General features: G+C 39.4%; 6 protein-coding genes and 3 pseudogenes across 15 annotated transcripts; 4 read left to right on the top strand and 5 right to left on the bottom strand.

The window, feature by feature from the left end:
• The first annotated feature begins 7,673 nt into the window (after positions 1 to 7,673).
• On the top strand, positions 7,674 to 31,834 carry LOC143877486 (short chain aldehyde dehydrogenase 1-like). Of its 4 annotated transcripts, none has more exons than XM_077379552.1 (3): positions 7,719 to 7,820; positions 8,795 to 9,244; positions 9,383 to 10,349. In XM_077379552.1, exons 2-3 carry the CDS (start codon positions 9,228 to 9,230, stop codon positions 10,170 to 10,172), a joined length of 807 nt encoding a protein of 268 aa, XP_077235667.1. In that variant the 5' UTR covers positions 7,719 to 7,820; positions 8,795 to 9,227; the 3' UTR covers positions 10,173 to 10,349. The 4 variants fall into 4 exon arrangements, with proteins under 4 accessions (XP_077235665.1, XP_077235667.1, XP_077235664.1 ...); XM_077379549.1 differs by lacking the exons at positions 8,795 to 9,244; positions 9,383 to 10,349 and adding exons at positions 30,537 to 30,583; positions 30,854 to 31,834 and having other exon boundaries at positions 7,753 to 7,821; XM_077379550.1 differs by lacking the exon at positions 8,795 to 9,244 and having other exon boundaries at positions 7,674 to 7,820.
• LOC143876870 (short chain aldehyde dehydrogenase 1 pseudogene) lies at positions 11,736 to 17,471 on the bottom strand (annotated as a pseudogene).
• A 7,677-nt stretch (positions 31,835 to 39,511) lies between the features above and the next one.
• LOC143876356 (uncharacterized) lies at positions 39,512 to 40,399 on the bottom strand. Its single transcript, XM_077378070.1, has one exon. The coding sequence runs from the start codon at positions 40,397 to 40,399 to the stop codon at positions 39,512 to 39,514; it is 888 nt and encodes a 295-aa protein (XP_077234185.1).
• A 1,371-nt stretch (positions 40,400 to 41,770) lies between these two features.
• LOC143876355 (short chain aldehyde dehydrogenase 1 pseudogene) lies at positions 41,771 to 42,944 on the top strand (annotated as a pseudogene).
• Positions 42,945 to 50,659: 7,715 nt separating this feature from the next.
• LOC143876354 (short chain aldehyde dehydrogenase 1 pseudogene) lies at positions 50,660 to 51,687 on the top strand (annotated as a pseudogene).
• Positions 51,688 to 58,028: 6,341 nt separating this feature from the next.
• LOC143877485 (secoisolariciresinol dehydrogenase-like) lies at positions 58,029 to 61,859 on the bottom strand. The gene is made up of 3 exons (XM_077379548.1): positions 61,687 to 61,859; positions 58,729 to 59,081; positions 58,029 to 58,600 (listed from the first exon to the last, which is right to left on the bottom strand). The coding sequence occupies exons 1-3, from the start codon at positions 61,722 to 61,724 to the stop codon at positions 58,164 to 58,166; spliced, it is 828 nt and encodes a 275-aa protein (XP_077235663.1). The 5' UTR covers positions 61,725 to 61,859; the 3' UTR covers positions 58,029 to 58,163.
• A 13,551-nt stretch (positions 61,860 to 75,410) lies between these two features.
• Positions 75,411 to 77,412, bottom strand: LOC143877484 (secoisolariciresinol dehydrogenase-like). Its single transcript, XM_077379547.1, has 3 exons — positions 77,307 to 77,412; positions 76,103 to 76,455; positions 75,411 to 75,969 (listed from the first exon to the last, which is right to left on the bottom strand). The coding sequence occupies exons 1-3, from the start codon at positions 77,342 to 77,344 to the stop codon at positions 75,536 to 75,538; spliced, it is 825 nt and encodes a 274-aa protein (XP_077235662.1). The 5' UTR covers positions 77,345 to 77,412; the 3' UTR covers positions 75,411 to 75,535.
• Positions 77,413 to 80,875: 3,463 nt separating this feature from the next.
• On the bottom strand, positions 80,876 to 105,180 carry LOC143877483 (TLD-domain containing nucleolar protein). Of its 7 annotated transcripts, none has more exons than XM_077379543.1 (9): positions 104,907 to 105,174; positions 104,727 to 104,829; positions 104,253 to 104,357; positions 100,709 to 100,794; positions 97,183 to 97,424; positions 96,230 to 96,419; positions 91,520 to 91,703; positions 81,305 to 81,639; positions 80,876 to 81,205 (listed from the first exon to the last, which is right to left on the bottom strand). In XM_077379543.1, the coding sequence occupies exons 1-8, from the start codon at positions 104,957 to 104,959 to the stop codon at positions 81,334 to 81,336; spliced, it is 1,269 nt and encodes a 422-aa protein (XP_077235658.1). In that variant the 5' UTR covers positions 104,960 to 105,174; the 3' UTR covers positions 80,876 to 81,205; positions 81,305 to 81,333. The 7 variants fall into 7 exon arrangements, with proteins under 7 accessions (XP_077235658.1, XP_077235656.1, XP_077235655.1 ...); XM_077379541.1 differs by having other exon boundaries at positions 80,876 to 81,229; positions 81,327 to 81,639; XM_077379540.1 differs by having other exon boundaries at positions 80,876 to 81,216; positions 104,907 to 105,173.
• A 3,520-nt stretch (positions 105,181 to 108,700) lies between these two features.
• LOC143876629 (uncharacterized) lies at positions 108,701 to 119,970 on the top strand. Its single transcript, XM_077378321.1, has 3 exons — positions 108,701 to 108,999; positions 114,805 to 114,987; positions 119,633 to 119,970. The coding sequence occupies exons 2-3, from the start codon at positions 114,826 to 114,828 to the stop codon at positions 119,798 to 119,800; spliced, it is 330 nt and encodes a 109-aa protein (XP_077234436.1). The 5' UTR covers positions 108,701 to 108,999; positions 114,805 to 114,825; the 3' UTR covers positions 119,801 to 119,970.
• The last annotated feature ends 8,505 nt before the right edge of the window (positions 119,971 to 128,475 follow it).

Below are 128,475 nucleotides of genomic sequence, written 5' to 3'. Positions count from 1 at the left end.
ATGAAAGTAGCAATATGATATTCATTGGTGCTGGCATATGATATACATGGAAGGTGAAACTTTTCTATTTTGGTTGGCCGTACGCATAACTTTTAAGCTTTTAGTATGTGATGGACATATATGGTTGTCATTCGAATGAATGGACCCAATCATGCAATTGGGTTGCACCTTCCTTGGTGACTAGTGCAATTTATCATCCAAGTAAATAAATGAAGTATTCTTGTCACGCCCCGAACCGAGGGCGTGCAAGGTAAGCCTGGCAAGCACCCAATGCACAATAATATCCAAACAAGGAAAATTCTGAATGAAACGTGGTATTAACCAAAGCTAGCAAGTTCGTACATAAACCAATAATAGCAATGTCTATCAAATCTCCCTTTAACCCCAACATAAAACCAAGTAATGTTCATCATAATTAACTAAAATCAAGTACTCACTATAAAGAAACGTAAATCAAAAGAACTAAAATCTGTCGAGCGTAGGACAATGCGCTAGCTCTCTGAAATGCCGAAGGGCCAAGCCTCTGGAACTGAAAAATATAAACCACGGGTGAGCTTAATGATCAGCAAAGAATAAAGTACTACCCTAGTTGGGTCTAAGCATTCCAAAGGGAAGGCGGAAGCAATGTGTCCACATGAAATCAGGTCACGAAGTAATAAGCATAAAGCACAAATTCGGAAAATCATCTCTTTGCCTACTACGGGTAAAGTTTTTTCAAATTAGCATTTATATCACAAATTAAGAAGCCCTAAACCTAACTTATGTTTTGACAAAAAATACCCACTCAGCCAGATTTTACACATGAGGGATATATGTGGAGTATTTCAATTCTTACGTTACCTTAGTCTACATTACATTAGGCTCACTGATGAAACTTGAAAGTGTTCATTTGGTAGATCTTACAACAGATAATCGGCAGGAATCCCATTGCTGTAGGAAGGTTTCTTATTCTTTCTAATGAGTTTCTAATTTTAAGTTAGAATCCAAGTTGAAATATGGAAACAAGGAGAAAATCTATAAATATGAAACGTGAAGTTGTATTGAGGAAGTATTTTCGTTGAATGAAATCCGAGCTTCGGTTTTTTATCTATCTCTTGTGGATTCAAGGCTGTTCTTCTTCAACATGTTGAAGATGGGGATCTCCACCTTGAGGCCGCAGGTTCGATTCCAGCTTACCTACGCAATTTCTTTAACTACAAACTCATTTTATTTTACACTTCTAATTAACTATTAAAGTTATCAGCCTATAGTTCCGTAAAGTGGAGAGTCTTGTCCTTATTAAAGTAAGCGAGTGCAGATACCATTTCCAAAAGTAATTATGAAGTTTAATTTCAATTTGAAAAGTTCATAATAAAACTTATTTTTCTTTAATTATTCAATTGTCATCGATCTCTGTTGTGATCGGTTAGGTAGTTTGTCTATAGATTAGATAACTTGATATGATTAGGATAATCTCTTTTTATTCTTATAGTTAACTTTCATAGTTTATCCCTTAAGATTTTTACTAATCTTTGTAAATAAATAGGATTTGCACTACAATCAACCCAAAACATTGCTTATACAGAATACTTAAGGAATGACCAATGAAAGATAAAGATAACAATAAAAAGAGATGATTCTAATCTAATCAAGTTAACAAATCTATCCTAACTACAACTAACGTACCACAATTAATCTATCAGTTAGATCTTACAAGACCTAACCTACTCTAACACTCAATTTCCAAACAAGTGTTTCTGGTTATGAGAAGAGATGAAGCATGTAACGAAGGAGACATGATTTAATTAATCTATTGGTGTGGTGGAGCATTGATTGGGTCAGGACTCCAGTTCTACTGTCGACTAGGATTTTTATTTTTTTTGTCTCACATAGGATACTACGGAATTCTTGTATTTTTTTTTTTACGAAGGTAACAATATTTAAAACAATAAGAATGGATTGCAAGTGGGGGTGTGAGCGAGGGTTGTAAAGATTGCCTCATAAACAAAGATTTGCTAGAAGCTCCGAAATTTGGCAAGACAGTCAGCCAAATTGTTCGCACTTCTATGTACAAGAGAAAATGAAATACAACCATACACATAAAGTTCTTTTATCTCATCCAATAGATTAGCAAGTCTCCACGGACTAGCAATAATCCCTTGAGCCCACAAAACTGCATTTGAAGAGTTGCTTTCCACTTCCAATTCTTGTATCCTAGACTAGTTGGTTTTCTTGAGTTGGGATTGATTCTATCTCCTAGTTGAAATTCTTTTTGGTAAGTATTATATTTAGTAGGATTCTAGTCTTATATAAAGATTGTTAACAGGGACTCAGCCACGAATTTGCCCAGGGGGCAAACAAAGGTTGTTATATATTAATCACATTATTGCTTTCTGCATTTGGCTACAGATGAATCATTTTGTGTTCGTCAATATTGAATTTTTCAATCACCCAATTAATCTTTGTTGATTATACTGACTATGATCAACTCCTCAAGGGGAAAGAATTTGTCACTACTCACTAATCACGCTTTGAATGAAGATTCCCATTGAAAGCTGAGAGGCAGGGGGCAATTGGGTTTTTCCCCTAATCTGCATCTTATCTGTTTTGCACAATTGCAGATTGGGTTTTTTTTCCTCCGGCCCTGCTTCCTTCACAAAACCCCATCCCATCAATCATTGTAGAGCATTGAGTTTGTCACGTTCTACACTTTGTATGTTCTTCACAGTTTCAGACCAACATTTTTACATGCTATTGTTGTATGAAATATGACATCTATCTTACTCCCATCATGCTCTAGAACGAGCGAACACCGCATAATTTCACCACAGACTTTTATGTCAATTGGCAATGAAACTAGCCGAAGGACCACATATCGTAATCGTCTATTTTAAATCAAGTAGTGGGTCTATCTCGATTATCCATTATAGACCATGTGGGCCTTATTGCCAATATCGTTCCATGTCTCCTAGTGAAGTGAGAATGTGATTAAATCATTAAATTTCTTTTTTTCATGGATTTATGTAATTTGGGTGCAATCACATCTGTTCATCTTAATTGATTAGGAACATCTATTCATCGAAATAACAAAATATGGAGGAACTGTTGGATCATACCCCAGAGCTGCTAGATAGTTTTTCTTATGCCGTCAAGTCCATCTTTAATGGTGTGGGATCCAATTAAGCAAATTTCACCAACAATGGATTCTCTTATCAACTCTGCTTGCTTCCATCTTTCCTGATTCTTGACCATTGATATATTGGATCAAGAGCTTCGACCTCCCTTGATTATCTCATTCACATGACTCATTTTGTAAAAGGGCTTTCATGTTTTTTTTCACTTTGCATAAAATTAAAAGATCATATATAGGGGTCTCACTTTCAACATGTTCTAGGATTGTATCGAGTTTTTAGACTTGTGTTCTCCCTTCTCTATTTGTGATTTTTTTTTCATGTGATGGATATCAATGGTTCCCCATTGCTCTTAGGATGTAGCCCTTGGTTAATATGTGTACTTTGGCATTATATTTAAGGGACCATTTCTGCCGTACTTAATTGCAACATTGGGAGCATTAAAGTTGTCACGCCCCGGCGTCACTGTGTAAAAATTGTTCGGTTCTGGGTCTTCCACCCTCCATGGTTTTGTTTTCCAGCAGCACTAACCGTGCCCGACCCACTCCGTGGTGCCCGCCCCTTGAAGATGCTGAAAACGCATCTATACAGGGAGAGGGGAAATCCACATGTATAGCCCATCAACTTTTCCTCCCTTTCCGATGTGGGATCTCACAAAAGTATTGACGGTGGATTCTTAATGGCTTGTCTTGGCGTACATCAATCCTTTTATTTCAAGTTAGATCAACGAGCATTTCTAGCATCTCGGCCAAGTTACCCTCTCTCCCTCCCTGAAATACTCTACCCCCTCAATCATTAATTTAAAATATTAATAGGGTAAGTCAATTCATGTTTTAGCCCACATATTTTAACCTATATTATAGATACTCGTTTTAGGCTTTATTTTCCTTAGAAAGAATCGTAGATGAAGAGAGAGAGAGAGAGAGAGAGAGAGCTGAGGAGAATTTTGACGCCAAAGAATCATTACGAATGTTCTTATCTAAATAAATGTTGTTTATTTTCACTGATCTTGTTGTCTTGCTCATAGGATAGATTATTTTCTTTGGATTGATCAAAAGTTTGCACGTGTCTTCGTAGTTGGTCGGCGAGTTTTCGGCGACCTATAGCTGGATGCTTTGGAATCATCTCATCATAAGGGTTCCAACGAGACTAGCCTCCCTCAATTCCATTGAACGGTTTGGGAGATATGAGCATTTAAGGATAAGAACCCTAGGCTAAATCGCACAAATATAGAAAAAAATTGAAAGAGGCTGTTCAGAAGTCCTTCAGTCCAAACAATCAACTGCGGACTAGGTCGGTCGACCGACCAAGGCGTTAGTCGCCTGAGCATGGTCCACCATGGATCATATTGGTTGACCATCCAGGGTGCTCTGTTATTGGCCTGACTTCTTTCAATGGGGACCCTTAGGCATGCATCAAGCATTCATGACATCGTACATGCGCATACTAAGCTATATTTCTAAATCCTAGGTAATTTAGTTTTTTAGGTGATTGAGTTTCGAGTTCCGAGGGAATTATGGTTAGGGTTCCAAGTAAGTAATGTGACACTTACTTTATGTTTTCTGTCTTGAAATTACCATTGTGGATTTATAAAACTTGTTAAAATTGTCTCGAGCTATTTGCCTTGTGAAAATTTTGAGTTTCATTAAGCCATTTACAATATTACCCATCGATTTGTTGAAATAGGGTCTAGCTTACTTTGTTTGAAAGATTTCAAATTATTTGTCTTTTAGAAATTGGAAATACTTGGAATAACTTGCATTGAGACTATTGACATCTTATATTCTTATCTGTGATAAAGACAAAATATAGGTCATGCATGACTGGGGAAAATTACTATGTTCAGATTTAATGTTTTATCTCACGATGGCTATGATTTGACGCCGCCAATGGAGACTAAACGTCTTTTTTAAAGCCGGTCACCGTCGGTTAAAAGACTTTCCGAACTTGAGATGCAAGCTAGGTATAGAGAAAAATAAAGCTCTGCACTTGCAATAAAAAAGGATTGCATTCTGTCTTGTAGGTATCATGCAACACAACATTGCAGAAAGAAGTGGTTTGTAAAATTAGGTCGGATATATAATAAACATTGGGAAATGATAAATGCGACCCTTTTCATTACTTGAGACACTCACATGAGAAGGATTGAAGGGACACCCACAATGGCTGATCCTTCTCTCAAATGTCTCTTAACATTTACACCTTTTTCCAAATGCACCCTTTAGTTAAGTGCCTTTTCACAAACGCAACCATTTAACCAAAAACGATATAAGCCGTCGATCTTGCAAAAGCCACATCCACCGTTAGGATTATTCCCAACACGCCCTTGCAAAAAACCAGTTACAAGGGCGCCCCTATTGGTCCATTTCAAGAAAGTGTATTTAGTGTTCATTTAGGGCGCTGATATCCCCCCCCTTGACGGCTGGTTAACGTTTTCCCATCATTTGACCTCTCTCTCTCTCTCTCTCTCTCTCTCTCTCTCTCCACACACACACAACACGAACAATTGGTGGGCCCAACAAACCGTTGGTGGAATGGTGGGCCCATCTTTGAACAACGTAGGCCCCACCCATACCACATCATAGGATAATCCAAACCGTCCATTTGATGGGCCATAAACGTAAATAGGTTGCATCCCAAAATATTATTTCCATAGGCTGATCCTAGCCCTCCGATCTAAATAGGAACTATATCTTATGCAACCTCTATAGATTGTAGGGTTGTGATCATCGTACGGAAATGATTTTTGGGGCACAACCTATTTACATTGTGGCCCATCAAATGGACGGCTCGGATCATCCTATGGTCTGGACGGTACACTTCATTTTCAAAAATATGGGTGGGGCCTAAATTGGTACGAACCACACCATAGGATAATCCAAACCATGGATGGCTTGGATCATCCTATGTTGTGGACGGTACACTTCAATTTGAAAAATATCGGTGGGGCCTACGATTGGGCCTTAATGTTAGTGTACGACCAACTCCATAGGATCATCCAAACCATGAACGGCTTGGATCATCCTATGTTGTGGACGGGCCTTAATGTTACTGTACGACCACAGGATGATCCAAACCATTCATTTGATGGGCAAACCCTTTTGGGTGCACAACCCATTTACGTTATGGCCCATCAAATGGACGGCTCGGATCATCCTATGGTCTTGACGGTACACTTCATTTTCAAAAATATGTGTGGGGCCTAAATTGGGCCTTAATGTTACTGTATGAACCACACCATAGGATGATCCAAACCATGGATGGCTTGGATCATCCTATGTTGTGGACAGTACGCTTCAATTTGAAAAAATATCGGTGGGGCCCACGATTGGGCCTTAATGTTACCGTACGACCAACTCCATAGGTTACCCAAACCATGGACGGCTTGGATCGTCCTATGTTGTGGACGGGCCTTAATGTTACATTATGACCAACTCCATAGAATGATCCAAACCATTCATTGATGGGCCACAATGTAAATAGGTTGTGCCCCAAAAATCATTTCCATAGGATGATCACAACCCGACAATCTATAGAGGTTGCATAAGATATAGTTTCTATTTAGATCGGAGGGCTAGGATCAGCCTATGGAAATGATATTTTGGAACGCAACCTATTTACGTTTATGGCCTATCAAATGGACGGTTTGGATTATCTATGGTGTGGTATGAGCGGGGCCTACGTTGTTCAAAGATGGGCCCACCAACTGTTCCTCTTTTGTGTGTGTGGAGAGAGAGAGAGACCGGTCAAATGGTGGGAAAGTGACATATACGTGAATCCTAACGTTTAACGCTAGCCAGCCGTCAAGAGGGGGGGAGGGATATCAGCGCCCTTCATTTATCTTTATATTTATCAACCTCATTTCCTTAGTTTTCTGTGCGCCAATAAATGCTCTTTACTTGAGACACGTGAAACCATAGCGATACGTGAAACCATAGAGACATGTGAAACGACAGGATGCTTGGGACAATGGCTCAATGTATATTATTTCTGAAATGTCATGAGGCATGGGACAGTGGCTCAAATGCTCAATGTATTTTATTTGGAATGAACGTGCATATTTTACCACGGTGGGCACAGGTTTGAATGAGTCGACCCTATATTTTAGGGAGGAGACCCCACTTTTGACCGAATAACCCCATATTATACCGAGTTGGTGACTCCTCACAGCGGTAGTGGGATGTGAGAAATCGGAATGCAACTCACGTAGGGTTAGGTCGGGTTGAGACCAACCCGACTCGACCTGAGGAACCCTTTTTTCCAACCCTGACCCGACCGGAGCTTTTAAGCTTACAAAAAAAATCTGATAAAAAATGCCGGGTTTCACTCGAGTCGGATTTCCCAAACCCGAACTGAACTCAACCGGGTTGGGAAAACTCAACCCAACCCCGAACCCGACCTTACCTTTTTTCGTGTCGAACCTGACGCTAGCGGCACTCCTAGAGAGATGAGGATAAGAAGGCCGCCTATGTCTTTTTCTTGCACGGTGCGGTTGCAACGTGAATTCAACATTAATAGCCATTGTGCCGGCATGTCAGAAATAAAAGGCAACTCTTGCGCCACGTTTCCTATTTTTATAAGCAGAAACACATGAAACGATAGGGTTTGATGGGTCCTGTGGACTATAAAGGAGCAAGCTTATGCTAACCCCAAGATGTCTCCTTTTCATTCTTGATAGATGAGTACCCACGCAGGTTCAACTTCTAAGAGGTAAGAGTGTTTCACACCGGATCGAAACATTTTTTACTGCTCTCTCTATATATCTTGCAACAGACTAGGCCAAGTTTGTGAGTGTTGGGTATATAATATAACCCTACGTATGTTCTAGGGAAATGTTATCAGCACTATTTTATTTTGATTAGGGCACTCCTCACTATTTTAAAAGTATGGGATGGCCCCACACTATAGGATGATCCAAATCGTCCATTAGATGGGCCACAACCTAAATAGGTTGTGCCCCAAAAATCATTTCCATAGGTTGATCCTAACCCTCCAATCTAAAGAGGGTTAGGATCAACCCTCAAACATGCAGATCGGAGAGCTAGGTTCAACCTATGGAAATGATTTTTGGGGCACAACCTATTTAGGTTGTGGTCCATCTAATGGACGGTTTGGATCATCCTATGGTGCAGGCCATATGGTACTTTTAATAAAGTGAGGAGTGCCCTCATCAAAATACAGCAGTGCCGATAACATTTCCCACGTTCAAATATAAGCCCGGTAAGATAATAGACCGGTGTAGTGGGCCTACATGGGCTTAACCTTTTGGTAGATGGGGTTTTACTAAAATCAATCCTGCACTCATGGCCATGGCTCCTGCTCAAGCATCTTGACCACCACCATCACCTATTCTACTCCGACTATGCATTTTCCTTTTTTATTTTTTGGTTCACTTCATCCTCTCCTCCTGTCTTCTCATATTTTTCTGCTCCCTAGGAAATACCTCTAACCCCATTCAATAAAAAACTTTTATTTCTGCTATTTTCGTAAGAATCCATAATTTATTCAAGCATGTGGGCCATGTGGCTTGTACCATTCGTGCTACTTTAATATGACTATACGAGTACTCACTCATTTTGGTTTCAACCGAAATCCGAAATTTCGGGTTTAGATTTTTGGTCTAAATTTCAGGTTTACCAAATTTCGGAGATGGTAAAAAATTACATTTTGTTTTTCTATTACAGGATTTCGGCCAAAGCAGAAATTGGGACCGAAACCGAAATTTAAATCCATGCCAGTAAGGCAGTACCTAGGGCTGGGAACGGGGCCGGATGTTGCATTCCGCCTGAGGTGAAATTCCTAGTCCTCACTTCGGGGATGGCAGGGAATCCCCGTCCCCGCTAGGCATGGCAGTCGTTATTGACCTTATTCTGGTTACGTATTAATGAATTCAATTAGTTTGTTTCTTTCTCAGTAAGCAGTAACACGTGGAATGATATAAGTGGTTGTGCTGACCTGATGTTGTCGCGACTCGCGACCAAATGCCCCACTCGTAAATAATCTCAGCCCACTTGCCTAGTTGCCTCTGTGCTTCCTGCTATTAATAAAAATAAAAATAGCTACTAACTCCTGAGCCCAACATATCTTCGATTCCATTTTAGGGGCTTTTCCTTCAAGATGAGTAATGCTAAACGGTAAGGCTATAAGACCACTCTCACACCTTAATTTTTCTCTACTTTTTACAAATTCTCCATCATATATTCTAGAAAGAAATAACGAAACCCTTTACTGTTCTCTCTCTCTCTCTCTCATTTTGGGTGTTGATTTTGCAGGTTGGAAGGGAAAGTGGCAGTGATAACAGGGGGTGCGAGCGGGATCGGAGAGAGCACCGCAAGATTATTTGTGAGTCATGGTGCCAAGGTGGTGATCGCCGATGTTCAAGACAACTTGGGCCAATCTATTTGCCAAGAACTCGGTTCAGAAAATGCCTTGTTCTCACACTGCGATGTAACCCAAGATGAGGACATCCGAAATGCCGTGGACAGTGCAGTTTCCAAGTTTGGGAAACTAGACATCATGTTCAACAATGCAGGAATCACAGATAAATTGAAACCTAGTGTGCTAGAAATCGACAATGAAAATTTCCAAAAGGTTCTCAATGTGAACATATTCGGCTCTTTCTTAGGAGCGAAACACGCGGCAAGGGTGATGATTCCACAGAGAAAAGGGTGTATTCTCTTTACTTCGAGTGCTGCTAGCATTACAAGCTCGGGCACTTTGCACGCTTACAAGGCATCAAAGCATGCTTTGGTGGGTCTGACCCAGAACTTGTGTGTCGAGCTCGGAAAGTATGGGATCAGAGTCAACAGTATTGCACCTGATGGAATTGCTACACCTTTGATGCAGAACACGTTTGGCATGGAGGAGAATGAGATCGAGACTTGGATGGGGAAAGCCGCGAATTTGAAAGGTGTGACACTCAAGGCAGAAGATATTGCTCTTGCTGCGCTCTATTTGGCAAGTGACGAGGCCAAGTTTGTTAGCGGGCTTAATCTTTTAGTGGATGGGGGTTTTACTAAAATCAATCCTGCCATTGCCATGGCTGCCGCTCAAGCTTCTTGACCACCTATTAGTCCAACTATGCCTTTTTCTTACCTTCTTCCGTTTTATTTCTTTGTTCACCACATGCCCTCTTTCGGTTTTCTCCTCTTTTTTGCTTGGTGCAGAAATACATTTAATAAACACTTGTATTTCTGCTGTTTTGGTTATAATTAAAATAATACACATTTTATTGAGGCATATCGACAAGCATGTGGCGTGCTTTGGTATTAGTACTCGGTCATCGCCATTAAAATTTCCTACTTACAGCTGTTCGGATCACAATTTTCAAAGTAACAATTACAGGAATCCAAATTTTGTTAGCACATGCCTTTAAATACCATTTCCCTACAGGATAAAACTACAAAAAACCCACAAAAGATTTCCCCCCAAATTTTCCTAACCTATTCTATAGTTGTGCCTTACATAACTTTTAAAAATGGGTTTTGGCAACGCATTGGAAACCTAAATCTACACATTCTTTGAGGAAAAAGACTCAAAAACTATGTAAAACTCTTAAATTTTGTGTAAATTTATGGTAGATTTAGGTTTTTAATGCTCAAAACCCTTTAAAGTTTTATTTAACAAACACTGACTCTCTCAATTGAATTTAATCCATCTCCCCTCCACGTCTCTCCCTCTTCATGTGAATGTAACAAAAAAGTGAGGGAAATGCATTGTATTCAATTGAGAGATCCATCTTGAATACATCTTGATTTTGGGCAAAGAGCAGATCAAGAAGAAAGAGAGAGAGTACCTTGGGCTAAGTTAACGAAAACTGTTAAAGGGGCAAGGGTGGGGAATAGCCATCAGAGGGAGGGAAATATCACTCCCCAAAATTAAAGAAGGAGAAGGGGTAAAAATGGAATATTAAACAGTTGGATAATACCTCTCTTAGATACGAGCCCCACCCCCACTTGCTGATTCCTTGAAATCGTCGCTTGTTTATATCGAGTCGTTTGGTCAATTTGAGTCATTTTACCGGTGGAACCACGGTGCTCTTAAACAATTCATCATTATCCTTGAAAGGTCAAACATTACCCTTGATAAAATACATAAGATACCTTCGAATTAGTCTATTGTCATCTATTCTATGGACGGACCTAATGTGTCATTTACAGTAGTATATTATCTTAAGTGGGCCTCTGCTTAGGGATTTTTTAAGAAGATTTTGGAAGACATGTTACAAGTTTTCTTGTTTCTTTATTTGTATAATCATTATCCTTGCCATGGCAACTCGTAGACACCAGTTGCTAACTAACGTCATTCATATGAGAGAGTGCACCGAAGGAAAAGGGTGACTTTGTACAGGAGAAGATCTATAAATATGTGATCTTAGATGGCAAGAGTCTCTTGTGGCACGCGCATCACATCAAATCATCTTTAAAACGATTGTAAAGCTTGGTTAGAGGGCATCTATAACTGAAGTGGCTTGACTTTAATATAATACAGTGCATTGCATATACTAAAACAAAGAGATTTTATATGAATCACTCAGTTCAAGTAAATTTACTTAATTTTTTCCATTAGATAATTTGATTGAGTAAGGTGCCTCAAACAGATCCGATTACACAATGAAAACAACTCTTAAGATGAGTATCCTTTCAAAACTTGGGCAGGATGGATAGTGGAAACACCCCCATCTATCAAAAGGTTGAGCCCACTCACGAACTTGGACTCATCGCTAGCCAGATACACAGTTGCGTCAGCCACATCCTCTGTTTTGAGTGTGACTCCTTCCAAATTCCCCGAATTTCCCATCCACTTCTCCACCTCGCTCTCCTCCATCCCATATATCGTCTTAAACAAAGGCGTGGAAATTCCATTAGGAGAGATGCAATTGACTCTAATCCCAAGTCGCCCCAACTCGGCGCGCAAGTTCTGAGTCAGACCCACTACCACGTGCTTAGATGCCTTATAGGCGTGCAATGTGCCTGCACTAGACACCGAAGCCGCGCTCGAAGTGAAAAGAATGCACCCTTTTCTCTCTGGAATCATCACCCTCGCTGCGTGTTTAGCCCCCAAAAACGCCCCAAAGATGTTCACACTAAGGACACTCTGGAAATATATGTTGTCTATGTCTAAGAGATATGGTTTAAGTTCACCCGTGACCCCTGCATTATTGAACATGATGTCTGATGGGGTGTAAAAACTCCGGCCTCTCACAGGCCGCCACCTGTCCCAGAGTAGGTGAGCTCCAGCCTCTCACAGGCCGCCACCTGTCCTGGAGTAGGTGAACTCCGGCCTCTCACAGGCCGCCACCTGTCCCAGAGTAGGTGAGCTCCAGCCTCTCACAGGCCGCCACCTGTCCTGGAGTAGGTGAGCTCCAGCCTCTCACAGGCCGCCACCTGTCCTGGAGTAGGTGAACTCCATCCTCTCACAGGCCGCCACCTGTCCCAGAGTAGGTGAGCTTCAGCCTCTCACAGGCCGCCACCTGTCCTGGAGTAGGTGAACTCCAGCCTCTCACAGGCCGCCACCTGTCCTGGACACCTCACCAGGTTTTTCCCTATAAATAGGGGTTCAAAGCTCAAACCAACGGGTAATACAAAAAAACCCTCTCCACCCAAAAACTCTTAAGACTAGCTCTGCACTCTTGCTCATACTGACTTGAGTGTCGAAGGGCCTGTCCGGAGTAAAACCCAGGTTGGTCTTCTGACCTCGCTTACCTTTGTGCAAGACTCAGCCCTCATAGCAGGACTCAACCACTTCGCTCCCCTTCACTCCGGTCCCTCAAGACTCAGCTCCTCTGGTCATCCAGCTCAGCTCTTACGTCACTGTTGTACTTGTTACCGATTTTCGGTCTAACAATGTCTAGCTTTCCATACTTAACCGCACCATCCACGACATTTCTGACATCATCTTCTTTGGTGACATCACAGTGTGTGAATAAGGCATTGTCATCTGATCCGAGCTCTTTGCTGAGAGTTTGGTCTAAGTCGTCTTGAACGTCGGCGATCACCACTTTGGCACCGTGGCGTACAAATAATCTAGCAGTGCTCCCGCCGATCCCACTTGCTCCGCCTGTTATAACAGCCACCTTCCCTTCCAACCTGCAAAAACAACTTGGTTAATTTCCATTTTATGATAAGCCATGACTTCAGCATTGCAACCCATGTGTCACTCATTAAGCTAGTAGGATTGGCGGAGAGAGTGTAAAACAAAGAGGGTATATGAGTATATCTTAGGCTTGGGATAATGTTTCCAGTTCATGGTGGCATTTATAAAGAGGAAAATCCATGAGATCTGTAGTTACATTTTGTGGTGTATTACACCCTTGAAAGATAAATTCACCCCTTTAATGTGAATCGTTAGAATAGACTTAACTGCTCGAGGGAGCAAACGGTAAGACACACTAAAAAGGGTGCGCTATAGCAAAGAAGATTCCCAGGGCGAAATTAGAGGTAGACCCCCTCCGTCCACAAATCCAACGGTTAGGTTGATCTTATGGAGCTGATTTTTTGGATCATCCAAACAATATGGGCCCACTGTGTTTTTGTTCGCACCGCCTGGAGGATGATTCGCACCCCTGTGACATCAAACAGAGTTAAAGTCAGCCACATACCCTTCTTTTGATACGCTTTTTGATGTCAATTCAGGGTCAAGGGATGCGAATCATCCTACAGGGGGTGCGAATATATCAATCCTTTGTTTCAAAAAATGATCAAAACCTACTTGCTTTTAAAACTAAATACTAAAAAGGAAATGAATACACATAAGATTAGGAGGAGATCATCTTAATATAACCTCACTAGCTAGTCTATCTGCCATTCATATAAAAAAAAGAGAAAAAAAAAAACTACTCAATCTATCAAATCTATCACCCTTGATCTTATATATTCTAGTATAGAAGACATTTTTTAGATACTGATATTGGCCCTACAATGTTTTTATAATTTCACTTACTCATCCTATCTTTGTTGTTTAAATAGCTGTCAAAGGTATTACAATTCCCAAAAAAATCTCAAAAGCCAACTAAAAAAGAAAAGAAAAGCCGAATTTGTGTAATTATTAAAACCTGGCAGTGCCAATATGAATAGCCTTTTTTATTGCATAAGCCCAACTTTTAGGGAAATGATAAATGCGCCCCTTTTCATTACTTGGGACCCCAGGTACAGTGTACGATGGCAACTAGACCCCTTCAATGAAACTCTCTCTAGCCAGGTGTCTCAGTGTTGATTGACCTTAAGGTGGTTAGAAGAAGGACATGGTTTGCTTCAAAGGTATTAAATTTCGACCGAAATCAGAAATTTCGGTCCAAAATTTTGTTTCGGTCGATAACGAAACCGAAATAGATTTAACCCGAAACAGTAGTTAATTTCGGTCGAAATTTCGCTTATCCCGAAATTTTATCTGAAAATTTAGGGATTTCACCCAAAAATCAGGATTTATTTTTTATAACTACTTAATATTATCCTGAAATTTCAAAAATTTCGATCGAAATAGTGTAGCCCTTTATTAGATTTTGTCAGGTTCCGAACGAAATTCAAAAATTTCAGTTTCGGTCATTCCAAAACCGAAATTTAAAATCTTGGTTAGGTAAGCAAAGTATTAACCGTGCGATATCATTTCCGAAGATTACAGCTGTACAAGATATTTTAGGATGTTGATAAGATTAGATATTCTAGGATCTTGACCTCTAGGTAAGCTCTTTGTAATTTAGCCCAATCATTTGTAGCTATATATCCCTTCAAAACAGGGATCTATTAGACAGTGACGATGGATGAATTATAAATAACGCTTCCCAAAAGTTTTCTGACACGTGAAACCATAGCGATACGCGAAACCATAGAGACACGTGAAACGACAGGAGGCTTGCGAGACCCCACTTTTGGCCGAATAACCCCATATGATACCGAGTTGACCCCACTTTTTATACAGGTGACTCCTCACAGTGGTAGGTGGGATGTGAGAAATAAGAATGCAACTCGGGTCGGGTTAGGTCGGGTTGAGGCCAACCCGACTCAACCCAAGGAACCCTTTTTTCCAACCTTGACCCGATCCGACCGGATTTCAACCCGACCTGACCGGAGTTTTTAAGCTTACAAAAATGTTTGATAAAAAATGCCAGGTTTCACTCGAGTCGGGTTGCCCAAACCCGAACTGAACTCAACCGGGTTGGGAAAACCATTAGCAGCCATTGTGCCGTCATGCCAGAAATAAAAGGCAGCTCTTGCGTCACGTTTCCTATTTTTTTAAGCAGAAACACATGAAACGATAGGGTTTGATGGGTGCTGTGAATTATAAAGGAGCAAGCTTATGCTAACCCCAAGATGTCTCCTTTTCATTCTGGATAGATGGTTCTACTTCTAAGAGGTTAGAGTAGTATTTCACACCTTTTAAAGTATCTTCATCATTTTAGAAACACAGATCGAAACATTTTTTACTGCTCTCTCTATATCTCGCAAGCGACGAGGCCAAGTTTGTGAGTGGGCTTAACCTTTTGGTGGATGATTTCTGTGGTTAGCCGTATTTACGTTGGGGCCTACTACATGAATGGTTTAGATCTTTGAACTAGGTGGGCCCTACCTTACTTTTTTTAAAAAAATTTGCACCTACGGACCCACCAAAAGTACTATTTGTACAAAAGTATTGTACAAGAAGAGAGATAGCCGGTTGGTGAATTTATCACAGCTCTTGTTTAAATCTTTGACAAGGTAGGACCCAGTCGCCCTTATTCTCATAACCAAGCGCTCTCTCTCCACAGACCCTTAGTGGACCCAACGGGATATTAAAACAAAGGGTTGTTAGCAAAACGGAATCCCATGCTAAAAAACAACGGGATATTTTATCGTGACACGTGACAGTGGGGCACTTATTCTCGAGTAAGACTAAAAACTCCCAAATCAATCGGCCATAGTTATCCCTAGGGGTGTCAATGGGCCCAGACGGTCCGATGGATAGTCCAAATCCGAACCTTAATAGACAAGATCTAGGCACATTAGAAGTATCCATAGACATATTTTGGATTCGAACCGAAAAAATTTAGGAATGTGACCAAGACATGGCAAGAAATCCGATGGATAGTCACAATCTGAAATCCCTTTACTAAAATACCCTCAAAATATTTCTTATATTAAGTCTTAAAAGAGAGGTATTTTCATAAAAATGAACTAAATACCCTTTCCAGACATCTTTTCTTTTCCTTTGCTCAAACGGTTTTTCTTCCTCTAAACTTGCCACTCACCCTTAACAAGGAATAGTTACTAGAAAGCTTTTTCTTCTGGCACCTTCGACCATTGGAGTTATTTTCAACAATAAAATCCTATTCTTCATCAAAATCATAAGATTGTTATTGGATATAGTAACTAATTCTCACTGAAATAGGTGGAATTTTAAAAAGTCACTGGAAGCGCGAATCGTTCCCTCTACTCTTCGTTCTCCTCTTTCAAGGCCTAGCCCCATTCTCCCTCCACCAAGCATCCACGCCCTTGGAAGAGCAACCCACTCTGTTTGCTAAAGTACCCCTACGGATAACCCTGCTGAGAAAAAACCCTACATCTCTCTTACTCTTCTCTACAGGCCTCTATCACCAACGTTCATGCAGGAGTTCATGATCCAAACGGAACAAATTCTCTTCAATCGAATCTTGCCAGGTTCATGGAAGTTTTCATACTCAATTTCTCTCTCTTTGTTTATTTTCTATATTTTATGTTTTTTTTTCTTTTGGGCCTTTTTCTGGTTTCCGTTTTCTGAAACTGAGGGACTCAGCACTGGAAATTGGCTATTAAAATCTGGGGGTCTAGATTTTTTCCGAAGATTTTAGGAGAGGTTGCTCTTGTTTGGATCTATGGATGTATTGGTGTACTGTTTCTGGAAGTGTGATGGGGATCTTGGGATTTTAATTACTGAAAGTGTTATGGGGATTGTTTGGGTGCCAATCCTTTTAATGGCAACCCCTTTGGATTGCAATAGCAAGAATCCTTTTTTTTCTCTCTCTAGTTTTTTTTTTTTGGCCATTATCTAGGGTTGAGTTGAGTTTATCTAGGGTTTTCTCTATGTTATCTTAATCTATCTCTCTAATCTTTGTTTTCTATTTTGGGTAAATTACATTTACACCCCCTCTAGTTTCTGACACATCCACTTCAACCCCTATACTTTAAAACATGACAAAGACATCCCCTCTAGTTTCGTTGGGTTTTTTTTCACTGGACAGTGCAAACGGCGCGCGTGAAATGACCCATTTGCCCTCTGTTTTCAGTCGACTGAAAATGAAGAAAACAACAGTTGGATTTTTTATCTTTGGGTTTTTACTCGACGGAACTAAGGTTTTCACTGTGTGGAAGACGAACGATGATTTCCTGTCATCTTCAACCTTGGAACCATCGATTCGAGGGTTTCTAAAACATTCGCCTTCTCCGAGCGTTTCAGGTTTGGAAGATTTTTGTCTTTTAATGTCGTGTTGTGGGAATATTGTAGAAAATGATTGGTAGGTGTTAAAATAGTTTACAAACCCTTTTGTCTCTAAATTTTTTATGAAGTTTTAAAGGCTTGATTCCAAAGTTACCACTTAAAACAAAGTTTCTGTGGTTTTTTAATGGAAAATTATCGGGTTAGGTGTTCTTTCGATGTAAACTGTAATATTAGTTAGGGTTTATGAGTATTTTATTTGTTTTTGTGGAATGTCGAATTTTTTTGTGGAGAAACACTATGTTGTGGTCCTAATTTGTGAGAAATATGTCATTTTGCCCATTTTTTAGGGCTTTTGTGCTATCTGTCTTGCATATGGTGTTACTGTGGTCCCACTTAGATTGTTGTGGTATATGTGTTGCATATTTGTGTTCACATTAAGCATGTTGGGTTCCCCCATTGGAGATTCAGTGTTTTTTTTGCTTTGAAAGTAGCGTGCATATGTTGTGGTCCCCCCTGGAGAATCCATGTATTTTGGATTGAAAATAGGGGTCTACCACTGCAGATGTGCAAATGTTGTGGTCCCCCCATTGGAAATTCTATGATTTACGCTTTGAAAGTAGGGTCTCTCTCTGCGCAATGAGTGAATGTTGTGGTCCCCCTTTGCAAAGTTAATATTTTTTGCTTTCTAATTAGGGGTCTAGCAGTGCAATTGGGTATATATTGTGCTCTCCCACTGTAAGGGAGTGTATATTGTGCTCCCCCTTTGCAAAGTCAATGCTTTTGCTTTAAAATTAGGGTTGTCCCCATGCAAATTAGTATATGTAGTGGTCCCCTACTGGAAATGATTATATGTTGATTTGAAATGATTATATGATGCTTTGAAATGGTCCCCTTCTATCATTGTTGAGCCAAATGCAATGCGTATATGTTGTCCCTTTCAGTGTATTTTAACTTTGTTCTTTACCTTTATATGGCAGTGATGGCCCCTGGGTATCTCACTTTCGAGTTGCATCATGGTGGGAAATTTGACAGTAAAAAGATGGGGTATAAAGGGGGAACTGTGACGCACATCGATGACATCGACCCAGATTTGTTATCATTGTTTGAAACGCAAGACATGGTGGGAGAGATAGTTGGTGTTCCTATCCATTTGTTTATGTAACATAGGGTCCCAGGGAGAGTAAGCATTATGGTTTTCGAAGGATTGATTCAGACAGAGATGTCCTAGAAATGATAGGAACACCAACTATCTCTCCCACCAACAAGCAGAAATTCTAGGGTTTTCTCTAGGGTTGAGTTGAGTTTATCTAGGGTTTTCTCTATGTTATCTTAATCTATCTCTCTAATCTTTGTTTTGTATTTTTCTCTATGTTTTTCTTTTTCTGCCAATTTTTGGCGTCTTCTTTATTGTAATCTTCTTTATTTAATTCATTTCCATCTCACATGTTAGCTGAAATACTATTTATTTTTCTATTAGATTAATATAGGTTTCATGTGTTGGCTAAACTTCCTTTTTTTATGGTTAATTCCTCATAATAGATCTCTCTTTTGCTTGAATTTCTGCTTGTTTCATGTTAGGTTATTCATATTAGAATAGTTTCTCCACACATCAACTATCTGTAGTGGTCAATTATAAATTCTTCTCTTGTTGTTCCGACCATCAATTTCAATGAGTCCATTTGTTAAAATATGTTAGGTGGGGTTGGGAAATTAGGTAAGACTGGAAGTTTCTCAAGAGGATGGTGGTTCAAATCCCCCAAGATCCTTACTTTGTAATCTATTTTATTAGCATTGCCTTCGTACCCAAAAAACAAAAAACATCAATCAGTAGGGACCCAGAAAATAGTACTTAGATCCATTAGTAGGGCTCACAAATTCATAGAACCATTGTAAGACTTGGATTATTAAAACTTTAGACTTTAAAGTCATGTATTTGTTGGTGACTAACATGCGATTTCAATGTCCGCGTGACTCTAAAAAGTTCCTGCTGGAGTACCTAGAGTCCCAAGTGTCCGCACATTAGAGTCCAAGTCCCAAAAGAGTCATGGATAGTTTGCCAAAGTCATGGACAATTTGTCCGCACATTAAAATCCAGCACAACTAAACCCTATTTGTATAATCATTATCAAATAGGATAACTGACCTTATTCATATGAGAGAGTGCACCGAAGGAAAAGGGCGATTTTAGTCTATTTACCTCAAAAACTTGATGTGTTGATAGCTTCTTTTTTTTTCTTTTTTTTTTTGGGGGGATTTGCTATGGATCATCCCATAAGGCATTATGAGGGCTGGCTGTTGCATGAGGGAGCAGCCACCTCAGATGAATTAAATGAATAAAAGACAAAATCAGTTGAAAAGTGAGCCTTTTGGCTGTCTTTTTTGTCCTTTTTTCTCGTTACATACGATGGACTCAACGTGAACAAAAGAATTCGTTGGCTTTCGGATGACCTAAAAGTGCACCATTCTCAACTCATTAATCTCAGCCATTCACTTGCCTCTATGCATTCTGCGTCATAAAAATGGCAACCGTGTCTTAAGCCCAATATATCTCCTCTTCCATTTACCATAGCCGCTCTGGACAATATGAGTAGTACAGCAACTGCTACTGCTACTGCTAAACGGTAAGAGTATTTCACACCTTAATTTTTCATTAATTTTAGGCCATGTTGGTTTCAGATTGTGACAGCTTATTGTGAGTGCCCCAAAATGATATTCAAGTTATAGCACATACCCCAAAATCTACGAAGCATGTAGAATGTCTCAAGTAGGGGGTTTTGGAACCCAAACCATCTTAGGCCCAACTAAGTTTGTGTGATGTAATGAGTCTTTTCTAACTCACACAAACTTAGAGCTTTTTACAAATTTAAATCTACATCTAGATTTGTAATGTCCTAATCTTCCACAATAATCACAAGACATGGAAGAATAGGTAGAAGGACTAGATGAACATGATGAACTACAAGAATGCATATGGTGACAATTATATTTAGCTTTTTCTTCTTGTAGATAATAGTTTTCCAACTCAAGTTTCTCATTCTCGGTTTTCAAATCAGTTATTTCCCTTTTTAAGTTTATTGATTCAAGAGATGAGAAAACTCTATTTCTATCTTCCTCTTCATTGACAACTTTAAGTTTTTCCAATAAATCAAGGTTTTTCTTTTCAAGTTCAATGTTATATTCAATTAATTTTTTTTCTTCAATTTATAAATTTACATATTCATTTTGAAGATTTTCAAGTTCATTTGAAATTGATTTGAGAGATTTTTTAAGTGATTGATTCTTTGTGGTTTGTAGTTCAAATTGATCATTAAGTTTAACATAGTTATTCACAAGATCTTCATAATTATGAGGCACAAAACCATCTAACTCATCATCAGTTAAATCACCATTTTCTTCATTTTAATTTTCAAGAGCCATCAAGCAAATATTTTCTTTGAAATTCTTTTCTAATGAAATCCAAATTTCTTTAGCATTTTTGCATGAAGAAACTTTTTCAAATAGATGTAAGGGCAAGGAGCAATATAAGGAAATCATGGCTTTTGAGTTAAGAGAAAATAATCTTTTATCATAATCACTAATTCTCTTAGATTTAGAATTTAAAACAAAGCCATTTTCAATTGATTTAAGCAAGTCTTTATCTAGACTCTTTAGATAAGACCTCATATGGATCGACCAAGATCCATAGTTGGTTCCATCAAAACAAGGAAGTCTAGAAGCCATTCGGTTGCCAATATAGATCTTTTCTCTTGAAGAAATTTGAAAGTTCAAAAATCTATATAAGAGCCTTTAGCTCTGATACCAAATGAGATCCCACTAGGTAACCCAAGAGGGGGGTGAATTTGGTTTCTTTAAAAAACTTATTCTCTTTAAAAACTCCTTATCAAAATTACCCTAGTTTTAACTTTTCTCAATCAAGTTAGTTTGATTAATTAAGCTTAATAGTAATGATGTAAACTTTACTCCCTAGTTGATTTTATAACCTGACTAGAATGATGAGAGGCTTAATTAGAAAGAGATGAATATGCAATTTTAACTTAAGTGCTAATCACTCACTCAAGCAAGGATATGAATATTAAAACACCAATAAGAGAGAGAGTAAGAGAGATGTGTACCAATCACCAATCAAGAGAAGGAGGTAGAGAGACAAGAGGCTTTGACACAAGCACTTTTATAGTGGTTCGGTCTTAAACCCAAGACCTACTCCACTCTTCTCAAGTTTGCTCTCCTTGAGGTATCGACTATCTTCCAAGGAACTTAAATACGGCGTTCCTTTCGCCTTGTACAATCCGAGCGTCCAAGCTCCAAGGGTCTTAAATACGGCGCCCTTTGTTGCCAAATACAATGAAGAGAAGAAGATGTTGCTCACTTGCCTCTAGATAGGTTAATACAAAGTAGAGCTCACAATGCACTCTCAAAGATAATTACAAGTAATGCCTAAACCAATCTCAAATGATTTTCTCAAATCAAGGAACAAGAGGTTGGTGAGAGAAAATTAACCCAAAATGATTGCAAGTAGTTTTCAAGGGTTCTTTTGAGTTGGAACATGTTCATCTCTTAGTTTTAGGTCCATACAATGTGTATATATAGAGTTCCAACTCAATATGACCGTTTTGAGGGTATTTCGGTCATTTTCAGGTCAAAAAACTACTAGCCGTTGGACCCCCAACGGCTCTATTTTTTTGTGTCCAGGTTGTTTTCTCGGAGCTTCGAGAAATGTCTCGGAGTTCCGAGAAAATTCTCGGAGCTCCGAGATTGGATTTCCAGCAATCAGCTTCCAATTTGAAAAATTCATATCTCCTTCGTTTCTTATCGGATTTCTACGTTCTTATACTCTACGAATATGAGAAAAATGAGAGCTATCTGTTAAAAATATTTTCAAAAATATTTGAAAATGTTTTAAACAAGTTTTGATAGGATTTAGTTGCTGGTCCAGATTGTACTCTTAAAACTCTGTTTTGTTCAATGTTGTGTTGAATGCCATATGGGACCCAACATGTTGGTGCACCACCATGGCTATTTACTTATCCATTTAAGTCCTTAAAGGGTGTGTTAGTTTCTTTGAAAAATATATTTTTAGGGGTTTTAAGGTGTGCCTTGATCAAGAAAAAATACAATAGAGAAAGGTGATACATACTACCATTCTAAGTACTCCCTTGTTCTCTTGAGCCAATCTTTATTTGATCTTCAATTGTGTGGTTGGCTTGCTTTGAGATCTTCAAGGTTGAGCTTCTTTGCTTGACACCTTCAAAGGATGATGCCACCATTTGGTTCAAGCTCCTTTGCAAGTTGTTGATCCACAAGCTTTAGCCTTCATTGATCTTCCTTTGTTTGTTCAATGCTTTGAGATGGTTGTGTGGAACTTCTCCTTGGTTGATCCTCCAAGGTATGGGTTGTCCAAATATGCTCTAACTCCTTTGTCCTTTTTTTGGTTCATCTTCAAGCATAGGCTATCAACGGTGTGTGCTAGCATGGATTGACATGTGAATTCCCCGTGTATAGCACAACACTCAAGGCAAACAATTAGTCCATAAAAGACTAATCAATTTGTGTTTGTTAATCATAAAAACAAGGTGATTGAAGGAACCCATGGGGAACCCTTGGACTAACAAGATATCTTAGGCTTAGGACACATGGCAGACACTGACTGTATAACTTAGTTTTCTAATTAGTGGTTGATCATGTGTTATGTATTGAATTGAGTAATTATAATTTTTAAACACGGATTCAATATAAAATAGTCATCCGCATGTGCTGATATTTTCGTTTAATTATATTTTAATCACACGTAGCATTATATTTAAAGAGTTACGTACATAGTAATAGTGTTCAGTGTCTTTTGTTAGGAGCTAGCACTATATTTAAATAGTTGTTAGGCTCTTTTCCAAGAGACAAAGACTGGTATTGGGTTCAGCTTGTACTTTATGTACATGATTGGGTCCATTCATTCGGATGACAACCATATATGTCCTTCACATACTAAAAGCTTAAAAGTTACGCGTACGGCCAACCAAAAAAAGAAAAGTTCCACCTTCCATGTCTATCATATTGCTATTAACAGCACCTATGAATATCATATTGCTACTTTCATGTATTTTATCCCTTATAGTTAGTATCCCATGATGAACATGAACCCAACCCAAGCTATTTTCAGGTCGGGTCAATGCTGGTGAGGTAAAACCCAACCCAAGTTGCAGCCCTAGTTATTAGGCCTTCCTTTCTATATAAGAAAAATATAAAAGACGCACACATGGTTCAGGTTGACCATATATGTCCATCAAAATGCTGTTGAAGTATAAATGATTAAATAACACCAACAGTAACAACTTAATAATTCACTTGTATGTGGCCAACCCAAAAGAGGCACTCCCTTTGGATGATGCTAATCTCCCAATTTCTTGCAACTAAATGGATGGTGAGAAATTAAAAAAGTAGTGCCCTCATCGTGTTAGTTCTACAAATTAACGGTTTAGTATAGTTCAATAGGGTAGGTTCTGCATCATGGCCCATCCATAGCAAGGCCTGAATTAAATGGTTTGGATCATTGAGCAAGTAACCCGCACTTTTACTTGTGGCCCGTCATATTTTTCTGATGTCCCTTTTCTTTGCACCAAAAATTGAGAAAACCAAAGTAAATTAAGTGCTTATGTTCCTTTTCCAGTGCTGTTTAGTTTCCATGTACTATTCACATCACATTAGTGGTGCAACTTGGGTCGGGTTGGGTTGAGCTTTTGCTAAAAATGAATTGGATTCAACCTGAACCTGGACTGATTTTATGGTAAAAGCTCAACCCGAATTCTCAAAAATTGACTCGAGTTGCACTCCTATGTCACATTCCTTGTCGGCTGTGATTTTTTCAAAATGCAAGCTGTATTTTGGCTTTGTTTATTTTGACATAAAATGGGGGCAGCACAAATTTTAAACCCATTTTTAAGTGAAAAAATGGACAAAATTTGTTTAGGCCCATTTCACGTGGAATGAATTTTCCAAACCTTAAAACTAGACCTCTACATTCTCTTCACAAAATTAACTCTCAAACCCTAAAATATATGAGATCCTCTTCTTCCTTTTAAAACAAAGGCAGAGAGAGAGAGAGGGAGGCGATGGGGATGGGTATGGGGATGTGGATGGGGATGGATGATAGTGTTGGTAGTGGTCTTTGGGTTTTTCTTTTTTTTTTTTGTATATGATGGAATGGGTTTGGGTTATTTTGATGGAATTGATTTGGGCTATTTTTATTTTTATTTTATTTTTTCTAAAAAGAATATTCACTTTTCTTATAGAAACAAAAGATAGTGTGTTATTACTAAAAATAAATATTAATGATATTATTAATAATAAATAAAAAGGATTTACTTCTCGGATTCGGATGTTAAACAAATCGAATATACCATTTACCAGATTCGCATCCGCTAAGAGCCGGATATCTCATAAACGGATTCGGATAATATCCGCTTGAAACGGATTCGGATAATATTCGCTTTAAACGGATTCGGATGCGGACGGTAATCGAATTTCCGAATATCCATTTACACCCCTAGTAGCTATATCCCTTCAAAACAGGGATCTATTATACAGTGACGATGGATGAATGAAAAAAATGCTTCCCAAAAATTTTCTAACACGTGAAACCATAGCGATACGCGAAACCATAGAGACACGTGAAACGACAGGAGGCTTGCGAGACCCCACTTTTGGCCGAATAACCCCATATTATACCGAGTTGACCCCACTTTTATACAGGTGACTCCTCACAACGGTAAGTGGGATGTGAGAAATAAGAATGCAACTTGGGTCGGGTTAGGTTGGGTTGACGCCAACCCAACTCGACCCAAGGAACCCTTTTTTCCAACCTTGACCCGACCCAACTCGACCGGAGTTCAACCCGACCCGACCTAACCGGAGTTTTTAAGCTTACAAAAAAAATTTGATAAAAAATGCCGGGTTTCACTCGAGTCGGGTTGCCCAAACCCGAATTGAACTCAACCGGGTTGGGAAAACCCGACCCCGACCCGACCTTTTTTCGTGTCGAACCTGACCCGAGTCGCACCCCCGGAGAGAAATGACATAGGAATAGGATAAGACTGTTTAAGGGCGCCTATGTCTTCTTCTTGTACGGTGCGCGGTTGCAACGTGAATTCATTAGCAGCCGTTGTGCTGTCATGTCAGAAATAAAAGGCAAGTCTTGCACCCGTCTCCTATTTTTTAAGCAGAAACACATGAAACGATAGGGTTTGATGGGTCCTGTGAGTTATAAAGGAGCAAGCTCATGCTAACCCCAAGATGTCTCCTTTTCATTCTGGATAGATGAGTACCCCGGCAGGTTCTACTTCTAAGAGGTTAGAGTGTTTCACACCTTTTAAAGTATCTTCATCATTTTAGAAACACAGATCGAAACTTTTTTTTACTGCTCTCTCTATATCTCGCAAGCGACGAGGCCAAGTTTGTGAGTGGGCTTAACCTTTTGGTGGATGGGGGTTTTACAAAAATCAATCCTGCCAATTGCTATAGCCATGGCTCCTGCTCAAGCCTCTTGACCACCACCATCACCTATTTTACACCGACTTTTTTGGTTCATTTCATCCCCTCCTCCTGTCTTCTCATATTTTTCTTCTCCCTGGGAAATACCTCTACCCCCCATTCAATAAAAAACTTTTATTTCTGCTATTTTGGTAAGAATCCATAATTTATTCAATCATATCGACAAGCATGTGGCTTGTACCATTCGTGCTACTTTAATATGATTATATGGGTACTCTCACTCATTTCGGTTTCAACCGAAATCTGAAATTTCAAGAAATCCGACATTTCGGGTTTACCCTAAATTTTGAGTTTACCAAATTTTGGATTTGGATATAATAAAAAATTACTTTTTTTTTCTATTAGGGCCCGTTTGGATACCTCATGCATTTGTATTTTGATTTAGATTTGAGTTTTGGATACAAAACACATCAATCATCTGCATGATCATGTGTTGAGAGAGAGAGAGAGAGGGGGATGTCTTGCTACTGCAGGAGCAACGCGAGGAGCAACGATGGTGACGGAAGTTGCCACAAATATTAATTCCCAAATAATGTCTCGCAGAAAAGATTTGAAAATCAAATTTTTTTTGCACTGTTGTAGCTGATTTGGAAATCTACGGATCTGATTCAGTTTAAAATATCAACTAAATCCAGATCTAAATCTTGCTAGTATACAAACGTGGCCTTACCGGATTTCGGCCAAGATTTTGATTTCCGCCGGGGCCGAACATTCCATTTCGGCCGAGGCAGGAATTGGGACCGAAACCGAAATTTAAATCCATGCCATTACCTACGCCACCTCTCTCTCTCTCTCTCTCTCTCTCTCTCTCTCTCTCTCTCTCTCTCTCTCTCTCCTCCCGGGCCCACCTTCCATCTTAAAAGGCATATTTAAAAAAAAAAATCAATTGGGCCCACCTGATTCGAAGATCCAAATAGGGCTGCAACTCGGGTCGGGCGGGTCGGGTTTTGGAGAACCCAACCCTACCCGAGAAATATCACGGGTCGGGTCGGGTCGGGTTTTTTTTCGGAAAACCCACGATTCCCAAACCCAGCCCTACCCATGATAAATCTCGGGTCGGGTAGGGTCGGGTCGGGTTTTTTCACGTTGACGCAAATTTTTAAGGAAAATTCTTGTTTGGCAAGGCAACTCAACTCATAGAAGCAGAAATTACACTCACATTACACTTGAATCAAACAATGATGTAATTACACTCACATCACACTTGAATCAAACAATGCTGTAATCAAACAATGTTGTAATTACAATCAAACAATGCTGAATCAAACACTTGAATCAACTCAACTCATAGAAGCAGAAATTACACTCACATACAGTAACAGTGGGTGCGTGGGTTTTCACTTTTAACTTTGGGATAATTACATTTACACCCCCTCTAGTTTCTAACACATCCACTTCCACCCCTATAGTTTAAAACGTGACAAATACACCCCTGTAGTTTCAATTTGTTTAAGGTTTGTCCCCTCAGCTGAAGGTTCGTCCATAGATTGAAGGGTTAGGATGATCCGATGAAGCTGATTTTTTGGGCACACCATATCTATGTCAGGACCCATCAAATGAACGCTTTGGATCATCCAAATAATGTGGGCCCCTACCCGAATCCAAACACTACCAAAAAATCATCCAAATAATGTGGGCCCACATTGTTTGGATGATCCAAAGCGTTCATTTGATGGGTCCTGACATAGTTAGGGTGTGCCAAAAAAATCAGCTCCATCGGATCATCCTAACCCTTCAATCTATGGACGAACCTTCAGCTGAGGGGGCCTACCTTAAACAAATTGAAACTACAAGGGTGTATTTGTCACGTTTTAAACTATAGGGGTGGAAGTGGATGTGTCAGAAACTAGAGGGGGTGTAAATGTAATTATCCCTTTAACTTTTAACTAACAATAGAAAAAAATGTACATACTATAATTTATGTAACTCGGGTCGGGTCGGGTCGGGCCCCTTCAAACCCGGCTCGACCCGAGATTCATGCGGGCTTTTGAATGCTGAACCCGGCTCGACCCGAGATTCATGCGGGCTTTTGAATGCTGAACCCGGCTCGACCCGAAACCCATGAAACCTGAACCCGACCCAGGCTATTTTCGGGTCGGGTCGATGCGGGTCGGGTTTTACCCGGCTCGAGTTGCAGCCCCAAACAATGAATTGTTTGGATCTTTGAAGAAGATGGGCAATATTAAAATGTAATTTGAAAAAAAAAAAGAAAAAAAACATTTGGGCTTTGTTCGAAGATCCAAAGATGATCGAAATGATTTTTGGGGCCAGCCCATTTACGTTGAAGTTCAACAAATAAACAGTATGGCTCTTCGAACAAAGTGGGTCAATGAATTTTTTTTAAACATACGCGTTATATGATGTATGCACATACCAGGTGAGTCCTAGTATACCACGTATGTTGGTAGGTGAGCATATATTTCGAAAAATACAAAGATCCAAATCATTCAATTGTTGGGCCTTGATGTTACTAAACTGTGCCAAAGTGTGCCCCAAAAGTCAGCACCATCGGATAATCCTAACCCTCTACTCTATAGATTAACTACTCGTCTACACCATATAGAAATCACTATTGAACTAATAGGTAGGATCATCGAGTGGAGATGATTTCTGTAGAAATCACTATTGAACTTATAGGTAGGATCATCGAGTGGAGATGATTTCTGTGGTTAGCCGTATTTACGTTGGGGCCTACTACATGAATGGTTTAGATCTTTGAACTAGGTGGGCCCTACCTTACTTTTTTTTTAAATTTGCACCTACGGACCCACCAAAAGTACTATTTGTACAAAAGTATTGTACAAGAAGAGAGATAGCTGGTTGGTGAATTTATCACAGCTCTTGTTTAAATCTTTGACAAGGTAGGACCCAGTCGCCCTTATTCTCATAACCAAGCGCTCTCTCTCCACAGACCCTTAGTGGACCCAACGGGATATTAAAACAAAAGGTTGTTAGCAAAACGGAATCCCATGCTAAAAAACAACGGGATATTTTATCGTGACACATGAAAGTGGGGCACTTATTCTCGAGTAAGACTAAAAACACCCAAATCAATCGGCCATAGTTATCCCTAGGGGTGTCAATGGACCCCGACGGTCTGATGGATAGTCCAAATCCGAACCTTAATAGACAAGATCTACGCACATTAGAAGTATCCATAGACATATTTTGGATCCGAACCGAAAAAATTTAGGATTGTGACCAAGACATGGCAAGAAATCCGATGGATAGTCATAATCCGAAATCCCTTTACTAAAATACCCTCAAAATATTTCTTATATTAAGTCTTAAAAGAGAGGTATTTTCAAAAAAATGAACTAAATATTGCTTAGCTTATGACTTTCCACTTCCCCTTTCCAGACATCTTTTCTTTTCCTTTGCTCAAACGGTTTTTCTTCCTCTAAACTTGCCACTCACCCTTAACAAGGAATAGTTACTAGAAAGCTTTTTCGTCAGGCACCTTCGACCATTGGAGTTATTTTCAACAATAAAATCCTATTCTTCACCAAAATCATAGGATTGTTATTGGATATAGTAACTAATTCTTTTCTGCATTGAGGAAGTTTTGGAGTTCATTTTAAATGAAGAAAGCTGAGATTTTTTTGCTGTTTTCTAAGTAGGACCTACTAGGACACTCAGATGGACGGTCCAATTTGATATGGGATCGTGACCGGGACATAGGAATTAGGATCCGAGGAACATTCCGAATCCGATCCTACCGATAAGGAATTTAAATGGATCATGACTAAGACATAGGTGGATCCAATCCGAAGTGGATCCGTGACAGCCCTAAACTTATCCCGTCTTTATTTTTGCACTCTGAAAACTGTGTGTTGATAGCTCTACATCAAATCCTAGGGATGTGTTACCGCCTACACACTCGCTTCCCACGAACCCGCTAGGCATGGCAGTCGTTATTGACCTCACTCTGCTCACATATAGGCTCTGTTCACTTCTTTTCCCCGGTGCTGTTTTCCTTGGAAAATAGCCTTTTTTCCCCCTGACAAGACAAAATTTCTACGATCACTTCTTTTTCAGGGAAAAATATTATTAGATGCGGAATTTCTTATTTAAAAGCTAAAAATGACATGGATATTGACTTTTTCCCTGTTACTCGAGATTTGGTTTCCGATTAAATATATCGGAAAGAGGCTTTCCAAGGAAAACGAAACATTTTCCTTGATAGTTTCCCTGGATTCCTTTTCCATCTGCCATGTCTCCTGGAAAGGAAAGGAAAACGAAATCCTTTCCTTTCCTTTCCGGGGAAAAGAAGTGAACAGATCCATAAAGAATTCAACTATTTTGTTTCTTTTTTAGTAAGCAGTAACACGTGGAACAATATAATTCGTTGTGCTATCGTGTGGCCTGATGTTTGTCGCGACTAAGTGCCCCATTCGTAAATAGTCTCAGCCATTCACTTGCCTCTGTGCTTCCTGCTATTGTAAAAATAGCAACCTTGTCCTAAGCCCAACATATCTCCTCTTCCATTTTCCATATGGGGGCTTTTCCTTCAAGATGAGTAATGCATCAGCTCCCACTGCTAAATGGTGAGAGCACTATACATCTTAGTTTTTCTCCTACTTTTCACAAAATCCCCATCATATATTCTAGAAAGAAATAACTAAACCCCATGTTGTCCGGGTGTAATGGTTTCTCCTCTCCAACTTTTTACTCCTCTCTCTCATTTGAGCCGGGTAGATTCTTTTACCTTCTTCATGAAAATTTTCTAAAGGATTCATTAGCCGACTCCAACTAGTTTGGAAAAAAGGCATAGTTGAGTTGAGTTGAGTCTCTCATTTTGGGTGTTGATTTTGCAGGTTGGAAGGGAAAGTGGCAGTGATAACAGGGGGTGCGAGCGGGATCGGAGAGAGCACCGCAAGATTATTTGTGAGTCATGGTGCCAAGGTGGTGATAGCCGATATTCAAGACAACTTGGGTCAATCTATTTGCCAAGAACTCGGTTCAGAAAATGCCTTGTTCTCACACTGTGATGTAACCAAAGATGAGGACATCCAAAATGCCGTGGACAGTGCAGTTTCCAAGTTTGGGAAACTAGACATCATGTTCAACAATGCAGGAATCACAGATAAATTGAAACCGAGTGTGCTAGAAATCGACAATGAAAATTTCCAAAAGGTTCTCAATGTAAACATATTCGGCTCTTTCTTAGGTGCGAAACACGCGGCAAGGGTGATGATTCCACAGAGAAAAGGGTGTATTCTCTTTACTTCGAGTGCTTGTAGCATAACAACCGCGGGCACTTTGCACGCTTACAAGGCATCAAAGCATGCTTTGGTGGGTCTGACCCAAAACTTGTGTGCCGAGCTCGGAAAGTATGGGATCAGAGTCAACAGTATTGCACCTTATGGAATTGCTACACCTTTGATGCAGAACACGTTTGGCATGGAGGAGAATGAGATCGAGACTTGGATGGGGAAAGCCGCGAATATGAAAGGTGTGACACTCAAGCCAGAAGATATTGCTCTTGCTGCGCTCTATTTGGCAAGTGACGAGGCCAAGTTTGTTAGTGGGCTTAATCTTTTAGTGGATGGGGGTTGTACTAAAATCAATCCTGCCATTGCCATGGCTGCCGCTCAAGCTTCTTGACCACCTATTAGTCCAACTATGCCTTTTTTTAACCTCCTTCCGTTGTATTTCTTTGTTCACCACATGCCCTCTTTTGGTTTTCTCCTCTTTTTTGCTTGGTGCAGAAATACATTTAATAAACACTTGTATTTCTGCTGTTTTAGTTATAATTAAAAAAATACACGACAAGCATGTTGCGTGCTTTGGTATTAGTACTCGGTCATCGCCATTAAAATTTCCTTCTTACAGCTCTTCGGATCACAATTTTCAAAGTAACAATTACAGGAATCCAAATTTTGTTAGCACATGCCTTTAAATACCATTTCCCTACAGGATAAAACTACAAAAAACCCACAAAAGATTTCCCCCCAAATTTTCTTAACTACGTATTCTATAGTTGTGCCTTACATAACTTTTAAAATTTTATTTACCTCAATTGAATTTAATCCATCTCCCTTCAACGTCACTCTCTTCATGTGAATGTAACAAAAAAGTGAGGGAAATGCATCCTATTCAATGTGTCGATATAGATTTTTGCCATAAGCCGTTTGGGAAATATACGGTTAAGGGCATTTCCCCTGTTCCTCATCAAACTTGAAATTAAAGAAGGACAAGGGGTAAAAATGGAATATTAAAAGGTTGGATAATACCTCTCTGAGATACGCATACGACCCCCACCCCCCTTGCTGCATCCTTGAAATCGTGGCTTGTTTATATTGAGTTGTTCGGTCATTTTACCGGTGGAAGCACGGTGCTCTTTAACAATTCATCATTATCTTGAAAGGTCAAACATTACCTTGTTAAAATACAAAAGATACCTTAGAATTAGTCTATTGTCATATATTCTATAGACGGACCTAATGTGTCATTTACAGTAGTATATTATCTTAAGTGGGCCTCTGCTTAGGGATTTTTTAAGAAGATTTTGGAAGACAGAGGTAGTAGATTTCTTGCTTCCTAGTCGCAATGGATTTACGCGGTCTTAGTCGGACTTGACGAGTCCGGAGTTAGTCGTGCGTGCATTTTTTCGGGAACTCGTAAGTAACCCGTTAGTCGCAAGTTTCTTAAATCCATTGTACTTTTGGCAGCTCGAGACCTTATTGTTCTCCATATAAACAGAAATCGACAATCACGAGTCTCGCTGAAATAGGTGGAATTTTAAAAAGTCACTGGAAGCGCGAATCGTTCCCTCTACTCTTCGTTCTCCTCTTTCAAGGCCTAGCCCCATTCTCCCTCCACCAAGCATCCACGCCCTTGGAAGAGCAACCCACTCTGTTTGCTAAAGTACCCCTACGGATAACCCTGCTGAGAAAAAACCCTACATCTCTCTTCCTCTTCTCTACAGGCCTCTATCACCAACGTTCATGCAGGAGTTCATGTTCAGGGAAGTTTTCATACTCAATTTCTCTCTCTTTGTTTATTTTCTATATTTTATGTTTTTTTTTTCTTTTGGGCCTTTTTCTGGTTTCCGTTTTCTGAAACTGAGGGACTCAGCACTGGAAATTGGCTATTAAAATCTGGGGGTCTAGATTTTTTCTGAAGATTTTAGGAGAGGTTGCTCTTGTTTGGATCTATGGATGTATTGGTGTACTGTTTCTGGAAGTGTGATGGGGATCTTGGGATTTTAATTACTGAAAGTGGGATGGGGATTGTTTGGGTGCCAATCCTTTTAATGGCAACCCCTTTGGATTGCAATAGCAAGAATCCTTTTTTTTTCTCTCTCTAGTTTTTTTTTTTTTGGCCATTATCTAGGGTTTTCTCTAGGGTTGAGTTGAGTTTATCTAGGGTTTTCTCTATGTTATCTTAATCTATCTCTCTAATCTTTGTTTTGTATTTTGGGTAAATTACATTTACACCCCCTCTAGTTTCTGACACATCCACTTCAATCCCTATAGTTTAAAACGTGACAAAGACATCCCCTCTAGTTTCGTTGGGTTTTTTTCACTGGACAGTGAAAACGGCGCGCGTGAAATGACCCATTTGCCCTCTGTTTTAAGTCGACTGAAAATGAAGAAAACAACAGTAGGGTTTTTTATCTTTGGGTTTTTACTCGACAGAACTAGGGTTTTCACTGTGTGGAAGACGAACGACGATTTCCTGTCATCTTCAACCTTGGAACCATCGATTCGAGGGTTTCTAAAACATTCGTCTTCTCCAAGCGTTTCAGGTTTGGAAGATTTCTGTCTTTTAATGTCGTGTTGTGGGAATATTGTAGAAAATGATTGGTAGGTGTTAAAATAGTTTACAAACCCTTTTGTCTCTAAATATTTTATGAAGTTTTAAAGGCTTGATTCCAAAGTTCCCACTTAAAACAAAGTTTCTGTGATTTTTGAATGGAAAATTGTCGGGTTAGGTGTTCTTTCGATGTAAACTGTAATATTAGTTAGGGTTTATGAGTATTTTATTGGTTTTTGTGGAATGTCGAATTTTTTTGTGGAGAAACACTATGTTGTGGTCCCAATTTGTGAGAAATATGTCATTTTGCCCCCTTTTTAGGGCTTCTTGTGCTATTTGTCTTGCATATGGTGTTACTGTGGTAGCACTTAGATTGTTGTGGTATCTGTGTTGCATATTTGTGTTCACATTAAGCATGTTGGGTTCCCCCATTGGAGTTTCAGTGTTGTTTTTGCTTTGAAAGTATGGTGCATATGTTGTGGTCCCCCCTGGAGAATCCATGTATTTTGGATTGAAAATAGGGGTCTGCCACTGCAGATGTGCAAATGTTGTGGTCCCCCCACTGGAAATTCTATGATTTATGCTTTGAAAGTAGGGTTTCCCTCTGCGCAATGAGTGAATGTTGTGGTCCCCCCTTTGCAAAGTTAATGTTTTTTGCTTTCTAATTAGAGGTCTAGCAGTGCAATTGGGTATATTTTGTGCTCTCCCACTGTAAGGGAGTGTATGTTGTGCTCCCCCTTTGCAAAGTCAATGCTTTTGCTTTAAAATTAGGGTTGTCCCCATGCAAATTAGTATATGTAGTGGTCCTCTACTGGAAATGATTATATGTTGATTTGAAATGATTATATGATGCTTTGAAATGGTCCCCTTCTATCACTGTTGAGTCAAATGCAATGCGTATATGTTGTCCCTTTCAGTGTATTTTAACTTTGTTCTTTACCTTTATATGGCAGTGATGGGCCCTGAGTATCTCACTTTCGAGGTGCATCATGGTGGAAAATTTGACAGTAAAAAGAGGGGGTATAAAGGGGGAACTGTGACGCACATCGATGACATCGACCCAGATTTGTTATCATTGTTTGAAATGCAAGACATGGTGGGAGAGATAGTTGGTGTTCCTATCTATTTGTTTATGTACCATAGGGTCCCAGGGAGAGATAAGCATTGTGGTTTTCGAAGGATTGATTCAGATAGAGATGTCCTAGAAATGATACGAACCCCAACTATCTCTCCCACCAACAAGCAGAAATTCTAGGGTTTTCTCTAGGGTTGAGTTGAGTTTATTTAGGGTTTTCTCTATGTTATCTTAATCTATCTCTCAATCTTTGTTTTGTATTTTTCTCTATGTTTTTCTTTTTCTGCCAATTTTAGGCGTCTTCTTTATTGTAATCTTCTTTATTTAATTCATTTCCATCTCACATGTTAGCTGAAATACTATTTATTTTTCTATTAGATTAATATAGGTTTCATGTGTTGGCTAAACTTCCTTTTTTTATGGTTAATTCCTCATAATAGATCTCACTTTTGCTTGAATTTATGCTTGTTTCATGTTAGTTTATTCATATTAGAATAGTTTCTCCACACATCAACTATCTGTAGTGGTCAATTATAAATTCTTCTCTTGTTGTTCCGACCATCAATTTCAATGAGTCCATTTGTTAAAATATGTTAGGTGGGGTTGGGAAATTAGGTATGACTGGAAGTTTCTCAAGAGGATGGTGGTTCAAATCCACCAAGATCCTTACTTTGTAATCTATTTTATTAGCATTGCCTTCGTACCCAAAAAACAAAAAACATCAATCAGTAGGGACCCACAAAATAGTACTTAGATCCATTAGTAGGGCTCACAAATTCATAGAACCATTGTAAGACTTGGATTATTAAAACTTTAGACTTTTTTGGGAAATGATATTTACGCCCCTTTTATCACCAGGGACACCCATTTGCCAGTGCACTTTGCAATCAAAGCCACTAGATTTTTTCTGAGATACAGTACATTAGCCCCACTTTTGCCATTGATACACTGACGCTAGGTGTCCCTGGTGATCAAAAGGGGCGTAAATATCACTTCCCTTAAAGTCATGTATTTGTTGATGACTAACATGGGATTTCAATGTCCGTGTGACTCTAAAAAGTTCCTGCTGGAGTACCCAGAGTCCCAAGTGTGCGCACATTAGAGTCCAAGTCCCAAAAGAGTCATGGATAGTTTGCCAAAGTCATGGACAATTTGTCCGCACATTAAAATCCCGCACAACTAAACCCTGTTTGTATAATCATTATCAAATAGGATAACTGACCTTATTCATATGAGAGAGTGCACCGAAGGAAAAGGGCGATTTTAGTCTATTTACCTCAAAAACTTGATGTGTTGATAGCTTCCTTTTTTCTTTTTCTTTTTTTTGGGGGGGAGGGGGAAGGGGGGGGGGGATTTGCTAAGGATCATCCCATAAGGCATTATGAGGGCTGGCTGTTGCATGAGGGTGCAGCCACCTCAGATGAATTAAATGAATAAAAGACAAAATCTGTTGAAAAGAAAGCCTTTTGGCAGTGTTTTGTGTCCTTTTTCTCGTTACATACGATGAACTCAATTAGAACAAAAGAATTCGTTGGCTTTCAGATGGCCTGAAAGTGCACCATTCTCAACTAATTAATCTCAGCCATTCACTTGCCTCTATGCATACTGCGTCATAAAAATGGCAACCGTGTCTTATGTTAAGTTTTGAAGAGAAGATTTTCTATTATTCTTTGATGCATTACAATCAAGCCCAATGAGTGTTTATATAGAGAACACTCAAGAAGATAAACATAGAAAGAGATATGACATGATTTGGGGAGATAATCCTAATCTAATCTTATTACTTAATCTAGCCTTCTTCCTTAATCTACCACCTAATCAAATCAATCTAAAATCCAACCCAATCAACCTAAAATCCACCCCAATCAATCTACGATTTGATTTTATTCTCTAATATGCCCCCTCAAACGTATATGGATTGAAAATCGATATACGTTTGATTACAATAGATATATATGGATTGAAAATCGATATACGTTTGATTACAATAGATATACCAAAAAAGAAATGTAAAAAATTTTGATGCACACTGTTACGATTGATGTCCGCCTGTTGTTGATATTGCTGAAGATGAATTGCCACCTGTTGTTGAAGAATGTGTCGCATGAAAGACGAGGCGCACAGAGCCTCAAAGAACTGAATTGGACTCAAGCCGGAATGGGCGAGTCTTTAGGCCGGTTTTGAATACCGAACCTTCTGAAAATGGGTCACAATGGAGCAATGCATCGATAAGCAAAAGGATGCCTCAGTGGGCAAGAAATCATAGGTCGGCAAGTACCGATACTCACGGAAATTGACTCTCTCAGGCACGACCCTCAAGGAATTGAGGCCCCTTAACTGAGTAGAGTGACTATTTCAGGCACGCACCTCGAAGAAAGGCACCTCAACTGAAATAGAAAATCAAAGACTGAAATAGAAGTTGAAAGATAAAGAGAATGAAAATGAAGAGAAGATAAAGAGAAGCGACAACTAGCGGCTTTTGATAGCGAATAGCAATTGTAGAACAAAAATGACATTAACAATTGTTCCAATGGAAGGAAAATGATGAGGCGGATATCAAATATTGGGGGTGATTTCACTTTGAACAAGAGGAAAGGGTGTGCAAATATCACATTGGTGATACACCCTTTGTTTTTTTGCATAAGATGAGTTGGGCAGCATCAAAAGATAAACCTTCTTCAACTTTTAATCTTCTTGTTGTTTCAGCGTGAGTGGAGAAAGCAAAAATAAAATGGCAGAGAATAGGGAAAGAGGGATACGTTGGATGAAGGCAAGACGGGGAAAAAAAAGAAAGAGAGGACCAAGATCTAGGCTAAGGGGATCATTGTTGGTCCGGACGGACGGCCGATCGGCCGTCCGCCTGAGAACGGAAGCACTTGTGGAGAGGTCAAGCCAATGTCGTTGGCTCTGATACCATGTTAAGTTTTGAAGAGAAGATTTTCTATTATTCTTGGATGCATTACAATCAAGCCCAATGAGTGTTTATATAGAGAATACTCAAGAAGATAAACATAGAAAGAGATATGACATGATTTGGGGAGATAATCCTAATCTAATCTTATTACTTAATCTAGTTTTGTCATAAGATAAGTAATTGGAAAGCGGATAAACCGTACCTGAAGAAGGCGATCTAGAGGGGTCAGTGACAGCAGTGGAGCATTCATAATCTGCCAGATGCTTAGGCTGGATGTGAGCACGTTGGGTCCGAGTAGAAGGTGGGGCATCATGAACATGGTAATCAACAGTGGGAGAAGTTGACCTAAGTGGTGGTGGTGGTGGTGGTGGGGAATAAGATGGTGATTTGGGTTGAGGGGATGAGGGTACAGAGGTAAGGGGTGGGCTAGAAGGCGTGGTGTTTGGAGAGCTAACAATTGGGGTTTCAGGATCAAGGACGGGTAATGGGATGACAGCATGCGAGTCATTATCAATGCCTTGCTTGTAAGGAAATATGTGTTCATAAAACTTGACATCTCTACTAACAAAGATAGTGTGAGTGTCAAGGTCATAGAGTCTATATCATTTTTGGCCATATGGGTAGCCAACAAAAATGCAACGTCGAGCGCGGCTATCAAACTTGTGCCGGTGATGGATATTATGAGCAAAGCACAAGCAACCAAATGTACGAAGGAGGGTGTAGTTGGGCCGCTTTTGCATTAATATTTCATGAGGACTTTTATTATGTAAAATTTTGGAGGGCATGCAGTTAATGAGATGAGTGGCAGTGAGAATACACTCGCCCCAAAAAGATAATGGAAAATTTGCTTGAAGCCGCAGGGCATGCACAACTTCAAGTAAATGCCTATGTTTATGTTCCACCACCCCATTTTGTTGGGGGGTTCCAACACAACTATGTTGATGTAATATCCCATGTTCATGAAAAAAACTTGCGCATTTTACCACTAAAGAATTCGGAACCATATCACTTCGAATTTGTTGAACAGAACGATTAAATTGGTTATGAATCAAAGCAATAAAGGTTGTTAAAATGGAAAAAGTTTCAGACTTGTAGCGCATCAAAAAAACCAAGTGCTTCGTGAAAAATCATCAACAATAGTTAAAAAGTAATGAGCACCAGAAAGAGAAGGTATGGAAAAGGCACCCCAAATATCACAATGCAATAACTGAAAAGGAACACTAGATGAAATAGAACTATTAGGGAATGGAAGTCGAGATTGTTTAGCCAAAGGACAAACAGTGCATAAGCACTTATTAGAAAAAGAAATAGCATCAAAATTTCTAGCTAGAAATTGTAACCGTTGAAGTGATGAATGTCCCAGACGCCAATGCCAGAGATCAAATGATGGTGATGATGAAACCGAGAAGGCAACCGCGTCTGGATGAAGCAGATATAAACCTCCATGCCGTTTAGCCACTCCAATCATCCTCTTCGTGTGCCGGTCCTGAAAACGACAATTATCAGAAGAGAAGATAGTATCACAATTATGAGAAGATGTGAGAGCACTAACAGAGAGTAAATTGTGAGTAAATGTGGGGACACAGAGAACATTTTCAAGATGTAAACCATTTGGGAAAACAATATTACCAACATGCGAGACAGGTAATAAAGTGCCATTGGGTAGTCGGACAGGTTTCAAGGAAGAAGAGGCATGAGATTTAGAAAAAGCAATAGGAAAGCAAGTCATATGATCGGTGGCTCCAGTATCGACAATCCAAGGAATTGAAAAAAAAATGATGAAGTGGAAGCCTTACCAGCCAAGTTTGCAGAGTGTGTACCATGATCTATGAGAGAACCTGAAGTTGGGTCCAAGGGGTTGGAAGACGATGAATTTGCTTCTCGTGTAGGATATCCATGCAGACCATAGCACGTGTCGAACGTGTGGCCAAGTTTGCCACAGTGGCGACAACGTGGACGGTTCCGGCGAGCACTACTGTTAGGGTTTGGACGTGGGGGATTACGCACGGTGTTAGTAGGTACGGTCCGTGCACGTCCAACAACAGCTGCAACAGTATCTAGCTGTGGAGAAATATGCAGAGCACGCTGATGCTCTTCTTGAAGAAGCAGAGAGTAGGCCTTTGCAACTGTAGGGAGAGGGTCCATCATGAGAATCTGACTTCTCACGGCAGCAAAAGAGTCATTTAATCCCGTCAAGAATTGCATAAGGCGTTCTTGCTGATGCAAATCAGCGATAAGTTTCATGGCACCACACGAACAGGTGGGGAGGGTGGTGTAGGAGGAGAGTTCATCCCATAAAGCTTTCAGCCGGTTGAAATATGAAAGAACGGAATGTTGGTCTTGCTGCAGGTTAATGAGTGTGCGCCGCAGGTGAAAAATCTTCGCAGCATTTCCTTGAGAAAAACGGTCATGGAGTTCTTGCCAAACGTCTGACGCAACGTCAGAGTAGATGATGGTATCGGCTAGATCACGAGTGATGGCATTGATAAGCCAAGAAAGAACCATGGTGTTGCATTGTGTCCAGGTTGTGAAAGAAGAATCTGAAGGCGCCGGTTTTGTTATGGTACCGTCGACAAAACCAATTTTGTTCTTTGTTGTAAGTGCAATAGACATGGCACGCCGCCATGTGGAGTAATTCTCACCATTGAAAAGATTGGAAACAAGGACGTTTCCAGGATTGTCAGAAGGATGAAGGAGAAAGGATCATTGAAGGTGAGGGCAGGAACCATGTCAACAATTGAGGTTGAATTCGATCCATGAGATTCATCAACGATATGAGAAGGGAGGTTTTTGTTTCCATCGTTGGCCATATTGAATGATGTAAGAGGAGATGAAAAATGAACAAAACTTAAGGAAGAATTCAGAGAAACAAAACGAACATAACTTGCAGGCCTAGAAGAGATGGATCTTCTTTGGCTCTGATACCATATAGAAAGTGAGAAACTAGTGTTAAACGTAAATGTTTTCTATTCCAATAAACAAATGTATATATACATATTACAAATAATATCCAATCCCTTGATTATGGGATTGACGAGGAAAGAATGGCAATACATAGAAACTTGGAATATACATGAGAAAGGAATCGTGTGAGGCTAAATGGAAACCCACATTGCTATAATTAAGAGATTGTCATATGACATGATTTGGGGAGATAATCCTTTTTGCTCTTCGAGGCTTTGGTCCAATGTGACCTATTTCCAGAAGGTTCGATATTCTAAATCAGCCTAATGACTTGCTCATTATGGCATTGGTCCATAGTGACCCATTTCTTGCCCATTCCGGCTTTGGTCCGTAGTGACCCATTTCTTGCACATTCCGCATTGGTCCATAGTGACCCATTACCACTCGCCCATCGAGGCTTAATTCTTGTCTAGCCCATTGAAGCTATGATTTGTTCTCATCCATCTCTTCACGGCAAATCAACAAGCGGCGTCTTCTTCGGCAATATACATTCGGCAACAACATCAAGGCATATTCATCATCAAACTTCGGCACTGCGGTTCCAATCAAAAGGTTTTATTTTCTTATGGGGAGAAAATTTTATTTTCTTATTGAGGAATTTCATTGTAATCAAACGTATGTTGATTTTCAATCCACATACGTTTGAGGGGGCATGTTAGAATATGTGGGATCCAACGGTTGGATTGGGTTAAGATCTCACCGTTGGATCATCTTGGAGGTAGATTGGGTAAGTTGGCTAAATGAAACAACTAGATAAATTAGCCAAGTGGATTAGAAGAGGCAAGCAAGAGAGATTAGGAAAGTAGATTTGATTAGGTTAGATTATAATATTCTAGTGTTATCTCTTTCCATAGTTATCTTGATTTATTTCTATGTTTATCATGTAAGTGCTCTTTATAAGCACCATCAATTGTCTTTGTAATTTATCCAAGATATTCAAGAATTAGTGAAATCCTTAAAATTCTTCATCTTAAGCCCAATATATCTCCTCTTCCATTTACCATAGCCGCTCTGGACAAGATGAGTAGTACAGCAGCTTCTACTGCTAAACGGTAAGAGCATTTCACACCTTAGTTTTTCATTAATTTTAGGCCATGTTCGTTTCAGATTGTGACAACTTATTGTGAGTGCCCCAACCGTCCATCGGTTATCACAATTTGAATCACAGATAGCAATAACCATATGTTTGAGGGGGCATGTTAGAGTGTGAGATATCTCAAACTTGCATCTTAAAACAGCTTTGGCGTTTTGCCTCTCCAACCTTTTACTTTTCTCTCACACACATTTAGCCTCTGTTGATTTTGCAGGTTGGAAGGGAAGGTGGCAGTGATAACCGGAGGCGCTAGTGGGATTGGAGAGATCACCACAAGATTATTTGTGCATCACGGTGCTAAGGTGGTGATCGCCGATGTTCAAGACAACTTGGGTCAATCTATTTGCCAAGAGCTCGGTTTAGAAAATGCCTTATTCACACACTGCGACGTGACCAAAGATGAGGACATCCGAAATGCCGTGGACAGTGCAGTCTCCTAGTTTGGGAAACTAGACATCATGTTCAACAATGCAGGAATCACAGATAAATTGAAATTAAGTGTACTAGAAATAGACAACGATGATTTCCAAAGGGTTCTCAATGTAAACATATTCGGCTCTTTCTTAGGTGCCAAACATGCGGCGAGGGTGATGATTCCACAGAGAAAAGGGTGCATTCTCTTCACTTCAGCGCTGTTTCCATCACGAGCGCCGGCACTTTGCATGCTTACAAGGCATCAAAGCACACGGTGGTGGGTCTGACCCAGAACTTGTGTGCCGAGCTCAGAAAGTATGGGATAAGAGTAAACAGTATTGCCCCTGATCGAATCGCTACACCCTTGGTGCATAACACGTTTGGGATGGAGGAGAATGAGATTGAGATTTGGATTGGGAAAACTGCGAATTTGAAAGGTGTTACACTCAAGCCAGAGGATATTGCTCTTGCTGCGCTCTATCTCGCTAGCGATGAGGCCAAGTTTGTGAGTGGGCTTAACCTTTTGGTGGATGGGGGTATCACAAAAATCAATCCTGCCATAGCCATGGCTGCCTCTCAAGCCTCTTGACCACCACCATGAGCTACTACTCCAACTATGCCGTTTTCTTACCTTTTTTCCCTTTTTATTTCTTGGTTCACCACATAATCTTACTGTCTTTTTGAAGAATTTAGGAATTTTCACTAAACTTTTGGATGATTTCATTTAACACAGTGAGTGCTTTTATAAAGCACTTAAAAGATAAACATGGAAAGAAATAAACGATAAGATCGTGAGAGATAATCCCAATACCAAATTTAACCTAACTCCAATCAATCCAAATCAAATCTTGGAAGATATGATCTTATTCTGCCCACCTAATCACCTTCCTCATATAGCAATTAATCCAACAATGTGAATCTCATATACTCTTAACACTGTTCCTCTTTTTCTACTTGTTGGGGAAATGCATTCAATAAACATTTCTATTTCTGGAGCTTTGGTTAGGCATTTCGACAAACATCTGGAGTGTACCACTGCTTTCATACGTGTACTCACTCATCATCGTCATCAGTTAATAGTAAATACTGTTCCAACCACTGAAAATGACATCTGCACTTTCTCTCTTCTTTTTTTTTGAAAGTTAACAGAAATATTATTAAAAAGGAGAGAGGGGACAAGATGTCCCGGTACAAAGGTGCTTTAAGCTATACAGCAGATCAACGCAAGGTCATAGCCCCTGTAAATATTACAATGACAGACATTAAGATGACACCCTCTTTTGCCGGCGTGTCTGCCGAGGAGTTGGCAGTTCTCCTACGATGTGTGAGAGTAGGGCGAATGGCCCTTACAAGGTCCCGGATTTCATCAAGGATATTATGTAATCTCCATGGCCCTCCACCGTTATTAGTTGCTAAGACATTAGAGGAATCCCCCTCCACCATTAAAGGCCCAAAGTTATGAGAGAAGTACCATCTGAGTTTGAAAAGCAGACCCCTAGCCTCGGCTTCGTTCGAGTCGCAAATCCCTGCGGGTCCGGAATATGACATTATAGTTCTCCCAAATGAATCGCGAATCAAACCCCCAAAACCAGCAGGTCCAGGGTTGCCTTGGGAACTGCCATCAAAATTAAGTTTTAGCCATCCTTCCCCCGGTGCAACCCATATCGGTGATATCTCCCTCCGAGATAGCCTTTCATGCGCCATCACAAGCCAGTTTTTCAATGCCAGACCAGTAGAGTAGGGAATGCTTCCGTTCGCCTTTGCCCAGGAGATAAGGGCTAATCTGATTTCCAGAGTAATGTGCCTCCAATGCCTCGCCTTGTCGTTGAATTTGCGGCTGTTCCGTTCCTTCCAAATGTACCAAGTAATGGCCATCGGAAGAGGTTTCCATAATGCTTCACCTATGCAATGTTGGAAGGCCCCTCCCCAATTAAGCAATACATCGGATATTCGCGCCTGCAAAACCCATTGAACTCCAAAAGCCCGGAAAATAGCATTCCATAATCTGGTTGAGAAAGGGCAGTGAATGAAGATATGATTGAGTGACTCCTCCTCCATACCGCATAAGACACATCTACTAGCGAGATGAAAATAACGTCTTTTCAACCGGTCACATGTATTGAACACCCATGGGTGACCGACCAAGCGAAAGCCAATATCCTAGGCGGAATCGATTGCTGCCAAAAGGTGTTATACTGAGATTCAGCCCCTACCTCATTTTTCATTTGTTGTAGGAATGAACGAACCGTGAACTCACCTTCTGATTCTGGCTGCCAGACAATTGAATCCTCAGCATTCCAGGATATGTAACAGCCCTCCAATAATTGAAGGAGGGAAGTGTAATTATTGATCTCCTCTTCTTTCAGATTTCTCTGTAGCTTAACATCCCACACCAAGCTATCAGTCCCTGCCCTTCTATTGAAGTTGTCTTGCACAGATGCAAGGTTGTTACGGGCCAACCTGAATAGGTCCGGGAATCTATCCATGAGCTTTTGTGTCCCAATCCAGAGATCTTGCCAGAATCGAACATTCGCGCCCTGACCCACCTTGAAACGAATGAGAGCTAGAAATTGGTTTTTCACATAACATATTGATTTCCAAACCCTCGATCCTTTGCCGCGCGATGGATCCCTACATATCCAGTCCCCCCATCCCTTACCGTACTTGCTCCCTATGATATTCCGCCACAGCGCATCTTTTTCCGATCCGAAACGCCACAGCCATTTTTCCAACAGTGATTTATTTCTTAATCGCAGCTTCCCAATCCCAAGTCCACCGTTACGTTTTGATCTGCAAACCGTATCCCAATTGAGAAGATGTTTGAGTTTCTTGTCGCTTTCCACACCTTCCCACAAGAAATCCCTTTGCATTTTCTCGATTTTTGCTGCAATTGAAGCCGGAATCTTGAATAACGACATATAGTAAACCGGTATGTTTGCCAACACAGCCTTGATCAAAGCAATCCTCCCGCCAAACGACAAATATTTCCTCTTCCACAATGCTAGTTTCTTTTCGATCCTCACCACCACCGGATCCCACTGTGATTTTGTCGGAATTCCGGATCCCAATGGCAGCCCCAGATGGGAAATTGGTAGTGAAGAAGCCGTACAACCCAGTACCACGGCAAGTCTCGATACACGGCCATAATCAACGTTGATCCCTGCTAATGTACTCTTGTACATGTTAATTTTCAAGCCTGTACAGATCTCAAACCATCTGAAAATAAGTTTTATATTGGAGACCTGCATTGCGTTATTCCGGATGAAGATCAGCGTGTCATCTGCAAATTGCAGATGAGATACACCCGGTGAGTTCTCAGCCACTTTTAGCCCTTCCACATACCCCTTTTCAACAGCCATTTCAAACAGACTATTCAGAACTTCAGCCACTATGATAAACAAATATGGCGAGGGTGGATCCCCTTGTCGAATGCCCCTAGATGAATTGAAAAAACCTTCCGGCGATCCGTTGATAAGTAGGGAGAAAGTGGCTGAAGATATGCAAGCAGACATCCATTTCCTCCATTTTGAACCGAACCCCATACGCTCCATGATGTAATCAAGAACGCCCCAGTCCACATGGTCGTACGCCTTTTCAATATCCACCTTAAAGATAAGCCCGCTGCCTCCATCGCGCTTCGTTGAATCAAGGATTTCATTAGGTATAAGTACACCATCCAAAATTTGCCTCTTATTCACTAAGGCCCCTTGGAATCTTGATATAATCTCTCCCATCACCAGTTTAAGCCTTCCAGCCAACACTTTTGCTAGGATTTTGTAGACCCCATGCACCAAACTGATTGGCCGGTAATCTTTAATCTCTACGGCTCCATCAATTTTCGGGATAAGTGAAATAAAGGTTGTGTTGATGGCACGGTTCAGAATCCCTCTTTCATGGAAGTGAAGAATGCCAGGATTTCCGTTTTGAAAGTTTCCTAATGTTGCTCATAAAAAGCCATAGGGAAGCCATCAGGGCCTGACGCTTTGTCTTTCCTCATGGATTTCAACGCCGCTTCAATCTCCTAAGCAGAAACAGGTCTTTCCAGCCATCTCCCCCGATCCCCAGATATCCTTTGAAAATGAAGACCCGCTGGCTTAGGGCGCCAACTAACCTGTGAGGAGTACAAATTTTGGTAGTAGTTCACTATGTGGCTTCGAATGGCCTCCTCCTCCTCCAGTAGGCTTCCGTTCACTGATACACAGTTAATTGCATTAACCCTCCCCCGCAAAGAGGCCATCCGGTGAAAAAACTTGATGTTCTTATCCCCTTCCTTAAGCCAGGTGACTCTAGATTTCTGCCTCCAACTAATCTCCTCCCTGTGAATGATCTCCTCATACTCAGCCATCAACTCCACACAAGCCTGTCTGTCCTCCTCATCCAAGATTGCTTCAGACTCCTTATATTCCAGGTGGCCCAGTTTAGACAACACCTCTCCCTTCCTGAAGTCTCTTTCCTCCCTAGCATGTTTCGCCCACTCTTTAATCTGTGTCTTGAGAACTTTTAATCTTTGACAAACACCAATACCTTTCCAACCTCCCTCTTGTGCAGCGTTCCACCATTCCGGGATTTTGGAATTGACGGCCTCCACATCACATAAGCCCATGTCAAAACGAAAAGGTTTCGGTCTGCCATTAAACTCCGTCAATAAGATCATCATAGGATTGTGATCTGATATGGGCCTTGGAAGAGCTCGCTGACAGATCCGTGGGAACTCCTCATCCCATTCCTTAGATATCAAAATCCTGTTCAATCTGCTTAATACCAGCGACTCCTGGTTGTTAGTCCATGTGAACTTTGCACCTTCGAGAGGAAGGTCCACCAGCTCGCTTTCTTGAATGAAGTTTGAGAGACGCCTCATACTGGTTGTAATCGAGCCTCCCCTGCTTTTCTCAGAAGGGAATCTGACCGTATTAAAATCCCCGCCAATGAGCCATGCCCCCTGCCACTGATCCCGGATACTCATAAGTTCCGGCCATAGGAGCCTCCTTTATCTTGCCCTAGATGGACTGTAAACCGTGGTCATCAGCCATTGGCACCCCCTTGCCCTGCACCTGAACCTGATCGAAATGGAATGTTCATTGATAACAGAATCCAATCTATCGAAAATATTGTCCCTCCATATTATGATTATTCCTCCAGACGATCCCCTGGAATCCTTCACCTCCCACCTTCGGTTTGATCTTCCCCAGATATCATCAATCAGCTGTTCAGTGTCCCCTTCAATTTTGGATTCAATAATTGCTATAATGTCCTGTTTTCTAACAAGACAGAGATCTTTGACGGCCAGTTTCTTTCTATCCGAACCCAGCCCTCTTATGTTCCAGAAAATAACCTTCATTTGTAAAGTCAAGAAATTCCAGCACCCTCCCCCCAAAGCCCTTATTGAAGGCGCCTTAGTTCCCTCGTCCCCCCCCCCCCCCCCCCCCCCCCCCCCCCCCCCTTCATGGCTGATGCTTTATTCTTTCCTTCCCGATTATCATTCTTCTCTGCCATCTCCTTAATCTTGGAAACATTCTCTTCAAACAGGATTCCGAAATCACGACCCATGTTCAGCAGGGCATCAACATTGTCCGTATTGCTCGCTGACTCAGATGAGACCCCGTCCTCTACATCCTTTAAGCAATCATTGATTTTGTTTAGTATCTCAATTTCCATAGAGTCCACACCCGCCGAGGACTCCTGAGAAACCTTCTCTGTCCCCGCTTCGTCACCCGGAATCAAGGGGAAGTGATTCGTATCGCCACCCAACATGTTTTCATTCAGCGACCCCCCACAATTACCCACCCCCACCCCCCCCCGATATCCATTGGGTTCCCCTTGTCCACACTTTCCGTAGGACATGATGATAGACCAGCAAGGTGCTTTTCTGTACCGTCATCTCCACAGATCTCGTCGCCCACCACGCCCGAAAAACAGAGTGGTAATCGAGTAGGAGACGACAACACACCTTCATCAGTTTTGAGTTTCTCCCCAGGAACTTTCAATGTCATAAGAGCCTCCTCCCCAACCTGTGATTTGTTAGGATCCACACTCATCAAAACATTCAGAGATCCCTCACTATCCATTTCTTTGTCCACAGAGGGCAGATTTCCATTCGGATTCAGTGATCTTATTGTCTGACCGGGCTGAGCCAAATCCGTCTCTTTCTCAGAAGCGCCCACCTTCGATTCAGTGTTTTTTTTTTGAGATGGTCCTCTGCACTTTCTCTCTTTTGATAATGAGTTTTTTCAAAGTGTAAGAAGATTAGTCATAAATAAACTAGAAGGTTGGCCTGCGTAAGGAAAAGTCATTTAAAAGAGGAGATTTTATATGGTGTAGGAAAAGTCATTTAAAAGAGGAGATTTATATGCTGTAAGCCATTATTAATTATGGATATCTCCTCAACCATGGAGATTTTCTTAATGGGTTGATGAGATCTTGGCTCTGTGTGATGGTCATATAGTGCGCTACCATCACATGAGGAGGTCCGCGAAAGAAGAGACAGATCATGTTGCCCTGCCTGAGTGACTTGGTCAAAGAAGAGACAGATCAGATCATCTTGCTCGGCCTGAAGTGACTAGGCCCGAGTTAGAGATATTTGAGTTAATAGTTGAGGAGATCATGTTCTTTTTTGTTTCAGTCTTTTATTGTTCTGTTCTTGTTCTAGGGGCCATGACTGACTTGGTCATGACGATGGTTTTAAATTTCGACCGAAATCCAAAATGACCAATTTCGGATTTCAGTCAATACAGAAATTGAAATCGGTAATACCCAAAACTAGACTTGGCAAAACCGACCTTGCCCGCGGGTCGCAAATTTGCGGGCACTGGTCCTGGTTTTAGTGGCCCGCCAAAATCGACCCGCGGCCCACCCAACCCGCAAAAACATGGGTTGGGTCGGGTCAACCCGCGGGTTTTATTCCTTTTTTTGTTTTTATTATTTCTTTAAAAAAAACTTAAAAAGACCCAAAGTCTTTTATGCCTTTTACCATGTCTTGTTGTTCTTTGTGAGTTCCTATCCTTCAGTCGTTCTTCAAATGACTCATATCCATGGAAAATAAGGATGTGGTTTCAATATTACAAGTTTTACTCGTCCTTCAAATGCCATTTCCATGGAAAATAAGGACGATGTTTCAATATTACAAGTGATTAGGATGCTACTGGAGGCAAGTGATTAGGACGCTTTTGGAAAAGAGGGCTGCTATCAAAACAGGATTTCGTTTGGAAAATAAAGAAATGCACCATGTTGTGACACATGCAGAGGAAGGCATGAAAGTGAGCTCAGATCCTCATAAAATGCAAACAAAAAAAAAAACACTGCGGAAATGACCACATCAGCGGTCAATTCCGCTTTCGTCTTTATTTTCCAAACAAAATCCAGTTTTGGAAGTGTTTTTCTTTCCAAGGGCTGCCAGCAAAACGGAATTTCGTTTGGAAAATAAAGATGAAACACCAGGCCATGTTGCGACAACACATGCACAAGAAGACAAGAAAGTGAGCTCGAATCTCTGCGAAATGCAAAAAAACACCCATGGAAATGAGCAAATCAGCAGTCAATTCCACTTCCGTATTTATTTTCTGAAGGAAAAAACTTCCGAAAAGGGATTTCATTTGGAAAATAAAGACGAAAGTGGAATTGATTGATTTGGTAATTTCCTTGGGGGCCGTTTGGGTATGCGGATTTTAGAATCCAGGTTTGTAATTTGAAAACAATGTAAAAGAGGGTTCATGATCAAGCTGTTGATGCTGTCCTGACAGCGTTTCTTGGATTTTAAGTGAGAAATTCAGGTTTTAAAAATCTCTCCCACATCCTAAGATTTCTAAAACCTGAAAATATGGGAGGATCTGCTACTCTCTTGCTGACGAAAAGAAGGGTGAACTCAAAAACGACGGCTGGTCCGCTTCTTCTGTTGTCTCTTAGCTACAATTTTGAAGAAATCCGTGATTCTAAAATTCGAATATCCAAACGTGTCACAACTCAGTGCATGGTGTATGTCGCACATTTGGAAACACTTCCAACAGGAGTTGTGCCCACAAACAACTCAGGGTAATGGTGGAAAATTAAATCTTAAACTTTCTAGGCTTTAATGTCGCGCATTTGTTGATGACTAGCGCGCGACTTCAGTATCTACTTGACTCTGAAGTTCTTGTTGAAGTTCACATATGTTCACAAGAGTCTAGATGTCCGCACATTCAAAGTCGAAGTCCCGGAGTGTCGCGAATAATTCGCAGGAGTTCACACATCATTGAAAATCGGGCGGGCGCTACTAATTAACTCCCCCTATACATGGGGAACTCAAGTAGTTTGTTTCATTTTTAGTTAGTGGAGACGCGTGAGACACGTGTTCTGATAGACTTTTTGCCCTATAAAAATGGCAACCATGTCCTAAACCCAACATATCTCTTCCATTTTCTATAGAGGTTATGGAGAAGATGGGTTCTGAAGCAGTTGCCATTGCTAAACGGTAAGCGTACTTCACACTTTAGTTTTTCTCCACTTTTTGCAAAAACTCATTTTAACTTTGTTGATTTTGCATGTTGGAGGGGAAGGTGGCAGTGATAACTGGCGGTGATAACTGGCGGTGCGAGCGGGGTCGGAGAGAGCACCGCGTCACGGTGCAAAGGTGATGATCGCCGATATTCAAGACAAGTTGGGCCAATCTATTTGCCAAGAGCTCGGTTCAGAAAATGCCTTGTTCGCACACTGCGACATAACCAAAGATGAAGATGTCCAAAATGCAGTGGACATTGCCGTTTCCAGGTTCGGGAAGCTCGACATCATGTACAACAATGCAGCGATCACAGATAAACTGAAACCGAGTGTACTAGAAATCGACAACGAAGATTTCCAGGAAGTTCTCAGTGTAAACATCTTTGGCTCCTTCTTAGGTGCGAAACATGCCGCAAGGATTTCACACAGGAAAGGGTGCATTCTCTTCACTTCGAGTGTTGCTTCCATCACGAGCGCGGGCACTTTGTACGCTTACAAAGCATCAAAGCATGCCATCGTGGGTCTAACACAAAATTTGTGTGCTGAGCTCGGAAAGTTTGGGATCCGAGTAAACAGTATAGCTCCTGATGGAATTGCTTCTACTCCATTGATGCAGAACACATTTGGTATGGGGGAGAAGGAGATCGAGACTTGGTTGGGAAAAACGGCCAGTTTGAAAGGTGTTTGACTCGAGCCGGATGATGTTGCTGTTGCTGCACTCTATCTCGCAAGCGATGATGCCAAGCTTGTTAGTGGGCTTAACCTTGTGGTGGACGGGGGTTCTACCATAGTCAATCCTGCCATCGCCATGGCCTCTTGATCACCTGGGCCATGGGCTCGTGGGGAGGTTGTAACTCTAAAGGCTTAGAACACTCACCTGAGCCATAGGCTCGCGGGGAGTTTGTAACTCTATGGCTTGAAACACTTCTCTTTTTTTTAAGCTTGTTGGGGAACTGCATGTAGGCGCTTGATTCAATAAATTAGACTTCTATTTCTTCTGTTTGGGTGCTAAACTTTGCAAGAATCCATATTTCATCCAGGCATGTCTACAAGCGTATGGCCTATATACCATTCGTGCTACTTGTATCGAATATTCATCATCTTCTATTGCTACTCTTACGACAAGAAATTTTCTTCTCACATCTGGTTTCAAAAGTAAAGTAAAAGATGCCCTTGATTAGACATGTGATAACGTGGTTCTGAATTGCAATAGTCCTTTGCTCGTAAATGCATGGCTCTTAATCCACCGCTAGACCAGATTCAATAATTCTTGTTGGCTCTGTTCACTTGCCACCTTCTTGAGAAAGGAAAGGAGAAGAAAGTAAGCCAAATTTTTCCGTGATCGGACATTATTTGACATTTTCCGCCGTTCACTTGTTTTCTCAGGAAAGAGGAATTACACAGGTGGAAAATATAAATAATGACGTGAAAAACTAACTTTCTTGCACTTTCCTTTTAAATTTTCTCACTGAAAGGATGGGAAAATCACTTTCCTGAGAAAACTACTTTGCCTGCGTAGTTTATTTTCCTTTCTCAGCCAAGTGAACAACGGATTTTCTCACAAAAGGAATTTTCTCATTGTTTCTTTTCCTTTCTTTTCCAACTTTCCACGTCAGATTCTTTTCCTTTCTTTTCTTTTCTTGCAGCCAAAAAACAAGTGAAGAAAGCCGTTGGGAAAAAAAGGCACTTCCTGTTTTTAGAAAGCAAAAGGAAAATGATAAAAAAAAATGGGACTTTTAACTGAAAATATGAAAAAGGGTTGTGTTGACTAAATTCCGAGAAAGGGGTGAAATGCATCCCAATGCATATTTTAAGACAAGAATGCCCTTTACTTGCTTTTCCCTCCACCTTTTTTAGAAACGGATCCCAATGCATTTTACAAACACTATTCACCTTTTTTACCTTCTTCTTCCCCACGTCAAGTGTTGAAAGTTCATTGCCTTTGGTAAAACTCCATTGTACAGCCCCCTTCTAGGATGAAATCAGCTCATATTTTTCAAAATGGACTATACAGCCCATTCCGTAGGATGATCCGAAGCGCCCAATTGATGGGCCACAACGTAAATAGGTTATGCCCCAAAAATCATTTCCATAGGATGATTCTAATCATCCGATCTAAAGAGGGACTCAGATTGTGGAAACTTCTATAGATTGGACAGTTGGGATCATCTATGGAAATACTTTTTGGGGCACAACCTATTTATGTTGTGGCCCATCAATTGGGGGTTTGGATCATCCTATGGTGCGGGCTGTACAGTCCATTTTGAAAAATAAGAGGTGAATTTATCACTGCCCTTGTAGAAATTGTGTTTAATTACATAAATATGCTTGGCTTTTGACTTGGTGGTAGGGAAGACCTATTGTTTCTTCATGAGAAAGTTTTTATATGGTGTAAACCCGTATACTCCAGCATTTTTCAAAAATTATTGTACGGGTAGGATGATCAAAACCGCCAATTAGATGGGCCACACAATGCAAATAGGTTGTGCCCAAAATATAATTTCCATAGGGTGATCCTAGCCCTCCAATCCATAGAGGAAATTCGGATTATGGAAACCTCTGTAGATTGAAGGGCGAGGATCAGCCTATGGAAAACATACTCAAAACTTCAAACAACATTTCATGTTCTGTATTTTTGGCTGGATAAAAATTTTCCATCCTCTTGAGTTTCTTTCCACTTTCTCTTGATCTCTAACTCTAAGCGCTAACTATGTACAATATAAGTTGAACTTAGGACACTTTGATGGATGGTCTCACCCGACTCAAAATAGATTGTGACCAGGACTCAAAACCTAAGATCCGAAAAGCACTCCAAAAAGGATAATGAATCTAATGAAATACTATTAGAATGTATGAACCACTATTTATACCTTGAAACCACTATTTATACCTCGGAACCACCACATAGTGGTTCCGAGGTATAAATAGTGGTTCTCACTGTATAATTAGTGGTTATGAGTGTTTAAACCACTATGTACACACTCATTCCCGCTTTTTATAGTGGTTTTGACTGTAATTGTGATTCTCATGAATCTTGAAACCACAATTAGAGCTTGGAAGGATTCAATTGTTGTTCCTTTCATCTAAATGTGGTTCTGAGTGTTTAAACCACTGATTATAAATTCATGACAACTTTGAGACCTAATGAAATACTATTAGAATGTATGAACCAATATTTATACCTCGGAACCACTATTTATACCTTGGAACCACTACATAGTGGTAAATAGTGGTTCCTAGGCATAATTAGTGGTTTTGAGTGTTTAAACCCCTATAAATACAATCATTCTCACTTTTTGTAGTGGTTTTGACTGTAAAACTTTTTTCTCACAATTTATACGCTTGGAAGAAGTATTAGGCCTTCTAAACTATGAACCACCATAAGATCTGAGTGTTTTAGACAACTATTTAAACCACTGTTCATAAATTCATGACAACTTTGACACCCAATGAAATACTATTATAATGTGTGAACCACTATTTAAAACTTGGAACCATTATTTATACCTCAAAACCACTACATAGTGGTAAATAGTGGTTCCTAAGTATAAATAGTGGTTTTGAGTGTTTAAACCCCTATTTATACACTCATTCTCACTTTTTATAGTGGTTTTGATTGCATAACATTTTATTCTCACTATTTATACTTTCAGGACCACTATATAGTGGTTCAGAGGTCTACATAGTGGTTAGGTCGATATAAATAGATTATCTAAGTGTTTAAATAGTGGTTTTGATCTTCTACATAGGGTCGTCAGTGAATTTCCACATTCAGAACCACTACTTAGTGGTTACGAGGACTAGATACTGGTTCCCACATATCAATAGTGGTTCCAAGAACTAAATATTCATTCTACACATTTAAATAGTGGTTTTAATTGTATATAGACAGGAGTTTCAGCTGGGTTTTACTCTAAACAGAAACATATATAGAGGGCGAGAGAGATAGAGAAATAGAGATGGAGAGATGATGACAATACACGATAGCATTGCAAAGAGGATGATGACAATAACAAATCTCTAACAAATAAAGAGGATGATGACAATACACCATAGCATTGTAAAGAACATGTTAAACCTAAGCAAATGTATGACAATTGACCTACAAGAGAACCTTAGGTTTCATATCCAAAGAAAATAAAGAAAGCCAATAAAATCTACATGTTCTCAAGGGAAGTTTCACCGCTCTTCAATGGAGTTTTACAAAAGGCAATGGAGTTCAGCACTTGGCATGGGGAAGAAGAAGGTAAAAAAGGTGAAAAGGGTTGGTGAAATGCATTGGGATCCGTTTCTTACCTTGTTTGAGGCAAAAGCAAGTAAAGGGCATTCTTGTCTTAAAACTTGCCTTGGGATGCATTTCACCCATTTCTCAGAATTTAGCCAACACAACCCTTTTTTCATATTTTCAGCTAAAAGTTCCATTTTTTTTTTTTATCATTTTCCCAAAGCCGCCACCACCCCCCCCCCCCCCCCCCCCCCCCCCAAAGACTTGCAAATCTCTTTTATGGTGAAGGGATTTACATGCATGCTCATCTACTTTAGTTTCCATGTCCCCCAATGACCAATGCAGGCAAGTATAAATTAGACCAGCCCCCCAAGTGTAAATTCCTGGCTCCACCCTGTGAGAGCAGCCACATATCAGTATAATATAACAGTAATATATATAGGAAAATGATATCAGCACACAAACAACAACTGCAGTTTGTTGTGAACTTAACAAGAAAATAAAGTATTGAGTACTGATTAATCGAACAACAACTGCAGGTTTTAGACAAATTCGGCACAAAAACATGAACTTAATCAAACTAGATAATTTGAAAAACTAAATAAAAAACAAGAATAAGAAGAAACGAAAGGAAAGAAAGTAAAGAGTTGCAAATTTGAGGATGAAAAGAACCAAAATGATCTATGAACTAATGGGAACAATATTTGGCGGACGTTGTGCGGAACTTCCTGCGCAACGCACTAAAATTAATTAAGAGAGGAAACCGAGGGTGTGGAAATAACACACCATGGAATTGATTTTGCCACACCCCCTGCTATTAGTTTATTTTAGTGTGTTGCGCAGGAAGCAACGTTGGGTAGGCAAGTTTTTTTCAACTAATGGAGCCTCACATCTCTCAGGCACTTTTTTCTTCTTTACCTTCATTTTACAATAGAGAATGAAATGGAGGGAAACTAGAGTTTAAGGAAAGGAAAAATAACGACTCCGCGAAAAGCCGCAGTTACGATCAACAGTTAAATAAATTTTTCGGGTCATATATCTACAATGAGGGAAGCCAGGGCGCAGCATGTAAGTGACTTCGAGACCCCCTTTAATCGTGAAGAACATCTTGAACTAGTCCACATGGTCTTGGTCCTATACATAACGAACATCCTATGGTCTAAGATAGGGACTTCAAAAATAAACGAGGCAAAAGTGGATCCCAATATATGTCTTGTAATTAAGGAAGTTAGGCCATGTTTGGATTGGAAGAATTTTTTGGAAAAGTATAACATGAAACAACGCGATTCCATTTTTTTATCTGGAGGGACCTCAAATTTATTATAATATCCCTCTAAATTATTCATTATCATATTATTTACCTCTAAATTGAGGAAAGTATAAAATTTTCCAAGGAAAAAAATCCATGAGAAATGTTTTTCTTGCAATCCAAATATTTTCTTTTCCAAAAATTAAGGCTAGTAACAAGTTTTGGCTCCAGTTGGCCATTTATGGAACACTTGTACAAGATATGGACCATACATGTATGATTGGCATGATGGGTGAATGGATGATCTTAGCCATTCAAATTACAATTTAGACTTTAACTTTTGAATGGAGTTTTCTAAACTCTAAAAAAGAAAAATGAAAAGAGGATGGGCATTCGCTCTCCCTATGTATGTGTCATGATTGGGGTGCAACTATCAAACAACATATCATAGTAAGGGCGGTATTTGGTCAGAGCATATTGGCCGCAATAAAACAAAGGATCGTCGTGTCATTCTACTTTTTTCATAAAACTCCATGTGAAGTAGTTTTGGAGATACATGACCAAGGGCCCGGGTAGAGCTATACCAAACAAAGACGGGATCCCGTTCTAGAAACAAAAAAACACGGACCCGTCTTTAATAATTGTACAAACTCGGCTTGTCCTTTCACTTTTTAATTGGCTTCTAAGAGCTTTTTGGGAACGGGAATAGCCTTCTGCCAGCTGTTTAAAAAAGAAAAGATAAGCTAAGTTTGTGCAATTATTAAAACATGATAGTGCCCAACATCAGCCCCGGCCTTTAAGGACAACATATTTAGCAGGGCTACAACTCGGGTCGGGCGGATCGGGTTTTGAAGAATCCAACCCTACCCAAGAAATATCTCAGGTTAGGTTGGGTCGGGTTTTTTTTCCGGAAAACCCACGATTCCCAAATCCAGCCCTACCCATGATAAATCTCGGGTCAGGTAGGGTTTTCTTACGTTGACGCAATTTTTTAAGGAAAACTCTTATTTGGCAGGCAACTCAACTCATAGAAGAACAAAAATTCAAGTATGGCGAACTCTTTAGTGCATTAACTAATAACTAGTCCAAAGAGAATAAATTGATGCATTACCAAATGAAAATGATTATACTCAAATTAGATAAACAACAAACTACTTAGTGCATTAACTATTTAGTTGAAACTTGAAGCCCTAGAGCTAAAGGGGGGAAACGAACGGAAAGAGTCCCTGTGATTGCGTGCATGCGTGAGTTTTACTCTTAAGTTTTCACTTTTAAAGTAACAAAGTTTAGAAAAAAAAGAAATGGGAAATGATATTTACGCCCCTTTCATCACCGGGGACACCCATTTGCCAGTATACTTTGCAATCAAAGCCACTGGATTTTTTTGACATAAAGTACATCATCTCCCTTTTTGCCATTGATACACTGACGTTGGGTGTCCCTGGTGATCAAAAGGGGCGTAAATATCACTTCCCAAAAGAAATACTTACTATAACTTAAGTAAGTCGGGTTGGGTCGGGCCCCTTCAAACCCGGCTCAACCCTAGATTCATGCGGGCTTTTGGATCGTAGACCCAGCTCGACCCGAAACCCGAGAAACATCAACCCAACCCAAGCTATTTCCGGGTCGGGTCGATTCAGGTCGGGTAAAACCCGACCCAAGTTGCAGCCCTAATATTTAGATTACCTCGATTCAACCCATATCATTCTCTCCTCCTCACCGTTTAATTCTTTCTATTGTTTTAGTTCGATTATCTGCGAGTTATTACTTTATTTTCATTATTTTATGATTATAATTCAAATTTCCCATACTTTTTGGCTTTCAAATATGCAACAAAAAAAAGAGGCTGCATTGATCATAAACCTCTGCATTTTTTGTACATGGCCCATCTACTAAGAGAGAAATTTTCACATCCTACACACAACAACTCTTATTTTGGGGAGCCCAACTTGCCAAAGTAGCCTTACTGGTTGTTGTTGTTGAAGAGACCAAAAGTATGATTAACAGTAGTAAAACCCCCATCCACCAAGAAGTTTTGCCCACTCACATACCTAGACTCATCACTTCCAAAATATATTGCAGCGAGAGCAATGTCTTCTGCCCTCAACACAGTCCCTTTAAGGTTACTCATTCCAGCAATCCACCTCTCCATCTCTCCATCATCCTTCTTAATGAAATCCTTAGCCAAAGACGATGCCACCAAGAAAGGAGACACGCAATTCACCCTGATACCAAACTGCCCAAGCTCTGCAGCCGCATTCTTCGTAAGCCCCACAACCGCGTGCTTAGAAGTCACATAGGCATGTGATGCAACACCACCGATCACCGAACCTGCGCTCCCATTGATGATTATGCTACCTTGTTTGGCCGGGATCATGACCCGAGCTGCGTGTTTAGTACCTAAGAAGTGTAGGGTTTTACCAAAGAAAAACCACTAAAATTCAGAAGCAAATATATGTGGATTAAAAAATCAAACCATCAAGAGAGCAATCACAGAAGAGAACACAAAAGGATTTATGTGGAAATACCTAAGAAGACCCCTGTGACGTTAACAGCTAGTACCCGTTCGAAGTCACTTGTCTCGTTGTCTATTATCTTTCTCTTATGAGGGTCTAGAATGGCAGCATTATTGAACATTATATCAAGCTTACCGAATTTAGTTACGGTTCCGTCCACTGCTTTTTTGACATCTTCTTCTTTGGAGACGTCGCAATGTGTGTATGAGGCGACATCCAAGCCGATGTCTTTGCAAACTGAATGGCCAAGATCATCTTGGATGTCGACAATGACGACTCTTGCGCCGTGTTGAGCAAACAATCTGGCAGTGGTTTCGCCGATCCCAGTGGCCGCTCCGGTGATCAGCGCAACCTTGCCTTCCAATCTGTAGAATGAGATCATAAAGTAGTACTACGGTGTTTATGAAGGCGTAATGAACTTGTAATTACTATTACCCTTTGGAGGAAATCAAGGGGACCGACTAGGGAAATGAGGGTGGGTTCATTGATTTCTTCCGATGGCTTTTTTTCATGATGATCCAATATCCACTTTGCATAATTTTATTATGTTTATGGGTAGTTGTAATGTAGTTATTAAGTAGCTGTGGGTGGGTATGTGATTCGGGGTTATGGGGATTAGTTATTGGTGATTTGTTTTGTAAGTGGATAGATGGGCTTGTGATGTGGCACTCCCTTTTGCTTGTAGTAATTCATTGAAATGAAGAAGAGAATTTTACACTAAAAAAGTTAACTTTGTTTATGAGAGTAATAGTTCTTCTTGAATTGAACCGTTATGAGAATCAACCTCTTTCTCCATCTTTTCTCTCTTTTTCTTTGCTTATTTGTGTTACGGCCAATTAGGTACGTAACATACATCGGTTTGATTATATGTGGAGATGATCAAGACAATTGTAATGGCATATTATATGCCCAGATCAATAGTTATAGTCATTTGAGGTTTTAATCTTGGCCGTAAAAATTCCTCCTGTAAAATTTCTAATATTTCACTAATTTCTGATGTATTAATTAATAAGTGTAATAGGTGCTTAAATAAGCACTTACAGATAAAGAGATAAACATAAAAGAGCTAAAGATAAGATTTGGCCTTGATTATCCTAATCCAATCTACTTTCCTAATCCAATCCAACAACCGAGTCAAGCTAACTAATCTCAACCTCTAATAATCCAACAGTGAGATCTTATAGATCTTATCTGACATATCTTAACATGCCCCCTCAAATGTATATTGATTGAAAATCTATATACGTTTGATACAATCAAATATCCCCAATTGATTACAATAAAATATCTTCAGACAATTAGCGGCATACTGTTGAATGCACACCCAAGCTGATGAAGAATTCCACTGATATTGACTAATGCTTCTTGCCGAATGTTAGATTGTTGAAAGGAATACCGCTTGCAAGATGAGTAGCGAAGAGTAACTCAAGGCCTCGATGGGTAAGTCTACATGAAAAGGGTCACTATGAACCAATGCTACAATGGGCAAAGACATGGTCGACTTTTGGCATCAATCCACAAAGAATTTGTCCGACTCTCTCAGGCACGCACTCCTCCAAAGGACCAAGGATTGTACCCTAAGGGGCCGAAGCGCCTCAGCTGAGTAGAGTAGTTATTTTAGGCACGCACCTCAAATAGAGATACATCAACTGAAAAAAACAAATGAAATGAAAGAAATGAAAAGCAAGGAAAAAAAAGGTATGAGAATGACAACTAGTGGACAATTAACGGCTAACATCAAGGTCATAAAAGGAAATTGGACTGTGTGTAAAAAGAGTGGTGCAAATATCAAATATGGGGAAAGAATTTCAGATAAGATAATAGAAGGGTGACAATATCAATTTTAGCAGCTGAGGTTTGGATAAAGATGAAGAGGCCGTGCAATGGAGAGGAGTATCATTACCAAGAGCAAGTGGTTGGTTTTGCTTTAAATTTAAATGACCCTATTTTGGAATTGAGAACCATGTAATAGGCTGCTTAGCTTTGATAATTGTGCAAGTAGGGAATAGCAAGCAAAGCAAGCAAATCTTCTAGGGCTTTGGAATTTAGTGGCAGGGGTGTTAAGACAAAAACAAGGGCATGCAAACTGAGAAATAGTGACAGAAAAGACATGATTTTATAGCTTAAAAAGCTGCTCCTTCCTAGTTCCCACTCATCATCTCAAAACCCCATGCAGCATGTCAAAGAAACTACACAAATTTTGGCCCCGTGAAGGAAGAAAAAGATTATTAGATAAACCAAAACGGCTTAGGTTTCAAGGAGCCAGGACCCCAGTTATATGGAGAAGTCGGTTGACACTTTTGGGGTTCAGAAACAGGGCACTGCAGGCGATCATCCGGCCATCAATGTTGGGAAGTTGGCTGCCGCATTGAAGGTGCTTGATGAAAAGCCTCAAAAGTCCTCTCTTTTCTACTTGTTATGGAGATTCATATGGTGAGAAGGAAATAAGAAATCTAGATAGTTACTTGCCCGGCGGACGGCTAGATCGGCCGTCCACCGGAGAACCAGATCACTTGTGTTGTGATCAAAGCGGCTTAGGTTTCTAATATTTCACTAATTTCTGATGTATTCATTAATAAGTGTAACAGGTGATAAAGAGATAAACATAAGATTTGGCCTTGATTATCCTAATCCAATCTACTTTCCTAATCCAACCCAACAACTGAGTCAAGCTAACTAATCTCAACCTCTAAAAATCCAACAGTAATATCTTATCTGACATAACTTAACACCCTCTTGGATTAGCCACTGCCTAAGTCACAACCGTGGAACGATCCTAACCATTCAATCTGTGGCTTGACTTTCACAATTGACATTTTTACATTAAAAAAAAATTATCTAATCAGTGCAATTTTGCAGCAGCCCCAACAAATTAAAAGACTCGAATTGAAGAGTGTTGATTTTAATTTCGAAGAAAAAACTAAACAGTTTGATAAATCCGGATTAAGATTAAGAAGAGAGCACATATACCTTCTTCCCATGGAAGCAAGAATACTGCTACAACTCATCCTTTCACCTTTTTTCTTCTTCTCTAACTTCTTCAGTGTGTTGAGGACTTTGTTATGGTGTGTTATTTGTAGGCAAGAACAAGAACTAAAATTCACAATGAACAGATGTTTTTCACATGCTTAGCACATAGTAAGGTCGAGGCAGATGTGATTGCTCCAAATACTGTTACAGGTAGGGGACACACATGACACATGTGATTAGGCTACTAACTCTATTAACGTTAAAATCAAACTTTCACATTTTCTTTGAAAGGTTGAGATTAAAAAATATAAAATTCATGTTGCTCAGATCAGCCAGCAAAAAACAGTTCAATTTTTTTTGTGGAAAATGTCACGACGGATTATCTTTATATTACACGTTTTAAACGCCTTTGATTAATAAGAGGGAGATGATATTTCCACCCCCTTTCTTAATTAGCATTTCCACCTTCCTTTTTTTCTGTCTTATTTCTGAAAATGATTTCGGTTTACAGCATGCCCTATTTAAAATCTCCTATTTCGATTGCAAGATAAACATTTCTTGCAGAAAAAAAATTTCCTGGGAATTTTATTGATTTCTACGATTTAGAGGAAAATGATGTAGTTATGGATTCTTAAGAAGGATATCATTATAAGTTGTATGTCCCTAGTAAAACTTGAACAGGGGTGATTCGAGTAACCATTTTTTCATTTGTAATCAAACAATGGGAAGGCAAAAAAAATTTGGAAAAATCTTTTCTTTTCCAAACTTTTCCAAAAAATTCCTGCAATCCAAACCGGGCGTTACATAAGAGGTGGAAATATCATTTCCCAATATTAAAATTCAAATTTATTGAGGTCCACCAAAGAGACATTTATATCTAAGATGTTTAAATATGCCATGGCCTATCCAACCGATTAATAAGATTGTTGTTCTATCAAACTGTACTACTGAAATGAAAGATAATCAAATAAGAACATAATGTAGTCTCAATGGTTTGAAGTTTGAACATTAAAGGAATGTTCGGCAACCATTATTAAAAATGGTTTTAGCCAGTTTTCTAGGGGCAAAGAATGAGAAAGGCAACAAAATGCAGAAAAGTAGTTCAGCAAACACACCCACCAAGCTCGTTTCTATATTATCTTATTTTCACGAGTAAATGATGAGATTTTTTCAGTGTTTAAAAATGCGTATGTGACGCGGAACGTGGCCAAGAAAAATCCTTGTCGACTTAGCACGGATGCGGCCAAGGATGGTGCGGTTGACGTGCTCATAACTTGGGAGTCAGGAGAGTCAAAGTAGTTTATTGACTCAGTAGGGCAAAACACGGAATGCAGATGTGGTGCAACGCGGAATGCGGCCAAGGTAAAAAGGAGTTGACTCAGGCGAGTTCCTTGTCGAGTCAAGGAGTTTTTAAACACTGGCTTTTGTGACTCCTTTTCTGAAGAACAGCCCTAGCTAAGTTTAAAGAAGGATGTTTGTAATCCAGGTGAATGATAATTGAAACGATGTTTTTGTTTTCCTTGACATCTCTCACCCGAGAAGATAATTGTGATGTATTTTAATCTCATTCTTCAGAGGAGCTCCCCACGCTCACGATGTTAATGGGAGCTTGAACAGTGTGGCCACTGGCCGCTATTAACAGCAAGAAACCAATATTCAATACCATTGGATTTTCTAGCAGTTGTGCTGGAATACAAAAGGTTGACATATCTTTCATTTCCATTCATAGATTTACAGTGATTTGTAACATACAGAGGTTCCAAGTACAACATAGCCCGCTTACAGCAGTGACTATGATTGTTTTCTGGTTTCTTGAAATGGTTCTGAACATAAGCCAACTACAAATGCTTGGCCTGCATGCGTTCTTTAACCATTCCCATGATTCTCATTCTGGAAGTAAGAATCAATTCTTATTCTATGGAGTGCTTCCATAATCAGAATCATGTTTCTTAACTCATTTCTATCAATCATTTCTTTATTGTTTGGAATAGAATTACACTAATTGAGAACCTACCCATCCAACTGTTTTTTTTTTATTGATGGGTAAGCTGGGGATAGGCAAGACCCCGACCAGATTTCATAGATGGAATACAAAGATACGAAAAATTAAGGGGGCTCAAAAGCCAAACAAAAGGGAACATGCTCCCATAAGATAAAGAACCAGAGCTCTACACACATATAAGAGGGCAAACAAACACAGAGTATAAGGGCGATGGTGTTCGCATCCAGATTTCATCATGACATCGAAGGAGTCCAATAGAGATAGCTGGGATTTCAAACTCCAGGGAGGTGTGATCTCCTTCTCATAGTCAGGCATACGAGGTTCCTTTCTGATCATCAAGTAGGATTTGTTGGAGATTTTGGGGGCAAAAAGCAAGAGGAATATCAAGCCCTTTCCAACGTGAAGCTCTTTTCGATAGGAAATCCATAGCTGCGTTTGCCTCTCGCCATATGTGAGAGACTCTCCAAGCTTGGAAAGAGTTAAGCAAGTTCATAAGAACTTCAATTATCTCCATGATGCGCCACGGGGAGTAGATTTAATATCAACCGCGAATTTGGAGTCAGATTCAATCCAAATTCTAGCTACTCCAATTCTTCTTGCTTCTTGAATACCCTTATATATTGCCATGATTTCGAGCTAAAAAATCCCCGCTTTTTCATTGTTGATGGGGTACATACAGTGGAGCATTCCCTGGTTGTCCCTGATCAAGCCTCCCAGACCCCCGCCTTCTTCATCTAAGGATGGATCCCGAGTTCAAATTGTATTCTCCTGGCTCTGGGGGAATCCATTTGCAGAACTTTTGAACAGTTTTTTTTGGGACAAATTTATAGCCAAAATTAGCAGCCGTTCTTCTAGAGTACTAATCATCTTCATCTTGGATCTGAAGACCATTGAATTTATTTTTCACATCCTACAAAATTTGCCTAAGAACCTCCATTTTGTGTTCTTTTTTGTTTTCGAATTTGCCTTTGATTTCTCTCCTTCCATATTCTATAGATGGTATGATGACTTTACTTCGAATCCAAATCTCTGCATCCTGGAGGGATCTTAGCGGGCTTCCTTCGATGATTAAATCTCCATAGCACAGACCTCCAAATCCAACTTGAGTACCCACATCTGAAAAATAAATGGTTTATGGATTCTTGATGCGTCAAACACAGACTCCATATCATATCTATCGAAGGGATGAATCTTTGAACATTGTCTTTTGTTAGAAGCTTGTTCTCAATCGGCTTCCAAACCACCACCGGGGAAAAAAGGAGATGACCACAATAGTACACTGCTTGCGAGTTTGGAGACATTACCTTCTTGGCTCCAAGTTTGTTGTCAAGACCGATAATGTGGCCACAAGCTATTTCCAAACCCAGAGGAAGTTGTCCCCAAAACAAGCTCGATGGCAAGATTTCCTTGTAGAATTTGACATGGTTTTAGAATACAAGGCGGGCCGATCAAACCAAGTGGCAGACGTACTCAGTCAAAAGGCTGAGTTAGTCACCTTGAAATTGGACGAACATGCCTCCATATGTCAACTAAAGAGCAACCTACAATACCGTATTCGTGAAGGGCTTGAGAAAGATCCCTTTGCCCAAACTATCATGTAGTTTGTGAAGGGGCGAGGCGCAAATGCTTACTGCAGGAGTTGAAAATATCATCGCCCTAAAAAGCTCACTTTTGCACGAGAAAGTCATTTCTCGTGGAAATGACTTTGTATTAGGAAATTTTGTGGAAAGTCATTTTGCAGCTCACTTTTGCACGAGAAAACAGCAACAGGCTGACTTTTTAAAAGATTTGTTTCCTCATTCATTTAATGAATCTGAGGTGGCTATTCTCTCCTGCAAAGTGCAAAAGTGAGCCATGAAATGGCTTTTGGCGAAATTGCCTATAGGGGTGCAACTCGGGTCGATTTTTGGGAATTCGAGTCGAGCTTTTACCTTAAAATCAGGTTGGGTTCGAGTTGATTCCATTTCATTTTTTTAGCAAAAGCTCAACCCAACCCAACCCAAGTTGCACCCCTAATTGCCTAGAAATCAAACATGTGTAGATTTATAGGCTATTGATATTGGCACTACCATATTTTAATAATTGTACAAACTCATATTGTCCATTCACTTTTTAATTGGCTTCTAAGAGCTTTTTGGGAACTGTCATAGCCTTTGCCAGCTGTATAAAAAAGAAAAGATAAGCCGAGTTTGTGTAATTATTAAAACATGGTAGTGCCAACATCACCCCTGTCACGCCCCAAACCCCACCCTGGGCGTAGAACGTGGCAGCGCCGTACACCTGCAAGACAAGTCTCACAAATGCACAAGGCTACAAAGCAGATAACAGAATTAACCGGGCATTCCATAACTAAATATCAAAGTTCAATTTAATGCAGGCCCATCAGAGTCAAATCAAATCTCACCTCTCCCCCAAGGGTCAAAGCAAAAATAAACAATATTGTCTTTACATCTTATTCAAAGTACTCACTTCCTAATGAACTGAAAACAAAAAAGCTAATCTCTGAGTCAAAATCCAAATTCCAAAACTAAGCGTCCTGCTCCTCGTTAAACTCACGAGGGTCAAAACATTAAAATATTTTATAACCACAGTCAGCTGAAAAGCTCAGTACATAATAAAATACTACTATAAGTACAGTCTAAGCATGCCAAGGTTTAATATGGTTCGGATATTAGGGTCAAAGCAGAATACTGGGTTCACAGCTGAATAATAGGCACAAGGTAAATATGTGTGCATGTCAAATATGGTTCTGAATTAAAGTGCAATAAGCAATTCAATGTCTAAGTTCTGATCAAAGTCAAAGGTTTTCAGAATTCAAATGCTATGGTCAAAGCCATATGGTGTTCAGAGTTCAAATACACTTCAGAATCATCGGCATGGCCAGAAAACATGTTATTGTTTATCCATCGACAGTCCACGGTGTCAGAAGACATGTTATTGCTTATCCACCGACAGTCCACAGTGTCAGAACTAGTTCCTCAAGTTCAGATACAAGTTGACAGTGCCAGCATTTTATTCCACTGACGAGCAAGAAGTTCCAGTGTACTACCCCCACGGTGGGTCCAGAGTTGCCAATTATATTACCCCCATATGGCAGGGTCCAAAAATAATCCAAGCCTCCACAGAAGTGTTCAGAAGGTATCAAGGTTTCATGTTCAGATAATTCTAATTATTCAAATGGTTTCAATGATTCAAAGTTCTAAACAGTAGTTTCGAAGGTTCAAAATTCAGAACAGATATTCATAACGGTTATTTCAAAGATTCAGAGTTCAGAACAGTTATTCCAAAGGTTCAGAGTTCAGAACAGTTATTTCAGAAGTTCAGAGTTCAGAACAGTTATTTCAGAGGTTCAGATGTCAGAACAGTTATTCCAAAGGTTTAAAGTTCAGAACAGTTATTTCAGAGGTTCAGAGTTCAGAACAGTTATTTCAGAGATTCAAAGTTCAGAACAGTTATTTCAGAGGTTCAGAGTTCAGAACAGTTATTTCAGAGGTTCAGATACTTCTAAATATTTAAATAGTTCTAAAGATTCAAAATTCAAAACGATAGTTCCAAATGTCTAAAGTCCAGACAGATATTCATACAGTTGTTTCAAAGGTTCTAAAGTAGCAGTAGGTGAAACAAAACGGCATGCTAGTGTAGACACCCCATTTTGACCGGGCCCTAAAATCCCGAAATTCAATAAAATTCTCGAAATTTGAGTTCCAAAATATCTGAAATCCCCAAAGAATTGAGCTCAAAAATGCAAAAGAACCCGAAAATGCCCATTTGCAGATCATTGTTCAAACTTTTGTGGAGCCGGAATGATCCTGAACCCCGTTGATATCCACCATTCAATTGCCTTGATTCCTTTTGTTATGCCCCAAAATCTAAAAATAAAAATAAAAATAAAAATATAGTCATCAATATACCTCATGGGGCTGTACGGGAGAAGAAAATGGGAGTCCTAGTTATTCACCCTGTTTTTACCCGAACCACCCTCTTGTACATAAAGAGCTAACAAAATACACCTGAAAGGGCTGTCCGGAGAGGGAATGGGGCCGAATATATCATTTCCCCTAGGACTCGTTCCTTACCCAGGCCCCCCCTGATGGGTAAATAGTAGTTGAAAATTCACATGAAGTGGTTGTCCTTGGGAGCAATAGGGGATGAAAAATTTGTCATTTTTAGTATAAAAGAGAACCAAAGCTCGTGAACGAAGGGGGGGTGGGGGGTCTCATTTTTTTTTCGTTGAAAAATTCCAGATGAGAGAGAGAGAGAGAGCTGGAGAGTGAGAGAAGAAGAAAAACGATGGAGAGAAAAGGGGATTTCTAAAACCCTAACCCAAAGTCATCTTCTCCGATAGCATATGATGGATTACGGCTAAAGACGACGATCCGATCTAATTTCAGCAAGGCTCTGCATCCTCTGGTGAGTTCCTGTACATTCAAGGTTTGGTGATTTCTACTTAGATCAGAACATCAAGACCTCTTGCAAATCTTTGTAAAATCTCTCAGATTAGAGATAATAGAGGAATTTCAAGAGAGAGTGAGAGAGAAGGAAGAGGATTTTTTAAAAAAATATCATCTTCTCTGGCGGATTTCACCGGAATCCGGCCGGAATGTTGGACAAATCCTTTGGATTCTAGCCGATCTTCGAGTATTTTGAACGGATCTTGCCATTTAGTTTTATTCTTCTTTCATTTTCACCCAAATCCGAGCATTTAAACCCTAACCTTAAGCCGTTCATCTTCCTTGATCTCTCTCTCTCTCTCTCTGCATATTCCTCACATCTGCAGGGATATTACATTTTTTCCGTTCCTATGCCCTAGAAAATTCTCACCAGATTTTTGCCCTAGAAATCTCCCTCATTTTGCTGTGATTGCTCGAATCCGATCCTTTGAAGATGAATTTCACTGCTCAATCTTCTCAAAATTGGTTTTGATTGGAAAGTTATTGATTATGCTGCTCGTGTCTTGAATCTGAGGGTAGAAAGCTCGATTTTGGGGGATGTGGTGTGTGATTAGGATTTTATAGAGCTAATATTCATGGTTTTATTGCTTGATTTAACTTGAAAAGGAGCTCAATTGCGAGATCTGGTGTCGAGATCTGGTCCGTTTCGCGTGGTCTAGATTGCAGAAATGCAGATGTATTGAGGAGACTTGGTTTTTGTTCTGCTGCAACTTTGATTTGCAAGCTTAGTGTATTGTTGATACAGTGCCTGTACTTGGTAAGGGTTTAGGGTCGAGCTGATGAAGAACGGGATGCTAGAATGCAGTGTCTGCCATTCCAAATTGGTAAATCCTGCCACTAAAACTGTGTCAAGGGCATATGACCGGCATAGGAGCAAACTATCATCAAAGCATCGCGCTCTCATTATCCTTTTGGTTTTGGCTATATCATACTCTTCTGTGTCAGCGTGGGAGGCTAATGATTGTATGGCCAAATGTTCACTTGGAAATTCTTGTGGTCGACAATGTTGTGGGGTTAAAGTTTCTGTTGTTTGAAGGATGCTTGAAAGAGGCTGTGGCATTTGTTTGTTTGATCCTGGCAGCATTTCCTCCACCTAATGGATATGATAAGATTCTAGACCTGCAGTTGCCAGTCACATCCATCATGTTTAAGCTTTCGAGTTTGCCTGACCTGGGAAGACAACCAGTATTTGTGTTCTACAGCTTCTTGGAGCTAAGAAGTTCGAAATGGCTGCACCTTGATGGTCCTTCGGAGCGGAGGGTACCAAATTCCTGTTACTTCATTCGATGAGGAGACAGTTTCTTTTGAGGCTTCACAGAAAAGCTCTCGCGATTCAATGTCTTTACCAGAGGGTGGTGATTGCTCTCCTGTTGAAGATTCTTCAGATCAATCATCAGAAATTATACTTGATAATATCGGTTCCTCTTGTATACATTCAAAGGCAAGCCTATTACTGGGATCTTGATCAACATAGAGTAGCCCCCCGTCCGATTGTCATTACCTCAAAACACTAGCCGTTGCAAATTCTATCTTTAGCAAATTCTACCATCATCGCCCAGTATCATTAATTCAGGTGATCTCGCATTTATTGCAATTGGCGGTTCTCCAATTTCAGGTAATTCCCTCATTCTTTCCTTGTTATTTGATCTAATACTCTTTATTACTCTTTGGTTTCCTGCATATTCATGATCTCAATTTTATATTGTTTGGTTTGGTTTTGAGGAAAGCAAGTGATAGATATGTGTTTTATGTGTGCTTATGATCTGTTTGACAAAATGCTTCTAAGTGCAAAATGTTTGTGTGGTATTAAATTTTCATTTGGTTTACTAGTTGTGCTGACTGTGGTTTAAAGCACCATTGTTTGTGGGTTCATGGCAACCAGTTCATAAAGGATTTGACGAGACGTGCCGGTTTGGACTTTGTAGTGAAGCAGGACAGATTGTGAGGCATGCATTTTCTATTAATGAGACTGGAGTGCTTGTTGTTGACTCTGTGATGCAGGTGCAATTCCCGCCACCAGTTTCTGGGCGGTTTTTAAACCGCATTTTTGGGCAAGTAAACAATAGAATTAGAGAAAATGATAAACTACAAAGTTTTAGGTATTTTCAAGATCTTTCCAACAAGTACTCGTGATCGAAATTTAGAGCAGTGGATAAAAAGTTATGCCTGTTTTAGTGGACTGTGTCTGCTAGTATTAGGCTAGTAAATGCATTTGAAAGTTCTTGGGTTACTATAAAAACAAAATGTCTTGATGGAAATTTTAAAAGTATGATGATGTTGTTATTTCCCATTTTAGTTTAACCATAGTATAATACTTGTCTAACCCATGCTTATGAGTCCATTTCATTTGTAGCACTTGGGAAGTTCTGTACTCGTTTTTCTGGTTGCACTATAGAATAGCACTTATGAAGTTCTATACTCATATGTTTGCAGAATCATTTGTTCCTTTTGGAAGTATTAAATATCAGCATAATTATATTTGTTAGTTATTTCCATTTAGTTTGGGTATTTTAATTTGGAACAGGGAGGGCCAACCCAGTTTTGTTGAATGTATTGCTATAGCTTGTATTTTCTTTTGGAAATGTTTTGTGAAAGATCCTTTAAGATTTCTAATGACTTGTTGGGTGAATTTTTATGATCATTACTTATCCCTTGTTTGCCTTTTCCTTTGGGAAGTGATATTCTTATTGCTTGATGAAATTTGTCACATATCCCTCAATATATGCTTGTATCGTGATTAGAGTTCATCCATGGTTTTATATCACATTCTATATTTGGTTGATTTTTTTTGTTTAATTATTATTATTATTTTTAGGCTAATTAGATGTATTTTGTTTGCAAGAATTCCAAATCTTGAATTTCTTACATTGTGGATATGGACATAGTTATATGCTACTTTGATTACATAATTGCTTATTCTAAAATCATAGTCATTATATGCTAAAATTGTTTTCTATTTACTCCTTTGGTCATTCGAGACTAGTTAGGTCTCATTGATGTTATTCTTCCCTTCATTGTAAGGGCGATGAAGGCGATAGCCCAATCCCATCTTTAGGGGACTTGCTCAGTCCTAATAGCACTCCTCTCTGTTGTTTAGTAGGCTTATCCAGCCTTTTAGATGTTTTGATCATCATTTTTTAGAATCTTTCTCATTGTAAGGGCGATGAAGGAGTCATCCCAAGCTCTCTTTTAGGAGGACTTGTTTAAGTCCTGTAGCATCCCTTTCTCTTCATTTTTAGAAGATTTTCTAAGTCTTTCAGATATTCTCTTTAGACATGTTTTATCTGATTGGTTTTTCATTTGTTTGTGATCATGCTAGTTTACTTGTTTGTGACCACGCTGGTGTACCTGTTTGTGAGCACACTAGTTTACTTGTTTGTGAATCACCCTTGTGTACTTGTTTAGTGTCTTTATCTCGGAATATGTTCCGAACTACGTTGGCTTGATCCCTTTCCATAGGGTACGTAGTGCAGCTTGGGATTCATATCCCAAGTCCAGCCAAACTTTTTGTAAATAATGTTTTAAACCTTCTTCAAAAACCTTTAAAATCTTATTTTCAAAAGATCTTCCTCTAGAGTTAGGAGTTTCTCTTAGATAAAGAGTTTTAGAGTTAGGAGTTTCTTTTTGATAGTGTGTTTGATTGTTTGTTTGCTGTGTACTTGTTTTAGAGTTAGGGGTCTGTCCTAGAGTTATAGGAGTGCCTCCGTCCGGTCAGTTGGCGATTCACATTGCCGACTGATGACTAGGTCTTGGATACGTTAGTAATCCCATTATTTTCCTTATGAAACACAGCCTAGTTACATATAGGTTGTAGGAACCACCTGCATTAGCTTATGGCTAACCCGCATTTAGTTAGGGCATATAGGGTGTCCTAAAATCTAAAATCCATTAAAATTTAAATAATCACACAAGAAATTTTAAGAACTAGTCCGGTCTTTTAGATCGAGTCTAAGATAGAGGGCTAGGTATCTTAGGCATCATAGTTTAGAATAGGTGCGAAGAACTACGTTGTCTTGATTCTCGTGGAGGCGGGGATACGTAGGCTTCTTTGGATGAACATCAGATCATCTAAGAACTCAGGCTTAAACATTAGAGTCATAGGGTCTGTTGTTAGCACTTAGGGCTTGTGTTTGTATATCAATTCTTACATAGGATCATGATAGTTTGTGTTCATTTCCTTGTTTACCTACTTGCTTAGTTATAGCTCTACCTGCTTAGCTGTAGTTCTCACATGTTTAGCTACAATTCTCTATTGTTATTAGGTTATTGATTATTGTTTCTTTACTATCATATACTGACGTTTGCTCATTGTGCAGGTTTATCTTCTTAGCTGAAACACTTTACGGTATTACTGCATTTTCTATCTGTCATTTACTGCTTTCTAGATGGGATGTGTTAGGATTTTTTATTAGGCGCTATGTATTCGCCACATTGTAGATAGGCGCTATGTGCACGCCATAGGTTTTTATTACTGCATTTTCTATCTGTCATTTACTGCTTTCTAGATGGGATGTGTTAGGATTTTATATTAGGCGCTATGTATTCGCCACATTGAAGATAGGCGCTATGTCCACGCCATAGGTTTTTATTACTGCATTTTCTATCTGTCATTTACTGCTTTCTAGATGGGATGTGTTAGGATTTTATATTAGGCGCTATGTATTCGCCACATTGTAGATAGGCGCTATGTGCACGCCATAGGTTTTTATTACTGCATTTTCTATCTGTCATTTACTGCTTTCTAGATGGGATGTGTTAGGTTTTTATATTAAGCGCTATGTATTCGCCCCATTGTAGATAGGCGCTATGTGCACGCCGTAGGTTTTTTTTATTTCATTATTCTGGTATTTACCTGGCATTTTATTTATTCTTTATTTCATTTACTATTCATGATTAACTGTTAATTTTAGATTTCCTTTCCTGTACATCCTATACCTTTAGCTGTAGCCTGCATGTGTATGTCCACCAGAACTTAGACACCCATTAGGCATATCACTCATAACCTAGCTTTGCTTAGGTGACACATTTTTCATTTCATTTTGTGTATGCTTATTTTTTTTATCCTTAGGAAATGCATGCTTAGGTAGACGATTCCTGAGAATTGTTCCTATTTCATATGATTTTTACCCAAAATTCTTTGGATTTAATAATAAATGGCATAAGAGACCAAGTGCTTGCACTCGGACGAATTGGAGGTGCTCTTCGGACCTTCTCCCGTAATCAGGCACGAACCCATTCATTTCTGGTTATCCATGGTATACAGAGCATATTTTTTTAGGGATCCATGGCCGTATACCATGGATGGCGACTCTGAGTTTTGTTTTTGTTTCGAGAGTTCCTTGGTAGAGCTCTCCTTCACGTGTGGATGATCCAAGAGGCCGCTGGGGGCTCGTCCCTCACCTCTCTCCCGGATTGGGGTCCACAGCTAGACTTAAAGCAAATTCCGAGCTTCAAATGCATCAATATAGGTTTCCAAAGTCAATAATGATTCAAATGAGAAGGGTTTATAATGCCCAAAGTAGTACATTATTACATACCTCAATGACGAAAACTTTTCATTTTTCTTAATCACTTTAGTTTCCTGCAATTAAGAATATGGATATTCTCCATGAGTTTCATTATTAATTTCTCTCCTATCGGACATATATGTCCTCATATTGACATAAGACACCCTTTGGTGTCTTTTCGGAAACGAATCTGTAAACCATCGTAGGGTTCTTTTAGTATTTTTTATATTTTTATCATTTTAAAGTTTTCGAAACTTATTGAAACTATTTGTAACGGAAAGATGACTTTTTCAGCATATCCGTAGAGTACAAGAACGTCGAAAACGGACAAGAAACGAATAAATTGTCGTGCCCCGGACGTCTGCGGATCTACTGTTGCCAAACTTGGTACTCACGGAAGTCCGCCATTTTTTCGGACGTCCGCCCCATGCGCGGAACCAGATTTCTCCAAAATGCGATTTTTCACCGTTTTTGCACTAAAACGGCCATAACTCCTTCGTTTGACATCTGATTCGCGCGTGGTTGGATCTGTTGGACTCGTATCGACGAGAGGAATCCATATAATCCAATTCCATACTCGAAAATCCTCAAATAACAAGGTTTCTATGGATATAAACAAATTGATCTTGAGTTCTTTGGGGGGTTCAACACGAAACGAATCCCAAGGAATCCAAGATCTACCATGGAGATTGCCATAAACTAAAATCAAGGCTCTAATCACACTTCTTTTCACATCAAATCCTCAGTTTAGGGTTATTTTCATTTGTTTAACCATTAAAGATTAATAATCATACCTTGGTTTGCGATCTCTTTTCTTAAATCGCGCTCTTCCTCTTTTTCTCCACGAAGATCTCTTCTTAGGGCTGCAAAGATGGTTTATGTTTTCTTAATCTCTCATAAGATGTATTTATAGGCTTTATTAGGAAGCCCTAATCTGAGTCAACTTCAAACGGACAAAAACGCCCCTCTTTAAAAGAGGGGGACAAAAATTTAAAAGGGGGGTATTTTGGGTATTTACAACCCCTTTTGAGGACAACATATTTAGGAGGGCTGCAACTTGAGTCTGGTTTTACCCGACCTGCATCGACCCGACCCGAAAATAACATGGGTCAGGTTTAGAGATCATGGGTCTTGGGTGGGGTCGAGTTTTAAATTGGAAAGCTCGACTTAATCTTGGGTAGGATCGGGTTTAAAGAAAAAAAAACTTGAAACCCAACCCGACTCATATGGGTGTACTGTGACTTTCTTAAATATCTCTTGAATAACATAGGAGATTATTGTCCAATATATTGATACAATTGATTTCATTGAGGTGATCATATCTGTTATCTGAAAATATAGTGTCGTTCTTAAATTCACTCACTTGATGACATAAATTTAGAGATTTATGATATGAAGATTTTTTTTTTCCCTACAATCTTTAAAATTAGTCACTATTCTACGCTAAAAAATGAAAACCTAACCCGACCTGACCAACCCGAGAAATTATCTTGGATAGGGTCGGGTTTACGAATTTCAGGTTTTCCTGTAAAAAGTTAGACCCGACCCAACCCGAGATAATTCTCGGGTAGCGTAGGGTTTTAGAAAACCCGACCCAAGTTGCACCCCTAATATTTAGATTACCTCGATCCAACCGATATCATTCTCTGTTCCTCACCGTTAGATTCTTCTATTGTTTTAGTTCGATTATCTGTGAGTTATTACTTTATTTCCATTATTTTATTACTATAATTCAAATTTCCCTTACCTTTTGGCTTTCAAAGATGCAATGAAAAAAAAGGCTGCATTGATCATAAACCTATGCATTTTTGGCCCATCTACTAAGAGAAAAAATTTCACATCCAACACAACAACTCTTATTTTGCGGAGCCCAACTTGCCCAAGCAGCTTTACTGGTTGTTGTTGAAGAGACCAAAAGCTTGATTAACAGTAGTAAAACCCCCATCCACCACGAAGTTTTGCCCACTCACATACCTGGACTCATCACTACCAAAATATAATGCAGCAAGAGCAATGTCTTCGGCCCTCAACACAGTCCCTTTAAGGTTACTTATCCCAGCAATACAACTCTCCATCTCTCCATCATCCTTCTTAATGAAATCCTTAGTCAAAGACGATGCCACCAAGAAAGGAGACACGCAATTCACCCTGATACCAAACTGCCCAAGCTCTGCAGCCGCATTCTTCGTAAGCCCCACAACTGCGTGCTTAGAAGTCACATAGGCATGTGATGCAACACCGCCGATCACCGCACCCACGCTCCCATTGATAATTATGCTACCTTGTTTGGCTGGGATCATGACCCGAGCTGCGTTTTTAGTACCTAGGAAGTGTATACCGAAGAAAAACCATTAAAATTCCGAAGGAAATATACATGTGGATTAAAGAATCAACAGATCAAGAGAGCAATCACAGAAGAGAACACAAAAGGATTTATGTGGAAAACCCTTTAGTACCTAAGAAGACTCCAGTGACGTTAACGGCAAGGACCCGTTCGAAGTCGCTTGTCTCATTGTCTGTTATCTTTCTCTTATGAGGGTCTATAATGGCAGCATTGTTGAACATTATATCAAGCTTACCGAATTTAGCTATGGTTCCGTCCACGGCTTTTCTGACATCTTCTTCTTTGGAGACATCGCAATGTGTGTATGAGGCAACATCCAAGCCGATGTCTTTGCAAACTGATTGGCCAAGATCATCTTGGATATCGACAATGACGACTCTTGCGCCGTGTTGAGCAAACAATCTGGCAGTGGTTTCGCCGATCCCAGTGGCCGCTCCTGTGATCAGTGCAACCTTGCCTTTCAATCTGTAGAATGAGATCATACAGTGGTACTGCGGTGTTTATGAAGGTGTAATGTACTTGTAATTACTATTATCCTTTGGAGAAAATCAAGGGGAACGGCAAGGGGAATGAGGGTGGGCTCATTGATTTCTTCCTATGGCATTTTTTCATGATGATCCAATGTCCATTTGCATAATTTATTATGTTTATGGATAGTTCTAATGTAGTTATTATGTAGCTTATTATGTAGCTGTGGGTATGTGATTCAGGGTTGTGGGGGTTAGTTATTGGTGATGTGTTTTGTAAGTTGATAGATGGGCTTGTGTTGTGGCACTCCATTTTGCTTATAGTAATTCAATGAAATGAAGAAGAGAATTTTACAGCAAAAAAGTTAACTTTGTTTATGAGAATAATAGTTCTTCTTGGATTGAACCGTTATGAGAATCAACCTCTTTCCCCATCTTTTTCTCTCTTTTTCTTTGCTTATTTGTGTTATGGCCAATTAGGCACGTAACATACATCGGTTTGATTATGTGTGCAGATGATCAAGACTATTGTAATGGCATATTATAAGCCCAGATCAAAAGTTATAGTCATTTAAGGTTTTGATCTTGGCCGTAAAAATTCCTCCCCCCTTGGATTAGCCACTGCCTAAGTCACAAACCGTGGAACGACCATTCAATCTTTGGATTTCTTGTTTTCCTTGACATTCACAATTAACATTTTTACATTAAAAATTTTATCTAATCTGTGCAATTTTGGAGCAGCCCCAACAAATTAAAAGACTTGGAATTTAAGAAGTGCTGATTTTAATTTCGAAGAAAAAAATTAAACAGTTAATAAATCAGGATTAAGATTAAGAAGAGCAAATATACCTTCTTCCCATGGAAGCAAGAAAACTGCTACGACTCATCCTTTCACCTTCCTTTGCTTCTTCTCTAACTTCTTTAGTGTGTTGAGGACTTTGTTATGGTGTGTTATTTGTAGGCAAGAACAAGAACTAAACGTCACAACTGACAGATATTTTTCACATGCTTAGCACATAGTAAGGTCGAGGCAGATGTGATTGCTCCAAATACTGTTACAGGTTGGGGACAAACATGACACATGTGATTAGGCTACTAACTTTATTAACATTAAAATCAAACTTTCAAATATTCTTTGAAAGGTTGAGATTAAAAAACATAAAATTCATGTTGCTCATTCATGTTGCTCGGATCAGCCAGCAAAAAGCAGTTCAATTTTTTTTGAGGAAAATGCCACGACGAATTATATTTATATTAGATTTTATATGGTGTAAGCCCCTTATAGTCCCTTATTTTTCAAATAGTACTGTACGGACCACACTATAGGATGATCCAAACCGTCCATGTGATGGGCCATAATGCAAATAGGTTGTGCCCAAAAAATCATTTCTATTGGAAGATCCCAACCCTCCGATCTGTAGATGAACTACATAATATAGATCGGAGGGTTAGGATCATCCTATGGAAATGATTTTTTGGGCACAACCTATTTACGTTATGGCCCATCACATGGACGGTTTGGATCATCCTATAGTGTGGTCCGTACATTACTTTTTGAAAAATAAGGGCTCAAACCATATAAAATCTCATATTTATATTACACGTTTTAAACGCCTTTGATTAAAAAAAAGGAAATGATATTTCCACCCCCTTTCTTAATTAGCATATCCACTTTCCTTTTTTTCTGTCTTATTTCTGAAAATGATTTCCGTTTACAGCATGCCCTATTTAAAATCTCCTATTTCGATTGCAAGATAAACATTTCTTGCAGAAAAAAAATTTCCTGGGAATTTTATTGATTTCTACGATTTAGAGGAAAATGATGTAGTTATGGATTCTTAAGAAGGATGTCATTATAAGTTGTATGTCCCTAGTAAAACTTGAACAGGGGTGATTCGAGTAACTTTTTTTTCATTTGTAATCAAACAATGGGAAGGCAAAAAAAAAAATTTGGAAAAATCTTTTCTTTTCCAAACTTTTCCAAGAAATTCCTGCAATCCAAACCGAGGCTTACAAGAGTGGTGGAAATATCATTTCCCAATATTAAAAATCAAATTCCTTGAGGACCGCCCCAGAGACATTGTTATGTAATGTGTTTAAATATGCCATGGCCTATCCAACCGAGGGTCTATACACATTCACAAACTGTACTGCTGAAATGAAAGATGATCAAATAAGAACATAATGTAGTCTCAATGATTTGAACATTGAAGGCGTGTTCGGAAACTATTATTAAAATAGTTTCAGCCAGTTTTCTAGGTGCAGAGAATGAGAATGGTAAAAAATGCTGAAAAGGAAGTTCAGCAAAGACACCCACCAAGCCTGTTTCTGTTTTTTCTTATTTTCACTAGTAAATGATGAGATTTGGTGAGATTCTGCTGAGCTACCCGGAGTCGTAGATTCTCATCAGTCCGTTTCTTCGTGCGCGCGCATGCGAGAGAGAGAGAGAGAGAGAGAGAGAGAGAGAGAGAGAGAGAGAGAGAGAGAGAGAGAGAGAGAGATGTTTGTAATCCAGGTGAATGATAATTGAAACAATGTGTTTCTTTTCTTGACATCTCTCACTCGAGAAGATAATTGTGATGCATTTTAATCTCATTCTTTAGAGGAGCTCCCTACGCTTACGATGTTAATAGGAGCTTGAAAAGTGTGGACGCTATTAACAGCATAGAAATCTACATTCCATACAATCAGATTTTCTTACAGTTGCGCTGGAATACAAAAGGTTGACATATCTTTCATTTCCATTCATAGATTTACAGTGATTTGTAACATACAGAGGATCCAAGTACAACATAGCTCGCTTACAGCAGTAAGTACGATTGTTTTCTGTTTTCTTTAAATGGTTTTGAACATAAGCCAACGACAAACAAATGTTCGGCCTTTCCCGTGATTCTCATTCCGGAAGTCGGAATCAATTCTTATTCTATTCAGAATCATGTTTACTCATTTCTAAGAATCATTTTTTTATTGTTTGGATTGAGAACCTACCCATCCACCCTGTCATAGGTATTTGGATTTTGTTTGAATGAGAACTGTTTGATGCGTCAAGATCTTTGGTGCTTCATCGGATGGCAACTGGACCCTCTACACCTCATCAAATGGATTACTGGGACAACTCTTCATGTTTCTTATGCCATTGGTGTCTTAATGGACATCCCATTTCTAGTGAGAAACCAGATCAAGCACCTTGTCAAAACCGTGCTAGCAAGTAGCACATCCATATTGTTGCCAGTTGGACATAATCTCTTCTTCAGAGACAAAATGCACCAGTAACCAAACTCCATAGGAAGTATAATATCTCTAGATTCCATTACTGGCTGGCAGAGTGTTAAAGATATCAACAAAGAACATTTACTAGTCTCTAGCATGGTTTCAACCGAAATCGAAATCGAGTATACCCAAAACATTACCAATTTTCCTGAAATTTGGGACGAAGTCCTAAACTTAAGGAATTTCACCCAAAAATCTCATTTTTATTTATTATTTAATATTTTCCCAAAATTTCAATAATTTCACCTCCCATCCAACCGATTAATAAGATTGCTGTTCTATCTGCATTTACAAACAGTACTGAAAAGAAAGATAAGCTGATAAGAACAGAATGTAGTCTCAATGGTTTGAATAATAAAGGCATGTTCCGCAACCATTATTAAAATGTTTTCCGCCAGTTTTCAAGGTGCATAGTATGAGGATGGCAGCAAAATGTCCACGATTTTGCAGGAGAGAATTAGAAGCCTTGTCGAAGACGCCCTAAGGCTCTTCCTCTATTGCCATTTTAGAATTTCCTCGACCATAGGTTGTTCTGCTGCTCCACAGAAGCTCATGTGTAGCCCTTTGTGATCTCAAATCACTGATGTATTTGCGCACCTTTGTTTGATAGATATTCCCCACCACTCCACCAGTTTATCGTTCATTATCTTATTTGTTTTCAACTTTCTGGATTATTTAAGTTGCTAAGTTAGTGTACTAAATAATGCTTATGTACTAAAGTGTATGGTGTTGCTACCAATTTACTATTAATAATAGCCTTTATGGTTTTTAAGAGAACATGAAATAGAGCTACTGATGTAATTTAGCTTTTCAGTAAATACGTAGCAGACAAGTGCATAATAAGACACATAATTTAACTTGAGCTTTGTGGATGATGAAACCGTAATCATTCAAAAAAAAAAAAAAAATTGAAAACGTAGATTAGCAGAGTGAGACTCTTTGACAAAAGAAAAAGAAAAAACTCTGCAAACTTCCTCAGTTTAGCAAATAATTGCTTTTGTTACTCCCCTAGCTAGAGTTTAAAGAAAGATGTTTGTAATCCATATGGAAGATAACTGATAATGTGTTTCTTTTCTTGAAACAGTGTGGCCACTATTAACAGCATAGAAATTTACGTTCCTTACCATTGGATTTTCTAACAGTTGCGCTGGAATACAAACGGTTGACATATCTTTCATTTCCATTCATAAAATTTACAGTGTTTTGTAACATACAGAGGTTCCAAAGTACAACATAGTCCGCTTACAGCAGTGACCACGATTGTTTTCTCATTTCTTGAAATGGTTCTGAACATAGCCAACTACAAACGCTTGGCCTAAAGTGACTAAATCAGTGATAAATATAGGATTCAGTAGATGAAAGGAAAAAGAGTACCTCTAGAGAAAACAGTAGAATGGTGTCTTATGACTACTTCCTACATAATACTTTGGAATGCCGACAGGATGGTTTGGTCACTGCCTGGATTTGTGATGAACAGCCTATAGGCCACCTGCATTCAATGACTTGAGTAACAATCAAAATAAACAATGCGCTTAACAAAAATAAAAATATTAGGAGCCAAAGATTGATGCAATCACCTTCCCAAGACAAGGAACTCACCGTACTCTCACTCACTAGAATTTGCAAGCCCCACCATATTAAGCATATGGCGGTCCTCTTTGAACCTCTCCAAAACAGTACCTTTGACAGGGTCTGCCATTCCGTGTTGCCGTCCTTTTGCCTTAACTCCCCAACACTCTATGACTTCGGGATATATTCTGTTTGCCTTAGAGAGACAAGGGCTGTCAAAAGTGGTGCATATAAATGAGTGTCCCTGATCAAAGCTTGAAGATAGGAAAAGTCCAAAGTGATTCACTCGTCCTCCAAAACCAATGCCATTAGGGATGCTCTCTGAACTGAAATTCACAGCACACTACCAATACAAGGAATCTGATATCAAATGATGTCTTTCTTCTGCTATCAGAGGAATGTTAATTAAGTAACATGCATGTGCATGTCTGTATGTGTGTATGATATGTGCATACTTGCCCAAATGTATCAATGCATGTACAGAGACGTCCTATGCACGTATGAGTGAATTTTCAGCATTTCACAGCTACAGATATGTGGTACTCTAGCAGAGGTACAACCGATACCCAACATTCACAAAAAGTAACAAGGATATGTGTGTGTGTGTATGATATGTTCATTCACTGCTCTTTCTCAACCAGATTATGGAATGCTATTTTCCGGGCTTTTGGAGTTCAATGGGTTTTGCAGGCACGAATATCCGATGTATTGCTTAATTGGGGAGGGGCCTTCCAACATTGCATAGGTGAAGCATTATGGAAACCTCTTCCGATGGCCATTACTTGGTACATTTGGAAGGAACGGAACAACCGCATCTTCAATGACAAGGCGAGGCATTGGAGGCACATTACTCTGGAAATCAGATTAGCCCTTATCTCCTGGGCAAAGGCGAACGGAAGCATTCCATACTCTACTGGTCTGGCATTGCAAAACTGGCATGTGATGGCGCACGAAAGGCTACCTCGGAGGGAGATAACACCGATATGGGTTGCACCGGGGGAGGGATGGCTAAAACTTAATTTTGACGGCAGTTCCCAAGGCAACCCTGGACCTGCTGGTTTTGGGGGTTTGATTCGCGATTCATCTGGGAGAACTATAATGTCATATTCCGGACCCGCAGGGATTTGCGACTCGAACGAAGCCGAGGCTAGGGGTCTGCTTTTCGGACTCAGATGGTACTTCTCTCATAACTTTGGGCCTTTAATGGTGGAGGGGGATTCCTCTAATGTCTTAGCATGGGCGACCAATAACGGTGGAGGGCCATGGAGATTACATAATATCCTTGATGAAATCCGGGACCTTGTAAGGGCCATTCGCCCCACTCACACATCGTAGGAGAACTACCAACTCATCAGCAGACAGAACTGCCAACTCATCGGCAGACACGCTGGCAAAAGAGGGTGTCATCTTAATGTCTATCATTGTAATATTTTCAGAGGCTATGACCCTGCGTTGATCTGCTGTATAGCTTAAAACACCTTTGTACTGGGACATCTTGTCCCCTCTCTTCTTTTTAATAATATTTCTGCTACCTTTCAAAAAAAAATATGTGTGTGTGTAAGGAAATGAAAACATTCAGATAAAGTAACAGAGTTATATATATATATGAGAAAATGGTTTGTGAGCACAGCTCACAAACCATAGAGGGGGGCACATTTTTGGGGGGGGTCCAAAGCATTCATTTGGAAGGCCCTTCCATGAATAGGGTGTGTACCAAAAATCAGCCCTATAGGATCATCCTAACCCTGCCATTTGTGGAGGGAAAATGGGCAGAAAGATGGACACACGGTGTTTGCCCATTTTCCCCTCCACTTTTGATTGGGTTAGGATGATCCTATAGGGCTGATTATTCGTACACACCCTATCCATGGAAGGGCCTTCCAAATGAATGCTTTGGATCTCCCCAAAAATGTGGCCCCCCCATGGTTTGTGAGCTCTGCTCAGATAAGCATATCTGAGCAGCTGCTCACAAACCATTTCCTCTATATATATATATATATATATATATATATATATATATATATATAGAGAGAGAGAGAGAGAGAGAGAGGCCGTGGTTTTAGAGCTCTAGCTCAGGCTGAGCTAGAGCTTAGAATACACCATCTCCCATAGTAGTTTTACTCATCCAATCCATTCATTTTATACTACCTCACATAGATAGGGTGTTCCTAACAAACCAGCTCCATAACATAATCCTAACCATCCGATCTATAGGACCATAATCTCTAGCCATCCATTCTAAACCTCCACAAATCATAACCCTAACCATAACCATAATCATAACCTAAGCATAACCTATAAACTAGATGGGTTGGATGACTCAACCAACTACGGGAGTAGTGGTTTCTGAGCTCTAGCTCAAGCTGAGCTCGAGCTTAGAAACCTTTTCCTAATATATATACATCTGTGCTCGAGCGCAGAAACTCCTCTCTCTCTCTCTCTCTCTCTCTCTCTCTCTCTCTCTCTCTCTATATATATATATATATATATATATATATATATATAGAGAGAGAGAGAGAGGAGTTTCTGCGCTCGAGCGCAGATGGGATATATGCACTCGAGCACAAACGACGTTTCCCATTTGCTGTATAAGTGGGTCCCTTATTTAACGCTTGAAGTTAAATTTTCATCAAAAAGACAGTCGAGTCCTTGCCTCTTATACGTAGACAAAAAAAAGGACAGACAAGTCCCCCCTCTTATACGAAGACGGTTTCCAAAGTCTTTTGCGAAAAACCCTAAATCGCCTCTCCTCTCGTCGAAGGAAAAAACCCTAAATTGCAGAAGACCCCGTCTGGTTCGTGCTCCCCCTTCTTCATCTCTCATTCTACCTCTTCAATAAAAAGCCCCATGTCAATTACAGACATGCCCAAGTCGACTCAGCCATACCTTGGACGAGTTCTTTTCCAGATTAGGCATTGTTCGTTTTGGACTTTGAGAAGTAATTTTCAGTCCAAAACTGATTACTCGACACAGAATCAATGCCTATTCATTTTGAACTTTGAGAATTCTCTGTGATTTCATTTGGCATCTGATGTTAATTGCCTACTGAATGATTTTAACAACCCAGGTGAATCCTACTTACATGTAAGCTTGTAGGAAAGACTGATGCAAATCACCTCCAATGCAAACTAAAACCTGGTTTCTAAAATGTATGTATCCAAACATGCAGACACTAAAAGTAATAATTTGATGAGATGAGAACCAGGTAGGTGCTACAATCACGAGGGGAAGGGAAGAGAGAAAGAGCGTAGAGATGACGAAGGGGAAGCACCAACACAGATCTAGGGTTGAAGACAATCTCTAGGATTCTTCAGATCTAGGGTTTTCAACTGATTTTGAGGAAGAAAAGTTAAAACCCATTTTCTATTTCTTTATGATAGGAAGGAGGACTCGACTGTAAATACTTTTGTGCTTTGTATAACCATCAGGGGCTCGATTGTCTTTTTTGAAAGTTATATTTGTAAAAGCATTAAATAAGGGACCCACTTATACGGCCAATGGGAAACGTCGTTTGCGCTCTAGCGCAGAAACTCTTTTCTCATATATATATATATATATATATATATATATATATATGGGGAAAGTGATTGTGAGCGGCCCCTCATATAAGCTTATATGAGGTGACCGCTAAAAACATGGTAGGCCCACATTTTTTGGGTGATCCAAACCGGTCATTTGATAGGCCCTGACATAGGGGGTGCCCAAAAACTCAGCTCCATAGGATCATCCCAACCCTTCGTACTGTTGAGGTGAAAGAGGGGAAATTGGACGGGTAAGTGGGCAAATTTATACCCACCCATTTTCCCCTCTTTCACCTCCATAGTTCTAAAGGTTGGGATGATCCTATGGAGCTGATTTTTTGGGCACCCCTTATCTATGTCAGGGCCTATCAAATGACCGGTTCGGATCACCCCAGAAATGTGGGCCCGCCATGTTTTTAGCGGTCGCCTCATATAAGCTTATATGAGGGGCCGCTCACAATCACTTTTTCCTATATATATATATATATATATATATATATATATATATATATATAGAGAGAGAGAGAGAGAGAGAGAAGGGTGTTCCTGCAAACGTGTGCGGGTAAGTTACCTGCACACGAGTGCAGAAACACGGTGGGTGTCACATTTTTGTGGGGATCAAAACCATTCATTTGGAAGGCCCTTCCATGGATAAGGTGTGGCCCAAAAATTAGCCCCATTGGATTGTCCTAACCCAATCAAAAGTGGGGGGGGGGGGATGGACAGACACTGTGTGTCCATGTTTCTGCCCATTTTCCCCTCCACAAATGACAGGGTTAGGATAATCCAATGGGGCTGATTTTTGGGCCACACATGGAAGGGTCTTCCAAGTGAATGCTTTGGACCCCCAAAAAATATGGGCCCCCAACCTGTTTCTGCACTCGTGTGCAAGTAAGCTTACTTGCACACGTGTGCAGGAACCCTTTCCTCATATATATATATATATATATATATATATATATATATATATATATATATAGGAACCCTTTCCTCATATATATATATATATATATATATATATATATATATATATATATATATATATCACACACCTGTATTTTAAGCTAGTGGGCCCCCACGGTTTCTACACACAAGTGTAGATAAGTTCTCTACACACTAGCTTAAAATACAGTGGAGGGCATATTGTTTGGGTGATCCAAACCATTCATTTGATTGGCCCTCACATAGATAGGGTGTCCACAAAAAATCAGCTCCATAGGATCATCCCAACCCTACGATTTGTGAAGGTAAAATGGACGTGTATAAACCTTCACAAAGCTGTCCATTTTTTGCCTCCACAGTTCGAAGGGTTAGGATGATCCTATGGAGCTGATTTTTTGTGGACACCCTATCTATGTGAGGGCCAGTCAAATGAATGGTTTAGATCACCCAAACAATGTCGGCCTCCACTGTATTTTAAGCTAGTGTGTAGATAACTTATCTACACTTGTGTAGAAACCGTTTTCATTCTGTAGGTTATAGGTAGGATTATGGTTATGGTTAGGATTATAGGCTATGGTTATGATTTGTGGAGGTTTAAAATGGATGGCTATATATATATATATATATATATATATATATATATATATATATATATAGGAAAAGGTTTCTGAGATATCGCGCAGCCTGAGCAGCCCTCTAAATACACCATCTCGCACAGTTGATTGACTCATCCAACCCATTCATTCTGTAGGTTATAGGTAGGATTATGGTTATGGTTAGGATTATAGGCTATGGTTATGATTTGTGGAGGTTTAAAATGGATGGCTAGAAATTAGGCTCCTATAGATCGAATGGTTAAGATTATGGTATGGAGATGGTTTGTTAGGAACACCCTATCTGTGTGAGGTGCTATAGAATGAATGGGTTGGACGAGTCAAACAACATGGGACATGGTATATTTTAGTGGGTTGCTCAGGCTGAGCGATACCTCAGAAACCTCGCCCCATATATATATATATGTGTGTGTGTGGGGGGGGGGGAACTGTTCGTGAGTTTCTGCTCATATAGCTTATATCAGTTAGAGTGCCACAAACACATGGGTCCCACATCTTTTGGGGTGATCCAAAGCATTCATTTGGAAGGCCTTTATATAGATAGTGTGTGTACCAAAAATCAAGTCCATACGATCATCCTTACCCATCCAAAAGTGGAGGGAAAAATGGACAGACACTGTTTGTCAACAAATCTGTCCATTTTTGCCCTCCACTTTTGGAGGGGTTAGGATGATCCAATGGGCCTGATTTTTGCTACACACCCTATCTATGATGGGGCCTTGCAAATGAATGGTTCGGATCACCACAAAAATGTGGGTCCCATGTGTTTGAGCACTCTAGCTCATATAAGCTTATATGAGCTCAAGCTCACGAACAATGTCTCCATATATATATATATATATGGTTGCCAGAGCGGGAATCAAAACGGGAATCGAAAGCGGGAATCGAAGGCTCCCAGGGAAGAATCCTACTCAAGGTTGCCAGAGCGGGAATCAAAACGGGAATCGAAGGCTCCCAGGGAAGAATCCTGCTTCCTTGTATATATATATATATATATAATATATATATATATATATATATATGTGTGTGTGTGGCTCCCATGTGTTTGAGTACTTTTGCTACACAGTTCCTGCGCAGCTGAGCAGTTGCTTCAAAAAACTTATGTGGCCCCACATATTTGGGGTGATCCAAAGCATTCATTTGAAAGGCCCTTCCATGGATAGGTGTGTACCAAAAATGAGCCCTTTAGGATCATCCTAACCATGCAAAAATGGTCAGAAACAGTGTCTGTCCATTTTCCCCTCCACCTTTGATTGGGTTAGGATGATCCTATAGGGCTGATTTTTTGTACACACCCTATCCATCGAAGGGCCTTTCAAATGAATGCTTTGGATCCCCCAAAAATGTGGGCCACATGAGTTTTTGAAGCAACTCCTCAGATAAGCTATCTGAGAAGCTGCACAGGAACACTATTCTCTCTCTCTCTCTCTCTCTCTCTCTCTCTCTCTCTATATATATATATATATATATATATATATATATATATATATATATATATATATATGAGGAAAGTGAAGCTACACCGCTGCTGTAGCTAACTTAGCTACACCGCCGGCTTAAAATACAATGGGCCCACATTGTTTTGGTGATCCAAACCATTCATTTGATAGGCCCTTACATTGATAGGGTGTGCCCAAAAAATCAGCTAGGTAGGATCATCCCAACCCTTCAAACTGTGGAGGCAAAAATGGACAGATTTGTGAAGGTTTTTACACGTTCATTTTTGCCTCCACAAATCGTAGGGTTGGGATGATCCTACCTAGCTGATTTTTGGGGCACACCCTATCAATGTGAGGGCCTATCAAATGAATGTTTTGGATCACCAAAACAATGTGGGCCCATTGTATTTTAAGCCGGCGGTGTAGCTAAGTTAGCTACACCGGCGGTGTAGCTTCACTTTCCTCTATATATATATATATATATATATATATATATATATATATGAGGAAATGGTTTGTGAGCAGCTGCTCAGATAGGGCAGATAGTTTATCTGAGCGTGGATTTTTAAAAACAAGGGTGGGCCCACATTTTGGGGGTGATCCTAAGCGTTCATTTGGAAGGCCCCATCATGGATGGGGTGTGTACCAAAAATCAGCTCCATTGGATCATCCTAACCCTTTCAATTGTGGAGGGAAAAAATGGGCAGATTTGTGGACAAACAGTATCTGTCCATTTTTCCCTCCACAAATGGACACCCTAAGATGATCCAATGGAGCTGATTTTTGGTACACACCCCATCCATGATGGGGCCTTCCAAATAAATGCTTAGGATCACCCCCTCACCCCCAAAATGTGGGCCCACCCTTGTTTTAAAAATCCATGCGCAGATAAGCTATCTGAGCAACTGCTCACAAGTCACAACCCATTTCTTGTGAGCAGCTGCTCACAAAAAATCAGCTCCATATGATCATCCCAACCCTTCGATTTGTGGAGGTAAAAATCGATGGGTATAAACCTTCACAAATCTGTCCATTTTTCCCTCCACAAATCGAAGGGTTGGGATGATCCTATGGAGCTGATTTTTTTGGGCACACCCTATCTATGTGAGGGCCCATCAAATGAATGCTTTTGATCACCCAAATAATGTGGTCCCACTGTATTTTAAGCCTAGGGAGTATATAAGTTATCTATTCTAGGGAGTAGGAACTCCTCTCTCTCTCTCTCTCTCTCTCTCTCTCTCTCTCTCTCTCTCTCTCTCTCTCTCAACAAATGGAAGCTTTCTGTTGGATAACATAAGATAAGATCTTGACATGAGACCATAAAGGGAACATAGACAGGAAGGTATGTATTATACATGCAAAGAAGTGGAAGAGACGAAAGTCACATATTCAAATCACTAAGACAGGCAGGGGGATTTGGCTGTGGATTATGTTATCCATAGTCAATTTGTTAGAACGGACATATATGTAATTACATTTTTACATGAATAAAAAATGTAACTACCATTTCTTTCCTGTGCAGTTATGATTCAATATAGTGTTCCTACGAACTGTCCAAAAAGGATGTCGGTCATGCTGTGAACAATCCAAGTGGTAGAGAAGTGGGTATTGTTAGCACCCATAATGATAATCCTACCTTGCAGATCAAAAATATACAGCTCAATGGCAATAACTACCTTGCCTGGTCACGGTCTGCCATAGTGCTCATCAAAAGTAAAGGAAAATTGGGTTTCTTGAATGGAAAAGCCTCTAAACCAGACACTAACGATCCCAATTATGATAAATGGGATGCTAGAAATTTCATCATTATGTCTTGGCCCTTACACTATGCAACCCGGGATCTGTAATGGGTACCTCTTTCTAAGAATCACAAAGGAGATTTGGTATGCAGTCACTTATTCTAAGGTGGGGAATACCACACAAGTTTTTGAGGTCGAAGGAAAGAGAATGAAATTAAGCAAGGAGGTGCTTCTCTTGCCACTAATTATGCTAAGTGCACACATCCAATATCCCACCTATTACGGTCCACCTGATATCCCACCTACTACAGCTTCTTCATAATTATACTCCACCAAAATGTGTTACATAATTATATTTATATAAATTGCATATGAAATGTGGTGTATGTATTATGTATAGATTTTTATATACGAATTAAATGTGAAATGTGGTATGTACTGAATCATCAGACATGAGCGACAACGCATGTCACCTTGTGTTAGATGTTGTTAAACAGTTATTGGTAAGTTTTTTGCTATGTGATGGTTTTTTAGTATGTATTTGTGACTACTCTAGCACTTCTTAAAGTTTCATATTAAATGTCCATCATTTGCATATGTGTTCATAGATTTTAGTGATTTTATAGGATTTACACCAAAAGATTCATCTTAAATGCATGCAGAAACCGAAACTTGAAACCTTGCTGATAGAAACACAATTTAGGACACTCCTTAAGATCCAAGGGACAGTACATGTCCACAGAATTCCATTTTTTTATAAGAGAGATCATGTCCTGAGTTCCTGAAACCCACAGCAGAATGGAATTGTATCATTTAAACTGTCAAGTCTCTCTGTTTCTAAAACAAGTCATTGGAAAAGAATATTCTCCGACAGATGTCTAATTCTAGTACTTCAAATCAAGGTGTAACTTCCAACAAAGCCCATTCTAGAATTCTAGCCCTCCTCTTGCAGGTTTGATTTTGTTAAATAGAAAACTCATCCAAACATATATATTTATCCGTCTATGAGAACGTTGGACCAAATAAATATGAACTTAAATATTGCATGTGTCGAGTAATTTACTAGGCATTTTATAATACCAGGTCTAACTGCTAGAAATTGCCTCATTTTCAAATTTCTAAGTTGTACCACGTACTCAGACTTTGAGTCATAACTTGATTGCAGCGACTTTAACTGTAAACATAAAAATCTGAAGACTCCTTATCCAATTTACTGTCACTTGGTGATACAGGACAATACCTAATTTAGGGAGAATCCTACACTCCTAATGGGTTTAAGACTTTAGGACAGTTAAGGGCTTACACGGAAAACTAAAAGTACACTTAACAACTAACCTAAGGCGTTGATGTCCCCATCACTTGGTTAGCTTGGTATCAACATAAATTGTACTCAAATAGTTCAGGTTCATAGGTTCTTAAGAACGCCCATGGAGAACAGAAAAATGTCATTTACATATAAATGCAATGTAGCTTCTAAGTATCCATTAGCCACCTAGTCAAAATTTCATCATCACATCTTTAACTGATTACTGTGTAACCCTAACCACTCCTGAAAGTTCTAAGTTCTAAAAATTGTATCTGGGATGATATGTAACATATATCCCCTTAATAATGAACAAGTACATCCCAACCATCTATGTAAGAATTTAATTGTGGAGTGTGCTACTTCAAATTATTAACAGCTACAAACAAATATAGTTTGGAATCATGTACAGATAAAGAGCTTCAAAAATTTAGATAGATGGAGACAAAGAAACTCCTCTACATAGAAATCAACCAGTTTATGTAAGCAATGTGATTATGTCTGATGGGTCCTAACAAAACCATTCTAGAATGGATCTAGAAACATTACATTGGCTGCTACAAGGTATCAAATGGAACTATAGACCAGGCACAGGGATCACATCTGAGTAAAAGCATTAGAAAGAAGATTTGCATTCCAAAATTAAATGACAAGTAAAAAGTTACCCATTGCAAATTGCTATTTGCCCCTGTAGGTCGGAATATTGATACTCGTGGATATAACTGAAAAAGAAAAGACTTCATATCCCCATAGAAATCACTATGCTTTTCCCAAGGGTGAGAGGCATAGCCTCCATATATGAAACCTTCCTTATCTTTGATAAGAAGCACTGTTGGTCCATCCTCAACTCTGTAGATGAATTGAACACCATTCAGATGCTAAGCAAAAATCATTAAAGCAATGGAGAAACCGAAACGGAGAAAATTTAGCTCTATGGGAATAGTACAGAAAGATGCCAAAATACGAAACTCCTATAACACCATGTGATAGGTGACATACAGCAGTTGTTTCTCGTTTTCGTTTTGTGTGGCAAATCACTGCATTTCTGTGTTGCATGGATTCTTTGCCCCCTTATGCCAGACCGTGTCGACTTCTCTCCACACGCGAATCGGACATGGATTCACGTGGGACACACCTGGATTCTTTTCGTAGCCGTGTCCTGCACAAATCTTCTTCTTTTTTTGGTGAATCTGACTCATCATTGTCTCTTTTAAAATGTGAATCTGGTATATTTTCCCTTTAAACGTGTTTCCTCTAACTTTTTGTTATATGAAAGCACGACTAAAACCCTAGCGCCTCGACCCTAGAACATCGCCCCCCTTCCTTCCTTCTCCGACTCTCTTAATAAAAACTGCAACGCCTCAACCCTTCATCCTCCAATTTTATATATATATATATATATATATATATATATATGTGTGTGTGTGTGTGTGTGTGTGTGTGTGTGTGTGTGTGTGTGTGTGTGTGAGAGTTAAGTGAAGCTACACATACGTGTAGCTAACTTAGCAACACCGACGGCTTAAAATACAGTGGGCCCACATTGTTTGGGTGATCCAAACCATTCATTTGATACGCCCTCACATTGATAGGGTGTGCCCAAAAAATCAGCTCCATTGGATGATCCCAACCGTTCAAACTGTGGAAGCAAAAATGGACAGATTTGTGAAGGATTTTACACGTCCATTTTTGCCTCAACAAATCGTAGGGTTGGGATGATCCTACGGAGCTGATTTTTTGGGCACACCGTATCTATGTGAGGGCCCATCAAATGAATGGTTTACAACACCGAAACAATGTGGGGTCCACTGTATTCTAAGGCATCGGTGTAGCTACACTTTTCTCTCTCTCTCTCTCTCTCTCTCTCTCTCTCTCTCTCTCTCTCTCTCTCTCTCTCTCTCTCTCTCTCTCTATATATATATATATATATATATATATATATAATTTTAATTTTTAATTTTTAAAATTTATTTTATTTAAAAATTACCGAATCCATGAATCCTACTTTTGGGTGTTTGCCGAATATGACCTCTTTGCCGAATCCGACACCTCAACTCTGTGTCGGATCCCAACACACAAATCCGAATCCATGCAACCCAACAGCATATCAATAGGGAAGTCATGATTATGGCATATGAATATGTTATTCCCCATCAAGAACTAATGTTGAGGTGTTTGATGCAGGAAAGATAATTTCAATATATATATAGATAGATAGATAAGATTCAATACTAATCAAATTCCTCATTTTTTGACTAATTTCTTCCAATTAAAAAACAGAAAAAAGCCAAAAAAGCCACTCGTTTAACTAAGGGCAAGGAGCAAAAACCACTAAATGGAAAAACTATCAAGAGTTGCATTGAAATGAACTTTTATACTTCTCAAGTCTCTAGACCTAAACCTGACTAATCTCCAAACTTGAAACCCTGAAACCTACACAAGATCCTAACTGCCCAAGAGTTTCAAGCCTATCCATGTTTAAGCCCAACAAGAAACCCCTTATGGAAACCCTAAGAAAACCCAACTCACGTTCCTACAGCCCAACACCCAATGGGCGTTTCACCTCCACTAAAATTCATTGATATTGTATGACCAAACACTAAGAGGGGCCCATCATTTAATTTCAACTTGTAAAACAAATGACCCAAAAGTAAACTTATGACCAAACATGTCTCCTCTCTTAAAATTTACAACTCCTAAAGATAGAGCCCTCCTAAATATAATCTACTTTTGAAATAACTAAACTATTGTTATCTTTAGACTCTCAGAGCAACTAAAACCATATCCCTATGGCTTAAAACTCCTCCTCTAAACCCAACACATGAAATGGATAGGCCCACGTGTTGAACTCAAAGTAAATTAAACTGCATCTCAGTATTCTCTCATTATCTTCCTTCTCTTCATTTTATTCTTCTTCTTCTTCTTCTTCTTCTTTTGCAAAATCAGATTCAGGATGCTCTCCACATCAGCTCTCTTTGGCCGGCCGGAAGAAATTCAATCTCATCTTCGGTGAGATGCCAAGGATTTCTCTGGTGAGGTGCCAAATAAACTTATAGTGTGAAGCCTTGAGATAAGTAGATGACTTCTTATTACTGTTATCTATCATTTCTACTAATTTTCTCTCTCCTTTTTCTTGGTTTTTCCTTATAAACCACATTTTCAAGAACCCCAAACCTCCGTTACTCTTACCTAAATCCTCTCTTGACTATCTCTTGCCTTTTTCTACCCATCCCTACCTCTCCAAGCGTTGCGCCTACTTCTCCATACCCCCATACATCATACACCCACCTCTACTTAACCCTTTATGAAACAACCAATTACTCCAAAAGCTTAAGCTGTTGGAGTTGGTGTTATTTACTCATTTATACTTCAACACTCACCCTCACGTGTGGCCCTTCTTTTTTTGGGTTGGCCTTACACGTTGAATTTTAATTTCAAGGAGTTGTGAGTTTTGAACCCATAACATGTAGCTCTGATACCATGTGAAACAACCAATTACTCCAAAAGCTTAACCACCACCAACACCGTGGGTATACCTATCTTCTACGCGAAGCACCCAAAACACCCATTATATTAATAAAAATAAAAATAAAAAAAAAATCCTACCTTAGAAACATCCTTCAAAAGAAAAAAAAAATCCATACCTTATACTTCCCTTTCGTTTTGCCCAAAAACTAATGTTACACCTTCCTAGCATACATATGCACACCTCTAAACCTAGCCAAAAGCCCTCTTTAAGATCCGGAATCATCGTCATATGCATATTGTAATTGTTTTGACTTTTGAGACCTTGTGCGATTTTGTACATGGGATTAAAATACATCCTTTGTGGAGTTTTTATAATAGTCAATACCACATAGAGCTACGAGGTATTATTGATCCCATGACATCTCATGGACAAGATGCGGTTACCTAGTTGTGCAGTTCAATGATGTTGCCTGCAAAATTTCATTCTCACATTAATAAAATGAAATGAAATGCAAATAATATCTCATGGACAAGATGCGGTTACATATTTTTTTTTAGTCGTTCAAACCATTTCGGTTGAATTTTGACCGAATTTGGAAATTTTGGTCAAATTTAGGGAATTTCAGTCAAATTTTTGGAGAAATAATGTCGCAAAAGGAAATCAAAGATTTCATTTCGGTGGGATGGAAATGGACACATTTCAGTCGTTTCGGGGAAATTTAAAACCATGATCAACATTTACGGCTAGTTTACATCCTAAAAGTCCCCGCACCAAACTTAGTTCACCCATATATCTCTCATAAAGCCACCAATCATTCAACTGAATACAAACCAATCCCAAAACCCCGTTACAAATACTTTTCCAATCCTTGCCACCTGCCAACACCTCCTTGCCAACTGTCCAATCACCCTTGTCTACAAATACTTTTCCAATCCTTGCCATCTGCCAACACCTCCTTGCCAACTGTCCAATCCCCTTTGTCACCTGTCAACATATCATTGCCACCTGTCTCCACATCCTTGACACCTATTACATCTTTTAACAGAATTTTTTCTAGACCCAATTCAGTTTCTTATCTGGTTTATTACATATTTATCCAGCTTGTCGATGAATTGAGAGTCCTACATTTCAGACGTTCCTTTCCCATAAACGTAATCTATTTCAGACCTTTGAAAATTCATCGCCCTTTCTTACTTAAAACTGAAACCATTGGATTGCCCTGAGCCCCTGACCAATATCTCTAAATCAGTATCTTTTATTTCTGGTTGACTGTCTGTAACAACATTTACAAACTGCTACGTCCACAACAATCCACTGTACAACCTGCAGCAACCATAGTTTTGTACCTTTAAAATCTTCCACATCAGTCATAAACCTAATAAATCCAGCCCAATCCCTCAGTCTATTCAACCCAGATTCAAGCCTAAAGGTACAGAGAGACTGTTTCAGTTGGATATCCTGCATCAAATTACTATCCGAGTTACTTTAGTGAACTGTTGGTACCAGCCCTACATCAGATTTGTGGTGTTCATGGTACTCAACATCCAAAACTCACTGGGAACTGCGGCCCTTTTTCCTAAAAATTAAGACTAAGGGTGAACTGTGGTCCCATTTCCTAAAATTTAATTCAATTTTGCTAATAATAGGAATAAGGGTGAAATCAATTTCTTAGGACGGATGTTTATTTCAGAAAAAAAAGAAAGTAAAACAACTTTAAATTTCAAACATAGTGGCTTAATAAAAAGTTCTTCGCAGATCAATGATAGCTAGGCATATGATGCATTTTGTAGCACCACTTTTACATAATTTGCTGGAAAATTCACTGGCCTTTCTCGATTCTCTTCCTCTAGTTTAGCAGTAACAAGATTTAAATTACTACATTGCAACTTCTGAAAGCATATATACTCACGATATACAGCCCAAAAAGGTGTTGAAGCTTAGACCATTGACTCCACTATGGTACAAAAGTTTCCATTCCTCCAACTCCTGTTGAGAAAGGGCTCCTCCTATATGCCAAGCAAATTCTTTCTTCATAATTAGCAAATCAGAACTTAAATCTTCTGAATACAGTAGGTGAGGTACTTGAAAGCCCGATCTCCCTACACAAGTGTTCACAATACATTAAAAAAGAATTGGCACAAACCTATTGGCACTTGATCGTAAGCTACCTTATAATCGTTTGCCATGAAAATGTTCCAAAAGAGCCATTTGGCGATGCATGAAGAAAACCAGTGAGAAGATGGGCAAAACAGCTTCAGATAACTGAGAATGGGACAGTCAGCAATCATCTCAATTTAAAAGGATACTCAAAAAACAGAACTTGGTAAATGTTTTCAGCAAAATGCTTATCAACCAGAATTCCTAGCTAGTAAAATGGTAATCATGCAATGTCTAGAAACTACGCCTTTCCACACACACACTAATATACTGTCTCCAATCCATTTTTTAAGGACATTAAATATAACACTTCTAAACATTTCTGATGATTTACTGACATGCATCACAAAGAATTTGGTGATTGGTATCAATGTCACAAATAGATAGTTTATCCCAAAAGCGATAACCTAAGGATTGGAATCAAGCAATACATAAGACCAGAACATAATCTATTTCCATTTTCAGCAGTTAAAAAATAATTAGCTATTAACATAAGAATCAATTAGTAGTATTGGAATATACATGTAATTAGACAATTTCCAGTCAAAATTGTTGCAGAATCATCACGCTAAAGTAGCATTCATTTGATCCAATCCTGACTAGATATCCAGAATTTAAGTGTTAAATTTTTGACAAATTTGTTGACAATAAATTACCCAGTAAATGCATGCCATTGTAGAAAACTGAATCAAAATTAGTAAAAACCTGGACCAGGTGGGATCAACAAGCTTCCAAGAAACTTCCTCACAGATGGAAGTAGGCTACACCAACTTTTAAAGTCCTCAAAAGACATGCTATTTTCAGCACATCCTTCAACTGCCTTTGAAAAGGTGGCAGCATTAAGAAATATGAGAATGATGTCCTGATGTGAACTAAATCCAGGTTCGGTAGCATTTGGAGAAAAAACAGCTTCAATTATTGCAGTTGAAACAGCTTCCAGATCAGACCTGGCAAATTATTTTATAGTCATCATAAAAAGGCAAAGGAATAAACAGTTATGGGGGTTGTTTGAGTATGCGATCTAATTGTATTGTGGGTGCAATTTGGGTGTAAACTTGCAATCTAATTGCACACCCAAGGTAGCCTCAACTTTCAAACTATAGCTTAATACAAAAATTAGACACATAAAACTATATTCACTCTTCAATTATTAAAAGACCAAATATTCAAAGTGAGTCCATAACATACGGCAACGAATTATTTATATAAAATTCTATTTATATGATTTAAGAAGACATAGTTCCAGCATAACCAGAATACTGTATAAATAGAAGTATGTGAAGGGAAGCAATTCACCATGTCAACATTTTAATAGATAGGCTCAGAACAAGAATCTGGCAGCATGAATAAAAGATCAACGGCACAAATAAAATACTAGAAACACGTACAATCAATCCCAGATAAAAACAAACATGGATTTCTTTCAGTTCATGGTAACAAGACCGGCTAGCTAGAAATGATGGGTGCAATGGTAATATTGGTCAAGTGGTTGTGTAACCTTCCACATAAATTATAAAATGAAAAAGAAATTCCTCTGGGGTTAAATTTAATCACAATTAATGGTAATTGAAACGTGAAAGTGTCTTCGTTGGCAGTTTTTGTCGATGATATACAGAGAATATGAACTTGTGTATCTACATATAGGTATGCCCATCGGTGCTACATCATTTAGTAATAATGTGATGTCACTTTCAAATACAGCACATAATGAGGATTAAAGTGCCATCAAGAAAGTAATAAAGCCCATCTTCTCTGCACATCCCACAACTTAAATATTTTTCTGAGATCTCCTCAAGAGTTTTACAACTTGAGGTGATAAAATTTTAAGCAGCAGTTTTGCATAACTGAGATTAAAAAGAAAAAAAAAAAACATCTTAAAACAAGGAAACTGAGTAAGATGGATCTGACCAGAAGGTAGATTCCGATTAATAATACAAAAAACAATATAAATGGTAAACAATGTACGTCAAATAGCTCCACTGCTTTAGTTTAGGATACAAGAGCTGGGCAAGGGCTACATGGGCCCACCAATTGGATGTGAACGATGAACAAAGGCACAAAAAAGGCATTTACAGTCCAACAACAATGACCGGCACTTGGTTTTACAACTCTCTGCATACATGTATTACTGGTAAATAGTCTTCTGAAGCTAGCCACCATCAATCCCTTTGGGGGGAAACTTGATCCTAAAAACACAAGATTCCATCCTAGTCTTCTGTATGCACTTTGTCCATCTGTAGACCTTTCTGGAGATTAGAATGTGGCCAGGCTTGCTCATCCACATAAGACATAATAAGTAACAGAGCACCGAGCCACCCACTCACTCTTTTGTGACGTATCTTGTGGTAACATCGCAAATAAGAATCAAGAGGGAGAGCAATTGAGATTTCCTGCAATGGACCAAAGCCAGACAGAGCAAACTCCCATGGAAGTAGCTGCTATAAGCTACTTCGACAGCTTCCCAATATACGTCTGCACCACTCCAAACCTATTCTAAACCTCGTAGAAATATTTCCCCACTCTAATCACCTATTTTATGACCTAAACCCTTAATTTTCACCCATCCATTCACTCACTCTCCATCACAACAAGATACACGATCCCGGCATAAATCTGCAACTTCCCAGCTTCACTCTCCATCACAACAAGATACACGATCCCGGCATAAATCTGCAACTTCCCAGCTTGTGTCTGCGCACATCTAAATGCAATCGCAGTCTTCTTGAATCGGATTTGGTATCAGAGCGAAGTAATAACTGTTCATCCGATCGTCCTACAACAGATTTGGTATCAAAGCGAAGTATTATCCGTTCATTCGATCGTCCAGCATCAACGTTCCTCAATCAAAATTTTAATTGCCCTCTTGCACCTAGCACAACTTTTATAAGCTTAGCCCATATAAGATGATTGGACCCACTGAACTTCATAGAAGTAAGCTGCATCCCTACCATCTCCATAATGTTGGTAGGCCGGCAGGGTAGGTCTACTTTCCCTCGTGCTACCAACTTACAAATCAGGAACTGAACAAAGAAATGAGGCAACAACACTTATTTCCTTGAATAGGAAAGCACCCAGACATCTAGGTCAAAGTTCCTTGTTGATTTATCACCAGAAAAGGAATCACTTCAGTATCACACACCAAGGCACGGAATCACAAAAAACCTCATAGGTACATAATCAATGGAAAAAACGTAGATCTCTTGGTTCAATCAGCACAAAACAAATTTCCAATTGATGAATCTAAAGGAAAGGGGAAAAGAAGAAGGGAGGAAGGCGATTCAAATACCAGATCAGTGCTCTGATACCATATTAAAGTAAAATAAAAGAAGAAAATACTAGGAAAAGACCACCCAAGTTTGCAAGGGAAGAAAGTACATTCTCCTCCACATTCACCCCATCGAAGTGCTAAATTAACGTTGAGACCTGTCACCACTTCAAACCACCTAACAATGCATCTTTAAGTTCCTCACTTGATCCACTTGTCCCCAAAAATGCTAGTCACATGTACATATTTATAGTGTTCGAGGTTCAACATTAAAATTATGGTCACATCACACGTGCAAGTGAAAGGATGCAAGCGTCAAGAACTGTAGCATAACATGATGAGATACATATCCCACAGCAGATTCAGTGACCATAACCATGTAGCCTTTAAACTAGAACATTTGGATTTTTCATGTAATGCAATGAAATATGGTCATATTGCTAGCTTATACAAATTAAATATTTCAAATTCCATTCTAATAAGTTTCCTATCAGAAAACTGTCACTCAATATGTCCGATTGGGGCCATCTATTCATATTCAGCTCTATAAGTATGGCACACAGTTGAACACTAATGTTAGAACCATACTTTAAAAACTGCACCATCAATTTCCACCTACAAATAACCAGCTAGTTGGAGCTCAAAATTGTAGCATCATTCAAATAGAACATCAATAGTAGAAAAAAGATTTTTACTGTAACCAACAAAGAAAGCAGGATGGAAACTATGACTACCTTCATAATTTGGTTTTTGCAGGTTCAAACCACAAATATTATGTAGATTGAAACAGAATCAACCTTTGAAAATAGCAATAAAGCAATATCTAGATCAGCAGCTCATTCGTCAACCTTTGCTACAGAATATAAATCAGATAATACCAATTATCAAAATTAACAAGAGAGCCAAAGATGGAAGCAACAATTACCTTACTTAAGGATTAGAAACAACCAAGGATTTGGAATGTACCTTCCCAGTATTCCATCCCCAGTAGCATCCAGTAACTGGTAGATGAATTGCTCAATGTCATCTCGAGTTCCTTTCTCATATATTCCCTACATATAGTGAATGAAAACTAAATATGGGACAAGGAGACATTTAAAAAGAAATAATGAGATGGTCATTGTAGGGTTTGATAGCTGAAGTTTTAAAAAAACAAGTTCCAATTATTATGCTGAACAAGGTTTAAAAACATGAACCCAACTTGAACCCGAGGGGGCTGAATCCGAGTTGACTTGAAACTTAATAATATCAATAAAAACATTTGAATAAAATAAGCAAAATGTATGATAGTAACATATTAATGGTAATAATAGGGGGTATTGATAAATCCACCCCCTACCTTTTCCCCAGTCGCCTCCTACTATTTAGTGGGGACGGTAACCAGTTAACCCACGCAGCTCTTCTCTCTCTTGCTGCCCACAACATTATTCCTCTCTGGAATTCAATGCTCAATTTCTCATTGAAGACAACTGGAAAACTGGTATGGTAGAAACCCCATACTTCCCACTGTAGCTGACCTCCCAACAACATCTCAATAAGTTGTTTTTGACTCCACAAAATGTAGAATTTTGTTTTTACATGAGAAACACGTAAAACATTCTCAAGGCTTCTCTGGTGGTGGTTAAGAACTTCCCCGAATTGTAGAACAGATGTTCTTCGGTTGCACCAGAAAAGGAGGAGGCTTTCATGTATGAGGATCCCAAGAGCATAGTCAAAAATATTTTCTCAGGAATTTCTAGGGAAGGGTGGATCTCAGGATATTTTAAATTTTTTGTTAATTTTGGGTTTATATAGAAAAAAATTGAAAAATAAATTATATATAAAAATATTAAATTTAAGAAAAAAATTAGGACAAATAATATCACAAATTTATCGCAATATTTTCTTGATATTTCCACAGTAAAAAAATAAAATATGAAGATATCTCAATGATTTTTCAAATCTCAGGAAAATTTTGGGATTATGTCATCGTATCAAAACATCTCAAAATATCGTGATAGTTTTGAAAATGTCAGCTAAATTTGTGACTATTTCCACCAGACATTGTTCTCAAAGACGCAAAAACACTTATGTCGGATTTATTGCTCAATGCTCAACTTGATCTTAAATCCATGGATTAAGTATTTTTGTTTTGGACTCTCCTGAGTAGAGCAATATTGATCTTAAATTCAACGACTAGATCTGGTCATAAAATAGAAATATACATCCAAATCCTAGATTGATCGAATTTGATTGGATTTTCATCCCATCGAAAATGTTAAGCCATGGTGGTCTCCCCTAGTTCAGCATCATTTTGGTATCAGAGCCACAAGAGCTAGTTTTCCTCCCTATTGATCTGGCATTAGATGAACTGATAAGCCTATCATATTGTCCTCAAGTTTCGAAAGAAAAATATTGTGGAAACCTCTCCACTAAATGAGGTATTTAGAGTAGAGCTTCATACATTTCTTCATAAATCATGCACACATGCTTCAGAAACTGTGGATCAAATGCTCTCTAAGGAAACCTATCATCCATGTCTAAATGGGCGAAGAATCCGTGTCGGACATGTCTCGATTCCAATATTCAGGATTCTTTGAGACACTTCTAGATCTCTTTTATCTGTTTTTTTCCTGAATACCACTACTACAAATTTACAATTACCGCATGTTTGAGTTTTACCCATCCTAATAGTAAATTTCTTAAATGGAAATAAAATATTATGTCTACTTTACCTATTAAAATTTTCAACATATTATTATGTAAAAAAAATAGAATTGATCAAAATTTTTTGGTGAATCCACGAATCCTTCTTTTTGAGGTTTGCCAAATCTGAAACTCGATACCCGTGTCGGATTCCAACACTCGCATCCATAGTAATGCAACATAGCCTATCATCTTCTTGATAGGAATTCATATGCTCAATATGAACTGTGTTCAAAAGAACTCCATTGAAAAACATTGATTCGTGCAACCCTACATTATTGAAAGCATATGTAAACAGCAAAGTTCCTGACGTGACTCCTCCAGCATTGGTATAGTCTTCATCCTCTTCCATGGATTCATCAATGTTTTCATCATAAATTGGATGGTTGAAATCTCCCTGTAGGTCCTCCTATTAATAGTAATATTCATCAAAATTGGAAACCCCATAAAATTGGAAGTCATCTGCCTCTGGATCACAGATTCCATTAGACAATTCCTCATAATTTTCTTCATCTTCAGTAGCATGTTGGAAGAAGTTGAACTCCGCTTCTTCATCGCGGGCTTCATCCTCCATTTTGGCATATTGATTTCGGTTCCCCAAAATTCCCCAATGCTGATTTCTGACAAATGGAACCTTATTTTCACCTTTGGTTGGGTTGGGGATTGAGTTCCACCTTAAACACCTTCCATTTGATTAGTGAAATTCTCTAAAAGATTGTCAGCCTCCATCAATGTAACCCCAACCAATCTTTGTAGCAAATGTTAAATCTCGAGCATAACTTGATCTATTTTTCTCGTCAAAGTATCTGCTTGTATTTTCATGGCATTAAGATTTAAAAACATTGATTGATATTCCCTCAGCTTCTACCAAATATTTCACGACCACGATTTCTCAGTCATGTTACCCAATATAAGTCCAAAGATCAAACTTACTCTCATATCAATTATGGTGCAGTACAAATAGAATAACAATAGCAAAGTTCATACCTAAATGGCTAAATCCAACCCGATATGAAACCAAGCACATACCTCAATAAATTACAAGGAGAGCAAGATATGGATGGTGTTGTCTCATAGAGAAAACAAAAATGAAAAGGAAACACTATATGCACAAATTTTATTTTATTTTTGAATATTTACTTGCATAAATTTTAATTTTTGTGATACTTACAAAACCAATCCAAAGACACCTTACATAGACCATAGACCATATACTTGCCCTTAAACTCTAAAACCTTCACAAAGTAAGGACTCCTAATCCTAGACACTTGCCAACTTTAAAACAATTGTAAAATAATCATAACAAGCTAGAACTCTCTCAAAACAAAAATAGAAAGTTTCTACAGAAAACTACATAAACAAATTAGAATTCTTTCAAAACAAAAATAGAAAGTTTCAAATGAAAACTAACGCAGATCTCCTCTATAAATATAACTTCTTCTGTTTTGAACAAAAAGAAATATGACTTCTTATTATAAATTATTTTTAGGGATTTGCTAAGGACCATCGCAGAAGGCATTTCTCGGACTGCCTGATGCATGGGAGAAGCCACCTCAGACGGTCTGCGAAATTACTTCTGCAATGGTCTCTAGCAAATCCCTTATTTTTAATTATAAACCAGTCCTAATTCAACCTTACTACTTTGACATCAACATGCTCAATTAAAAATTAGAAACACTAAAAGCTTCAGACAATCCCACCCTTGTCGAAAATCTTTAGAAAGTCGGAATTGTCTCAACAAGCTCTACAAGAGCCGAATCCATTTTGACGGTTTGTGTGCTGAATTATTGCAAAAAAAAAAAAAAAAATGGCCCAAAAAGCTTACTTTGGCGATTACGAGATCCTCAAATGTAAGCTTATGATCATTCCGCTTCTGAGTAACCAAATCAAACATCCTAACACCAAGAGGCCCGTGAATTGCATAATATGCCTGGAAAATTAACATATGAGCAAAACAACATAAAGATTAAATTTCAGAATTACATGAAAAATCAGTTCTTTTAATTGGTAAAGAAAAACTGCGCATAATGCAAGCATATCATGAAGCATCGCCTCATAGAATTTCAAACTAAGAGCAACAAATCAGAATAGGTCTATATAGAATCATCCAATTTTCGTGATTTTTGGTCTGCGTCATATCAACGGGTACAATAGAGATGATAGTAGGGTAAGTAAATTAGGGTTAGGGTTTTATTTGGTACGGTGACTGTAGAACTTTTCGAAACGAATCGAAAAAATGGAAAATATAGAAAAAAAAAGAGAGGAAAATGGGTTAAGGGAAGAGAGAGAAGAATCAGACCTGGAAGATTGAGAGAGAGATGTATTGGCCATTGCTTTGGGATTGAGCAGCGAGGGAAAGGAAAAGGGATTTGAGATCGTCGAGCTCTTTCTTTGTGAATGCTCTAAGAGAAAGAGAGAAAAGAGGGGTGAGATATAGAAAGAGGAGCGGATAAAAAAGAGATAAGAGGGGTGAGATTACCTAGTGGCAGAATCAAATCGAGGGTCTGCGGAAGGCGATTGTGCGTTCCCCATTTCACAGAAAACTTTCCCCCCCTCCTCTCTCTGATTCAATTCTCCTCTTTCTTCTCCAAAAACATGGGATCACCTTTTGGATACGCGAGGTGCGTTATGCGCACTATCTCAACGTGTTTTCTAGGATAAGCCGTGAGTGATAGATATCTAGGGGCTGTTTGTTTGGGTTGTAGGGATAATATTTCCAGCGGAAAATCTTTTCCTCGCTGTTGTCATTAAACGGATCTAACTGGATTAAACATTCCTTCTAGAATATAAGAGAAGCAAATTTAATTTCAGGCAGGCACGTCTGATTTGAGAATTAGCTTGTTAGAACATCTCATTTGAGAAGTAGCTTGTGAGTATGGTGTCACCTCATTTTGAAGATAACAAGAGCAATTTTCACATATTGAATTTGATATTTTTGCTTTTATTTTTATTTTTCCCGTACCCTGAACCTTAAAATGCAGGCAAAATGTGGATATTTAGCTCAAATGATAGAGCGCTTGGGAAATCAAGTATGAAAGGAACATTTCTCAAGACGATGGTGGTTCAAATCCACCAAGATCCTTTACCTTCCACTCTTTCCTTTTTCTTTTTTTTCTTTTTTTTTTTGTGACACCGCCTTCGGTACTCTTTTGATAATCATAGTAGGAGTTCTCTTGCCCTTGCAAAAAAAAAAAAGATTTTTGTAGGGGAGTAATTTCTAGTGGGACCTACAAACACACACTAGTATTTTGATATATCGATGGGGAGGGGCACAAGTGTGCACTAGCATTTTGATCCATTAGTAGGCCATACAAATCCCGGGATGGTAGTAAAAAACTAAAAATAAATATTAAACCCATATGACTTATCTTTGTAAGTGGAGAGTCACAAGTGTCCATGTCCTTAAACAGTTATCGAAACTCTAGAGCAGTTCACCCGACATTGAAAATCCCTTACCACTAAGCATATGATGTCCACCACTAAGCATATGATGTCCACTCACGATAAGATCAATATGATTGGTGTCACTTCATTTTGTTGTAAAAGATCAGCGGCCTTGATCTCAAGTACATGCTCTAACAGAGACCCATAAGACCAACCAAAATATGTCTCCTTACCATTGATCATTGTAGAGAAGCTATCGGGGTAGAACTCATCCCTAAAAGCTAGCTTTTAGAGGGAGGGTGGCCACTCCCTTATAACCTAGCCCCATTCCCCATCACTTTACCGGTGTGGGACTATTTGCTTTTGTGTAGAACTCCATCAATCTCCACTTCCACACGAAAGCAACGTGGACCATCTCACCCCTTTACGCGGGGGCTATATCCAGGGGCGAAGCCAGAAATTTGCACAAGAGGGGCAAAAATTATAGTAATTTTTTTGTATCTTAAAATTATAGTAAATTTTGCACAAGAAAGAGATATAAAAATGGTAAAATTAAAGTTTCAAACTTATTTTCTATCTTAGGGATAATTGAAAAGGGGGCATATTTTTTAAAAAATAGGGTAAATATAAAAAAATATTAAAAAATAAAGGTATATATATATATATATGGATCAATTACTGTTGCATGCTAGAGAGTTGAAAAAATGACGAGAAAATGTTGAGTTTTGAAAAAACACTAACAAATGCTACTTTATTAAAAAAGAACTCTTTAGGACGAAAATACCCCTAACCTTACTTTATCTTTCTCTTCTTTGTTTTTACACTTTATCTTCTCCGGCGATAAAAACCTTCTTCTCCGGCGAAACATCTTCATTTCTCCGGCATATGCTCATTTGTCTTGAGAGGTTAGAAGGAGTTCTCTAGAGACGACCCTTTCTCATTTTCTTTTTCTTCCTCCAAATATCCAAAATCTCATTATCTTTGTAAGTATTTTCCCTTTTCTAGTGGTTGTAGCCAAAATCAGTTGCCCAAAGAGTTTTTACTAGGCAAAAGGGTAGTGGAAGCCAAAATGGTACTCGAAGCAAAATGTAAGTTAGGCAAAAATGATAGTCGAAGCCCAAAATATGCTAGTTGAAGCCAAAAAAAAGTTACTCCAAGCCAAAAATGATAGTCGAATCCAAAAAATAATAGTCGAAGCAAAAAAAAATGATAGTCGAAGCCAACAAATATTTCTCGAAGCTAAAATATATTAGTCAAAGATGAAAAAAGTTCCAAATGTTACTGGAATTTAAAAGTTTTAGTCGCAACCAAAAACATGTTAGTCAAAGCAAAAAAACCAGTTATTCGAAGCCTAAAAAACTTTAGACAAAGCGAAAAACACAACGGCGAATGTTACAGGAAACACATTTTTCACTTCGACTAAGTAAATTTTGGCTTCGAATATCCTGTTTTGGCTTCGAGTATCTGTTTTTGCGTTGAGAAGAAGAGAGGGAGATCTCTGAAAATAACTAATCATTTGATGTCCATTGGATAGCACGAAAATGATGAACATATGACTTTGCCATAGCATCTCTTTTACAAGTTTAGAAGTTAAGAGAGGTAGTGGAGTTTTGCATTAGCCACAGTAACACAACAAAAAATTATCAAATAGGGTTTCTCAACATGTCCATAATCCAATTTCTCCTTCTCATCTTCCCATTCTATTTTATTCCTCTGCTCACATGACGATATAAACACTGATAGATCGGTGCTCTTGGCTTTCAAGAAAGGCATAGTTGTTGATCTTCAGAATCCCTCAGGACAAAGGAGCATCTGCTTCCAAAGAAATGAGATGTTTCGCCGGAGAAGAAGGCTTCTATTGCCGGAAAATCTCGTCGTTTCACACAAAATGCTTTGGAGTAAAACCTAGAAATGAAAGAGTGTAAAACCTGCAAGTAAAAGAGTAAAATGGTAAAACTAAGAAGAGAAAAATTAAAGTAAGTTGAGGGGTATTTTCGTCCCTAGCAACATTTCTTTTAATAAAGTAGCATTTGTTAGTGTTTTTTCAAAACTCAACATTTTCTCGTCATTTTTTCAACTCTCCAGCATGCAACAGTAATTGATCATATATATATATATATATATATATATTTATTTATTTATTTTTTTCCAAAAAATTAAGGGGGGCAATTGTCCCCCCTTTCCTGTCGAGTGCCGTCACCCCTGGCTATATCAAACCTCAGCTCTGATACCATTTGTAAGGAATCTAACCGGGTAGAACTCACCCCTACGCTAGCTTTTAGAGGGAGGGGGTCATTCCCTTAGGCTCTGTTCACTTGTTTTCCCGGGAAAGGAAAAGAAAAGGTTTCCCGGGATTCTGACGTGGCATTAGGAAAAGAAATCCAGGGAAACTGTGTAGGAAAAGGTTTCCCGCGCTTGTTCATGTGCGCAGGATCTATGCAGGAAAATGTTTCCCGAGAAACTGCTTGCCCACCTTTTATCACTAGTTTTCCCGGGAAAGCAAATCCGACCAAAATAATGGGATTTGGTTTCCCACACTAGTGAGAAAAGAGACATTTCCACGTCATTTTTGGTAATTCCATGTCATTATTTGACATATTCCACCCGGGCTTGTTATTTATCAGAAAAGCAAGTGAACACCAGAATTATGTCTTGTCAAGAAAAAAGGAGTCTGTTCCCAGGGATTTGCTTTCCCGGGAACGCAAGTGAACAGAGCCTTATAACCCATAACTCATCCCCATCGCCATCACTTTACCGATGTAGGATTATTTGCTTCTGCGTGGAACTGCAACAATCATAAAAGTGACTTTCATGGTCCTCGTAAGAAATGAAGTTACCGAGAGTTAAGGGAAGTGATATATTCGCTCCTTTTTTATACTCGAGACAGTCCCCATATGGTGTATCGATGACAAAAATGGGGCGAATATATCATTTCTGGAGGTTAATATAAGAGCAGTTTATTGCTTTCAGAAGTCAATCCTAACCCTCGACGTCTGAAGACCGACGACATTTTAGGAAGGAGGGACAACCAAAGTGGAATAACTTATTACAGTCTTAGCAGCAAACACGGATAGAAAGGTCCGCATACATTCCTCTCAAACAAAGGCATTCCTTTGCCCTAAATTTGTGACGAGTCGGGGGGAAAACTGGGCAGTTGACGGAATGCTGGTCTCATTGAGCTTCGATCTGTGAGTTTTCCATTTGAATTTTGATCTTTCCATCCCTAATAAATCGCTATTCTAGTGGAATTGTTGTAACATTTTAGCGTTTTCATCTAAAATCGTTTTGGTTCCAGTAGTTTGACTGATAAAATCTAGGTTTTAGGTTTTAAAATCTGAGATTTGTGACCTAAACAATAGGGAAAAACAGAAATCGTTGCTTCGTCATTTATTTGAATATATAAAATCAGGGAACATATGTGTATTTAGGCCCGGTTTGGATTGCAGGAATTTAATATGTTGAGAGGAGAAGCAGAGAGAAAAGGAAGAAGTTAGGGTTTTCTCCCCGTTACTTTAGTATTTATATATAAAGAGAACATACAGAGACCACTATGCCCTTAGGCTATGCAATACATCTTCTAACACTCCCCCTCAAGCTGGAATGTATATATTGTACATTCCAAGCTTGTTACATATGTCACTCAATTTTGTATAGCTTAAGGGCTTTGTGAACACATCTGCTAACTGATCATCAGATCTCGTGAAAGAAACATGAATCTCGCCTCTTTGTATCCTTTGGCGAATGAAGTGGCAATCAACCTCTATATGCTTGGTTCTCTCATGAAAGACCGGATTGGTAGCTATATGAATTGCAGCTTGATTGTCACAATACAGCTGAGCTGGAGCAGATGAAGAGAAACCAATCTCTGAAAGGAGAGAACGTAACCAAATAAGCTCCCCGCTGGTATGAGACATAGCACGATACTCTGATTCGGCACTCGACTTGGAGACTATGTCCTGCTTCTTACTTTTCCACGACACTAGATTGCCACAAACAAAAGTGCAATATCCAGTGGTAGATCTCCTATCTGCTGGAGATCCTGCCCAGTCTGCATCACAGAAGCCTTCTACCCGGGTATGACCATGCTTCTTGAATACGAGTCCTTTCCTTGGTGCTTCTTTCAAGTAGCGAATAATCTGAATCACTGCTGCCCAGTGAGAAGTACGGGGTGAGCTCATATGTTGGCTGACTGAGCCAACAGCAAATGATATATCTGGACGAGTGACTGTAAGATATATGAGCTTACCCCTCATCTAATAAATCTCCTTCTTCTAGAAGAAGTTTCCCATTTGGGTCCATGGGAGGAGACGCAGGTTTCACTCCAAAGTGACCTGTCTCCTCAAGAAGATCTAGTACATATTTCCTCTGTGAGAGGGAGAGACCTCTAGTAGAATATGCAACCTCAATGCCAAGAAAGTATCTGAGACGACCCAAATCTTTGGTTGAAAACTCGTTCTGCAAGAAGGTTTTCAACCTGCGTATCCCCTCTGAATCACTGCCTGTAATGATGATGTCATCGACATGTACTATCAATAGCACACAACCAGTAGTAGAATGAGAACTGAAGACGGAGTGATCAACTGCACATTGCTTCATGCCATAGTGCATGATAGCATCACTGAATCGTCTAAACCAGGCTCTAGGAGACTGCTTGAGACCGTATATAGACTTCCGCAACCGACATACTGAGGAGGACATCGCCCCCTGAGCAACATACCCAGGAGGTTGCTCCATATACACCTCCTCAGTAAGCTCACCATGTAAAAAGGCATTCTTGACATCTAACTGATGCAGAGGCCAGTCATGTGTAACTGCAAGAGATAGAAGTACAAGAACAGACGGAATCTTAGCGACCGGCGAAAAAGTCTCTAAATAATCAACACCAAAGGTCTGAGTATAGCCTTTTGCCACCAACCGCGCCTTAAGGCGCTCAATAGTACCGTCGGGTAAGTGTTTGACTGCATAAACCCAGCGACAACCAACTGGTCGAGCCCCACGAGGAAGAGGAACTAACTCCCATGTCTTATTGGCCTGGAGGGCCTCCATCTCAAGATCCATGGCCGCACGCCATCCCGAATGATCAAGTGCAGCTGGTAAAGACTGTGGCAAAGAAACAGAGGACAAAGAGGAAACAAAACTCCGAAACATCGGGGTGAGAGAATCATATGAAATAACAGAGTAAATCGAGGGAGCAGTACTGTGAGAACGAGTACGAGAAGCAATGGGAGAATCTGAAGTAGGAGTAGGAGAGATAGGTACCTGAGATGTGGGGGGTGTGATCTCCGGCTGCAAGGACGATGGCGCAGGCAGAGGAGGATGAGCTGTAGATCTCGGTCGACGAGGATATGTCTGCGGAGGAGCGGGAGGAGGAGCCTCAGTAGCCTCAGGAGCCTGCAGTGAAGAGGAGGGATCACAAACAGGAATAGTCTCAGGAACTAATACAGGAGGGGAGAGGAGAGGAGCCTGAAGGGTGGGGAGGAGAAGAGGAAGGTCCGAGTCAGGACCTGTGGAAGGAGTCTCATGAGAAGATATAAAGTAGGACTCAGACTCGAAGAATGTGACATCGGCAGACACAAAGGACCGACGCAGGAGAGGACTGTAACAGTGATAACCTTTCTGGGTACGGGAGTACCTAAGAAAGATGCATCGTTCAGCCCGAGGGTCCAGCTTATCAAAGCCAGGACCAAGGTGGTGAACAAAACAAACACACCCAAAGACCCTAGGGGTGGAAAGGGGTCATGACCAGGGTATAACACATCAAAAGGGGAAGAGCCACCAAGAACCGAGGATGGAAGCCGGTTGGCAAGGTGGCATGCAGTAAGAACAGCATCACCCCAATAGCTCTTGGGAACTCGCATCTGAATAAGAAGAGAGCGAGCCCCATCAAGTAAAGAGCGCATCTTCCTTTCAGCCACACCATTCTGCTGAGAGGTGCGAGCACAAGAAGACTGGTGGAGAATACCCCGACTGGAAAGAAAATCCTGGAACCCATGGGTAGTGGAGAAATATTCTCTAGCATTATCTGTGCGCAAGCATTTGAGGGTACAATCAACCTGATTTGTAACCTCAGAATGAAAAGTACGAAAAACAGAGAAAACCTCAGAACGATCGTGAAGCAAATACAGCCAAGTCATGCGAGAATAGTCATCAATGAAAACAACAAAATATCTATATCCAAAAATAGAAGGAGTTCTCAAGGGACCCCATACATCAGAGTGCACTAAAGCAAAAGGGTGCGAGGCCCGACTAACAAGCCTAGAGGGAAATGACACACGGTGGTGTTTTCCAAGTTCACAGGCCTCGCACTGAAAAGACTGAATAGGAACAGAAACTATAGAGGTGTGCCGTAAGCGCTCAATGCATGGATGACCAAGGCGGCAGTGCCACTGGTAGGCGTCGACAGAACTGTGTAAAATGGTACGGGGGGGACCTCCATCCAGCCGATACAACCCATCTACCTCACGTCCTCCCAGTCGCAAGATCCTGTAATAAGCAATAAGATGGATAAAATGAGACATAGCAGTTAAGATATTTAGTGAGCTGACTGACTGAAAGTAAGTTAAAGGGAGACTGTGGAACACAAAGCACAGAGGAGAGGGTAAGACTAGGGTAGGGAGAGGTACTCCCTGTACCAGAAATTGGAGTAGTACGGCCATCAGCGAGGGTCATAGACTGAGAGGAAAGAGGGTGAAAAGGCCTGAGTGATGATAGAGTACCTGTCACATGGTTCAAGGCTCCCGAATCAATGATCCAGGAGTTCGAGCTACTAAGAAGAGATGCATGAGTGCTACCTGGCTGTGCAAAGCCAGCACTAGGAGGATGGACGGCCAAGCGTAGGCGCTGGAGCTCATCATAGTCGGCCTGAGTGAAAGACTGTACAGCTGGGCTGGAGCCGGAGGAAGATGCTCGAGGATCAGAGTCGTCCAGAGTAGAAAGGTGCGCTGATCACCCGAACTGAGATTGCGGTAGGGGACGATGCTCAGGATGTAACACATAACAGGTCTCATCACGGTGGCCCTCGCGCCGGCAATGTGTACAATATGGACGAGGTCGGCCACCATATCCCCTGCCACTAGAGAAATCCGTACCCATGGTACGTCCGCCATGGCTAGAGTCACGGCCACGGCCTCGGCCAAACATCCCACCACCACGGGCAGGACGATCTCCTACTGCATATGCCGCGGTAGCATGACCATCAAAAGCAGCAGGAGTAAGAGAGGCTCCACCTAGACACTGTTGTGCCAGTTGATAGACCTCCTCAAGGGAAGGCATAGTGCCAGAACCATAAATCTGCTGGCGAAAAAACATAAACTCGGGGCCCAAGGTCTCGAGAAACTGAACAACTCGAAGCCGATCCCGTTGCCGAGCGGCGACGGCTAAGTCTGTTGTCAAGGGCAGAAAAATGTCAAGCTGCTGACAGTGAGAGACGAACTGACCATAGTATGTAGAAAGCGGGGTGTCACCACGCCGAAGATGCATCCACTCAGAATATGTGGCACTAATACGGGAGAGGTTACCAACGCCTGAAAACATAACCGCAGTATGATCCCAAATCCTCTTTGCAGTCGGAAGCTGCATCATAGTCCCTGAAATCTGTGGGATCATACTCTGCCAGAGTAAACTACGGATATGAGCATCATCCGTTTCCCACTGCTCATAAGTGGGATCCAAAGCCGCAGGAGGGTCACGACGTATGGTGTAGACCTTCCTTTTGGCAATGAGATAAACTTCCACCGCCACTTTCCAATTCATGTAATTGGAACCATCAAGCTTGGCCGTGGTCATCGGGAGGAAGGAGGCATCACCCGATGAAGGGGAAATAGGGGTAGAAGAAGAAGAGGTTTGCCCGAGAGAGGGATTGTCTACAATAGAAGGATCCATAGAAGGAACGAAAGCAAAATAGACAACACACGGCGTCAAAGTAAGGGACAAGAGAAATGAGAAGGCCTCTAGGGCATAAAGAGACCACTATGTGTGGTGAGAGAATGTGGCGCGACTCCGATGAAGGAGAGGAGAAAAAAAAGACATAATAGGGCCTCTAGGGCATAAATGGAGAAGATGAAAGGTCGGAGTCGCGGAGCGAAGAAGAAAAGAGGGGCGGAAGAAATTTAGACCATAGAGAGAAAGAGGGTTAGAACTTAGGGTGGGAGGGTTAGAGATTTAAGGTTTCATGAGGGATAGGAAATGGGATTAATAGGGAAAAATGAGAGTTTTAATGAGGGAAAGGAAGGGAAGGGTGAAAATGGGAAGAAAGAGGAAGAGATTGGGGTGGAAGAGAGAGAGAGCGAGGGAGGAGGAGGAGCTGGGGCGGAAGAAAAAAAAAAAAAATGGGCTGGGACGAGTGGGAAGGGTGGGCGAGAAGAAGGAGAAAAAAAGGAGGAGCGTGATGGAGGGAGGAGGAGAGAAGAAGGAGAAGGGGAGCTTCTCCAATGGTCCCTAGGGCACAAAAACCCCTAGGGCTCTGATACCATGTTGAGAGGAGAAGAGATTAGAGAGAAAAGGAAGAAGTTAGGGTTTTCTCCCCCTTACTTTAGTATTTATATATAAAGAGAACATACAAAGACCACTATGCCCTTAGGCTATTCAATACACCTTCTAACATACTAGAAATGTTTGGAAAGGAAAAAATATTTTTTTTTACACACGAAAAAAGATTAATTGAACCAAACTTATTCAATTTTTATGTAGATGGACCTTCAATTTATGACTATATTCATCTAAATTGACCATAATCATATCATTTCCTTCTAAATTGTGTATCAAAAAGAATTTTCCGTCAAAAAAAATGTTTTTCTTGCAATCCAAACAGGGCCCTTTGCGGAATTAAAGAATTTTTTGTCCTACACTGATTCAGTTTTGTTTATGCTGACCAATTTTTTTTTTTCCTTTTTCATTCTATGTGACTTTTGAAATTGGAAGAATCTCTACAGGTTTGATGATTATGAATTGAAATTCTTTCATGATTTTATTACTAATACACAATCTTTTAACAGGTTTGGTGAAAACTGCTTTTTATGATGTCAAGACCCATGGTGCTTGTTTTTCTGCTAATGATACTCATAATCACATCCCAGTTTGAATGGAAACAACAACTCGTGAACGATCTGGATTCGAGTCCGAGCATTTCACAGAAACAGCAACACATTTTAAAGAAAGAAGAGGGTATCAAAGAAAAAGTAAGTACTTGATATACGATTTGCTTTTCTGTTTCCATTGTGATGCACTGACCCTTCAGGGTTGAAATTTTGGATCTACATCCAAACACACCGTTAACTATTTATTTAAGTTGTTTACGTGATTGCAAGGAGACATCCCAATTGGACATACATTTTCTCCCACTTGCCCACATAGCCCACATAGCCCATATAGTATATATGTATATATACACGTGACATTACATTTCACTATCCGGATGAGAATACAAACTCAACATTTCATGACTGCTATGATTTATGTTGCATACCTGTACAAACTCAGCACTTCCTAGGTGTACATTTTGGAGGTGCCATAACATATTCACATGCACTAATAAGGCAATATGAATGCATCTGGTATGGAACTCTCGCTGCCTCACACATACACATTTTTTATGAGACAATTCAACGATTTATGACGCATTTGTGCATTAATATAGCTGTGCAGTCATGATTCTAATCATTTTGGGAGTCAAAGTGAAATTTTTTGGGTGATCCCGGCATGGTTATCTATCCCCTATTCTCAGATGTAATGGGGTGTCTAATAATTGCTCATCTCAGTGAGCGTGAAAAGGGATAAGAGGTTAGATCTTCAGTAATCTGGTCAGATTCATATTGGGGCTGGTATAAGTTGAACTGGAGCTTCGATGGCCGGCTTTGGTAAAATGCATGCTTAGGTTCGACTCACCCGAGTCGAATCCATTTTACCTTAACCAAGTTCTCGTCCAAGTCCGAGTTTTACCCTACTAAATCAATTAAAAACCCTTTTACTCGCCCATGTTAATGAAAAATTGACTGCATCAATCAATGATGTACCTGATCGAACTCTCATTTGCAATGGCTGTTTTCTCATCCGAGTATGAGTTTTGAAACATTGCATGTGTCTATGGAATCAAAACACCCTTTTTTTCATGTTCAACATTTTGATACCTTGTTGATTTTATGACATACCCCTGTCTTAGTTTCAAGGGTTCAATTATAGTTGAGACAAGGGACATACTCTTCAGGCTTTCACCTAGTGGGTATTTGGTCCACGTGGCCACTGTTAAAAAATTCCTCGCATCAATCGACTCGCGTGAGTCGACTCTTTTTACCTTGCCCGAGTTCTTGTTCGAGCCCATGCTTTTCCTTACCACTTTGATCAAACTCCTTTGACATATCCAAGTTAATGAACAATTGGCTATGTCGACTCATTCGTGTTGACTCCTTTTTTGTGGCCGTGTTCTCGTCCAAAGTGAGTTTTGAAACACTGCATGTGCCAATGGAATCAAAACTCCTTTTTTCATGGTTTAACATTTTGACGACTTGTTGCTTCTATGACATGCGTCCTCTCTTAGGTTCAAAGGTTCAATTGGTAGTGGAGATCAGCGACATTCTCTTCAGGATTCACCCAGTGAGTATTTGGTCCTTGTGCCCACTATTTAATAATCCATGCATCAAATGTCGACTCGAATGCCTTTTACCGTGGCTGAGTTCTTGTCTAATTTCCCCCCGCCAAGTAAATCAAAACTCTTTTGACTAGCCCGAGTTAATGAATTATTGACCGCTTCTATCACGATTCACCTGAATCGACTCCTTTTTTTCGTGAATGGGTTCTTGTCATAGTGATCAAACTGTGTTTCATGGATTTGCAACGATTCTTTCACCAATGCCAAAGGAATATATGACCCAAATACCCCTTTAGAAAGAGAAACTAGAAAGAGAGATCTTTATTGCCACCATAAAATGAGTTTTTTCCTTGTTTAAGAATAACAAAGGTTTGTTAAATGGGAAAAAAGAGAGGTACAAGGGTGGGTTTAGTGGGGGGTGGGCTGCTGGCCCTAAAATATAAGAAATGGAAAAAAGGAAGAAAAAGCGTAGCCCAATGGTCAAAATATCATGACTGAACCATCTCCTAGATAAGGAGTCCACCGCACTACTAACATTTTTAGGATTTTGATTAAGACGGGCTGATTAAGACAGGTTATTCTGTATCGACTAACCAGTGTTCGGTTCTGAGGAGACTAGAACCAGTTCCAGAGCTTTGGGTTCGATGCTTGTGGGTATGATCACCTTGGATTGTCTTGACTTCTTCGCTCAGGCAAGGGTGGGGCCTCCTTTGCACTTTCTTGCTACCCCCTTCATGTTCCTCTTCGATCGGCCCCTATTGTGGCTAGTTTCAGTGCTTCACTTCATTTGAAGGGTGGCTCAGCAACTTCCTTGGATCGATCTAAAGATGCAGGCGCCGGTGGTTTGCTATCCAAACCTCTACGTGTAATCCTTTATCTAACACTTCTATTGTTCCTTTTCTTCTTTCGGACTCGCCTTCTATTGATTGGGTTTCAAAATGATTCTGTGGACGCAATTGGCATCAGGAGTCTATCCCATTCTCAGACTTGTTCTCGAAATGGTCTACTTGTTAGAAGAATCGAGGAAGAAATCAACTCTTCAAATTTCATGGTGCGAGTTAATAATCTAGGAGGATCTTTTTCACATCTTGAGAACTATGATTTTTGTCCCACCGACGCAAAGCCCCCTTTGCGGGCTTTAAGCTTCCAAAACATGCGAACCCCAGTGCTCCTCGAGAAATTGTGGGAGGACCACCAGATCAAAACAGGGTTTGAAGTCACCATGGGTGAGTCACATATGCTAAAATTTGAAGGCAGTCGACCTCCTTACGTCATCCTTAGTGCTACTCGGTTCAGTTTCCAGGATCCCAAACCCAGAACCGAACCGCATTCTCACTGTTCCAGGAACCTAGAACCGGAACCGGAACCGAACCACCAAATCCTAGAACCGAACCAAATAGGCCAGTTCGGTTCGGTTCTTCGGGTTGAACCGGAACCATGTCCACCTCTACTACCCCCTGCTAGACTGAAAAATTCTTTAATGTAACAAATTCTTCCCGAGGACTTTCCTTGTTTCAAAAGAGCAATTGTGAACCTCCAACACATTGACCAGCTTTTCCCGCCTCTATAAGTAGCTGATCTGTTACAGAAGCTGGAGTTTCTGTCCCCAACTGACAGCCAGTGGGCCCTGGATCTCTACCTAAAAAAAATATCTTACTGATCAATAATTTTGATTTATTCAATTTTAAGATTATTCCTAGAGAGCCTTTTAGATTATACCAATGGGGCCTCCTCTTTCATTCTATCAAGGTGCTTGACTTTCACCCTGATAGCCTCCTTGATGCAAAATTTCAAAGTCACTCTTTGTTCCACCGACACAAAGCCCCCTCGCGGGCTTTAGGCTTCTGAAATTGGCGAACCCCAGTGCTCCTCGAGAAATGGTGGGAGGACAGATAAAAGGAAACAGTCTAGTCAACTTGGAATGGGTATCACGTCGCCACTAGCACATACGAACTTACTCCCTTGAAAGGGGAGATCGACAAGGTTATGTTCAACGATGAATTCGGAGAACCCGAGCATGGCTGGGGTCAGAGAGGAGGCAGTGGGCTTTTCTTTAGCTCAACTGACTACATTGAAATCACCTGCAACACACCGTGCACCCTCATACAAGTAGCGCAATCAACCCAAAATGATTCCTTTTTGAATCATCACAAGGATCTTAAATAGCTGAGACCAAAGGTGGAAAAAGTTTACATTCAGCTTGGCTGATTGGGAGGATGACGGTATTGGGTTCTTTGTAAACTGATCTAACCATATCTAAAGTAACTGATTTGAACTTTGTTTCATAAGGGAAATGTCGGGCTTTGAAGACTGAATGTCATCCTTAATAGCCTGATGTCTTCTAAGAACCCTAAGCCCCATGATATTCCAACATAGAATCTTCATTGAGCGGCTTTGTTGGCCCCAGAATATCCCTTATAACTTCATTTGACCAAATTTGACTACAAATAGATCTTGGGGGGAAATTACTGTTTGATCAACTACATTATAATTTTTTTCTGCACCCTGAATATCATTATGTAGTCAAATTTGGTCCACATCTACAGCTGTCTCATCCTACTTTGGCAGTCTTATTATGAAATGTTCTACTTCCAACTATAGCTTATGAAGATCTCACATCACTGCTATTTGAAGATGTTCAGAAGTGTCAAACATCTCCCCTTGAGCATTCAACTCTTCCCGTTTGCCAATTGCTGCCACCTTAGATCCTTTCAACAAATATAGAGAAACAAGCCTCTGACTAGTTGTTCCATTCGCTATGTAAATTTTCCCCTACGCTTGTTTTCATCTATTTTGGTTTGGAAGCCTGTTTTTTCTCCTTATATCTGGAAAGAGATTCGGAGGGAAGCTTTTTTTTTCTCCTTATATCGTTTTGGATTTTAAGAATTGATTTTGAGTTCAAAATTGATTATTGGACTCAAATTTTGCATTGAATTTTGAGTCCAATAGTCAGTTTTGTTCTCAAAATTCAAAACAAACAGGGCCATAATCTTTTTTAGAGGGACTACCTAGTTTATCAAAAAGTTTTCCTGGTTTTCTATAGGCATCTGTCAAATTTCGATTATGATTTTGTTCCTTCTCATTGCTTTTCCAAGCTTAATGTTGTGTACGAAATGCAAATTCATGAGATTTCAACACTAACTGGGAACCAGGCAGGCAAAGCTAACAATAAATTATCTTCCCATTATTTTGGTTCTGTGTACCTTATTTCCATCGTCTCTCTCTCTCTTTTTCTGCAGATAATCTTATCTCAAGAGAAGAACATTCAGAGACTCAATGAACTTGTGCAGAATCTTAAGGAACAGTTGCTACGATGCAGAGGCAGTAACGATACAGTAAATGGCACCGGAAGGTCTCCCACTGCAAATTCAATCGAGCTTGAACGTCAGCAGATTTTGCAAGATTAATCTCTCCATATCTTTACAGATGGTTTGGTAGTCTGACTCTGGTATTCCACTATTACACATTGTAAGGGTTGTTTGTTGCCATGTCGAACCAATTACTAACACTGAGGTTCTCGTCCATGTAAGTTTAATTTTATTCAAAATGACTGAAGTCAGTTGGACTCATTGTTTTCTCTCTTTCTTTCTTTTTCCGTGTGTGTGTGGTGGTGTGTGTGTGTGTGTGTGGGGGGGGGGGGGGGGGGGGGCGCATTTTGTTTTTTAAATTCATTAGCAGGAAGGAAATATATTTCAGTTATGATTCATGCAAAGCATTGTGGGTAGATCGATAAATGCGGAACTAATCCCCATTCTTTGGAATGAATCTGAAAGGTGTGAGTTCATGGCATTTCTCACTACCTAATGTCCTATGATGCTAGCATGCTCGTCCTTCTTTGGGGATTGTGTATAAGACTGCTAAATCAGTTTTTCTTTTCCATTTAGAAGGAAAAAAGACATCTAACAATTGCCTGTAACTCATTCGTGTTTCTTTAAATTCTTTACTTTCGAAAATGTAGAATCCACAAATCTGCAGTTAATTCAGATCTCAAATTTCCAGAATATTTCAGGCATTTCCATCTATTCTTACTAGGTACTAATTTGTGATACATGTGGTCGCCATCATCAATTTTATTGCTATCTTTATACTAGCAATTACTGAATACAGACTAGAAATAATGTCACGCCAACACGATTCCTGTGGATTATGGTATGGGCAACAACATGGTATTGTATTCAAATTACTTGGCTGCTGGTGGTAGCTAAGGTTATGGTTTTGTTAATCGTGGTTTGACAACCAAAACAGAGGATACCTCCCAAACGAGTCATCTTCATCGGAGAAATGAAGGGTAAAAGCTAAATTAGGTATTCTCTGCCGGTACCTCAGTTCATTGTTGAAGCTACCATGCATCTAGCTATCATAATGTAATATGTAGTTTTAAATCACGCAGCTGGTACCTTAAGTTTTGGCATCCTTAACTGCAACTTGGCTACTAATAGGCGAATGCCTCCCAAACTAGTAGATATTTGTCAGTGAATAATGAAATGTATTTTGGTCATTTAGGAAACCAATTAGAATGTTATGTCCAATGCGCGTGTGATGTGGTGCCCAAAGTTGTTGATCCTTGTTATAAAACAATATCTTGATCTTTTATTATTATTATTATTTTGAATGGTAATATCTTGATCTTTTATGAAAATCAGTTTGTTTGTCTTGGGCGATACACTCGAATGATGTGATGTGTTATTTTTTTGAATGACATGATGCGATATGTTATTGTGATAATTTTTTGATAAATGACGAATATTTTTTTTTAAAGTGATAGTTATAAGAGGCACAGAGCTTTGTCATAGCCATGCAATGTGGCATGTTTTTCGCATTTATCTAAACTTGAGAAAGTACTTGCTTCTAGTTTAGCACTCTCACAGCCCATGAAACAGTATTTTCTGGCAGGTTTGAACTTTTAAGATAGTCACATGTCATCGCATCAAACTTTTAAAGCTTTGAAAGAGTGGATGGACGAGTCAATCGGTCGTCCAGTTGGACAGTGATGGTGAGAAAATAACCCACCAACTATACATACCAACCAATATTCTCTCGCATGCATGCAGTATTAAAAAAAAACTCTTAATCAAGAAATTGAGCCAAACAACCATGACTTCACACTCAAGACATAGGAGATACAGAAAAAAACACCTTAATTTCCATGTAAACATTAACAGTAATTTTTTTTTTTTTGACATGAGAAACTAAAGCCTTATTTAGAAGAGGAAAATCATCATATAATTAGGAAATTAATGACAAATAATTGGTGTTTTTGTCGCAGAAATGAAATATAAAGAGTCGTAAGGGTACTCAACTCATGACTAGCTTGATGGCTTTAAGTTTCATGCCCATTTTATAATTTGTCTGCCAATCTTTTTATTTTTACCATGTATGAAGAAATGCAGAGAAGAGTGGTGGAGGTGGTGGTGATGACGATGACAATGGCAATGTTGCCTTGGGTGCCCAAGTTGCCTCATGTATCTTGACCATCTGGTGATGTATAGATCTGCCATAAGTATGAAATGTGCATTCTTATCTTTTCTAATAAATTTTTGTTTTTTGGTTACCTCCATTTTAATTGTTCATAACTAATACAGCTCATCTTATTTAATTTCAGCAGATCATTTAATTTCCCAACCAATTTTATTAATTAGCCGTGCAAATGGCTTGTTCTTGTAAAGAAATCCCTTTGTTGCTGGCCTTTTACATGGTTAAATACCTTATAAATGCAAATACCTTTAGGGCCCGTTTGGATACCCCTTGGATTTGGATTTGGAGGTGAATTTGGATTTTTAAATCCAAATTCGGCGTTTGGCAAGCCTTTATGACATCTGGATTTGGATTTGAGTGAAATCCACAAGATTTGCAAATTCCTCATGTTAGTATAATGTTTTGGATTTATAAATCCTGTCTGCGAGAGATTATTTATAAATCTAAATCTGTCCCGTATGGGTTAAAATGACCAAAATACACCAAAGAAGTGTTAAATGACTAAAGTACCCACATGACATTAAAAAATCATCAAAATACGTCGTATTAGGTAAAATGACTAGAAAACCTCCGGGTCAGGCAAAATGATTGAAATACCCCTATACCAAATGATTGAAATACCCCTATACCAGGTAAAAATGAAAATATACCCCCGAGTCGTGCAAAATGAGTAAAATACCCTTATGACATAAAATGATCAAAATAACCTCATATAGGGTAAAATGACTAGAATACGCAAGATTATGGAAAATTACCAAAATACCCCTATATCAAGTAAAAATGACCCATGACTCATGAAAAATGACTAAAAATACTCTCTGAGATAAAAATGATAAAAATACGTCATATTAGGTAAAATGATTAGAATAACCCCGGGTCATGCAAAATGACCGGAATACACCTATACAGGTGAAAATGACCAAATACCCTTAGTCAAGGAAAATGACTAAAACACCCTTATGACATAAAAAATGATCAAAACAGCCCCATATAGGGTAAAATGACTATATTACCTCAAGATCATAGAAAATTATTGAAATACCCTTATATCAAGTAAAAATGACCCATGGCTCATGAAAAATGACTAAAATGACTAAAAATACCCTTATGAGATAAAAATGATAAAAATACGTCATATTAGGTAAAATGACTAGAATACCCACGGGTCATGCAAAATGACTGGAATACACCTTTACCAGGTGAAAATAACCAAATACCCTGAGTCATGGAAAATGACTAAAACACCCTTATGACATAAAAAATGATCAAAACAGCCCCATATAGGGTAAAATGACTAGAATACCCCTGGATCATGGAAAATGGCTGAAATGGCCTTATATCAAGTATTTTAGTGCTTTTTGGTTTTGTTAGATTTCAAATTCAAATCCAAAGAGCATAAAAAAAAAGAAAAAAAAAATTAGATTTTATTTATAAATTTGTGAATTTTAAAATTCTAGATTTCGAATCCATGTATTTTGAAAATCCAAATTCACCTCGAAATCCAAATCCAAGGCGTATCCAAACGCGCCCTTATAGTTATTGAATATCTTAAATTTTCAATACTCTAGCTCTATTTTTATCTCATAAAAATTTAGTCGTAAAGGCACCCATTTTTTCAAATGATTAATTGTGTGTACTGTTTTCCTGAGGTAGAAACTTGCCCTTCAAATTTATGTGTACTAGCAAAGGCCGTTTTTATTATAGAGCCAGTTTCATCTCCGTGCATTCTTTTGTGAAGGGCTGAGATTAAACTCATTAAAACGCTTGTCTTCTATCTCAGCCCTTCACAAAATATCGAAAGGCTGATAACTGGGCTACACACTTATCTATCTACTATTATATCTACGCTACTGATATTTGCATTACTATGTTTTGATAATTACACTAAGCCACCTTATCTTTTACTATTTAACCATCTGTCAATTGTTATTATCACAATTTCCAAGCAAGCTCTCAGAGGCAAATTAAGAAAGAAAAGACAATGTGTTAGTGCAAAAATCAAAACACGGTAATTCCAATATCTGTGGCCTATATCAATCTGAGTTTTTATATGGGTGATCTAAACCGTTCATTTGTTGAGCCCTTACGCAGATAAGCCATGCCCAGATAATCTTCTACATAAGATGATCCTAACCCTTCAATCTATAGAGGTTTTTATACCGTGCCTTTCAATTTTAAACCTCCGCATCTTGGAGGGTTAGGATCATCCTAATAGAAATTTTTTATCAAATTTTACCAACTCAAATAAGCCTTGTGAAAATAAAATTTTTACATATGCAAATTTAGATAGCCCATATTCAATATGTAGAGAGGTTATATAATGAAATGGCGTACGAACATGCACTCATCATCCTATCCTTATCCTTGATATTTGATCCAAAAACTCACTTTTTGAGAAGCTGCGGTTGGATCAAATATCAAGGGTGGTGTTTTCATCGTACCATCTTTTAAGTGTTCGTACGCCCAGTCACTCATCATATAATTTCTCCAATATTTATTGCATACACCCATCGGATATTACTGTGGAATCGATTGACCAATGATCTTATAGCATGAACTCGATTGAGGGGAAAAAGAAATCGCTTTCTATCCTCTTCAAATGAAATTGAATGTCATTCATGGCTGCCTTAACCTCTCTACGTGACCTCTCCCTTTCAAACTGGAGACCGCTAATACCATTTAAATGAAAGAAATAACTACTTTTAAGCCCCTGTTTGTTTTGGATTTTGGGAACCGATTGTGAGTCAATCGGTTCCCAAAATCCAAAACAAACAGGGCTTAAGTTTATTTAGGCATTTCAAAAATCGTTTTCAGAATTTTAATGGTGTCGGTGTTCCAAAATATGGTCAATGTAATAACGAAAATATCACATAAATACTTTTCCTCCCATCCTGTCCAATTGATTGACCATCCCATCAATCTAGACCGTCCATCTGCCGACTCTTGGATTTGCACCAATTTCTGAGATTAATTGGTGGGTGGATTGGACGGTTTAGTTTTTTTTTTTTTTTTTTAACCCGGAAAGATAACGGCCCCGGGGTGGATCGGCAAATTTATATATAAAAAGTTGGGATCATACAAGAGGAGGGAAAACCTCCTAGCCATCAATACAGGAAGCCGTAGCCCTAGAAAGAGAGAAAGGAGGAGGGGAAGCCTCTAACTCGACAAAATAGCAAGCTAAAGCCATAGGAAAAAGACAACAATCAATGCTTATAAGGGAGAGTGCCCTTAGTTGATTTTGCTTCTGATGTTAAGGGCATCTGCAACTGAGTTTCCCTCTCTGAATCTCCTCCTCCACCTGCTTCTTCTGGGTTCCCCTTCGAAGCTCCATCTATGTTGAGCTTAAGAGTTTCTTTAAGGGGTCTCTGAATTTCCTGATCATTTACTAATGGTTCCATCAAAGCTATATAGCTTAATATGGGATACAGCCCAACAAATGGATGGGAAAATGGGGTTAAACTTAATAGGAGATCCATCATGCTTGTTTTGTTATGGGTCCCATCCCATTGTCCAATGGAAAAGTACATTTGGTGGGGCCTATCATGGCAAGATCTTTCGACCCCCATTAAACAATCGTAACCATACCATTAGAGTGATCAACTAACGATTTGTTAAAACAAACAAAAAAACCACGTGTTCTCTATTTACAACATGTTTTTCTACTGTACACATGTTTTCTCTTTTTCCTCTCATTCCTAGAAGCTCTAACGACTTGGCCGATTGTCTGGCAGGATAGAAATCAAGTTTAAGTATTCTGGATATGGTAGGCAATTTCGCAGGAAGCCCTTTCGTGGTTCACTTTTGCAGGATAGAAAAGCCACCTCAGATTAATTAACCTGGTATTTGCAAACCTTTTTTCGAAACTCACACCCCCCCTCTTTATTTCAAACTTCTATCCCTGGCTTACAAAGTTTAAAATGAATAAATAGAGGTGTCTGAACATTAAAAACATTGAGAATATGACTATTTACTATTCTCTCTCGGCCCCACATTAAGCATGGTGCTTTTTTGTCTCAATTGAGACCGTTCATCTGGTGGGCTACCATAAGACTGTTTAGAGCTTGCAAATCCTATGCCCAACAGACATGGGTTTCCTATGGAAGCTATGACATATCATGGTCAGGATCATTTGTTGGACGTGGGCCCGGCAAACATAATACCATTGGCCCACAAGATCGTGGTGCAGTTCACTTTACATCAGCATCACACGTACTATAGGCCCCGCAGCAAAACATAGATTTAACGGCGAAGATTGCTCTTTGCTAAACTTAAAATTTTCACCTCTAAAATTCGGACGGCAACCAATGCGCTCACAAATAGCCTACACAACTTGCACCTACCAATCAAAGGGATGTACTTGCTGGGCCATTGCCCCACAATTAATCCGATCAGGCAATTTTAACCGTTGGATCATTTGCTTCGACACATGGATGATGATGAAGAATCGCACATCATATTATGTTATTTGCAACAAATTCAAGGCTATGTTAGTTTTGGAATTTGAGAATTGATTTGGAGTCCAAAACTGAATATTTGATTCAAAATTGCATTTAATTTTGAGTCCAATAATCAGTTTTCAAATCAAAATCAATTCTCAAAATCCAAAACAAAGAGGAGCTAGGCAAATGTATGGGTTTTTGGAGTTATAATTAATGAGCATTGAAAGGGGTCAAGTGGAGAGGATGCATTCTTTTAGTTGCTAGCTTTAAAACCACCATTTAAGTTCTCTGATTTGGGTTTTTTTTTTATAGCATTTAAATAAATGGAAATGATAAATTCGCCCTCCTTTTCTTCCCAGTCCTCCCCATTGTAGTGTAAAAAGAGTAGTTATAACTTATAAATGCATTAGAGGGGGTGGCCCGGGAAAGAAAGGGAGGCGAATATTTCACGTCCCAAACAATAAAAGAACTCATGAATGTTCTTAGTAGCTAGCTTGGGGGATTTCAATTTCCATGGAAATCGTATTGGCTGGATCTTGGTTGGCAAAAGAAATCAATCTCACCGTAAATGGTGCATCAATGCTCTCTCTCTCTCTCTCTCTCTCTCTCTCTCTCTAGCGAACTAAAAATCTCCTATGACATTGTGGATTTGAAGCCCACAAATGAACGGTTCGATCATCCTCTGAAGTGGGACCCAGAATAAAACTGGAATTCACGCATACACACACCATATAAAATCTCCACTGATACGCTCGAAATATATCAGTTATAATATGATGTAAGCTCGTATAGTTCAAATTATTTTTTAAAAAGTATTGTATAACTTACCATAGGATGATCCAAGCTGTCCATTTGATGGGTCACATCGTAAATACATTGCACCCCAATGAAAATGGTTTTTGGGGTGCAATGTATTTACGATGTTAGGGTCATAGCCCAAAAACTCATTTCGATAGGATGATCCTAGGCCACATCGCAAATACATTGCACCCCAATGAAAATGGTTTTTGGGGTGCAATGTATTTCTGATGTTAGGGTCATAGCCCAAAAAACACATTTCAATGGGATGATCCTAGCTCTACGATCTGTATTGGAATTGCATATTATGGAGACCTTTCATAGAGCTAGGATCATTCTATTGAAATGAGTTTTCTGGCATAGCCTTACATTGTGGCCTATCAAATGAACGGTTTGGATCATCATATGGTAAGTTGTACAATACTTTTTGAATGATACCAGACTACACGAACTTTCCCCATCCCAAAACAAATTACCCATGCCATGCTAGGAGTGTTAAATAGTGGGCCCAACCATCAAAACAAGTGTAATATAATTTGGCCTCTCTACATGAAATGTAAGGGAAAAGTTATACTAGCCCCCTTTTTTACTTGGGAGAAACCCTCTAGTGTAAAAGAGTAATGGGCCTCACCCTTGTTCTGCCCCTCCTCAAGCAAATTCCTGGCTCCGCCTCTGGTGACAACTGACAAGGGAAGAAGCAGTAATGCAATTCTTTTGCGAGGGTGTGGCCAACGACTTTTTTGGGAATATTTTAACTATTCTGAGTTATTTTAGTCCATACATATATATATATATATATATATATATATATATATATATATATGTATGAGGAAAGTTTTTCTAGTCGGCCGACTAGAGAACCTCCTCTAGTCCACCGAACAAAAACACAGTGGGCCCATGTTGTTTGGATGATCCAAAGCATTCATTTGATGGGCCCTGGCATAGATAAGGTGTGCCCAAAAAATCAGCTCCATAGGATCATCCTAGCCCTTCAATTTTTGGAGGTTAAAAATGGATAGTGGAGGTTAAAAACACCGTATGCCCACGTTGTTTTGATGATCCAAAGCATTCATTTGATGGGCCCTGACATAGATAGGATGTGCCTAAAAAATCATCTTCATGGGATCATCCTAACCCTTCGATTTATGGAGGTTAAAATGGACGCTTATAAACTCCACAAATCTGTCCATTTTTAACCTTCACAAATCAAAGGGTTAGGATGATCCTATGCAGCTGATTTTTTTGTGCCTATCAAATGAATGTTTTGGATTATCCAAATAATGTGGGACCACTTTGTTTTTTGGTCGGCGGACTAGAGAAGGTTCTCTAGTCGGCCGACTAGAAAAACTTTCCTCATATATATATATATG

Source organism: Tasmannia lanceolata, unplaced genomic scaffold (assembly GCF_043159265.1).
Source record: "Tasmannia lanceolata isolate RefF3 unplaced genomic scaffold, GAP_Taslan_0.1 ptg000005l, whole genome shotgun sequence".
NCBI lineage: Eukaryota > Viridiplantae > Streptophyta > Magnoliopsida > Canellales > Winteraceae > Tasmannia > Tasmannia lanceolata.
The sequence above is the reverse complement of the archived record's forward strand: the minus strand, read 5'-3'. Positions and strand labels throughout refer to the sequence as shown.

Coding starts and splice junctions, on each gene's coding strand:
- LOC143877484 (XM_077379547.1), bottom strand. CDS start 77,344: ATGAGTCGTAGCAGTTTTCTTGCTTCCATGGGAAGAAG. Junction 76,456..77,306: donor CTTGCTTCCATGGGAAGAAG/GTATATTTGCTC, acceptor CTCATTCTACAG/ATTGAAAGGCAAGGTTGCAC. Junction 75,970..76,102: donor CGTCACTGGAGTCTTCTTAG/GTACTAAAGGGT, acceptor TACACTTCCTAG/GTACTAAAAACGCAGCTCGG.
- LOC143877486 (XM_077379549.1), top strand. CDS start 7,789: ATGAGTACCCACGCAGGTTCAACTTCTAAGAGG. Junction 7,822..30,536: donor CAGGTTCAACTTCTAAGAGG/TAAGAGTGTTTC, acceptor TTTCCATATGGG/GGCTTTTCCTTCAAGATGAG. Junction 30,584..30,853: donor TCAGCTCCCACTGCTAAATG/GTGAGAGCACTA, acceptor TTGATTTTGCAG/GTTGGAAGGGAAAGTGGCAG.
- LOC143877485 (XM_077379548.1), bottom strand. CDS start 61,724: ATGAGTTGTAGCAGTATTCTTGCTTCCATGGGAAGAAG. Junction 59,082..61,686: donor CTTGCTTCCATGGGAAGAAG/GTATATGTGCTC, acceptor CTCATTCTACAG/ATTGGAAGGCAAGGTTGCGC. Junction 58,601..58,728: donor CGTCACAGGGGTCTTCTTAG/GTATTTCCACAT, acceptor TACACTTCTTAG/GTACTAAACACGCAGCTCGG.
- LOC143877483 (XM_077379543.1), bottom strand. CDS start 104,959: ATGGGGAACGCACAATCGCCTTCCGCAGACCCTCGATTTGATTCTGCC. Junction 97,425..100,708: donor GGGGATGGAATACTGGGAAG/GTACATTCCAAA, acceptor ATAATTTGCCAG/GTCTGATCTGGAAGCTGTTT. Junction 81,640..91,519: donor CAAATAGCAATTTGCAATGG/GTAACTTTTTAC, acceptor TTGTATTGGTAG/TGTGCTGTGAATTTCAGTTC.
- LOC143876356 (XM_077378070.1), bottom strand. CDS start 40,399: ATGTCTATTGCACTTACAACAAAGAACAAAATTGGTTTTGTCGACGGT.
- LOC143876629 (XM_077378321.1), top strand. CDS start 114,826: ATGATGTCAAGACCCATGGTGCTTGTTTTTCTGCTAATGATACTCATA. Junction 114,988..119,632: donor AAGAGGGTATCAAAGAAAAA/GTAAGTACTTGA, acceptor CTTTTTCTGCAG/ATAATCTTATCTCAAGAGAA.